We start from the raw sequence: 144,179 nt of genomic DNA, 5'->3' as shown, positions 1-144,179 counted from the left end.
TATCAGGACTAATGGATCTCAGATGATAGATCCACCTGCATTTCTTTTGGAGCAATAATCTTTTCCAGTCACCACTCCTGGCAGGTGTCTGTACTATTTCAATGGATTGAAAACAAAGGCCATACGAATCATTGATGTGCATCTCTAACATATGTCTTGATAAACTGGTGTTCTTCCTTCTGATGTACCCCACATGGTGCAAGACGCACTGCCTAAACTCACAGCTTACCCTACATAATTTTTAGGGCACTAGCAGGTAGCCATATACACGTCTCCCTGAGTTCTGCACATCCCAAGTTAATGATTCCCAAAGACCTCCTAGTGGAGACATTTTTGGAGGTCTTACTTTGTCTAATAAACTCACAGGTCATACAGGCCCCGCAATTATGGATACCAATGATACCCCAAGTGAGACAAGTTTCCTCCCTTTTGGGCTCAACAAAGTGGCTTCATGCAAGTTATTCTCCTAGATTCCTTCCTTTTCTGTATGTTACGGTTGGCGAGTAAGTTACTATCTTACATATATCCTCATCTGCCCGTAGAATGCCCTATAAACTCTGCAGGATCCCACAAACCTCATAATGGCAATTGTCATATGTGGCCACCAAGTGCACCCTCGACTGTGAACATTCCCGATTTTTTTGGGTGTAATAGTGAGTCACTGTTCTGGGACAGGGCATATCTGAAAGCTTCACCCAAGATTTTTTAAGCTACTACTTTTGTAGAAAACGAGCATGTAAATCCAATGACTTAAGGCTGCTTTACACTCAGCGACATCGCTAGCGATGTCGCTTGTGAAAGCACCCGCCCCCGTCGTTTGTGCAAATCGCTGCCCGTAGCGTACAAAATCGCTAGTACACATCACACACCTTCCTAGTGACATCGCTGTGACCGGCGAACAGCCTCTTTTCTAAGGGGGTGGTTCGTGCGGCGTCACAGTGTCGTCACACGGCGGGCGTCCAATAGAAGCGGAGGGGCGGAGAGCAGCTGCATGAAAGTCACGCCCACCTCGTTGCGGCAGGACGCAAGTACGGTGTTGTTCGTCGTTCCTGGAGTGTCAAACATAGCGATGTGTGCTGCCTCAGGAACGACGAACAACCTGCATCCAAAAGCAGAAACAATATTTGTGAAATGGACAACGTGTCAACAATCAACGATTTAGTGAGTATTTTGCATCGTTAGCGGTCGCTCGTACGTGTCACACGCAACAACGTCGCTAACGAGGCCAGATGTGTGTCACGAATTCCATTACCCCAACGACATCTCGTTAGCGATGTCGTTGCGTGTAAAGCCCCCTTAACTCATAAAATCACCAATATCTGAACAGTTTCTTTGGAGCCTTAAATATTGGCTCTTGGGGATCCCTTTTCAGAGTGAAAATGGGTGATGACAATCCCATGGTAAGAAATTGTTCATGGCTGTGGCTTTATGGTAAAACATTGTTTGGAGTCGGCCACAAGATGGATTGACAATAGATACCTCAAAAAATTTTAACGTTTCTATCTGGATCTCACTCTTAAAAAAGCCCCAATTTATTCAGATTCAGCGGTCCAACTAATTCCCAAAATCTCAATTTCATATGGGACCACAGGATGAAAATGTCATCAATATACCTTGCCCACAATAGGATGGACATACATGGCAATCCTTCCACCATCCCAAATCCTAGTTTGCAAAACTTGATCCACAGGGACGGACCACGGCAGTCTCAGGCTATTGGTGGTATAAATGCCCTCCAAATCTGAAGATGTTAGACGTGAGTATGAACCATAACAACTGGGTAACACACATGCTATGCTCCTTATATTGGGTTCCTCTTGTGTCCAAGAAATGCTGGACCACCCGACAGACCTGGTCATGTGAGATTGAACTATTGAGTGCCTCAACATTGAGACTAGCTAACAATTTGTTTGATGGTAGCTTGATACCTTCCAGTTTATTGAATATGTTCATAATGTCTCTGACATGTGAGGGCAATCTGGTGACAAACTGCCTAAGGATATTTTCAACAAATAAATCAGCAAACAAACGGTTCTGCACTACCTTGCTAAGCCCTTTCAGTGCCAGGGAGGAGTAAGCTAGTCGGGTCCTTACGATGTGTGGGTCTCGGGTGAACGTAGATGAAGAAAAGATGAAATTGCAAGCATCCATAGAAGTAGAAAGTCACGGCACATCCAGCGAGTATCCCAAAGATGCTTTATTTAATTCCAAAGGTGCATTAAAATAGCAGGCAGAGGACCGGGCCCAGGTTTCCTGGGGACGACGGCCGTTTAGTACCTCAACGGGTCCAACAAATGCAATAATGTTTTCAGTAAGACAATTGGATGCCCCTTCATTTTTGTAAGTCCCTTATGTATCTTTGGGATGCTGTAAAATGTAGGGATTTGCGGATGTTGAACAATAAGGAATTAAAGGTGCCTGTTGTCTGTAAGATCTTTCGCCCTTGCATCCCTCAATATTATTTTCAGGTCCCTCAGAAATTGTTTCGTTGGATTATGATCAATCCTTTTGTAATATTTCTCATCTTTGAGATTACTTAGACACATATTTTTGTAAACCTCATTATCTAAGATAACAAGGTTCCCCCTTGTCCACCAGCTTAAAGGCCCAGTCACACATGACTTACCAGCGATCCCGAAAACGAAGCGACCTGATAGGGATCGCTGGTAAGTCGCTGGGAGGTCGCTGGTGAGATGTCACACAGTCAGACCATACAAACGATGCAGGAACGATACAGGTCGCAGTAGCGACTTGTATAACGATCTCAGCAGTCACTGTGACCCTGTCACACAGTGTCAAACACAGCGATGTGTCCTGCCCAGCAGGACATCGCCTTTGAACAAAATGGCCTGGACCATTCTGCAACGACTAGCGATCAGCAGGGGCCTGATCGCTGGTAGATGTCACACATAACGAGATTGCTAACGGGATCGCTACTGTGTCACAGAAACAGTGACTCATTAGCGATCTCGTTATGTGTGACGGTACCTTTATTGTAATACTCTTATCAACAGTGAAGGTTTGGATGGTCTGTGTAAGATTAGGGTTCAGATTAGTTTGCCTTGGGACAGTCCGTCTTTCCTTTACAAGTTCTTCCAATTTCATAGTAGCCAACTGAAAAAATAAGTCAATATGAGTGGTATCCCCTGGCGTTGGGGTTTTTGTACTCTTTTTCCATGGTTATATGAAAGGACCCCTACCCTCTCATGCTGTCACTCATCGTTAAAATGAAGCAGCGTCATGAAGTCATCATAGTGCTCCTTAGATAAGTCAAGTTCCCAGCATTGTTGTTTTGATAGATTGTTTTTGAACGTCTTCCACTTTAATTTTTGTGCAAAAAGATTCAAGTTTTTGACCCATTCAAATGGGTATTGAGTTGTTGGAACGAACGACAAGTCCTTAGAGAGCAGACACATTTCTTCATTAGAAATGGAATGTCATGGTCATCTTTAGGCTGTTTTGAGAACAGTGACAGCCTTAAGACTGGAGCCTCCCATCTCCATCTTGTCTCTTCATTTAAACAAGGTTTCCTTTCCTTTGGCGTCTCATGAGTTAATTTCAGTTTTGTTACCAGCAGCTCTGTACTGTGCAGGTCAGCTGTTATTGCTTTGGACCCACACCCATTTAAGATAAATATTGGAGCTTTCCCAGGAGACCATGCTACTGTTAGAATCATTTCTACTTTAGCCAGCCTAGTGGAAGGATCTGCTGAGGTTTTCTCCTGTGCCCATCCACTTGATACTATGGAGTCCGTCTGTTATGGTGAAGTTTGGTGTTTTATATCCTTCTGTTTATTCCCCCCATCTGTCTTTCCTTTCCCTCCATGTCTATTAGTTGAGTTGAGAGTCTAGTATACTCGTCAGCCTACTCACCAGACAGGCTGAGTTTAGTGTAAACTGAGGGACCCAGGTATCCTGCTCACCGACAGGTTAAAAGAACCTGTATAGGGATGCTAGGGAGCTCAGGAGTCAGCTTGAGGTGAGTGCAGGAGGTGCCACCTCACCCCTCTCCCTAGCGGCAGGCACCTCTGTTGTATTGTGTTCCCGGTGTTTCCCCCATTTTTGTGGCGTTTTTGGTAGTGCGTCAGACGTCGTTTGTTGGTCTGATCGCGTGTGTATATGGACATATTCTACTCCGTGCGTGATAGAATGTAATGATAGATTAATGAAGTTATTAACAGAGAAAATAACTCTCCTTCTGAGGAGGATACTTCCGAAGGTATAGCTCTGTGTGAGTTATCCTGAATGAAATTCAGCTAAGTCCCTTATAAATTGATTATGTTTTCTTTTTGTGCTGTTACTCTGATATTTCTCTATTTTGTCCTGCAAGGACGTCTATAATCTGTCAAAGTCCTTATCATTTTTATATTTCCTGTTACCCTCTATCTGCTTCTGTAAGGTCTGGATTGCAGTCTCAAGGGATTTTTTCTCCTACTCCAAGAGCAAATTCATAAAACGCAAAGAGCTATGCTGCCCAAAATGCAAAGATGCATCAACAGACCTGTTGCACGGACTATGGACATGTCCAACAATACAAACATTCTGGGACCAAATTATTAGATGCACTGAACAACTTTGGGACATAAGATTTACTCCCTCCCACTTTATGATCATGTTCCACTACTGGGATGACAACACCACGAGCTCCACCAAATTCAAGCATGCCCCCCAATTATTACATGTAATGGTATTGTTAGCTAAGAGACTACTTTTGGAAAACTAGCTGAAACCGTCAATACCTACACTACATACAGTACAGACTAAAAGTTTGGACACAGCTTCTCATCTCTAGAACAACTGTTAAGAGGAGACTTTGTGCAACAGGCCTTCTTGGTAAAATACCTGCTAGGAAACCACTGCTAAGGACAGGCAACAAGCAGAAGAGACTTGTTTGGGCAAAAGAACACAAGGAATGGGCATTAGACCAATCTGTGCTTTGGTCTGATGAGTCCAAATTTGAGATCTTTGGATCCAACCACCGTGTCTTGTAGAAAAGGTGAATGGATGGACTCTACATGGCTGGTTCCCACCATTAAGCATGGAGGAGGAGGTGTGAGGGTGTGGGGGCGCTTTTCTGGTGACACTGTTGGGGATTTTTTCAAAATTGAAGGCATACAGAACCAGCATGCCTACCACACTATCTTGCATCGGCGTGCTATTCCATTCGGTTTGCGTTTAGTTGGACCATCAATTATTTCTCAACAGGAAAATGACCCCAAACACACCTCCAGGCTGTGTAAGGGCTATTTGACTAAGAAGGAGAGTGATGGGGTGCTACATCAGATGACCTGGTCTGCATAGTCACCAGACCTGAACCCAATCGAGATGGTTTGGGGTAAGGTGGACCGCAAAGTGAAGGCAAAAGGGCCAACAAGTGCTAAGCATCTCTGGGAACTCCTTCAAGACTGTTGGAAAACCATTTCCGGTGACTACCTCTTGAAGCTCATCAAGAGAATGCCGAGACTTTGCAAAGTAGTTATGAAAGCAAAAGGTGGCTACTTTGAAAAACCTACAATATAAGACATATTTTCAGTTGTTTCACACTTTTTTTTAAGTTATTCATTCCACATGTTTTAATTCATAGTTTTGATGCCTTCAATGTGAATCTACAATTTTCAGAGTCCTGAAAATGAAGAAAACCCTTTGAATGAGAAGGTGTGTCCAAACTTTTGGTCTGTACTGTATGTATTTAGATCAGCTGAAAAATAAAATGTATGTAGAAAGACTACTAAGAAAGACTAATTTTTTAATAAATGGAAATTGTTTATTATAAAGAATTGTAGTAGAGAGTAAATTGTACAGACAGTTACCCAGCTTTTGTTATCAGCATGGTACCATTCTGAAAAATTTAAGTGGTACTCTAAACAAGAGATTGCTAATTTCCTGATACTCAAAAATTCTTGATGTATAATATGGACATGTATGACTATAGATAAATGTAACTATTATATAATGGTAAAAGAATGCTGAAGAATATACAATAATGTAAAGATTAATTTTCATCACTCAAGTTGTTTTTGTTATGTAAAGTTATGTTTTGTTTAAAAAAAACTTAATAAAAAGATGTTTTTAAAAAAAAACAAAAAAAAAACGCAAAGAGCTTTCAGTGGCCTTCTGTTTCCACTTCGTCAGAAATTCCGAGGTACAAGCCCTGCATGCTGGTATGATCCCTATCCTTAACCTTTTGGGAATGATACTGTTTTTGGAAGTGATTCTCTAAACTTTGAACTTTCCACCTAGAGCAGACCTGGGCAAGGGGCAGCCCGCGGGCCACATCAGTCCCGCCTACCGTCTGTGACCGGCCCGCCTGGTTCAGGGCGTCCTTGCTGGCCTGTTAGTGATGAGGGCAATCTGACCTGTTGTCTCGGGCTCCAGGCTCCGGAAGGCCCCTGGTCAGATCGCCCTCATCACACGCTGCGTGCCGGGCAGGGAGCGATCCTGCATGTCCGTACAGTGTAGGCAGCGGAACGCAGGAATCACTTCTCTGTTCCCTGCCCGGCACCTTTCTCTGTGACACACGCGCGCCCTGATGTCGTCAGTACGGCACGCGTGTGTTATTTGAAAAGTTCCCGCCCGGCAGGAGAAGAAGCTGCAGCAGCCGGGGCCCGTACACAGAGAAGCAGCGGCACAGCCAGGGCCCATACAAGAGAAGAAGCAGCTCGACGGGGTCCGTATGGAGGTGCCTGAGGAGGGAGAGGGGAGTGGGGATTAGTAACCTGAGGGCACAATGGGAAGGAGGTAACTGGTGACTAGTATTTGGAGTGTAGTGATGTAGTATATGGGAATGTAGTTTTACAGGTGTAGTATATAGAGGTCTAGTGATGTATATGGGGGTGTAGTGATGTATATTGCATGTGTAGTATATAGGGATGTAGTGATGTATATTACAGGTGTGGTATTTAGGGATGTAGTGATGTATATTACAGGTGTAGTATATAGGAGTGTAGAGGTGCAGTATATTACAGGTGTAGTATATAGGAGTGTAGAGGTGCAGTTTATTACAGGTGTAGTATATAGGAGTGTAGAGGTGCAGTTTATTACAGGTGTAGTATATGAGTGTAGAGGTGCAGTATATTACAGGTGTAGTATATAGGAGTGTAAAGGGGCAGTATATTACAGGTGTAGTATATAGGAGTGTAGAGGTGTAGTATATTACAGGTGTAGTATATAGGCAGGTAGCGATGTAGAATATGGGGATTGTTTGTGTATATATGTATATATAGTGTGTGTATATATATATTTATATGTACGTACACAGTATATATGTGTGTATTTGTGTGTGTGTGTGTGTGTATATATATATATATATATATATATATATATATATTTATTTATACTATATGCAGCTTTGTCGCCATAAAAGGGGGGGGCCAGATACAATTTCTTGCACAGGGGCCCCAAGCTGTCAGTGTCTGTCACTGCTGCTGAGAGCAGACACTTGATTGTGGTGCTCCTGGCATTGGCTCCGTGTGGAGCTCAAACAGAACTAGAGCGGGTCTGGTACCTAGAATCAGCGCAGAAAAAAGCCCGTCACTGCGAGTGGTACTGGACTTACATCGGGTGCCACGTGCTACCTCCCCGCCCCCTGCAGCGGCGTGCCGCCATCACAGGGCCTGATTGCGTTTCTCCGGTACCTGTTTGCATACGTGTGACAGGTACTGGAGAAAACACGAGTCTGTGAAATAAAAAGATTTTCCATATTTACCTGCTTTCTTCGACTCTGATGCCTCCCGCTCATGACCCCCGCTCATTCATCGATTATTCACCGCACTCAGGACCTAGACGCCAGAGCATCGCGGTGACAGTGCCGGGCACAGCACCGCTGAGGACATCACCGCGGAGACAGGTGAGTATTCTGCAAGCACAGTGACATTCAGGAGGTCTTCGGAGTTTCCAATGAACTCTGATGACCCGCGCCACAGCTTCACGGGTTCATCAGAGTTCATTGGGAACTGTGATGAGTGCCCGATGCTGTCCCCGCGATGCTCCGGCTTCCAGGTTCTCACTACACACACACACACACACACGTGTACACATACACACACATATATACACATAAAGCAGACACACATGGATACATCAAGCACATATACACATATAGCGCACATGCATGTATACACTGAACACACACACACACTCTCTGCTGTATAATCACCCAGCGATGTGGTCCCCAGCGCTGCTCCTGCTTCCAGCTCCACAGGGCACTGAATATTCAGTGAGTATAATGAGCGGCTATAAGGAGCGGGAGACATCATCGCCGGAGAGAGGAAAATATAGAAAACCTTTTTATTAAAAAGACCCGTGTTTTCTCCGGTATGCATCACACTGATGTCACACAGATCATACCAGTGTGTGATCCCCGTGCTACCGGTGAAAAAACGGACATGTCTGCGTGTTTGCATGCGGGGCCACGAGGGGTCACACGGTCCGTGTGAAAACACGGACGTGTGAGTAACAGAAAATAACAGCATGAGTACTTGTGGTATCCGTGTTAAAAACGTATATCACATGTACCTAAAACACGGACGTCTGAAACCAGCCTAAAGATTGCAATTTTCTAAAGTGAACAATCGCAAGTTCATTAAAGTTCATCTCATTAAATAATGATGTAATTAGGTCCTCCATATTTTCATTGAATCTTTGTATTGCTTAACTTACTGTTTGTTTATGAAGGGATAGTATATTATATTATTGGGTAAAACTGAGTTAATTATATTAGTCTGGCCCTCTAAAACCATCCCAATTTCTCATGCGGCCCCATGGGAAACTGAATTGCCCACCCCTGAGCTAGAGCGTATATTTACTTTATAGGTATTGGTAAGGGTACCGTCACACTTTAGCGATGCTCCAGCGATCCCACCAGCGATCTGACCTGGTCAGGATCACTGGTGCGTCGCTACATGGTCGCTGGTGAGCTGTCAATAAGGCAGATCTCACCAGTGACCAGCCAGCAGCGACGCGTGGAAGCGATGCTGCGCTTGGTAACTAAGGTAAATATTGGGTAACCAAGCGCTTGGTTACCCGATATTTACCTTGGTTACCAGCGCACACCGCTTAGCGCTGGCTCCCTGCACTCCTAGCCAGAGTACACATCGGGTTAATAAGCAAACCGCTTTGCTTATTTACCCGATGTGTACTCCGGCTACATGTGCAGAGAGCCGGCACTGGCAGCCTGAGAGCGGCGGACGCTAGTAACCAAGGTAAATATCGGGTAACCAAGCAAAGCACTTCGCTTGGTTACCCAATATTTACCTTGGTTACAGCTTACCGCAGGCTGCCAGACGCCGGCTCCCTGCTCCCTGCACATTCAGATCGTTGCTCTCTCGCTGTCAAACACAACGATGTGTGCTTCACAGCGGGAGAGCAACGTCAATTAAATGAACCAGCACTGTGTGTAACGAGCAGCGATCTCACAGCAGGGGCCAGATCGCTGCTCAGTGTCTCACACAGCGAGATCGCTAATGAGGTCACGGTTGCATCACAAAAACCGTGACTCAGCAGCGATCTCGCTATGTGAGAAGTACCCATAAGGGTAACAAATGCTGGTCTTATCTCCTTCTCTGAAAACACCTCTTTGGCCTCTGTCATCCACTATGTTTAGATCTTTAGATAGAAATCCTGCCATGTTTTACAGATCCACCCATAAATGAGTTCACTGCATACTGTCTATTTAAAGCTATCTCAAAAGAAAAAGCTTTTTCTGGCATTTACTGACATTACTTACACAGCGTGAAATTTAACTAAAGAAAAGGGGGCACTCCATAGAGGGTGCAGGAGGAGGAATATATACCGAGGTCCCAACCCACAAAAGCCCTCCCTCAATGCACACGCCAATCAAAGGTGCAGTGCATTTCTCGACCTTTGATTACAGATGTTTCAGCAATCAAGCATCTGATCTTTCATCAAAAGGTATGCTTGGATTCAGCATCCTTGTGCCAGTATTGCACTGGCCTTACTTTATATAGCAAAATCCTGGTGGTTGGTTCCCTTTAAATACTTCATAATGCTACATAAATGAAATGGTAATGACAGGGGAGAAAGGTCAGGCAAAGAAAATGGGGCGGAATAAGAATACAGGACCTGATCCACATAGTGTCCCACCCTGATGCACATGCCGATCAAATGAGCAGTACATTTCTGGGACTTGGATTAAAGATATTGCAGCAATCAAGCATGCAATCTGTGAAGTAAAGATATCATTGTGTTCAGCTTCCTAGCACCAGTGTGCCACTGGCTATACTTTATATAGCAAAATTCTGCTGGTTGGTTCTAAAATGTTTTTTTTTTTTTAATTAATAATAGTAATGACTGAAATAAACATTTCAGACATTCCGTATTTCATTTTCTAGTGGGGGAGGATATAATCATTCTGTCTTTAACGCACTTTATTGCTACAGCGGCTTAAGCTGGTGTCACACTAAGCGACAGCGACAACGACATCGCTGTTACGTCACCATTTTCGGTGACGTAACAGCGACCTTGTAAGTCGCTGTTATGATCGCTGCTTAGCTGTCAAACAGCAGAAGCAGCGATCATAACGTCGCTGTGCTACATGTGCAGAGAGCAGGGAGCCGCGCTTAGCGCTGGCTCCTTGCTCTCCTAGGTGCAGTACACATCGGGTTAATTAACCCGATGTGTGCTGCAGCTACATGTCACAGTGCAGAGAGCAGGGAGCCGCGCACACTGCTTAGCGCTGGCTCCTTGCTCTCCTTGCTACAGTATACATCGGGTTAATTACCCGATGCGTACTGCAGCCACATGTCACAGTGCAGGAGCCGGCACTGGCAGCAAGAGCGGAGGCTGGTAACCAGCGTAAACATCGGGTAACTAGGGAAAGGTCTTCCCTTGGTTACCCGATGTTTACGCTGGTTACAGCTTACCGCAGCTGCCAGTGCCGGCTCCTGATCGCTTCATTTCGTCGCTCTCTCGCTGTCACACACAGCGATGTGTGTGTCACAGCGGGAGAGTGACGACCAAAAAATGAAGCTGGACATTCAGCAACGACCGGCGACCTCACAGCAGGGGCCAGGTCGTTGCTGGATGTCACACACAGCGACAGCGACGGGACGTCGCTGCAACGTCACAGAAAATGGTGACGTAGCAGCGACGTCGTTGTCGTCGTCGTTATGTGTGACACCAGCTTTAAACCAATGAGGGTTGTTTACTTGAAAAGGTGCAAAGTTGCAGATAGTAACCAACTAAATTACCTTTAATAGGTTTATTGCAAGGTAGATACACATAGGAATGTGGCTGATTAGATGCTTTGTATTTTTGCAATTTAAATTATGAATGATTTGGCTGCTGATAAGCTAGATACTCAAGGACAAAAGATAGAGCCCGAGTTGGGACTGTCTGTCATTGTATGAGATATATTGCATATATACTGTGTATATATATGTGTGTATATATATATATATATATACACACACAATCATGGCTGAAAATGTTGGCACCCTTAAAATTGTTCCAGAGAACGAAGTATGTCTCCCAGAAAGTTATTGCAATTACATGTTTTGTTATACACACTTATTTCCTTTGTGTGTATTGGAAGAACATAGGAAAAACATTGGAAGAAAAAAAAATACAAATATGACAGTTTCACACAACACTGCAAAAATGTGCTGGACAAAATTGATGGCACCCTCAACTTAATATTTTGTTGGATACCCTTTGGAGTAAATTACTGCAATTGCTTCCTTTAACTATTGATATGCTTCTTACACCTTTCATCTGGAATTTTGGACCTCTTTTCTTTTGCAAACTGCTCCAGGTCTGTCATATTTGAAGGGTTACTTCTCCCAACAGCAATTTTAAGACCTCTCCACAGATGTTCAATGGGATTTAGATCCGGACTCATTGCTGGACACTTAAGAACTCTTCAGTGATTTATTTCTATCCTTTTCTGGCGGCTTCTCGAAGTATGTTTGGGGTTGCTGACCTGCTGGAAGACTCATGACCCCAGACACTACATTGCAACCATAATTGTCAGATTTTATAATGCCTTGCACACAGTCAAGGCATCCAGTGCCATAGTCTGTGAAACAACCCCAAAACATCTTTGCACTTCCACCATACAGTTAGGTCCAGAAATATTTGGACAGTGACACAAGTTTTGTTATTTTAGCTGTTTACAAAAACATGTTCAGAAATACAATTATATATATAATATGGGCTGAAAGTGCACACTCCCAGCTGCAATATGAGAGTTTTCACATCTAAATCGGAGAAAGGGTTTATGAATCATAGCTCTGTAATGCATAGCCTCCTCTTTTTCAAGGGACCAAAAGTAATTGGACACGGGACTCTAAGGGCTGCAATTAACTCTGAAGGCGTCTCCCTCGTTAACCTGTAATCAATGAAGTAGTTAAAAGGTCTGGGGTTGATTACAGGTGTGTGGTTTTGCATTTGGAAGCTGTTGCTGTGACCAGACAACATGCGGTCTAAGGAACTCTCAATTGAGGTGAAGCAGAACATCCTGAGGCTGAAAAAAAAGAAAAAATCCATCAGAGAGATAGCAGACATGCTTGGAGTAGCAAAATCAACAGTCGATCGGACGGCGATTCATAGTACAGATGGACAATGACCCCAAGCATACAGCCAAAGCTACCCAGGAGTTCATGAGTGCAAAAAAGTGGAACATTCTGCAATGGCCAAGTCAATCACCAGATCTTAACCCAATTGAGCATGCATTTCACTTGCTCAAATCCAGACTTAAGACGGAAAGACCCACAAACAAGCAAGACCTGAAGGCTGCGGCTGTAAAGGCCTGGCAAAGCATTAAGAAGGAGGAAACCCAGCGTTTGGTGATGTCCATGGGTTCCAGACTTAAAGCAGTGATTGCCTCCAAAGGATTCGCAACAAAATATTGAAAATAAAAAATTTTTGTTTGGGTTTGTTTTATTTGTCCAATTACTTTTGACCTCCTAAAATGTGGAGTGTTTGTAAAGAAATGTGTACAATTCCTACAATTTCTATCAGATATTTTTGTTCAATCCTTCAAATTAAACGTTACAATCTGCACTTGAATTCTGTTGTAGAGGTTTCATTTCAAATCCAATGTGGTGGCATGCAGAGCCCAACTCACGAAAATTGTGTCACTGTCCAAATATTTCTGGACCTAACTGTATATGACTGTAGGTACTTTGAAGGCCTCATTCCATTTTCAGTAAACAGTAGAATGATGTGCTATGACAAAAAGCAATTTCTTGATCTTTTCTGTCCACCAGACACTTTCCCAGAAGGATTTTGACTCGCGTACATTTTGGCAATCTGTAGTATAGCTTTTTTCAGTCTCTGTGTCAGCAGTGGCAGGAGACCCTCCTAGGTCTCCTGCCATAGTGTTTTATTTCATTCAAATGTAGATGGATAGTTTGCACTGACTGATTATTGACTTTTAACCTTGATATTGTTTGTATTTTTCAACATATTTGGTTCTCAAGTCCTCAGACAGTTCTCTCTGTTCTCCATGCTTAATGTGGCACACACACTGCCACAATGTGACTGTTGGATAACAAAGGATAGGGGACCCTAGGCTGTCCCTCACGTTAGGGGGCCCTATGGTATTCCTAACCTCAGAGATACTAGTAATGATGGAGGTGCCTGCGTCCTGTTCCCAACCCTGCTTCTGACCTAATCTGATACCCTCCCTCCACCAGAAAAGGACAGTGCAGGAGAGTGATGTTAATCACAGATAAAGACAGACAAGGGAAAACAAAAACTCTGACACACTGCACACACGCATACACAAACACCCACACAGGATTAGACAATAAGAGATTCAGGAGGAAAACAAGAGCAGGAATGTAGCTACAAAAGACAACAGGGGTAAACGCACAAAGAAATAAGCACTACTTCTACCAGATAGTCTGGAACACCACACCTCACCAGACCAACTAAGATAAACTATAGCTAGCATACATGGAAGGATTCAGCCAGCATAATGAGGAGGTGAGCAGATGTGATTGGCTTCCCGACAACATGTAATCAAAGGAAATTAACAAGCAGACTAACAGAGATTAACTCTTGCTAGCCTGCCTCTGAAGCAGCACACAACAGGTCGATGCCAGAGTCTGCCAGCTTTGATCTCTGACACTAGAAAATTTTTCAAGCATTGTGTGAGGATCTGTAATCTGAACAGAACCTGACGCAGGCTTGACAGTTGCTGACCTTTGCGAAAATCTTCTTGTGACAGACACACAATGCAAAGATTGAGTCAACTTTTCCCTCTTTTATCTTGTTTCAGATGTCATTTTCATATTGCCCCCACCTGTTACTTGCCACAGGTTAGTTTGAACAAACATAACATGCCCGAAACCAGGTTGTTAACCTCAATTTTGGAAAGGTACCAACGACATTGTCTGGCCAGTTTTATGGGTTTTGTGTGAAATTATGTCCAATTTGCCTTTTTTTCTGTCTGTTTGTTTTTTTGTGTTGTTCCAATACACACAAGGAAATAAACGTGTATAACGAGTCTTGGTCAGTGGGTGGAGAAAAATGCAAAGTTACATCTTAGCCCTCCTTGGCACATGCCCTCATTTCTGTTGGTTTATAATCCAAACACTCTCCTACTAACCAGACAACCACCAGGTGAGAAGGATGAGCACAATGGGCTAAAGGGTGCTTTACACGCTGCGACATTGCTACCGACATATCGTCGGGGTCACGTCGTAAGTGACGCACATCCGGCGCTGGTAGCGACATCGCAGAGTGTAACACCAAGGAGCGACGATCAATGATCACAAAATTGTTCAAAAATGGTGGTCATTGACACGTCGCTCCTTTCCTTAATATCGCTGATGCCACAGGTATGATGTTGTTCGTCGTTCCTGCGGCACCACACATCGCTATGTGTGACACCGCAGGAACGACGAACATCTCCTTACCTGCGTCCACCGGCAATGCGGAAGGAAGGAGGTGGGCGGGATGTTACGTCCCGCTCATCTCTGCCCCTCTCCTTCTATTGGCCGGCCGCTTAGTGACGCCGCAGTGACGTCACTATGACGCTGAACGCACCTCCCCCTTGAGGGAGGGATTGTTCGGCGGTCACAGCGACATCGCTACACAGGTATGTGCGTGTGACGCTGCCGTAGCGATAATGTTCGCTACGGCAGCGATCACCAAATGTCGCACAATTGACGGGGGCGGGTGCAATCGCACACGACATCGCTAGCAATCGCTAGCAATGTCGCAGCGTGTAAAGTTCCCTTAAGTGTATTCACCCTTTCCAACTGCATCTTTCTTTTATACCAAACCCTAGACCCATGCTTGGCTAATCTATTAATCCTAATAAACCAAATTCTAACCTCCTCTAAGTATATTAACACTATTATTAACCACTTGATCTCTAGGGACCGTTAGTGTTAAGTGGGGAGGGTTGCTATATTATGTGTTTAGCAAATGTGGTGTGAATTATTAGACTATTGTTGGTTTGAATGTGTATTAGAATTGTACTATTACTATGTTTTTGTAGTGAGTAAATTAATGACAGAAGACTTGTGTTCTGTATAATAAATATTCTTTATTAGTACACGGATTCGTTTCATTTAGTCGCCGTAAATATATGTATGTATGTGTATATATATATATATATATATATATATATATATATATATATATTTATTCAGCGAAAGGAATAGGAAAGTGTTAAGGTGTCATTTAGTACTGGATATTAGTTATTACTAGTTAATGGTGCTGTTAATAATTAATATCAGAGTTCCTCTTTCGTATTGGCGTAACACCCTTTAACATTTTGGTGAGTCAGCAGTGTAATTATTGAAACACTACTTATTAATAGTTGAGGCCGACATTAATAATTAAAGAGATTGTCTGCTACTTTTACATCGTCGGCCTATCCTTAGGATAGGTCATCAATGTCTAATTGGCAGGAGTCCGACACCCCGCACCCCCGACAATCAGCTGTTTTTGGTGCCGTTGGTGTTAACAGGCAGACGGAATTGCTCAATCAACTGATAACGGCCAGGTACTGCACATCCACCTCTCATTCAAATCAATAGGAGGAGGATGTGCAATACCCCGCTGCAGCTGCAGACGGGCCAGCTATGGAACTGAGCATTTTCAGCTGCCTGCGGCCACTGCCTGCACCGAGAACTATTCAATTTGCATACATGCAGTCACGTGTCAACTGGAATGTTCGCTCAATTCAAGTGCATACAAGCGAGGCGAGATACAGTCTAGTTGGAATGTTGCACATGCCCACCCATGAGGATTCACAAGTCTGTATACTTTTAGCTTAAGACCGGACAACCTTTTTAACTAAATAGGCATCGACACTGGAGGAGTTGAAACCCAAATTATAAGGAGACAGTGCATTGATGACTTGCTGGCCTACAAGTTCTTTATAAATGAAGAATTTATGTGAGAAATGTCCTGCAGCATTTAATGGAACCACTCATTTATATACAGGGATTTACGGTAATCTCTTCACGATATATTACATATATTTACGACTTATGCTTTGTTCCTTGCTTTAATTCGAGCTCACATGCCAAGCACGTATCTTTCCCTGGATATGACATGTGCCTCTAACAGCCGTGGGCCGATCTCCGATCCACTGCGGCTGTTAACGAGTTAAATGATTTAACATGTGCCGGTGGGGAGCGCGTCATTTCCTGCTCCCATCGACACACCCATGACGTCATCACGGGGTGCAGATGGGTTGTCATTGAGGGGTTATTTGATGACCCTTGTGTCTGTCATGTCGATCTTCCTGTGAACGCTGATGTACTGAGTTCTATAGCATTGCAGCTTCAAGTCCCCCTAGTAAATACAATAAAAAGTTCTTAAAAAGAAAAAGAAAAAATATGAAAAAAACCCAACAAACAAATGTTTTGCCCCATGTAAAATAAAACAACAAAAAAATACATATATTTGGTATTGCTGCTTTCAGAAATGTCCAATCTATTAAAGTATAAAGAAAATTAATTCGATAAGTAAACGGCGTAACGAGAAAAGACGCCAGAATTACGTCTTTTTGGCCACTGGAACATTGCAATAAAATCCAATAAGAGGTGATCAAAATATCATATCTACCTCAAAATGGTATCAGTAAAAACATCAGCTCAGGGCACAAAAGAAAAAGCCATCAAACAGCCCCAGATATCAATTGCTTTCTACATAATTGTACTGACCTGGAGAATCCTACTGTCAGGTCAGTTGTACCACGGTAAATAAAAAAACAAAAAAACAATTGTGGAATTGCACTTTTTTGTTTTTGTAATTTTACAAAACTTGATTTTTTTTTCTTGTTTTCCTGTACACTATATGGTAAAGTGAATGGTGTCTTTCAAGAGAACAACTCGTCCCGCAAAAAACAAGCACTCATAGGCTATATTGACAGAAAAATAAAACCGTTATGGCTCTTGGAAGAAAAAACAAGCCCTCATAGGCTATATTGACAAAAAAATAAAACCGTTATGGCTCTTGGAAGAACGGGAGGAAGAAACAAAAATGTTAAATGCACATGGTGTGAAGGAGGTAAATATGTGATTGTAAAAAATCTGATTGTAAAAAAAACACAAATGCATAACACTACAACCAACAGCTGGAATAGTTAGCACCAGTTTATCCATCAGTTGTCAATAATATTGAAAAACCTAAAATTGGATTTAAAGTACATGACCTGCAGTTGGAAATCACTGCCGATCGCTACAAAATTTGTTGATTGGTGGTCATTTACTACGCGTTCAGAGTTGCTGACTGCGCTTATGATGCACACAGAACAATCAGTAATGAATGTTCAGTGCTATTTTTGCAGGCTGCCACTGTTTATACACAGGACAAGGTGCTGCCAAGAATCATGAGTTTTAGCCCCTTCATGCCATGGCCATTTTCCATTTTTGCGCTTTTGTTTTTTCTTGTTCTCCTAAGAGCCATACATTTTTTTATTTTTCTGTCAATATAGCCGTATGATGGCTTGTTTTTTGCTGGAAGAGTTGTACTTTTAGGCTGGGGCCACATGAGCGTATGGCATCCGATGCGAGTGCATCAGATGCGATATGCTAGCACCTGCTGTCCTGCGAGTGTAAGACAAGTGTCATGCCACTGTGATCTGATCCTGCGATCGGATCACACTGCAGATAAAAGGGCGGGAATTAATCTCCCTATTTCCTCCATTGCCAGCTGATGCGATTATCGTACTGCACTCCGGTGTCATCCAAGTGCAGTGCGATGTTTCACTCGCACCCATAGATTTGTATGGGTGTGAGTGAATATGGATCGGATTCCACCCGCAGCATGCTGCGACTGTTTTCTCGGTCCGATTAGGGCTGAGAAAATAATCGAAGATGGGAACAACTCCATAGAGTAACATAGGTCCGGCTTGAAAGTGATTTTTTTATCGCATTCCACTCAGCATGTTTTTTTGCCATGTGTCCTAGCCCTTAAAAGTTTACAGATCGGCAGTAGTACCGTTTTGCCGGAAAGTCCGTGTAAATGGACTATAATCCCCCATATACACCAGACTAATGGCGGTTGAACCTGCTTATTTTGACATGTTCAAATAACACTCCAATGTGTAGGGAAGCTAAAGACACTTGATTCTCAAGGGCAGGGGCGGAACAATCACAGGTCACAGGGGTCATGACCGGGCCCCGGGGTTTCAAGGGGCATGCAAATCTCAGCTCCTGCTTTAACTGAATGTGTGTCCAAGGACACATATTCAGCTGAATTACAACCTGGGCCGCCATCAGGGCATGACAACCATGGCTGGCGATGGGGCCCGGTGAAAAGGGAGGCCTGACCGGCTCCAGAGAATTACTTAACTTTATGAAGCCCTGGGCCTGGCCCCCATCTTCACCGGGCCCCGTAAACCAGTCATGGTTGTCATGCCCTGATGGTGTGCAGCAGCGTGATGAGGACATCACTCTTCAACCTCATCACACTGCTGGAGGCAAGCAGAGCCACAAAGGTGGTGAGGAAGTGGTGGAGAAAGGTGAGCGTTTCGTGAGCTGAAGATCGCTGGAGGTGGTGGGGGGTCCGCTGACCCCAGTCCCTGCCTTGCTTCAGCTGGATGTGCATCAGAGGGTGCACATACAACTAAAATAAATCACGGCTCAGAGAGGACATTGCACGATGTGAGAGCCGGGCAGGGTGAGTAAAATGCTTTTGTTTTATTCTTTTGGTAGCAGACAAATATACCAGGAGAGGCCCAGGAAGGGGACATATATACAAGAAGGATGACATATATACCAGGAAGCGGACAAAAACCAGGGTGGGGATATATATAAACATCAGGAGGGGCCCAGGATGGAGACATATATGGCAGGAAGGGGACAAATAAACCAGGATGGGGACATACGAGTATATACCAGAATATGCCCAGAGGGGGAAATACATGCCAGAAGGAGCCCACATATATCAGGAATGTCCTAGGATGAGGACATATATACTAGGAGGAAGACATATATGCTAGGAAGGGGAAAATAAACCCGGATAGGGACAAATAGACAAGAAGGGGACAAAGGTACAAGTGTGGAATGGGAAAGCTGGGTGAAAGAGGCTCTTTCCCTCAGCACCCAGCTTTCCTATGCTCTGATAAATATCTTTCCCTCAGCACTTAGCTTTTCCATGCTCTGATATCAAGGGAATGTTGGGTCTTGAGGTAAATATGTATAGCAGAGCATGGGAAAGCTGCATGCTGAGAGAAAGATGTACAGCAGAGTATGTTGATGCTGGGTGCTAAGGGAAAGATGTGTAGCAAAGCATGGGAATGAAGGGTGCCGAGGACAAGATGGATATCAGAACATAGGAAAACTGGAGACTGATAGAAAGAGGGATTTCAGAGCATGGGAAAGTTAGGTGTTGAGGGAAAAGCCGAATGTCAGCATCATTATCCTGCACCCAAGTGTCAGCAGCATTATCCCGTACCCAGAGCGTCTGTGTAATTATTCTATATCCTGGGTGTTGGTGTACCGTGGGGACCCAGGTGCAAATTTTGCATCAGGCCTATCGAACTCTAGTTACGCCACTGGTAAGGAGAGTTAAGTATTTTGGATGTCTGATTTCAGACTGGCAACCCTCTTGTTCTCCCAGAGATATGCCAAGAGTCTGGCAGCGGGTGTCAGAGAATGCAGGAGCACTCAGCAGAAAGAGTGCTTCTAATGTATGGGCTGGCTGAGATGGCTCTTGGCTAAATGATCAGGTAAGCCAGGGTTGGGGAACCTATCCTTGGAACCAGGGTGCTCGGGCAGGCTGCTGACCCTTTAAACCCCTCTTGAACTGCGAGCATGCAAGGATTATGTCCTAGCTCTGGCCAGTGCTAGCATCAGGACATACTTTTTGGGCGGAGTTGGTGTGCAATGTGCTCCTGTCCTACAGATGAAGACAGCAGCAGTGGCCCCAGCTCCACCAGTGATGTATATGCTCCAGCGTCACCGGTGCTGAAGGTGCCCTGCCCTTTCCAGTGTTGTAGATGCCTCAGGCTCGTGAGTGATATATTTGCCTCAGCCTCTCCTGTACTGTATATTCCCCCAGCGTCTCGTGTGCTGTATGTGCCCCAGCCTCTCCAGTGATGTATATGCCCCAGCATCTCCTGTGATGTATATGCCCCAGCATCTCCTGTGATGTATGTGCCCCAGTTTCTCCTATGATGTATGTGCGCCAGCGTCTACTGTGTTGTATGTGCCAGTGTCTCCTGTACTGCATGCACCCCAGCATCTCCTATGATGCATGTGCCCCAGTGTCTGCTCTGATGTATATTCCCCAGCCTCTCCAGTGATGTAAATGCCCAAGTGTCTCCTGTGCCGTATGTGCACCATCTTCTATGATGTATATGTCCCATGAGTCTCCTGTGATGTATATACTGCAGTCTCCATGTCTCATGTAATTTATATACTGCAGACCCCATGTCTCATGTGAATTATATGGTCTAGCCCCAATGTCTCCTGGGATGTATATGCTCCAACCCCAACGTCTCACATTATGTACAGTATGTACTCCAGCCCAAGTGTCTCCTATGTGATGTATATGCTCCTGCCCTAGAGTCTCCTATGTGATGTACATGCAACGAAACGGCCCCAGCATCTCCTATGTGATGTATATGTTTCAGCCCTAGCTTCTCCTTTGTGATGCATACAGAGCAGTCTCATTGGCTCCTATGTGATATATATAGCAGACATCCGACTGCTTTAGTTTTATAAATGAAATGTGAGCAGTGATGAATTTTCCACTGTGAGGAGACCAGAAGTGTAACATACATCTGTGTTCTGCACTATAGTACTTACTGCTGCAATTTCTTTACAAAAAACCTAACATCACAAAGATTTGACTGCGCTCAAAACCGATGCATATCTGGAAAAGCAGTTGTGAGAAATCAGTATGATCAATATCACCTAACATCACAACCGCAACAAAGAGAAGCAGCTCCAGCGACCACAGTAGGGTCTAGTTAATTAAATGTTTTACCAAGTATAGCAGGATCATTTTCAAGTTGATAATTTTATACATCGCCCGAATAATGGGAGAAATAACCAAATAGCCAATGGCAGAAAAAAAGTTAACCAGCCATGGGCTAAGCCATTGTTCAGCCAAAAGCCTTCTAATGTGTATGGTTTGCTATAGAGAATACAGGAAGACTCGGCAAAGGCTAGCAATCCTATGTATACTGGAGTCAGGGAAGGTAAACATTGACACCTTTCTTTCAGCTGGCAGCTATCTAAGGCTATGTGCGCACAGTGCGTTTTTCGCTGCGTTTTTGCTCGTTTTTCGGGTGCGTTTTTGGTCTCAAAACTGCATGACTTTGCTTCCCCAGCAAAGTCTATGAGTTTTCATTTTTGCTGTCTGCACACAACTTTTTTTTTAAGCTGCGTTTTTGAGCTAAAAAAAAAAAAAATGGACATGTCAATTCTTTCCTGCGTTTTTTTGCGTTTTTCCCCCCATGCAATGCATTGGAAAAACGCAGAAAAACGCAGAGATCAAAAACGCAGCAAAACGCAGCCAAAAACGCACCAAATCGTGGTAAAAACACATGCGTTTTTTGCCGCGTTTTTTGCCGCGGGTGCGTTTTTGTGCATTTTTAGCGGCCAAAAACGCACAAAAACGCAGCGTCAAAAAAAAAACGCAGTGTGTGAACTTAGCCTAATGTACTGTTTATGTGGGCCTCATCACTTGTATTCTAGACTGTAAATTTGATTGCCTAGCTGATAATCCAGTGTTTTTGTTCCTTACTACCAGTTAATAAAGTGACAGAATTTTCTCTACAATATGATAGATTATAAATATAATGAACAAAAGCATCATCATCATCAGATTGCATTTACCTGTGGTTAGGGGTGTAACTACCGCGGTTGCAGAGGTCGCCATTGCGACTGGGCCCGGGAGGTTAGGGGCCCATGGCCACCCTGCATATCAGCAGCCAGCTCCTTTCTGTGAGAGAGGAGCTGCACTGGTCTGTCGCAGACCACGCAGCCGCTATATGACCTGCTGCCGCTGACACCATGCCCCCCTGCCCAGTGTCAGCGGCAGAACGGGGCCCCCTCCCCCATCATCGCGCACAGCAATGTTAAAGCATAGAGCGGCCTATGCCGCTCCATGCTTCATCAGCCTCCCCCTGTGCCTGCGCGGTGATGTCACTCCTGTGCGACTGCTGTGCTGAGGCATGCAAAGCGCAGGGCAGGAGGACGCTGACCGGAGCAGCGGGGGAACAGAGGAGAGAGGTGAGGACAGCAGTGGTAGAATGAGGAGAGAGGTGAGGACTTGTTGTTTTTTTTTTTTATATAAATTAGTGAGTACACGGTGGCCAGAGGCCTGGTGGGGCTGCATTATACATGGAGGCCTGGGGAGGCTGGCTGCATTATTATACATGAAGGCTTGGAGATGCTGGCTGCATTATTATACATGGAGGCCTGGGGAGGCTGGCTGCATTATTATACATGGAGGCCTGGAGAGGCTGGCTGCACTATTATACATGGAGGCCTGGGGAGCCTGGCTGCATTATTATAACTGGAGGCCTGGGGAAGCTGGCTGCATTATTATACATGGAGGCCTAGAGAGGCTGGCTACACTATTATACATGGAGACCTGGGGAGGCTGGCTGCATTATACATGGAAGTCTAGGGGGCTGCATTATATATGGAGGTCTATGGGGCTCCTTAATAAACATGAAGGACACCTTATACATGGACTATAGGGGTGTATTATACATGGAGGTCTATGGAGCTGCATTATACATGGAAGGCTATGGGCATGCATTATACAACAGGAAGGACACCTTATATGGACCTCCCCAGGCCTCCATGTATAATAATGCAGGCAGCCTCCCCAGGACGCCATATATAATAATGCACCCAGCCTCCCCAGACCTCCATGTATAATAATGCAGCCAGCCTCTCCAGGCCTGCATGTATAATAATGCAGTCAGCGTCCCCAGGTCTCCATGAATAATGCAGCCCCCCCAGTCCTCTGGTCACCGTGTACTCACTAATTTATATAAAAAAAAACAACACCAACAAGAAATACTCACCTCTCTCCTGGTTCTTCCGCTGCTCTGTCCTCACCAAGGGGTGCATTATACATGGAGGAGTATGGGGCTGCATAATACAATATGAAGTTTCATGGGGTTGCATTATAATACGCATAGGACTATGGGGGCTACATTATAATACATAGAGGACTATGGAGCCTACCTTCTTATACATGCTGGACTATGGGGATGCATTATAAAACATGGAGGACTATGTGGTGGAGTATAATATATGGAGAACTATGGGGTGAATTATAATACATGGAGAACTATGGGAAATGCATTATAATACATGGAGGACTATGGAGGTGCATTCTAATATATCAAGGGTTATGTGGGACCCTTTATACTATATAGAAGGCTATGTGGGGGCTTTTATAGTATTTAGAGAACTATATACAAGGAGGGACAAAGATACAAGCAGGGTATGGGAACGTTTTGTGCTGAGGGAAAAAGGCTCTTTCCCTCAGCACCCAGCTTTCCCATGCTCTGATATGGGAAAGCTGGGTGCTGATGGAAAGATGTATAGCAGAGCATGGGGAAGCTGGGTGCCGAGGACAAGATGGATATCAGAACATAGGAAAGCAGGGTTCTGATAGAGGGATTTCAGATCATGGGAAACTTGGATGCTGAGGGTAAGAGCTAAGTGTCGGCGTCATTATCCCATAGCCCAAGTGTCAGTGTCCTTATCCCATACCCCAAGTGTCGGTGTACGTGGAGAGGGGGTGCCCAGGTATGAACTTTGCACAAGGGCCCATCAAATTCTAGTTACGCCACTGCGGACTATCAATATGGCATCCAATTTTTATGCATACATTACAATTCTGTAAGATGAGAAATTGTAAATTATCCTGTAAATGATTAATAGCTGCACATGGATGACAAATGAGAAAAAAAAATCACCCCACTTTTCTGCATGAGAGTGGGACTGATTTTTTATACTCTCATGTGACCCCAGCCTAAAAACTATAATATAGTGTATTAGGAAAAGAGAGAAATAACAGAACTTTATTCTGTGTATAATTACGAGTACAGAAATACCAAATTGTTTTATAGATTGTACTACTAAAACAAAGTCAAAAACCTTTAGTGAAAACATTTTTGTTTTAGGTTGCCATATTCTAAGATCCAAAAATGTTTTCATTTTTTCTTCAATGATACTTTTTGAGGACTTTAAGGACTGTGTGAGATGAGCTGTCGTTCCTATTGATACCATTTTGCTGGGCATATAACTTTTTAATAGATTAATACTAGCTGTAGTACCCGGGTGTTGCCATTATAGTATCTGTCTGTCTCTCTCCCAGTCTCTGTCTGTCTGTCTCTGTATGTCTCTGTCTCTTTCCCAGTCTGTCTTTGTGTGTTTGTCTCTGTCTATGTCTCTGTGTCTATCTCTGTCTGTCTCTCTCTATCTCTGTGTCTGTGTGCGTATGTCTGTCTCTCTGTCTCTTTGCCCGTCTGTCTCTTTGCCCGTCTGTCTCTTTGCCCGTCTGTCTCTTTGCCCGTCTGTCTCTTTCCAGGTCTGTCTCTTTCCAGGTCTGTCTCTTTCCAGGTCTGTCTCTTTCCAGGTCTGTCTCTTTCCAGGTCTGTCTCTTTCCCGTCTGTCCCTTTTCCCGTCTGTCTCTTTTCCCACCAGTTTTTCCCTGTCTCTCAGTCTCTCTTTCCCTGTCTCTATGGGGAGATAAGGTATGCACACCAGTGACTATGTAAGGGGAATACATGTAATAGCAGAAACTGCTGTGTGAATACTGACATGAAAAATTCAATAGCTATATGTAAGAATGAAATGTGAAAAATGGAACCTGCATTACTGCCATGAATATATGGATAAAGAGAAATTTAGCTACTGAATTGATCAATGCAATACAGCCCCAACACTACGCCAAAGTATTTCTCTACGTTGGGGTCCCTAGCTTGTGTGTGTCCTCTCATGCAGTTAAAAAACTTACCGTGTATGGGAAGCTGAGACCCAGGCTATATATACGATGTGGATTGGCAATAGGTGTGTATGGGGAGGGTTCACAAACGAAAAACTACTAACAAATAAGAAATAACGTTTGGAGTTCCCCCAAGCGTAGTGTTGGGGCTCTATTGCATTGATCAATTCAGTAGCTAAATTTCTCTCTGTCTCTTTCCTTTTCTGTTTCTTTCCAGGTCTGTCTCTTTCCCCGTCTGTCTCTTTCCCCGTCTGTCTCTTTCCCCGTCTGTCTCTTTCCCTGTCTGTCTTTCCCTGTCTCTCTGTCTGTCTCTTTCCCTGTCTGCCTGTCTCTGTCTATCTCTTTTGTTTTGTTGTGGGGTGGAATGTGAAGCAGGGCTGTGGAGTCGGAGTCGATATAAAATGGACCGACTCCTAAAATATATAATTAATTGAGTATAGCGGTTCAATGTAGTATGTGATGAATATTTTTTCATAAGAATTTGGGAAAGTTATGAATTGTCCTATAAATGTCTGTTCTATTCCTGATGAAAGAATCTAGGCTTTTAGTTGAGATGAATCTGTGCTGCACTTCAGCTACATAATATAAGTAGTGATGTCACCATCTTACTACAGGGAACTTATCACAAACATGAGTGATTTACAGTTGAAACCAGAAGTTTCCATCCTCTCTCTATGAGGACACATGCATGTTTTTCTCACTATCTGACATGAAATCAGAATAAAACTTTACCCTTTTTAGGTCAATTAGGAACCAAAATTATTTCTATTTGCCAAATGCAGAATAAGAATAGAGAGAATGTTTTAAGGCATTATTATTACTTTCTGCAAAGTCAAAAGTTTACATACACTAAAGTGGGCTTTACACGCAACGACATCGCTAACGAGATGTCGTTGGGGTCATGAAATTCATGACGCACATCCGGCCTCGTTAGCGACGTTGTTGCGTGTGAAGCGCATGAACTACCGTTAACGATCAAAATTACCTAATTGTTGATCGTTGACACGTCGTTCTAATCTCAATTACCGTTGCTGTTGCAGGACACTGGTTGTTCGGCGTTCCTGCGGCAGCACACATCGTTATGTGTGACACCGCAGGAATGAGGAACATCACCATACCTGCGGCCACCCACAATGAGGAAGGAATGAGGTGGGCGGGATGTTCCGCCCGCTCATCTCCGCCCCTCTGCTTCTATTGGGCGGCCGCTTAGTGACGCCGCTGTGACGCCGAACGAACCTCCCCCTTAAAGGAGAGATTGTTCGGCGGCCACAGCGATGTTGGTGAAGAGGTCATTGCGTGTGACGCTGCCATAACGATATTGTTTGCTACGGCAGCGATCACCCCGTGACGCGCCATCGACGTGGGCGGGTGCTATTTCTCGCGACATGGCTAGCGATGTCGCAGCATGTAAATCCTGCTTAAGAGTACTATGCCTTTAAACAATATGGAACAGCCCATATGATGATGTCACGTCTTTGGAGGCGTCTGATATGTTTGTCAACATCTGAGTTAATTAGAAACACACCTGTGGATGTATTTTAATGCACACCTGAAACACTGCTTCTTAGTGTAGAATCACAGGAACGTCAAAAGAAATCAGCCAAAATCCCAGGAAAAGAATTGTGGACTTTCTCAAGTCTGATAACTCCTTGGGTGCAATTTCCAGATACCTGAAGGTGCCTCGTTCATCAATACAAACAATTATACGCATGTACAAACAAGATGGAAATGTCCAGCCATCATACTGCTCAGGAAGTAGACAGGTTTGTCTACCAGAGATGAACGTGGTTTGTGTACCAGAGATGAACGTGCTTTGGTCGGACATGTGCATATCAACCCAAGAACAAAAGCAAGGGACCTTGTAAAGATCCTGGTGAAAGCTGGTAAGATTGTATCATTAACCACAGTAAAACGAGTACTGTATTAACATGGGCTGGAAGGCTACACTGCCTGGAAGAAGTACCCCCAAAGAAACCTAAAATATCAGATTAATGTTTGTAAATGCACACAGGAACAAAGACCCTAATTTTTGGAGACATGTCCTGTGGTCTGATGAAAGTAAAATTGAACTGTTTGGCCATAATAACAATCGTTACAGTTGGAGGAAAAAGGGAAAAGCTTTGAAGAACAAGAACACCATCCCAACTGTGAAACACGGGGTGGCAGCATCATGTTGTGGGGTTGTTTTGCTGCAAGAGGGACTGGTGAACTTTACAAAATAAATGGCATCATGAGGAAAAAAGATTGTGGCAATACTGAAGCAACATCTCAAGACATCAGCGAGGAACTTACAGCTTGGGCGGAAATGGGTCTGCCAAATGAACAATGAACCAAAGCATACTGCTAAACTGGTTACAGAGTGGCCATCACAAAACCCTGATCTCAATCCTATTGAAAATTTATTGGCAAAGCTGAAAAGGCCAGTACGAGCAAGGTGACCAACAAACATGGCTAAATGACACCAATTCTGACAGAAGGAATGGGCCCAAATGCCTACCAACTATTGTGAGAAGCTTGTGGATGGAGCTCCAAGACGTTTCCCCCAGGTCATACAGTGTAAGGGCAATGGTACCAAATACTAATGAAATAGATGGAAACTTTTGAGTTTGCAGAAAGTAATAAAAATGTCTTAAAGCATTGTCTCTTATTATTCTGGAATTTGGCAAGTATAAATAATTTTGGTTCCTAATTGACCTAAAACTGGAAAGAGTTATTCTGATTTTATGTCAGATAGTGAGAAAAACATGCATATGTGTCTTTATAGGGAGTGGATGGAAACTTCTGGTTTCAACTGTATGAGGGAGTCAGAGTCGTAGAGTCAGAATCAAGGAAATTGGGAAGTCGGTTCTGTGGTTCCTGTATGGTCTGATAAGGACTGATAACTATAACTCCCAGTATCTTCTTACCATAGTTAAGGACATACTGGAAGTTGTAGGTTCATGCGATAAATATATATACAGGGCTGACCTGACATTACAATTGTTGAACCGTGTACCGATTCTTGTGATGTATTCCTGTAATGATGAGGGATTTGATGCTGTTTCTGTATTGATAGGGGTTATATGGATGTATTTCTGTACTGCTGGTGGTTCTGATGATGAATTTCTCTACTGATGAGCATTTTGATGCTTTGTTTCTGTGCCTATGGTGCTTCTGGTGATGTATTTCCGTACTGATGAGGGTTTTGATCCTGTGTTTCTGTACCTATGGTGGTTCTTGTGATGTATTTCTGTACCTCTGGTGGCTTTTGGTTGATGTATTCCTGTGCTGTTATAAGTCCTGATCCTGTACAAATGTAATGTGAAGGTCCAGGCTATGAATCAATTGTCCATATAATAAGATCATCTGTGTTTGTATGATTATTGTTCAGATGCTGATGTACACACCAGGATGCGCCTTTTGGAATGTGTCATTGAAACAAATTATACTAGGCTGAACAATTCAAGTATTCATAACATACTGAGAGAATTTATAATCTGTTGGTTCACACCATGTGGGATGTGACTCCTTGTTCATGCTCAGCAAGGTGTTAGCAATGATAATGAAGCCAAAATGTACAATGAACAAAGAAGTATTCAGTGGCTGGTTCAAACTGGTATTAGGAAGCCAGTAGCAGGCTGATGACGTACTATATAGACTTTGCCGTTTATCTCTGACCAATCAGGGACAATGTTGAACTAAATAACTGTGTGTATTTTAGAATATATGGATTAGAGGAGCATTGAGCCTCTCCCGGATAGAAACACGTCTCTGTGTGGTCATTTTTCCTCATGCATACATCTGCGCAGATTTGATTTGGACTCCGACTCTGTGACCCTGAAGACCCCTTAGCGGTCTCCCCCAACAGTTGGCGCCCATAACGTGGGGCCCCTAAAAGGAAGCATCGCCATTCCTGGACATACCAATATTTTGGACGTCACGGTCTGAGATCTCCCTCTGCTCCAACCAGGCTGATCACCTACAACCCCGGTAAGTGTTACATATTGTGTATTCACTACCGATGTGCTTGTTCTTGGAGAGGAGAGGGTGACGGGCTGTCTGTCCTTATCGGTGTTAAAGGTACCTGATTGTGACTTAGGGGTGGTACCCGCTGGGGCCCAGTAGGACGATCCCAACCCTGAGGTATGGATTAGTAGTGTCACATGAGATCCAGAGGACGGATGTTAGGGAAAAAGGTGGTGGCTGGATATAGCCATTTAGACTGACCCGGTGTTTAATTAAAAACACGGGGGGGCACACCAGTGATCAATGATAGGGATTAGGATAATATATTGATACATTTCTGCTGTTTTAAGAGATCTGTGACCTGTCGGGGAGATCTGTGACTTGTCGGGGAGATCAGTGACCTGTTTTGGGAGATCTGTGACCTGTTGGGCAGATATTTAGCATTATAGCTGGAGGTCTATGGGGCTGCATTATACATGGAGGGCTATGGGAGTGCATTATACAACATGAAGGACACCTTATACAAGGAATATAGGGGTGCATTATACATGGGGGAGTATGCATTATAATACATATAGGACTATAAGGGCTATATTATATTATATGGAGGACTATGGAGGCTACCTTACACATGGACTACGGGGATGCATTATTAAACATGGAGGACTATGTAATGCAGTATAATAAATGGTGTACTATGGGGTAAATTATAATACATGGAGAACTATGGGAAATGCATTATAATACATGGAGGACTATGGAGGTGCATTCTAATATATGAAGGGTTATGTGGGACCCACTATACTATATGGAAGGCTATATGGAGACGTCTGGAACACCATTGTGTGAACAAGGTGCAAGACTCAAAAATATACAACTAAACAATAGGATAAAGAGTTTCACACCAGTCACAATGTATAGGGGAATAATGAAAAGCAAAACTGCTATGGGAATACTAGACTGAAAATTACAGTGGACTATCTGAAAAAAGTGAAAAACATGAAAATGATATGTGCATAACTGCTAAAGAATTAAAGAATGTACGTCTGGAACACCATGGTGTGAACAAGGTGCAAGACTCAAAAATATACAACTAAACAATAGGATAAAGAGTTGCACACCAATCACAATGTATAGGGGAATAATGTTCACACCATGTTGTCCAGACGTCCATTCTTTAATTAGTATGCATTTCTGTCTGAGAACCCTGCCCCACCCATAACCATGTGTCTTATTTCACATATATAGCTTGGTCCTTTGCATCCCATACAGAGCAAGTTTTTTAACTGCAGGTGAGGTTACATGTAGGTTAGGGACCCCAAAAATAGAGATTACCTTGGCGTTTGGCTTGGGACTCCTTTGCATTAATCAATACAATGGCTAAACATCTCTCATTCCTATTATTCATAGCAGTTATGCATATACCATTTTCATGTTTTTCACTTTTTTTCAGATAGTCCATTGTATTTTTCAGTCTAGTATTCCCATAGCAGTTTTGCTTTTCATTATTCCCCTATACATTGTGACTGATGTGCAACTCTTTATCCTATTGTTTAAAGATACAAGCATGGCATGGGAATATTTTGTGCTGAGGGAAAAAGGCTCCTTCCCTCAGCACCCAGCTTTCCCTAGCTCTGCTATACATCTCTCAGCCCCCAGATTTCCCATGCTCTGATATGGGAAAACTGAGTGGTGAGGGAAAGATGTATAGCAGAGCATGGGGAAGCTGGGTGCTGAGGACAAGATGGATATCAGAACATGGGAAAGCTGGGTGCTGATAGAGGGATTTTAGAGCATGGGAAACCTGGGTGCTGAGGGTAAGAGCCACGTGTCAGCTTCATTATCCTGTACCCCGAGTGTCAGTGACATTATCCCGTACCCCAAGTCTACGTGGAGAGGGGGGCCCAGGTCTGAACTTTGCACTGGGGCCCATCAAACTCTAGTTACGCCACTGCCTGTAAGATAGAAATATTTTGCAACTAATGATGTATTCTGTAGTAGAATTTGTCCCTTCATGGTTTACTGCACTTGTACAAATGTTGAAGCCATTAATGTGATAAATTTGTATATCGTTATTAACAAAGAGAAGGAAAGAACTGTGGGCTTTTTTGTGAGAACAAGAGAACGACAGCACTTAGCTAAATTAGTTTCTAATACAAAATGAAGGATGCACGTAGAAAGGAAATAAATGACAGCAAAAAAGGCATTAATGGAGCTGTAAGGTAAACCAACCACATATGAAGAAATTCATTAGAATATGTATAAATAATCTCTTATTTAACCACGTACTTGAAAAAAACAAACTGTTCATAGCCACATTATTGCAACATATAAGTTTCACAGTGTAGAGCTATAAAATGGTGCTTAAAGGGGCTATTCCCAACATTTAAGAGATCCCTTACACATAGGTAGAATAGTTTACAACTTGTTGACTGTTGGTGGTCCACACATACACAGCATCTCAGTTTATTCTCTAAGGGACTGCTGGAGATAACTAGATACAGTGCTCCATTCAGTTCTTGGGATAGGTGATAATTTGTAGATCAGTCCACAAGCTATATATGTTGGAAATAACTGTCACAATGACTATGGAATAGTGACCAGGCATGTCCTAAGCTGTCACCCAATCTAGAGGGCCCTATGCAATCCCTAGCCTCAGGGATACTCCTGATGGTGGAGAGGCCTGAGTCTCCTTCCTGGCCCTGCTTCTGACTAGTCCTGATATGATTCCTTCTCCCCCAGGGAGATGGCACAGGAGTGTGATGAAACCCACAGATAATGACAGAGAAATGACAACCAAAACTGACACACAGCACGCACACACAAAGGTAAAGATAATAAGAGATCAGAAGGAAAAACAAGAGTAAGATGGAAGTACAAAACAACAGGGGTAAACTCCACAACTGCACTAAGCAATGAGCACAACTTTCACCAGTAAGTCTGGGACACCACACCTCACAGACCAACATAGAATACACTATAGCTGGCATGGGTGAAAGGTTTCAACCAAGAAATAGGAAGGGAGCAGATGTGATCAATGCCTTCCCACAACATGTGACCAAAGGAGCAAGCAAACCAGCAGAGATTAACTCTTGCTAGTTTGCTTATAAATCAGCGCATAGCAAGTCGATGCCTGAGACTACCTGTATCAGAAACTGCAATGTGAACAGTGTCCAACGCCGCCATGACAGTCAGCAAAGTTTGTGCAAAACTCTATGTGACAATAACACTTTTGAATATGTCCATGGGTCCAACCTGTACAACACTATACCTCTGATTACATACAAAGACATCGTTAAAACCATACCAACAACAGTACTGCTGGCATCTTTAGTTTTATAGTCAGGGGTGGATTAAGAGTAGACAGGGCCCCTGGCAGTTTAAAAGGCTTAGCCCCCCCCCCTCCCCCCACCAGCACCAATGTATGACAGGACATGGCACAGGATCCCTTTTGATATACCCTGTAAAAGGTCACATGATTAACACTAGGTGCTCTGATGCACATCTCTAGATGCAAGTTGAAACAGAAGCTATGCAAGCCAAGCAATTTTTTTTCTCTTATGTACAGAGCTATACATAACATAGCACTATACATAATAAAGCAAGTGGGCAATTAATTCTCCCGAGAGGCCACAAGACAGACCGTAACTGCTGAGGAGGGCAGAACCAATAGGCTGAAATTAATTCTGCTCTATATTATTAAAATATAAATTCTAATGATTATTTTATATTAATAATAATTGTATCCCTACATACTTATGAGCCCACACACTGCCCCCCTTTATACAGTGTGAGTCCTCACACAGTCCCCCTATATACAGCATGAGCCTTCACATAGCCTCCCTAGATATAGCATGAGTTCACACAGCCCCCTATATACAGCATGAGCCACCACATAGTTTGTATATACATATCTATGAGCCCGCACATAGCATCCATATATACAGGATAAGCCCTCACATTGCCCCCTATGTACAGTATGAGACCAAAATAGCTTCCTATATACTGTAAGAGACCTTACATAACCTCCCTATATGAAAGATAAGCCCTCACATACTGTAGCTATCTATATACAGTATGAGCCGTCTCTTAGGCTTCCTATATACAGTATGAGCCTTCACATAGCGTCCTATATACAGTATGAACCCTCACATATACAAATAGCCCCTCTGTATATAGTATGAGCCTCCACATAGCTCCACAGACAGTACTGGCCAGCCACAGGCATCACTGGGGGGCACAGACATCACTAGGGGGGCACAGATATCACTGGGCAGCCACAGGCATCATTAGGAGGCACAAACATCACCGGGGGGGGCACACACATCACTAGGGGGGCACAGACAGTACTGGGCAGCCACAGGCATCACTAGGGCACCACAGACAGTACTGGCCAGCCACAGGCATCACTGGGGGGGGGTACAGACATCACTGGGTGGCACAGACATCACTAGGGGGGCACAGACATCACTAGGGGGGCACAGACATCACTGGGCAGCCACAGGTATCATTAGGAGGCAGAAACATTACTGGGGGCCACAGACGTCACTGGGGGGCACAGACATCACTAGCGGGGCACAGACAGTACTGGGCAGCATCAGTCATCACTAGGGGGGCACAGACATCATTAGGGGGCACAGGCATCACTAGGGGCACAGGCATCACTGGGGGGCACACAGACATTACTAGGGGGGCACAGATATCACTGGGGGGGCACAGACATCACTGGGGGGGCACAGGCATCACTAAGGGGGGGCACAGACATCACTAAAGGGGGGCACAGACATCACTAAGGGGGGCACAGACATCACTAAGGGGGGCACAGACATTACTAAGGTGGGGTATGGACATCACTAGGAGGAGACTGGGGGGCACGGACAGCACTTGTAGAGCACAGACACCACTAAGGGGTACACTGCACTGGGGGTGGTACACAACATTGGAGGGAACACAACATTGGGGGTGATATTCATCACTGGAGGCTGCACACAGCACTGGAGGGAGCACGCTCCATTGGAGAAGGTACGGAGAGCGGGCACACAGCGCTGGTAAGCGGGCGGCACACAGCACTAGAAAGCAGGCAACACATGGTGCTGGAAAGCGGGTGGCACACAGCGCCGGAGAGCGGGTCGGGGCACACAATGCTGGAAGCAGTGAAACTGCTGTGGGACAGAAGCGCAGAGCGCTAAACCCACCCACAGAGTCCTGAGCACGCTGGCACCTGCCAGCGAGAGAGCTCATTGGTGCGTGCAAGTAGTGTATGTGGGAATTTAAAGGGCCAGCGGCCGGTAAGACCGCGGCGGTGGCCGAAGCACCACTATCCCCAGGGATCTGCCTGGAGGCCGCAGAAAAGGTCATGGCGGGCCACATGCGGGCCGGAGGTTCCCACCCCTGCTTTAGACAGTGTCCTGTGTTCTCTATGAGAGAGCCACTGACAGACGTCTGAATGTGGCAGCTTATCTTGCCAAGAACTAAAGCATAGGCCATCTGAAACTGTACATGCCGAATCCTTATCTTCTCTGACATCGTCACATGTAGGGGAAAGTCAGGAGGCCCCCATGCACATTAGATTATCGGCCAAAACTGCTGTTAGTCTAATGTGTATGGGGACTTAAAGCGCAACCGTTGCTTCCACTTATATTTCATAACTCCAATAGTAAACATGAAAATAAGCTTTGTGTATGTATGTATATATATATATATATATATATATATATATATATATATACATACTAGAAGGTGGCCCGGTTCTAACGCATCGGGTATTCTAGAATTTACGTATTGTGTAGTTAATGTATGAGTTTTGTTATATATATAGATGTTGTTGTGTGTAGTTGCCAAGTGTTTGTGTAGGGCGCTGTAAATGTTCTTGGTGTTGTCTGGGTGGGGGGGGTGAGAGTGGTGTTGTTTTTGTGTTGCGTTGTGTGTGTTGCGTTGTTTGTGGAGCGCTGTGTGTCTGCAGCATTGTGTCTGTGTGGTGCTGTGTGTGTTGCGCGGTTTGTGTGGGTGTGGCTGTGGGGTGTGTGTGTGTGTTTTGGGGGGTATGTTTTGTGCAATGTGTGTGTGTTGAGCGGTATGTGCGTATATTTGTGTATGCCGCGGTGTTTGTGTGTTGGGTGTTGTGTGTGTGCGGCGTTGTCTGTGTGTGTGTGTGTCTGTGTAGGGCGGTGTTTGTGATTCCCAGTGTGTGTGTGTGGTGTGCTGTGCGGTGCGCTTGTGGCGGTGTGTGGGTGTTTTGGGGGGATGTGTGCACCCCCATCGTGCTCCATCCCCCATGCTGTGCACCCCCTATCGTGCTCTTTCCCCCATGCTGCGCATCCCCATCGTGCTCCATCCCCCATGCTGCGCACCCCCCCATCGTGCTCCATCCCCCATGCTGCGCACCCGCCATCGTGCTCCATCCTCCATGCTGCGCACCCCCCAACGTGTTCAATCCCCCATGCTGCGCACCCCCCATCGTGTTCCATCCTCCATGCTGCGCACCCCCCATCGTGCTCCATTCCCCATGCTGGGCACCCCCTATCGTGCTCTTTCCCCCATGCTGCGCATCCCCATCGTGCTCCATCCCCCATGCTGCGCACCCCCCCCATCGTGCTCCATCCCCCATGCTGCGCACCCGCCATCGTGCTCCATCCTCCATGCTGCGCACCCCCCAACGTGTTCAATCCCCCATGCTGCGCACCCCCCATCGTGTTCCATCCTCCATGCTGCGCACCCCCCATCGTGCTCCATTCCCCATGCTGCGCACCCCCATCGTGCTCCATCCCCCATGCTGCGCACCCCCCATCGAGCTCCATCCCTCATGCTGCGCACCCCCCATCGTGCTCCATCCCCCATGCTCCGCACCCCCCATTGTGCTCCATCCCTCATGCTGCGCACCCCCCATCGTGCTCGATCCCCCCTGCTGCGCACCCCCCATCGTGCTCCATCCCTCATGCTGCGCACCCCCCATCGTGCTCCATCCCCCATGCTGCGCACCCCCATCGTGCTCCATCCCCCATGCTGCGCACCCCCCATCGTGCTCCATCCCCCATGCTGCGCACCCCCATCGTGCTCCATCCGACATGCTGCGCACCCCCCATCGTGCTCCATCCCCCATGCTGCGCACCCCCCATCGTGCTCCATCCCCCATGCTGCACACCCCCCATCGTGCTCCATCCTCCATGCTGCACACCCCCATCGTGCTCCATCCTCCATGCTGCACACCCCCCATCGTGCACCATCCCCCATGCTGCGCACCCCCCATCGTGCTCCATCCCCCATGCTGCACACCCTCCATTGTGCTCCATCTCCCATGCTGCGCACCCCCCATCGTGCTCCATCCCACATGCTGCACACCCCCCATCGTGCTCCATCCCCCATGCTACGCACCCCCCTGAGCGGGCCAACGTTTTTGGGCCAAGCGGGCCGCCGGGGGCAGGGCCGAGCGGGCGAGGCGTCAGCGTATGCCGGCTCCCTGCACATGTGTACCGGGAGCCGGTGTACGCTGGTAACCATGATACACATCGGGTAACTAAGGGAAGCGCTTCCTATAGTTACCCGATGTGTATCATGGGTTACCAGTGTACACCGGCTCCGTCACGATCCCAGCATCGCAAGGTTATGTCCGCCGGGGGCCAAGCCGAGCGTGCCAACGTGTGCCGGGGCGAGGCCGAGCGGGCGAGGCGTCAGCGTATGCCGGCTACCTGCACATGTGTACCGGGAGCCGGTGTACGCTGGAGCGAGCGATGCGTGCCGAGGGCCAGGGCGTGCGGCCAATCCATGCGGGGGGTGGGGCCAGGCCGAGGCAAGCGGCCAATCCGTGGGGGGGCGGGGCCAGGCCGAGCCCAGCGGCTATTCCTACAGTTGTCACTGTAACGACACTGTCACTGTAACGACACAATTTTGGAGCAAGACGGACAGACAGACAGAATAAGGCAATTATATATACAGATATATACATATATATGTATGTAAATATATATATATATATATACGGTATACAAAAACTTTGAAATATAACTTGCAACTTTGTAATATATCTTATCAGATAAATTTGCTTCTTTCTCTGTCAGAATTGATCAGTCATTATCAAAATTCTCGATTTCGAGGAAAAATCTGTATTCAGTGAAGACTTTCCCATTACTGAGATAGGGGATGGCAGTTGGTGCTGATGAGAATCTATGTAGATAGAAGAGAGAGGAGGAAGAGAGAAGCTGTGCTTCTAACTCCTCCCTCTCCCTTTAGCTCCTCCTTCCTCCGGTCGTCATAGAATCTCATCAGTAACAACTGCCACCTCCTATCTCAGGATATAGATTTTAGCTCAAAATTGAGAATTTTGATGATGACTGATCAATTCAAAGAAGAAAATTTGTCTGATAAGATATATTACAAAGTTGCTTATTTTCATGCGTACTAATGACTACACAGTAGACTAACAGCAGTCTATATAAAAAAAAAAATAAAAAAAAAATCTGCAGCTCCAAATATAGAAAGTGTGAACAGGTGGTAACTGCTAAAACTACACGAAACACAAACAAAAGGGATACAGCAGCACACTGTAAGCACCAAGGCATGTGCAAATGTGACGCCCTGTACTATTCGGGTCGTCACAGGGTTCTGCACAATATGCCCTCCCCGTGCAGGACTCGAACCCCCATGGTTCTGGGTCTCCATCCTGCAGTACTACCTCCACCAGCATTCACAAATCCTAGATACAATTTGCACCACACCTGTCAGGCACACCAGTGGGCTGCTTAAACAGGAATAGGGCCGCCCACCTAGGGGTGAGGTGGGAGGTGTTAAGTTGAGTTCAGTGGTATCCCTCGAGCTGTGAGGAGCTCTGAGGAAGCTGGGAGTTGGAGCTCACAGGGGAGAAGCAGACTAGGTTGTAGACGGTGGTCTGGACCTAGAGGAGTCGGACCCCCGGTCACAGGGGATTGAGGCTAGGTGCCTGGAACCCGTCAAGGAGGACGGTCAGCAGCCTGGTCCTATCACCAGTCCGGGACCGAAGGCACGTCGGGGTACACGGACCCTAGGTCGGGGAGAAGCTTCAGGTGAACCGGCAATTAACCTGCGGAGGACAGGGCCTTTATGGACTGTTCCCACCAAACTCAGAGATCGGGGGCACTAGCGCCACGAGGTGGATAGGGCTTTCCTAGCAGGCGGCTCACTGAAATCCCAAGCGTGAGCTCCTGAGAGCAGGCTCCTTCCCTTAGCCACAGTGGGGAGCGGGGCCCGGAAAGCTCCAAGTTACCGGGCCACAACGGACAATCTAAATTTTGTGCCAGGAGGCAGGTTACAGACCACCAGGCAGTGCTGCCGGGGACGTGACCCGGATGAGCTCCCCTCAGGGGACAGCGGCAGTCAGAGACTTGGTTTACCGTGTTGTCAGCGTCTGCTTAATTGCTGAGTGAGTACCCGACTGACCCATGCACTGCGTCCCCTCATCACCATCCAGAGTCCCGGGGCCTACCCCTACCCGTGGAGGGTAACGTCATCTTGCTGCCTCACTCCATCACCCCGGGTACTCCCAACGGCAGCGGCGGTACTCCCAGTTACCGTACACCACGGGTGGCGTCATGAACTATACCTATCCCCTGTAAATAACCCTCTTCTACATTTGTGTGGCCCCTAGCCCCCGGGTCGGGAGATCCTCGAGCCACAAGTAATCACCACCCTCGGATCCGAGCGGTTCGATCCGCTGCAGGAGCGGCACACAAAGAATAATGAAATTTAAACTGCATTAATGTTATATAAAATATAGTTTAAAAAGTGAAGATTCAATGCTCAAAAATTAGTTATGATTGACCGATATGTTGTAATTTGGTGCTTTCCACTCCAAAGAAGACAGATTAAAAGTTGATGTATTTTATTGTTATAGTACTTTAGTATGTAGTGGTTAAATTTAAAAGTAACATTCTATAACCTAGAATATTGGCATATGTGTTGTTTACTAAAATCAGCAATGTATATTTTCATAACATGTCTGGTTATATTCATATTACTTTGTGTTAAATTAATAAAAACATTTAAAAGAAAAATTGACCAATTATTGTATGCCCATTAACTGCAGCAAGAGGGTGCTTATAGAGTTCTGCTGTATTCCTTTTGTTTGTGTTTCATGTAGTTTTAGCAGTTAGCACCTGTTCACACTAGCTATATTTGAAGATGCAGGTTTTTTTTATAGTATATATTGCAGTTATAACAAGCTTCCTTTTCTGATCAGCCACAGGTTGCTTTTAATTAGTGCTGGATCCTATCTGCCTATAGACTTTTGTTAGACTTTTGTTAGACTTTTGTTAGACTTTTGTTAGACTTTTGTAGACTTTTGTAGACTTGTAGTCCAGGAGAGGCATGACACTATACAAGAATTGGCCAATTTTTGTGCAAAGAATTTTCATTTTTTTTAAGGATATTTTATATAGCATTAATGCAGTTTAAATTTCATTATTCCTTGTTTGCACATGCCTTGGCGCTTACGGAGTGCTACGTAGCTCTTTTGTTTGTGTTTCGACCAGTCTACATAAGACATAGTACACGTCTATTATGGGGGCATTGCCCACCTTTTACACACCTCCCTACTTAAATATGGTCATCTCCAACCATAACTATCTAAAAACCATTTAACTATCTAAAAACTTTCACCTGTTCCACACATCTGCCTATACATGGTAGAGCTCACACACCAGTTCTTGACATGGTCAATACCTCAGGTCCTCCATTTTCCTACTCCCCTCTTTGTGGATGACAGCCTATTCTTTTGCACAACACTGCCCAGGTACGAAGCCTGGGGTCACACGGGGAAAGGGGCAGAGTCCGTTGGACAAAAGGGGCAAAGTCTATTGGGCAACGTGGGCAGTGTGTAAAGTCCTTGGGCAGGCACAGAGTCCATGGCAGAGAGTGGACAGCTCTCTTGCAGCTCATATTCCTGAAATCCAGCAGAGGGGCAAGCAATGTGTGCAAAACAACTTGGAAGGGAAAAACAAAAATTTAACTTTGGTCGCTTTGGGCCAGCTTAAGGGGGCCTGGTCTCCTGACCTGTCTCCCCACCTCAACCCCAGTTTGTGGAACAGTCATGTGAGACAAGTGTAGCAAGTACAACGTGGGGAAAGTACTGTAAATCATCTTCTCACCGACGACCGTTCCCCTAATGGCTATGGCCAAACTCTGACATCGTCCACCCTGGCCGTGGTCCGTGCAACAAAGTCCTCTACTCTGCAATAAGATTACCTTTAATATACTGCATCGACCACACTCCTTACTGTTCAATCAACTGCGGTGTTCTTGTACTGTGGAAGTGAAAAACATGATCTTCGAAGGTGATCGATCCCCATATAATGCTGGCTGCATACAATCCCTGAGGGCCTTCCAGCTTCAAAAGGAAAACCTGAAGACCCTCTGCTTAGGGGTTGTTCGGACACAGCAGGTGTCCATCCTCCAACGCATCCCACTCAACAAGCATCCAATCCTGGGTCCTGGACATTTTTTGGATTACTGAGTTAGTGGGGATGTCTAATAGACACCTCTCCATTACTAACACCAGTGCTTGATGCCAGCTGTGTTTTTGGTCGATTCACACCTTACATCAACCCCATTTACCATTACCCCAACTGCCAAAGCACCAGAGCAATCGGGAAGAGCCTAAGTTAAGCGTTAGAATTGGCTCATCTAATGTGATTTGTCGTTTCGGGGGCAGCTGCGGGCTAGTATTTTTAGGCTGGGAAGGGCCAATTAACCATGGACCTTCCCAGCCTGATAATATCAGCCCACAGCTATTTGCTATCATATCTATCTTTGCACAACTTGTACACATCCAAACCATTAATTTCAGAGTCATGCGTTTTTTTCCAGTACGTGCTCCATGAATTGCACACAGATGACACACATGTACATATGGATAGCACACGGATTGCACACGTACACACAGATGGCCACACGGATTGACAAAACAGACTGTGCAATACGTGCGTTTTTTATGTGCATATGTGAAGAGGGCCTAATATGTATGAGGTCTCCTTCAGACACAGAGACATGTCAAATGTTAATCTGGGTCACAGATTAAACTTAATAATAAAAGTCTTTGGGTATGTGAAAAAATATAGGATAGCACTCAGGTGCCTTTCTTGTAGAGTCCATTTTTCACTGACTGATAGGAAAAACGTGAGAAACCTCCATTTTTTTTTGTATATGAGAAGAACTGACATGCTGATCAAATCTGCTAAAAATCTGATCCAGAAAACTGAAGAATATTGTTTTTCTTCCCATAAAAGAAAATTCACTGAAGTCTGAATGAAGTCTTAGATGTTCAGCTAATGTTTTTCTGCACATGTTGGGGAAGAAAATTTGGAATGCCTGATCCTTTGTTTTCAAAGTATATCAGCTGCTGAACAGAGGTGTTATTACCATTTCCCCACTTAAAAGATATGCAAGCTGTGTGTATATGGCGTTTTCGGGAGGAATAGGATGGTAGCTATTGCAAAGGTGAGGCCATCTTAAGGCTATGTGCCCACGGGACTATATACCCGTGGATTTTGCCGCAGAAAACCTGCGGATTTATCTGGATTTTCTAGATAAATCCGCAGGTTTTAGCAAGTACAGACACTACCCATGTTATCCTACGGGACATGGGGAGTGCTGTGTCCATGCTGCGGTATGTGCGGCTGCGGAACATGCTGTGGTTGTCCCGCAGCCGCACGTAACTGCATGTTAATTATTCCTGCGTAAATACCTGCGGAAATCCCGGCTTTCCACTATGGAGATAGAGGCCGGGGCTTCCGCAGGTAAGCCGCACGAATGCCGCGCAGGGGTTACCGAAGCTATTTCGCTGGAATCCCGCAGCAATGAATAGCTGCGGTTTCCGGGGAGCAGCTGCGGAAAAACTGCGGACATACCTGTGGATATATCCGCAGGTACAGAGTCCCGTGGGCACATAGCCTAATATTTTTATGCAGCTGGGTAATAATTGCTGCCCACATATCTCTCCTTATGCCGTCATTTGGTATCTTAATTGTGACAAGTTTTATTTCTTCTCAACCAAAATATCCCAATAAACACTATACAGCTAGTTAAAAGAAGTATCTTTATTGATGGCATATTTACTAAAAACATTCATGACAAAATGCAGATTAAAAACTAGCGGTTGCTCTTGCTCGTGTCATCGCGTGCCAGTTCGCATGTCCGATGACGCGACCGATGGTGACGTGTCTCTGGGTTCTGGTTCGGGTGCTTTCATGGCGGCGCCCTGTAAAAAGGTATGGGATCATTAATTAAAGAGCACATGTGAACCGGACATATAAGCATGCTCACCGCTTACCTCCATGTCACTCCCTGAAGAAGCGGCGGTGTGAAACGTGCGTTGTAGTGAGAGGCGGGGAAGCTGGTGTACGGTTATTATGGCTACAGGTCTGGTATAAGGTTTTTAGGGGGGCAGTTTAATGATGCAGCTGTATTAGTATTTACTGTTATGAAGGCACAATTGACTGCATCATTACTCTAATATTTATATACTGATGTTTATATAAATTACTATATGGTTCCCCATATATCTTAATTTCTCATTATAATACTGTGTGACCTGTTTTCCCGCCTACCGATTTTTATGTAGGTTTTAATCTGTATTTTGTCATGAATGTTTTTAGTAAATATGCCATCAATAAAGATACTTCTTTTAACTAGCTGTATAGTGTTTATTGGGATATTTTGGTTGAATTGATATTGGTATATCCTGATAGGAATAATAATAATAATTTTTGACAAGCTTGGTTAAACTTCTAATTTTGGGTTAATATTGTGAAACGTTTTGCCTTGTTTTTAGTCTTGATGTTCGGTCCACATGTTTTTATCTATTCTTTGTAATGGTGATAACTTTAAATGTTGGGAATTATCCTTGAAATATGTCAATGGGTTTATACTGTTCAACCATATCCCTCTGATTTCATACAAATGTTTGTCTCTTCTCTTCACAAGATTGCAGAACAACTAAAATGCTGGGGTCCATCCTGGTTCCTGAGGTTTGTATATCCTGAGTAATAAATTTAATGCCTCTAGAATGTGACTATTTCAGGAATCTGGAAATGTAAATTCCCGGGGGGAACATTGCAGGTCCTATATAGGTCTCCCTACACCAACTTAGCGCTCTCTACAAAGAGAAACTTTGCCCCTTAGACCCCAGGAATCTGTAAAGAAAGCGAAAAATTCACACTCACACAGTAAATGAATGTGTATTTCCGACCCATGCTCCCAGGGCTTTATGCACTATCAGTCTATCAGTCATTGTAGGAGCATTTACACTTTACAGCCGGACCATACACAGGTTTTAGAGATAAACATAGTCGTCGTTATTATCTGTTTGGTGAGACTAGAATAGATCCATGTCCTGAGAACCATGAACAGATCAGACAATGGCAGGTCTCACAGTCTAATGTGCTTCGGAAATAAAAGGCGTAAGAAACGCGTCATGTTTTCTGAATGACAACTGTGAGATATTATCTTGGAAGCCATATGGGTTCTGTGAAAAGCTTTATTCTTTGTAATATGTGATCACTATATGTGGGCCAAGGAAAATATACATGACTTCTTGGAGATGCCAAAAAGGATTCATAATCATTATTAAAAAAGCAAACATCCAGTCCGAACCAGGAGAGCGAGACAAAAGGAGGAACAATATCAGACCCAAAAGTCCATAGGCAGGAAAACTGTGACCCACAAATGCTCCCAGTATCCCGGAGATGCTGGTGCTCCTGTAGTGAGGTTCCTCCTTTTGTTCCATTGCTTTGTTGAGTTCTGTACTTTGAGTTATTTTTGTGAATCCTATGTGTGATTTACAAGCCTCAGTAAGGAGGGCAGCTTTTCTTTCACACAGGATTGATACAGTGCGTGTGACTTATAGGGCATTTACACTTCAAAGTAATCGTTTCACAATTATTATGTAGTGTAAACAGGCTGACGATCACTCGATTAATGAACAAAATGCACGTTCCTTGGGTGAAATGATCTTTTGTGCAGCACAAATACTCATGGTTGTGTAAACAGGACTCGCACTGCCGAAAACTATGGCCCGCACTACTACACACACGGCGATCTAGTATAGATTGCTCAGTGCACATCGTTTACGTCGGTCTACCTCCATAAACTGGACTCACACTGCCCAGAATTATGGCCCGCATTACCACACACATAGGGCGATCTAGTATAGATTGATCAGTGACCATCGTTTACATCATTCTGCCTGTGTAAACAGGACTCGCACTGCCAAAAACTAGGCCTGCAGTACTACACGCACTGGGCGATCTAGTATAGATTGCTCAATGCGCATTATTTATTTCAGTCTGCCTGTGTAAACAGGACTCGCACTGCTAAGAATTATGGCCTGCAGTACTACACACACTGGGCGATCTAGTATCGATTGCTCGGTGCACATTGTTTACGTCGGTCTCCCTGTGTAAACTGGACTCACACTGCTCAGAACTATGGCCCATACTACTACACACAATGGGCGAGCTAGTATAGATTGCTCAGTGAAAATCATTTACGTCAGACTGCCTGTGTAAACAGGACTTGCACTGCCAAGAACTATGGCCTGCAGTACTACACGCTTTGGGCGATCTAGTATAGATTGCTCAGTACGCATAGTTTTTGTCAGTCTGTCTTTGTAAATGGGACTCGCACTGCCAAGAACTATGGCCTGCAGTACTACACACACTGGGCTATCTAATATAGATTGCTAAGGGCGCATTGTTTACTTCGGTCTGCCTGTGTAAACAGGACTCACACTGCCAAGAACTATGGCCTGCAGTACTACACGCACTGGGCGATCACGTATCCGCATTGTTTACGTCTGTCTGCCTGTGTAAACAGGACTTGCACTCCCAAGAACTATGGCCCACAGTACTATACGTACTGGGCGATCTAGTATAGATCACTCAGTGCACATCGTTTACGATTGTCTGCCTATGTAAACAGGCATTTAAGCAACCAACAATCGGTAAAAGTTTACCGATCGGCAGTCGTATTATGCTGCCAATTGGTCCATGTAAACTGCCTCTTGGTACTGAGCTTACGGATAATATGCAATTGACTCATTACACGTAGGTTTGGTTTTTTTTATGGTGCGAAGATGATCAGTATATAATATGTGTTATGCTTCGAAATATGTAAGCGTTATATAAGTTAAAATATTCTAAGCTGGAAAATGCCGGGCTGTAGTGTTTTCTATGGGATAATGGGAAGTAAAGAAAAATCCATGTTCCCATTATCATTTGTGTGAATGATATTGACAATTCTTTTGTTAATTTTAGTCACTTAGGTTAAAGGGGTTGTATCAAATCTTTAAAGGAGTCATATGGTACCTTTTTTTATAATGTGCTTAAGCACTACTAGGAAGATAGTTGCCTGTTGTGCCTGCCACCGATCTCTGCCGGCACAGAGCGGACACAGACTGCTCCTGCCGGCGATTCACCGACTTCCACTGACGTGACGTCGACAGAGCGGCAGCTTCTTTTCTACTGTGCTATGTAGATGGGGCGTGACTGCCAAAGTCATACTGATTGACAGCCGGCTCCCTAATGTGTAACTGCGGGAAGCCTGCTGTCAATCACCATGATGCCACTTTGAGCTGGTGCCGGGTACAACAGGCAGGTAGCGGCCTCTGTTAGCAACTACTTGCCTGTTAGGTTTTAGGCACATGGTAAAAAAAACATGGATAACCTTTCTATATCGATAGGAAGGAGGTCCGAACACCCAGCAATCCCAGGAAGAGCCCCGTCTGGATGGGGCAGAGATCCAGCATGCTCACCCCATCTCATTCTCTATGAGACTGGTGGAAATTGCTGAATGCTTTAATGGCTTTTCTCTGGTAGTCCCATAGACAATGGAGTGGAGGAGTCTATGTCTCCCATTGATCAGTAAGGTACATGTGAATGTGCAGCAAAGAAGTAGCTAAATACTGGTGAGGACCACCAGAATAGCAGCAAGGGGGAGGGGGGTTATCAGAAGAGCAATGTTGTATTTAGATAACCTCCTTACTGTTTGTCCTCTTTAACCCCTTCCGACACCATGATGTACCAATATGTCATGGTGCGGGGGTTGGTTCATAGTGTGGGCTTCGTGGCATTACTGACAGTTGGTTCTGACAATGATGGGGTGCTGATGGTTGCCATTGCACTCGGGGTCTTCTGTTGCTGCCATCTTAGTAGTCCTGTAAAGCCCGGATCCGGAGCAAGGGGTCATAGGAGACTGTAGTTTTCACTATATTCTGCACTGCTGCGGTGTCCAAGTGATCAATCTCAGGAGATTAAAAAATAGATTATAAAGTTAAACAAAATGTTATTCAACATATATAAAAAATACATAATAATGTAATGGCTGAATTTTTCCCCAGTTCAACCTGAAATAAAATGTATTTACTATCACCATAAATAAGTGCAATAACCTGCAGTCAGGGATGAACCGCAGAATAGTGCTTGTAAAAACTACCGCTAACTAGGTACAAAACAAGCCAAAAAATGAAAAAATGATGGGTCAGATAATGCCGTGACGAGCAATGTCTGGCTGCAAAGTCACTAAATAGCAACACAGGTATGGCATGGTCGTGATGGTGCGAACCCCCAAAACACCACACACACACACACACACACACACCACACACACACACACACACACACACACACACAAAGGACAGAATTGGCTTTCTCACTATTTTATCCACAATTTTCCATACATTATACCAAAATTACAACATATCCCGCAAAAGAGAGTCTGGGGAGGAGAAAAACAAAAATGATTAGCATCTATGAGGGGTTAAACCCTGAAAACCTGCAGTGCCTGGTAAACACCACCTGTAGTCACGGGAGGTGAGGGGAGGTGATGGGCACTTTTGATGGCACCTCGTCCTGAGGAAGGATCACTGACTAACGTGCCATCAGTTTTCTCTCATATGCCAGTGGGCATGCCCGGTATAGCCGCCTATGGCCCCCGCCTGGTCTAGGATACGCCTGTCAGTGTAAGCAGAGCCTTATTATGGACTGCTCAGCAGGAAGCAGGACATGGTCCTTTCCCAACATCTGGGGGTTTATCTGGCAGGGCTCAGATGTGCGCCCGCCAGGGGGCGGAGCCTGCGGAGGGAATAAAAGAGCTGCCAGGCAGCGGGGACAGAATGCGAGCGGAGGACACAGGCGGCAGGTGCGGGAGGACACAGCACCACATACATGGTGACAGGATCCGGTGCTAGGATGACACACTCTGACACGGCGGCGACATGCTGAGGACACCCTGAGACAACGAGCTGGTGAGGAGCGGGCACTGTGCTCACTACACGGCAGAGCCGGGCACTCGGTGCATGTGCTGCCCATCCTCGTCATAGAGGAGTACGGCGATACAGCGCAGGGCAGGTATGGGGGCTCGGGATGTGATGGGGCGCCTATAGCCACCTAATGCCCATCCTGCCAGGGTGTATAGGAGCCCAGCACACTCTCTATTCAGGTGTAGGGGGAGGAAAAGTGAGCGATCACCTATAGATCCATCGCTGCTCACTTCACTGCCGATCGATCCATCCCATACAGTGTGCCTATATATATGTACTATATATATATATATATATATATATATATATATAGTAAGAGGATGTGTCATGTATACTGTGTGGAGATGGTGGAATCCATCCCATACAGTGTGATTTTATATATATATATAGCAAGGAATATGTCATGTATACGTGCATACTGTGTGTGGATAGTAGAATCCATTCAGCAGGGTTGCAGAGAACAGCACCTTATGGACAACATTATACAGCTTGGCAATAATATATCCCATCCTCTGTGCCCATCCTGTCAGGGTGTATCGATGTCCAGCATGCTGTTCCTTGAGGTATAAGAGGAGGTAAAGTGAGCGGTCACCTATAGATTTATTGCCACTCACTACACTGCTGAACGATCCATTCCATACAGTGTATATATATATATATATATACATATATCTATGTATACTGTGTGTGGATGGTAGAATCCATTTAGCAGGATTGTAGAGAACAGCACCATATGGACCACATTATAAAGCTTGGAAATAATGTCTCCTATTTTCTGTGTGCCCATCCTGCCAGGTTGTATGGGTGCCCAGCATCAGGGGTGAGCATATCATTGATGCAACCTGTGCAGATGCACAGGGACCGAAGAGGTGAGGGACCATATCTGCCTCCAAAGCAGGTGGCATTCTGTGTTATGATGAGTTATTGAACTGAAAAGGGCCAATATCTGTTCTTGCACAGGGAACCTTTTTTGTTCACTAGTGTCCAACATGCTGTCCCTTCAGGTGAGAAGAGGAGGTAAAGAGAGTGGTCACCTACAGATCTATGGCCACTCACTCACTTCCCTGCCAATCGATACATCCCATACAGTGTGCCTATATATATATATATATATATATATATATATATATCTATATATATATATATCTCTACAGGGAATATGTCATGTCTACTGTGTGTAGATAGTAGACTCCATTCACCAGGATTGCGGGGAACAGCACCTTATGGACCACATTATACAGCTTAGCAATGTTGTGTCCCATTTTGTGCTTTGCACAATGTGGCGGGTGTAATGGGACCCCTACTCAGTATAACAGTGTCCTGGTCACATATAACCATGAGCACAATAGCCCGAGAGGATGTATATGGCCTTTCACAAGCTTCTAATTAGACCTGCAGCTTTGTGACCTGTTGTGGACACTGGCCATTGTTAGTAGGTCATCCCATAGAGGCACGGGAATCTTACTTGCTAGGTGCAGATTTCGGTAATTATATTGTTACGACTCCTGACGCTTTCATTTTAATATGAGAGACCCCTTATTAAGGTTCGGGCGTATCTGTATGGGCAGTCCTCCTGCCATATAAAACCAGCATTAAAAATGGCACATAACAGATGAGGGGCCCATTATGGATGTTGTATTAAGGGCCATGAAGAATTATCTATATCATATGGACATTATATGTGATCTCATAGTTTTAATAAGAGATCTCCTAACACTATCACATGTGGGGGGAAAAAGAAAGTGCTAAGCTATAGGGATAATATGTGAGACGACTATTGAATCTCCACGATGAAGGCTATGGAGAGGTAACAGTTTATCACAATGTAAAATGACAAATTGTAGCTGTATATGAAAACCGCTGCACACAGATTACGGGGAGTGCTAGTTATGGACTTGTTAGGAATATTTATTTTTATATATATATATAATATATTTATATATATATATATATATATATATAAAATATGTATTTATATATGTATATGTGTATATATATATATATATATATGTGTGCAGTATGTCACATTTATCTAGTGTGTCCTTATTGTAACTTCTCATTGTCACATTGTCTGTGTATTGTAGACAATAGGACTTTTATATGTGGCAGACAGCAACAGACCCAGAGATATGATCTAGTCCCAGTAAGATACCACCAGATGATAGCCTGCCACTTGTTCCGCTGATGGAGCAGCCTTTGTAACATTCCCTCTAGTCTATGCACTGCGTTACTTACCTTCTTGCATTTTTCCCTTATAGGTGAAGACCTATTTCTTTTTTATATACCATTGTAAATTTGCCAAACAAGATGGCAGAAGGTGCCCGACTACGAACCAGTGCTGAGAAGATCCCTGAAGATCAGGCACAAGACTCTGGCTCAGGCTCAAGTGCTGGTGGAGGAGGTGGTGGCGTGGCCCTTAAGAAGGAGATCGGGCTTGTAAGTGCCTGTGGTATTATTGTAGGTGAGTCTGACATTAAGTATTTTTTTCGGTAAGGTTTCATCAGATGTCAGTGTTCATTTCTATGCTCTCTTATGGAGATAGCCATGTTTGTGATCTTCTGTATATTTCCCATGGAACCTATTTGTTCAGGACACCATATCTCTCCTGCTGCAGGGTTACTTTTTGCAATATGTAAATCTATAGTTAGAATCCGATTTAATTTTTGTTAGTTGTCCTATACTGTATTATGAAATTTTCTTCTTAATTTCATTACTTGTAAAAGTGTGGAAAAGAGCCCCTGGCAAGTGCGTAGGAACAAGTTGTACAAATGCAATTAGTCATGCCTCCCGATAGGACTAGTCATTAGATTTACACATTATTTGTAGGAAACTCTACTGCTGTGCTAGTCATCATAATAGGATTTGTACAAAGCCATGTGGGCGCTGATGAAACAGCCCCGTTCCTGTGCAACTTGTATTGAAGCTTCGGAAATAGTTGAGCAAGCGTGCTGTGTTTGAAACTACCATAGAAGTAAATGGAGAAAGCTGTGCCAGGGCTGCCATCTCCCCATTCATAGAGTCCGAGAGGCAGGGTTAGGGCCCAGCAGTTCTTGAGCTATGTGTGGAACCTCATCCATCAAACAGTTATGTCAAATCTTGTGAATTTGCCATTAATATCCAGTATAAGAACACGGCTTAATTCATCACGGTAACTTTCTGTGGTTATTACCTGTAAAAGCTACAGTATATCACAAAAGTGAGTACACCCTTAATATTTTTGTAAATATTTTATTATATCTTTTCATGGGACAACACTGAAGATATGACACTGTGATACAACGTAAAGTAGTCAGTGTACAGCTTGTATAACTGGGTAAAATTGGTCTAAATAACTCAATAAACAGTCATTAATGTCAAAACCACTGGTAGCAAAAGTGAGTACACCCCTGAGTTAAAATGGCCAAATTGTGCCCAAAGTGTCAATATTTTGTGTGGCCACCATTATTTTCAAGCACTGCCTTAACTCTCTTTAACATGGAGATCACTAGAGTTTCACAGGAGTCACTGGAATCCTCTTCCACTCCTCCATGATGACATCACGGAGCTGGGGGATGTTAGAGACCTTGCGCTCCTCCACCTTTGAGGATGCCCCACAGACGCTCAATAGGGTTTAGGTCTGGAGACATTCTTGGCCAGTCCAGCACCTTTACCCTCAGTTTCTTTTGCAAGGCTGTGGTCATCTTGGATGTGTGTTTGAGGTTGTTGTCATGGTGGAATACTGCCCTGCGGTCCAGGTTCCGAAGGGAGGGTATCATGCTGTGCTTCAGTATGTGACAGTGAATGTTGGTATTCATGGTTACCTCAATGAACTGTAGCTCCCCAAAGCTGGCAGCTCTCATGCAGCCCCAAACCATGATACTCCCACCACCATGCTTGATTGTAGACAAGACACATTTAGTCTTTGTACTCCTCACTTGCTTACCGCCACACACGCATGACACCAATGGTGGACACAGACAGAAAAGGGCCCTTGTGCAAGGACAAAATATGCAGCCTAAGAGCTAATCCAAATTCAAAATTGCACCCATTTTGGATGTAGAAATGGGCTCCCTGTCCTCTTGGGTCCAAATGTGGCTGCACAGGTTGCACCAATGATATGTCCACCCCTGCTTGACACTATCTGAACCAAATAAGTTTATCTTGGTCTCATCAGACCAGAGGACATGGTTAGGGGTACTTCTCACATAGCGAGATCGCTGCTGAGTCACGGTTTTTGTGATGCACTAGTGCCCTCATTAGCGATCTCGCTGTGTGTGACACTGAGCAGCGATCTGGCCCCTGCTGTGAGATCGCTGCTCGTTACACACTGCTCTGGTTCATTTTTTGGACGTTGCTCTCCCGCTGTGAAGCACACATCGCTGTGTTTGACAGCGAGAGAGCAACGATCTGAATGTGCAGGGAGCCGGCTTCTGACAGCCTGCGGTAAGCTGTAACCTAGGTAAATATCGGGTAACCAAGCGAAGCCCTTTGCTTGGTTACCTGATATTTACCTTGGTTACTAGCGTCCGCCGCTCTCAGGCTGACAGTGCCGACTCCTTGCTCCCTGCACACGTAGCCGGAGTACACATCGGGTTAATAAGCAAAGCGGTTTGCTTATTAACCCGATGTGTACTGTGGCTAGGAGTGCAGGGAGCCAGCGCTAAGCGGTGTGCGCTGGTAACCAAGGTAAATATCGGGTAACCAAGCGCTTGGTTACCTGATATTTACCATAGTACCAAGCGCAGCATCACTTCCTTGCTGATTGACAGCTCACCAGCGACCATGTAGCGACGCACCAGTGATCCTGACCAGGTCAGATCGCTGGTGGGATCACTGGAGTGTCGCTAAAGTGTGACGGTACCCTTACAGTAATCCATATCCTTAGTCTGCTTGTCTTCATTTGACTATTTGCAGGCTTTCTTGCGCATCATCTTTAGAAGAGACTTCCTTCTGGGATGACAGCCATGCAGACCAGTTTGATGCAGTGTGCAGAGTGTGGTCAAAGTACTGACAGTCTGAATCTCCACCCCTTTAAACTCTGCAGAAATGCTGGCAGCACTCATACGTCTATTTTGAAAAGACAACCTCTGGATATGACGCTGAGCATGTGCACTCAACTTCTTCGGTCGACCTCAGTGAGGCCTGTTCTGAGTGGAACCTGTCTTGTTAAACCGCTATATGGTCTTGACCACAGGGCTGCAGCTCAGTTTCAGGGTGGTGGCAATCTTCTTATAGCCTAGGCCATCTTTCGGTAGAGCAACAATTTTTTTTTTTTTCAGATTCTCACAGAATTATTTGCCATGAGGTGCCATATTAAACTTCCAGTGACCAGTATTGGAGTGTGTGCGTGATAACAACAAATGTAACACACCTGCTCCCTATTCACACCTACGACCATGTAATGCTAACATGACACCAGAGAGGGAAAATGGCTAATTGGGCACAATTTTTCCATTCTCACTTATGGGTGTACTCACTTTTGTTGCCATGGGTTTAGACATTAATGCCTGTGTGTTGAGTTATTTAGAGGGCACACCAAAATTACCCTGTTATACAAGCTGTACACTGACCACTTTATATTGAATCAAAGTGTCATATCTTCAGGGTTGTACCATGAAAAGATATAATGAAATATTAACAAAAATGGGAGGGGTGTACTAACTTTTGTGAGATACTGTATATCACAATATGTCAGGATGATAGGGTCTGGCACTTTGCAATCATTATGCTAGTATCACATTATAGTTGTTTGATAGTATGATTAAAGAATTGTCCACTACTGGGCAACCTCAGCTTAATCAGTTCTGGGCCCCATAGAAAATAAAAACAATATATACTGACCTCCTACAGCGGTGTCATTCCAGCCATATCAGTGCCACTGTCAGCAGCTGGTGTGACATTGTTACGTCATGTGAACCCTGTGCCAATATCGACAGGTTCAACCGACAGTATCATATATGGCTGATTGCTTGTCAGCAGAGACGGGTTCAACTAACAGTCTGTCATATATGGCTAATGGATTGTCGTGTGAGACGGGTTCAACAGACAGTCTATCATATATGGCTGATTGATTGTCGGGAGAGACGGGTTCAACCAACAGTCTGTCATATATGGCTAATGGATTGTCGGGTGAGACGGGTTCAACAGACAGTCTATCATATATGACTGATTGATTGTCGGGAGAGATGGGTTCAACCAACAGTCTGTCATATATGGCTGATTGATTGTTGGGAGAGATGGGTTCAACGATTCGGACTGCCGATCGTATGGTTCTGCTGGAAATAAGATATAGAGAAAACTGGAGCACTTGGCCAAGCGGACACTTCTGTGTATGGAAGAGTCAGCCAAAATGGCTGTTGGTCAAACGATCGGCCAAAGCATTGTTCGGCTGGCAGTAATCTGATGTGTATGGGGCTTTAAGGCACAGTATTTTCCTTTTGCATTATCCATAGGCTTTGATACGTAATATTGATAATATGTGTATACAATAAATAATGTCACAAAAAAAGGAATCTGTTTCCATTCTGATACTATGTTCTATTCTATATCTATGCATGGCATAAATAGAGGGAATGCAATGTACTGTATATTTCTAAAGACATGGACATATATCCTCTAAAATAATCTGTAATTCTAATTCTACAGACTATACGTGTTCATATACGTTGAACCCTACCCCACTCTCTCACCCTTATCAATAGGTGCAGATGGAGGGGAGAGGGGAAGGAAGCCACGTGTTGCAGGTCACGTGGCTTCACATTTTAGGAAATGGGTCATTCATATTGCTGACTTTGCCTATATGAATGACTGAGCATGCAAGTAACCCGGCCACGTGCGCTGTACAAAGTGTAGTGGTGTGCGTATGTGCCCGTACAAAGGCCAAATCATCACTGTCATCGACCTTTAGTACAGTACAGCCAAATACAGTACATACAGTTAATTAGCATATATATATATATATATGTATATATATATATATATATATACTATATGTTGTGTTTTTAACCCTATATAGTATTCTCATATATGCAAAGTTGCCCTTTTTGTTACCATATAACATTTAAAAAAAAATGTTGGGAACCTTATTTTTTTATTGTATTTAGGCAAAAAGCGACTTATTGCAATAAAAATAAAAACCGGAAGCTAGACTCATGGATATGTATTTATACCACTACATGATGGCTGACAGAACATGATATCTAGGCTGACCTTTTTGTAACGGCGTGTACCTGCATTTCTTCTTGTGTCGTATATTTTTAGTCATGTTTTTACATCATTAGACAGAGTTGTGTAGTTCCATGGACCTGGCCTGTGACACATGTCTGCATCTCGTTCTGCATTAGATACAGTGTTACAAACATAGCAGCCCCGTCGTGTCCTAGGGCAGCGATTCTCCAGCAGTGTGTCAGGACTAATGTATGTCACCACAAACAGGCTGGATGTCTCCGTTCATTAGTGATGCAGCAGAAATGCCCTAAAACTACTTCATTCTGTTTTTTGCATACAAGAGTTGCATAAATTTTGACCTATCTACATTCGGATATTTCTCAAAAGTGATGGTTTATCTATTAAATAATGCTTTTAGCAATATTTGCCATAATAATCATACATGCAAGAAATTACTGCAAGGTTCAAAAGAGCAGATTGTCCTAAACGTATCCCTATTACATATAACTAAGTCGTGCCATATCTTTTTTTACTATTCACTTCTCAATCATGCACTTGTCACACACCTTGCTGCTGAACAGGATTGACATTTATGGACAGGGGCTGTCTAGCTAAGATTGCACGACTTTGCAGAATTAAACTGCCGCTGCAGAGCAAGAATCCCAAATGCTGCCATGTATAGCAGCCTCTACTGCATGGATGTCAAACTCAAATACACAGAGGACCAAAGTTAAAAACTTGGATAAAGTCATGGGCCAACCTAATTGAGGGCTCTACATAGTCCTCTATATAGATTAATGGGTGCCCAATAGCACTCCATACAGAATAATGTGCCTCACATAGACCTCCATACAGAATAATGGGCTCATGTAGACCTCCATACAGAATAATGGGCACCACATAGTCCTTCACACAGAATAATGGGCACCACATAGTCCTCCATACAGAATAATGGGCCCCACATAGTCCTCCATACAGAATAATGGGCACCACATAGTCCTCCATACAGAATAATGGGCACCACATAGTCCTCCATACAGAATATCGGGCACCACATAGTCCTCCATATAGAATAATGGGCACCACATAGTCCTCCATACAGTATAATGGGCACCACATAGTCCTCCATACAGAATAATGGGCCCCACATAGTCCTCCATATAGAATAATGGGCACCACATAGTCCTCCATATAGAATAATGGGCACCACATAGTCCTCCATACAGTATAATGGGCACCACATAGTCCTCCATAGAGAATAATGGGACCCACAAAGTTTTCTATATAGAATAATGGGCCCTATATAGTTCTCCATACTGAATAATGGGCCCCACAAAGACGTTTTCCATACGGAATAATGGACCTAGGTCTTTTTTTCAACCCATGTAACTATATATATATTTTTTATTTTGTTTGTACCCTAGTGAGTATATCATTACAGAATATAATTGTGATATATACATAATGGGGGAATAGTACTTCTCATTGGGCAGCTACGTGGCAGTTGAGTTGTATAGAATGGTAGGATGTCTTCTAGGCAGTCTTCTGTCTCCATACATTGTTGAGTCCCGTTGTTTTTTGTTCCCTCTCATAGTCACCCTCCTTGTGTTCACCTTTGTTCTTTTCTTTATCTCTCTCCCTTCCCCCGCCTTGCATTTCCTTGCTCCCATCCCCTATACCTCCCATAGACTGTAGCAGATTTTCTCTTTTTACTCTGAATAATAGATGAGGGGGCACGTGATGGCTATTTATAGAGACCAGTGACGTGGGATGTAGTAATTCGGTGTACGACACTGGTGGTGACGGAGAGCGTGTGTTGTAATATGGCTTCAGTGCTTCTTCTAGGAAAAAAATGTCTTCCCTTCCTTATTGACATCTGTTTGTTAGGAACACTAGGGGATATAACCAATATGCAGTTGGTCACCCAACATTCCCAGGCTCCTGAACAGCAAATGCTTTCATTAGCAGAGATATGGGAATGAGAGATTTATTACTATATAACTGTTACTAGCAGATTTATAATACCGCCCCATGGGGCACAGTCTTGTGTGTTCACATTCAATCACATCCTCTTCTGTGGGAAAAAAAAATGGAGGCTGCTAATATTAGAAAGATGAAAGGGAGAGGCGATTTCAGTGTGCGTCTAGGCGTATTCCAATCTCATATAAAACAACTCAGGAATAGTGGGTTATAGATCTATACCGCACATAGGAAAGAGTCAACCTTAGCATTGATTGCTCTCGTTGCTTACTTCATTCTCCTGGATACTTGGGATATAATGGCGAGGATATCATAGTAACAGGGCTGCTGGAATTGATACATGCCATCTATAAAAAGAGCTGCTAATAGTAACACATGTAGAGTAGTCGCTGGATGCTTCCAGAGCTCGAAATCAAAGGTGTGGGTATGGATCGTGCCCATAAATCCCTGTTATTACTGACTGCTGTGGGAAGCAGAATATTGTTTGTGTATGGGGGTCTGCGGACTATCCACCGATAGATGAGTTATGCTGGGTTCAAGCATACCAACTGCAGCCATTAATTGACCGCTACATTCAAGCTGATTGTACACTGTTTAGACAGACCGACCAGAATTCTATAAGAGGATGCCCAGAATATCAGTGTTTTCAGCAGCACATCACTTGTTTGTCCACCCCGATGCTCTGTCATGAAGGATGATTTTAAGCTGGTCTCTTTACACAGCGGACTAGTCCAGAAGGAGGGTTACTAAAACGCTTGTTCTCAAATTATCATCCGTCTACAAACAGGATTAAAGGACTTGTCTGGTCTAAACCCACAAGTCTGCAGTCAGTCTATGTGTCCCTCTATATGACTGCAGATTTGTGAATCCTCACATCGCACGCACTGCACGCTGTGAGGATTCTCCTCCGTCAGAGCCAGGAACGGCTGTCACGTGACCATGAGTATGCGATATGTATACTCCCGGCCAGAATCTGATGGGTGCAGTCTCAGTTGAGCGAGGCTGCACCCAATGAGTTGGATTCTCACCGGGAGTATGCATATTGAATAACCATGGCCACATGACGGCCGTTCCTGGCTCTGACAGAGGAGAATCCTCACAAACCGGTTGTCTGGCATTGGGAAATGAGTCTTGTGAATCCTAACAGCACGCAGTGTGCACACTGTTAGCATTTTCCGGTGCTGGCCCCAGGAGCAGAAATGCAAGTGAATTGAGCAGGGCCGCACCCATCTAGTCAGATTCTGGCCAGGAGTATGCATATCGCATTACCAGAGCCACATGACCACTGTTCCCTGCTCTGACAGAGGAGAATCCTCACAAAGGGTTTATCCGGCCTTGGGCAATATGTTTTGTGAATCCTAACAGCGCGCAATGTGCACACTGTTACCATTTTCCGGTGCTGGCCCCAGGAGCAGAAATGCAAGTGAATTGAGCAAAGCCGAACCCAGCTAGTCAGATTCTGGCCACTCGCGGCCATGTGCCTGCTATTCCAGGCACTGACACTGGAGAATCCTGACAGCTCACAGTGCGTGTGACATGAGGACTCATAAGTCTGCAGTCACATAGATTGACACAAAGAATGACTGCAGACTTGTGGATTTAGATCGAACAACCCCTTCAAGGGAAAGAATGATTAAGCATATTGAATGTTAGGGGTACTTCGCACACAGCGAGATCGCTGCTGAGATCGCTGCTGAGTCACGTTTTTGTGACGCAGCAGTGACCTCATTAGCGATCTCGCTGTGTGTGACACTGAGCAGCGATCTGGCCCCTGCTGTGAGATCGCTGCTCGTTACACACAGCCCTGGTTCGTTTTTTTATTGTTGCTCTCCCGCTGATAAGCACACATCGCTGTGTGTGACAGCGAGAGAGCAACAATCCTGAATATGCAGGGAGCAGGAGCCAGCGTCTGACAGCCTGAGGTAAGCTGTAACCAAGGTAAACATCGGGTAACCAAGGTGGTTACCCGATATTTACCTTCGTTACCAGCCTCCGCAGCTTTCACGCTGCCAGTGCCGGCTCCTGCTCCCTGCACACGCTAAGCTAAGCGGTGTGCGCTGGTAACTAAAGTAAACATCGGGTAACCATACCCGATGTTTACCTTAGTTACCAGTGTCCGCAGCTTCCAGACGCCGGCTCCGGGCAAGCGCAGCTGCTGGCTGGGGGCTGGTCGCTGGTGAGATCTGCCTGTTTGACAGCTCACCAGCGACCATGTAGCGATGCAGCAGCGATCCTGACCAGGTCAGATCGCTGGTGGGATCGCTGCTGCATCGCTAAAGTGTGAAGGTACCCTAGTATGCCCGATCCCTATATTCTCAGTTGATATGTGGTGCTGTCAGAGGTGTCTAACAGCAATTTATTCTCTAGATTACGACCAGTACAGTGATTGCAGATAAGGTATTTGCATGTACTTTTCGTGAACCTTTACTGCATGGATTGCATTGTATGCTAATTCGGAAATCACATTACTTTTGCTATGACCTTTTGTTCTAATAATTGCTGTAAGTGTTTTCTCTCTCTGCATTTGGACCTCAATAACCTTTCTTACTCCGAGGTATGAAGTCCATTGTGGTAGTGTCATACATCATCACAGGTGGAAGGCCCTAAATTCTTTACTATGATCCAGGAGGATTATACTTTATAGATATAAAAAGAACAAAGGTTAAAAAGACGCTATACCTAGCAAAATTAAAGTACAGCATATTAATGCTGAGGGCAAAGTCAGTGGTTGTAATTTTTAACAGTTTCAATACTGACTAGGTGCAAGCAGTGCACATAGGTGTGTATTGTGACAAAATTCATAATGACAGCAACTTTACACAGATCAGTTTATAGTGGTTCATATGAGTGTTATCCTGTGCATCTCTGTTTACAGGATTGGGTGTCCTGCTAACAATACATTTCAAACCGGCTTTAGGGCTCATTCAGACCTCCATACATATCAGTGCCTGACTCTCCTGACCTGAGCATCACAGCCACATAGGTATATATAAAGCCACGGCCGGCACCAGGTTTTTGTGGGCCCTGGGCAAAAGAGTCTCAGTGGGCCCCATCCACACATAGACATGCACAGATACATACACATACAGGCATACGTACACATACATATTTAAAGAGAAATTCACAAAAACATAAATAATAGACATAGATCTAGACACAGTCATATACACTGACATACATAGATACACTGCATACATGCACACAGACACATTAGAGATATTTCTAATATTGGGAAGTCGGCAACAGCCTCATTCACATTCCCCACTTGTAACTGTAAAGTATGCGATTTGCATACATGCAGTCACATACCGACTAGACATGCATGACCTTGCTCAATACAAGTGAATTGAGCAAGTACAGATACGTCTAGTTGGAAATTGATTAGAAGTATGCAAATCGGATATTTGCGGTCACATGATCAGACCACCTGCTGGAACTACAGAATCCTGACTGCAAGCAAACTAGGCACTGGAGATTCAGTTTCTCAAGGCCGGACAGAGACCCTGAATCTAGCGATGTGTCACTTACTTGACTGCTTGCTATAGTTTTGATAAAATCACTTTTGTTAGCAGGAGATTATCAATAGAGGACTACTAAACCTGCTACCATATAGTCCTCCATATTCATAAAATCTGTATAACCCCCACAGCTTTCTGTTTACACTGTAAGAAGTGCAAAACGTTTTTTGGTCCGAATACTAAATTTTGTGACTGTACCACTCCAAAGGGCTGCGTAAAATTTGAAGTGGTATTCTGATCCAAGGTATATATATCGATATTGCTATATATGCCATGATATAATAAGTGGGGCTTGTATTTCTGGAACTTCCACTAATGTAGACAAAGATTGTCCTTATCATCCCTATTTAGCAGGCAAAAATAAAGAGTGAAGATAGCCATGCAACGAGCGCTATCCCCATAGTTTGAGAGATAATGAACACAGAGGAGTAAAATATATTTGGGGAATGGTATTGTGGGACGCATGTGGCCCCCAGGCTGCAGGGTGTGCCCCCCTCAGAAGAGCATGCATGCCACCAGACTTTCTTATAGATTAACTAGCAAAAATTACTGCAAAATGCGGTCATATGCAAAACACATTGGGGGAGTGATTGGGGGTGGTTGGAGGGAAGTTGTGCCAATTTTTTTTACTTTTTAAAAGTCACAATTGATGGTTCAAGCTAAAACATCTTGAATTGCTAGATTCCACCCAGAAAGGGGAAAACAATTAAAAACCCCACAGGTGTGCACTGTGCACAAATAAAAAATGCCCAAATAGAATTCACTTTCCCATCAGACTACCAGACTGTGATTTGTGTTAGCAATGGAAGAGTTACCTTTCTTTTTGCAGGCGAGTGCATTTTATGAAACTGTTATCAGCTCTGCTGATTTCCGCCTCTGATAAGCTATAGCTGCGTTATTTCATTTCATACTAATCAAAAACATTCTGTAATGGGAGGGGACAGTGCAATGTACCTTTAACCCTCTGTAAAAATAATTACTGCCTTCATTCCTGATGGTAGAACTATTATTACCTAATACCACACCCAGGGACAGACTGGGACTAAAATTCAGCCCTGGCCCACATCCCTGTGCCAGCTCCATTCCCTTTCCAAGAAAATTATTGGGACCGCCCAATAATTTAAAGGGAACCTGTCAGGTCCAATATGCACCCAGAACCACGAGCAGTTCTGGGTACATATTGCTAATCCCTGCCTAAAGGGGGCTTTACACGCTGCGACATCGGTAACAATATATCGTCGGGGTCACGTCGGTAGTGACGCACATCCGGCGCCATTACCAACATCGCAGCGTATGACACAAATGAACGACGATCAACAAGCACAAAATCGTTCAAAAATGGTGATCGTTGACACGTTGTTCATTTCCTTAATATCAGTGCTGCCACCGGTACGATGTTGGTCGTCGTTCCTGCGGCATCACACATCGCTATGTGTGACACCGCAGGAACGACGAACATCTCCTTACCTGCCTCCACCGGCAATGCGGAAGGATGGAGGTGGGCGGGATGTTACGTCCCGCTCATCTCTGCCCCTCCGCTTCTATTGGCCGGCTGCTTAGTGACGCTGCAGTGACGTCGCTCTGACGCCGAACACACCTGCCCCTTGAGGGAGGGATTGTTCGCCCGTCACAGTGACGTCGCTGACCAGGTATGGGCGTGTGACGCTGCCATAGCGATAATGTTCGCTACGGCAGCGATCACCACATATCGTGCCACCGATGGGGGCTATCGCACGCGATATCGCTAGCAAACGCTAGCGATGTCGCAACGTGTAGAGCACCCTTAACCGTCTCTGTATACACTAGCATAAATAAAGAGATCTTTAGAAAAGGTATTTCTGAAGATGTTTTATCGTATGCTAATGAACGAGGGCACTAGTCCCCTGAATGTTAGTTCCCCTGGCTAGTTGGCACCATTAGCATGTTAGCACGCTCCTGTGCATGGTATTGAATGCGAAGCGTCAGAGGATGATCTTACTCACCTCTCCGCTGCCATCGCCGCCCAACACTGGATTTCATCTCAGTGCACATGATCCCGGACTTTCGATCATGCGCACTATGAAGTCGGGTGTACGCATCCTGACTTCAAATTGAAGTAGTGTGCATGACCGAAAGTCCGGGGTCATGTGCACTGAGCCGAAATCCAACGGCGATGGCAGCGTAGAGGTGATTGAGGTCATGATGTGACGCTGCACATTCATTAGCATCTTAGCACACCCACAGGGGCGTACTAACATGCTAATGAGGGCCGACTGGCAAGGGAAGCAACGCCCAGAGGACTAGTCCCCACGCTCATTAGCATACGATAACAGATCTTTAGAAATACTTCTTCTAAAGGTCTCTTTATCTGTGCTAGTGTATACAGGGACGGTTCACTTTGTAATTTGTTAATTGATAAAAAGTAACATTACCATTTCTATTTTGGAACACATTCTTACTTTGCAGCATTCTTTCCACACCTGTCTAACACTTATCTTTATATACACACAAGGAGGAACCGAATAGGATTTTACAGAACTTTTCCCAGACTGGTTCCATGTAGTACATTGTAGTCTGGTTCCTGTAGGTATGATCTTGTGGAGCTTTTAGGATTATCCTCAGGTAGGTAAATTCAGTCTCATGATATGCCAAGCTGTAAGCAGTTAATTCTTATCACAAGACTGTCTGGGTTTAGACCTTATAACATGCTGAAAATGTAATAGGATTCTGTGTGTTCTGGAAGCAGTAGAATTCCTTAATGAACTTTTCCACGACAGGGTAAATTAATAGCAATGTAACCTTGTTTATATCATTTGGAAACTAAGTCAGCAAATCTTAATTTGGTATTAAGGCAATTAGTCGGAAATAATGGTCCATGAAGGGGAAAATACAGAAATCTTCAAGCACAAGTTTCATACTATAAGTTAAAAGACTAAATACCTAATAAGATTGTATAAGGAATCTTGTATGGTGATTTAACAAGACGTAAAGTAGTACTATACATTGGAGATGAAAATTAGAGACAGCACAGAGAATGATTATGACTAAATTTTCTGAAGGTAACAACAGTCACCAATCTGTAAGAAGTTTATAGGCCTTTGCTTTGAATGACTTCAGCACATCTGCGGCCACAGGACATCACTAGTCTCTCACACTGCCCTGGTGTGATTTTGGTCCACTCTTCTTCCAGTCTCTTCTACAGTTCTTGGATTGTTGTGGGTTTCTTGGCCATAACTTTGTCACTAAGGATTTTCCAGAGGTTTTCTATTGGGTTTAGATCAGGACTTTGGTCTGGCCATTTCATTGTTTCAATGTTTTCTGTTTCAAGCAACTGCTTTACCCATTTTACTGTGTGACAGGGGGCATTGTCCTGTATGAAAATTGCTGGCTGATTGAGTGATGAACACAAGTAAGGAACTATGTGTTGTTGAAGAAGGTTCTGATACACACTTGCATTCACTCTACCATGTAGCTATATGAGAGACCCAACTCCTGCTGCAGAAAACATTCCCCAAACCATGACACACCCTCCACCACCTTTCACTGACTTCTTAAAACACTTTGGGTTCAGTCTTTCCTCAGTTTGTCAATGATCAGACCCAAATAAATGAAATTTGCTTTCATCACTACCGTGGAAAGCTTCAAGAGGAACCTCAAGACCCACCTCTTCCAACAAGCCTACAACCTACAATAGCCCTCACCCCAGTAGACCACTGCGCAACCAGCTCTGTCCTCACCTATTGTACCATCACCCATTCCCTGTAGACTGTGAGCCCTCGCGGGCAGGGTCCTCTCTCCTCCTATACCAGTCTGTCTTGTACTGTTAATGATTGTTGTACGTATACCCTCTTTCACTTGTAAAGCGCCATGGAATAAATGGCGCTATAATAATAAATAATAATAATAATAATCACTAAAATGAACTGTGGATCACTTTTCCTCTGTCCACACAACATGCTCCTCACCAAAAGTGAGTCTAGCCTTTTGATTCTTTCTGCTAATGAGAGATTTGGTCACTGCAGAGTGGGCTTCAGTCCAAATGCTCTTAAACGTCGTAACACTATGGCAAGACAGATCCTTAACCTGTTCCAGCTGCAATGTTGAAATCATTACCCATGGAGATGCTCTGCATTATCCTGTCCTCTCTTGCATTTGTCTTTTGAGGGTGACCAGCCTTCGTGAGGGGCTTGAAAGAGTTTGTGATGTTGTAAAGATGCAATATTCTCGAAATCACAGACTTGCTATGACCAACTTCTCTTGCTATGGATGATAGGGTCACCCCTTTGGCTTTTATCTGGACAACCTGCCGCCGGAGGGTTTCAGTCACTTTGGAATGACACACCATTTTTGCAAAGTCAGTGCAAACTGCAAAGTTACATAGGGTTTGTCAGATAATTTGGCACCTGGTGCTAATTTCCTTAATCAACACCAATAACTTGCAGGTATCTGAAAGTGTTCTCTAGTTTTGATCAGTGTTCTTTTTCATTTATCTCATTTACATTTTTGTTATGTGTTTTACAATAAATTAAATTTATGAAATAACCTTTTAAAATACTGCTAGTTTACTCATGTTAGGATATAATCACATAGGACTACACAATGACATTAACATTTAGGAAATTGTGTGTTCTCTCAGTTTGATCTCCAGTGTATGTAATACTCTACTGAGACTGTAACTCCTCACTCATAGTTTCCTTTATGTTTTTTCCACGACACTTATTGCTGTGAACACAATTGTCTTTCATGGTGATCCCACTAATGTTCTATGAAATCCTGTCTTGTAGGAAATATTATCGGCTCTGGGATATTTGTATCTCCAAAGGGAGTACTAGAAAATGCTGGTTCAGTGGGTATGGCCCTTATTGTGTGGATCGTCACCGGAGTAATCACTGCCGTTGGTGCCCTATGTTATGCAGAGCTTGGAGTCACCATACCCAAATCCGGGGGAGACTATTCATATGTAAAGGACATCTTTGGTGGGCTAGCAGGGTAAGTGTTGTCGTTTTCCAATAAGAACATGGCGTTATTTTGATTTCAGTTCTGTGTTAAACCAAATCTATTTTGCTTTGCAGTTTCCTGCGGCTCTGGATTGCAGTGCTGGTCATTTATCCTACAAACCAGGCAGTCATTGCATTGACCTTTTCAAATTATGTTCTACAACCTCTCTTCCCAACATGTTTTGCACCTGAATCGGGACTGCGTCTATTGGCAGCTGTCTGTCTATGTGAGTATAACAGTCAATTTATTTATCAGTTTGTGTCGTCCACCGAAGTCCTATCTGTGGTCTTTAGCTGATTAGAACTATCTATAGGAGTTGATGAACATTTTTGTATATTTTATTGAGGATCTATATCAACAGTTTGCTGTAATAAAGTAATTAAGACAATTTAGCACACTGGAAGAACATGTAATTTATTTTAGCAATTAGTAGTTTACTGCAAAAATTCCAGACTGTAAAGTAGATCTACACTAGAGATCAAAATTAGAGAACAATGTATGATCTCTTGCTTTTTCAGAAATAATGTAATCTACATTGATCAACATTTGAAGTTTTTTTCTAAGGGATACACCATACCACTAGAACAGTGTGTTACAAAAGATTCCAAGTTTATCAACATAAAACCATTTTTTTCCCCAAAACGTGATGATCATAATTAGAGAACAGCAATGACTGTAGCACAGAGAAAGATTATAACTAAATTTTATGAAGGTAACAACAGTCACCAATCAGTAGGAAGTGTACAGGCCTTTGCTTTGAATGACTTCAGCACATCTGCAGCCACAAGACATCACTACTAGTTTCTCACCCTGCTCTGGTGGGATTTTGGTCCACCCTTCTTCCAGTCTCTTCCACAGTTCTTTAACTGTTGTGGGTTTCTTGGCCATAACTTTGTCACAAAGGATTTTCCAGAGGTTTTCTATTGGGCTTAGATCAAAACTCTGGGCTGGCTATTTCATTAATTCAATGGTTTCTGGTTCAAGGAACTGCTTTACCCATTTTGCTGTGGAACAGGGGGCATTGTCCTGCATGCAAATTGCTGGCTGAATGAGTGATGAACGCAAGTAAGGAACCACATGTTGTTGAAGAAGGTTCTGATACACACTTGCATTCACTCTGTCATGAAGCTGTATGAGAGATCCAACTCCTGCTGCAGAAAACATTCCCCAAACCATGACACTTCCTCCACCACCTTTCACTGACTTCACTTTGGGTGCAGTCCTTCTCCAGTTTATAGACGAACATAATGTTTCCCATCAGACCCACATAAATGAAACTTGCTTTCATCACTAAAATGAACTGTGGACCACTTCTCCTCTGTTCACATAACATGCTCCTTACCAAAGGTGAGTTTAGCCTTTTGATTCTTTCTGCTAATAAGAGGTTTGGTCACTGCACAGGGGGCTTTCAGTCCAAATGATCTTAAATGTCATGACACTGTATGATATGACAGATTCTTACCCTGTTCAGTATTGAACTGGCGAGCAATTCCAGCTGCAGTGTTGAAACAAGTGTTGCACCGCATTATTAAGTACTCTCTTGCATATGTCTTTCGAGGGCGACCAGCCTTCTTGGGGGACTTGAAAGAGTTTATGATGTTGAAAAGATGCAATATTCTTGAAATCACAGACTTGGAATGACCAACGTCTCTTGCTATGGCTGATAGGGTTACCCCTTTGGCCTTCATCTGAACAACCTGCTGCCGGAGGGTTTCAGTCATTTTCGAATGGCACACCATTTTTGCAAAGTCAGTGCAAACTGGGAAGTTAGGCTGCCAGTTACATAGGGTTTATCAGATAATTAAGGAAATTAGCACAAGGTGCCAGGTTAACACCAATAACTTGCAGGAATCTGAAAGTGTTCTCTAATTTTGGTCAGTGTTCTTTTTCCTTTATCTCATTTACATTTTTATTATGTGCTTTGGAATAAATTCAATTTATGAAATAAGCTGTTGGGATGTTACTCATGTTGGGATAAAATCACATAGGACTACACAATGACCGCAACATTTAGAAAATTGTGTGTTGTTCTCTAATTTGATTTCCAGCGTAGAAAGAAATCATTTAGAATTAATTTTTTGTAAATGCTATTGTTATAAAGTTGTTAAAGAGAACCTGTCACCAGATGAAAAGTGGCCAGTTTTTGCTCTTATTTTATTCTCACTGCTCTGCTGAGTATTACTCTTTTATTATTCAAAAAAATAAACAAATCTGCTATACGGCTATGAAGACCTGCCCCCAGATTATCCTGTGAGCCAATCCCCCTTGTAAAGAAAAAAAACTAGCAATAACTAAAAAGCAATATGTATATAGAAAAAACCCACTGGTGCTCCTCCTGGAGTATAAAAGTTACAGCTGCTGGTAGGAAGACTGGCTATGTGTGCTAGCCTGTCAGGAATTGGAAAACTAAATATAAAAATGCTTCCATTAGGTTAGAATAATGCAAAAGGCTGATAATCAAAACACAAGAATAAATCCAAAAAGGTCAGATATTAGAACAAAATGCTATATAAGCGACCCTGGATAAGTAAGCCAAAAAATGTCAAAGTGAATCTTATAAAGGCCGTATGCGCATGTTACATTTTTGGTGCACTTTTGTTACAAAAATGCATGTCTATCATTATGCCAGAAAAGTCAATGAGAATTCTGAAGTGCTGTGTGCACGTTGCTTTTTTTATCTTGCAGATTTGGTGCAGGAAAAAACTACAGCATGTCAACTCTTGGTGTGTGTTTTCCAGGCATTCTTCAGCCCTTCAACCCATTGACTTCATTATGGAAAATGCATGGCAAAAAAACCACACCTAATTAACACATCAAAAGTGTCATCAGGTGCAAAAAGCACCTAGTTTTTTGGTGTGTTTTTTTTCTGCTAGAAGATGCAGGTTTGGCTGTACAAAATTTATGCAAAAATTATGCTCAGCGTGCACACATACCCAAAATGTGTGCACAGCTTATTATGAAATGCCTGAGAAAAACCACACATGCACCTAATTGCCTTAGAGTCATAAATTGACAAATTAATGATGGAACTTGGACCATTAATTTGTTCCTATGTAGATATACCAGTTGTAAAAGCTGAACAATGTCCGTGCAAAAGAATAATAAAGTAAAAGTGTCACAAGAGCGCCACAGAACCTGTGTATACAGAAATGATGTTACAGCATTATAAGAGTAGTTAGAGTGCAATCAACACACTGCAATTCCCTATTAAATGCATATGATGCCGTTCAGGCAGGTCTTGCATAAGTCTCTAAAGAATATCTGCTATGAGGTCGCTGATATAAATTGTGGATGGTTGTCAGTCTACAAGGAGTCCATAGCGCTAAGTTGCATATTAAGCGTTGCAAATTTGGTTGCAGAAATTTCTGCACTATTTCCTAATCTCTTGGCAGGAAAAATACAGCAAAAAAAAATGCATTTTGATGCATTATTCAATGCGTTTTTTTTTTATGCATTTTTTTCATTGCTTTCAATGGTGAAAAACACAGAAAGAATTGACATGCTGCAGATTGTTTTCTGCACCAATCTGCAAGGAGAAAATTCTGAACGTGTGCACTACACTTCAGTGTCCTCATTGACTTTTCTGCATCAGGATTTGCTTGCAGTTTTGTGACAAATCTGCAAGCAAAAACGTATCAAAAAATGCGACAAAAATGCAATGTGTGTACACAGCCTTAGGCCTGCGACACACATCCGTGCTGCCGGCACGTGTTTGTCATTTTTTGCACGTACCGGCGGCACGGAGACACGTTAAGCAATGCTACCCTATTGTAGCAGGCACACACACGTAAAACCACACGGAACGTGTGTCCGTGTGCGTTTGTACGTGTGCGTTTTTCTAAACGCTGACATGTCAGTGTTTTCTCCGGCAGCAGGGGTGTCACACGGCCCGCACCCGTACCACACGGGTGTAGTGTGGATGCGGTCCCGTGTGACACGCGCCAGAGAAAACACGTGTCAGTGAAAAAAAACCCAAAACATTTACTCACCTTCTCCAGCCCTCCTGTCTCTGCCGCTGCTGCCTCTTGCTGCCGACCGCCGCTCATTATTCTCATTTAATATTCACTTCACTGCCTGGCAGCAGCTGGGAGACAGCAGGGCTGGAGACCGAAGATCAGCACCACAGACAGCAGCGCGGACAGCAGGAAGGACCACGTGAGTATGTAAATTACCGGTTCTATGTGTGCTATCGCGGATAGCACACGTAGAACACACATGGCCCGCACGTACCAGAGACACGTACTTACCTGCATGCAAGACACAGGGGAAATACGTGTCTCTCGGCACGTGCGTGATTTTCACGTGAGTGTGGCAGAGGCCTTAGGCTGTGTGCACACGTTGCGTCGTGTCCCTGCAGAAATTTCTGCAGGGATTTGACAGCACATGTGCGCGTCAAATCGCTGCAGAAACACTGCATAATGGATGCAGTGTTTCTGCAGAAAAAAAAGCCGATTTCACGCGCTATAGCTGCTGCCCCCACCATAGACAGAGTGGGAGCTGCATCCAGAACGCAAAAATAATTGACATGCTGCTTTTATGAACACACTGATTTGGGTCAAAATTTTAGCACTTAAATCACTGCGTTCATAAAAGCAACGTGCGCACGTATCATGCACAATCTACATAGATTGTGCAGGGGACGCAGGACGCATGCATTTACACTGTAGGGCAATACGCAGCGTAAATGCATGAAATTCGGCAACGTGCGCATGAGCCATTAGGGCTTAGGGTGCAGCTCCCACTCTGTCTATGGTGGGGGCAGCAGCCATAGCGCATGAAATCGGCTTTTTTTTTAACAAACTGCATCCATTATGCAGTTTCTGCAGCGATTTGAAGCGCACATGTGCTGTCAAATGGCTGCAGAATATTCAGCAGTTACGTGCGCATGAGCCCTTACACAGTTACAAGGAAGGTCACAAACCATCCAATCAATGCTAAAACACTTGCTTTATTAACAGTATATATTGAAAAAAAGCTGCAAAATTTTTGGATATAGATAGAAAAAATGGAATTAAAATTATATGAAAATGTTTCAATTTCAGTATTTTGGATTTTTGTTCATGTGTATTATTTATTAAAATGGTATAAAAAAACAATACTTCCAGTGGTGGGATTCAAATTTTTTAATAGGTTCCCTGGTTCTGCTAGGAAACCCTGCCCATTTTAAAACAAAACTAACAAACAAATATCCATTTGTTAGCCACATCCATTTTCACGCACTTTCCTCAACCACAAAATACAAGTAACAGCAGCTAAAAGTAGAAGCGTTTTACCCCCCTGTACCTTCATGTATAGTCTCATTGCCTCCTGTGAGGGCCATGTTGTCCTAGTCACTAGGTGTCACTTTTTAGTATGGTAAATCGTATTAAAGGGTTTTCTACAAGTTTTGAAAATTAGCACTAATGGAACCCTGCTCAGATTGGAAATGACAACCTCCTGTCCATCTGTCACCTCAACTTCTGTTCCACTGAATCTCTTTCCTTAGCAGCCACAAGCCAATATGCACGAAATACTGCCGCAGCGTTACAAGACCACATATTACCACCACATAGTCACTGAATTGTACCACATATAAAAGGACAAATACCACCATACTGTGCCCAGTCCACATATTACCACCACATAGTTACCAAATAGTACCACATACAAGAAAAAAAATACCACCACACCATGATTAGACCACATATTACCACAACGTTGTGACCAAATAATACCACATACAAAAGACACACATCACTACACCATGAACAGACTACATATTAACACCATATTGTGACCAAATGATGCCACATACAAGACAAAAATACCACAACTCTATGACCAGACCACATATTACCACCACATAGTAAGCGTACTATACAATACTGCTCATTAATAAAAAAACACAATTCTAATAGCAATATTATTACTATTGGAGATGAGGAAACCCACAAATATTCTGGTTCAGCGAGCCTGGACGGTACTGCATTACTGCAAAAGAGAGATATTTATTTTATGTATTGCATAATGCATGTAATCCCGGAACCAACAGCAAGGTAATCTCTGTGTCTACTCTTTTGCAGTAATGCAGTACCATATTTTCCCTTTTACATTTTTGGCTTTTCAGTGTGCAGCTGTATGCATTTTATAGATATTATGTTTTTTCAGTTAGCACCTGTTCACATTTGTTGGATGAGCGGGGCAAGTTTTTTGATTTTTGTAGTGAGTCTTTCTGACTGAGCACTCCGCCCTAAGACCTGGCTGTGTTCATAATCTTTATAGCAGGAGCCTAGCTGCCCATATTTGAAGATTTGTAGTCCAAATAGTGGCATTTTGCCCAGACATGGATGTTTTTGACCTAGATAGTGGCATTTAAGTTAGGTTCCCGGATTACAGAGATTGCCTTGCCATTGGTGTCTGGGCTTACATGCATTGGCCAATACATAAATTAAATATCTCTCTTTTGCAGTAATGCAGTACCATATTTTCCCTTGTACATTTTTGGCTTTTCAGTGTGCAGCTGTATGCATTTTATAGTTACTATGTTTTTTCAGTTAGCACCTGTTCACATTTCTTGGATGTGAGGGTCAGCTTTTTGGATTTTGTTTTTTAAAAAAAAGGAGACCAGACGTCAACCCAAACTTGATCCGGGATGCTGAACCTCATATAAGTATAAGAGACCTGAACTCAAATGTTATAAAATGGTGTTAGTAAGGGCTAGAGGGCAGTAAAAGGAAGCAAATTGGGGATTAAAGCAGGACAATTATACTTACCGAGTCTCCCACGTGGCTGTCACACTGCTTCCAGGTCCGCTTAGTGGATCTCATGAATATTCACAGCTCATTCTGCCCTCCCTCTGCTCTGTGACAGCATCTGTAATTGGTTGCAGTCAGACTGCTGGTGTGCTTGCGTCTGTGATTGGTTGCCCTCACAGTAGCTGTATGGGACCCAGAAGTAGAAATAAAAATAAATAAATAATTGGAAAAATGGCTTAAGTTCCCCCGTATTTTAATAACCAGCACAGATAAAGCAGATGGCTGCAGGCTGCATCCCCCAGCTATGTGCATTATCTTTGATGTGTATTAAAGTAGGAAGAACCCCATGCAGCTTTTTTTCAATCATTTAAATAAGTCATTTCAAAAACGGCCTGCGGTCTCCCCCAATTTTGATACCCAGCCAAGATAAAGTAGACAGCTGGGAGCTGGTATTCTCAGGCTGGGAAGGCCCATGGTTATTGGGCCCTCTTCAGCCTAAAAATAGCAGCCCGCAGCCGCCCCAGAATTGTCGCATCCATTAGATGTGCCAATCCTAGCGCTTTACCTGGCTCATCCTGATTGGCCCTTAATGGCATAAAAATAAGTAGAGGTCTTATATAGAGGATACAAGCCTTGTAACATACATACAAATATCTATATAAAAAGTAGAAAATTGGAAAATGGTGATAAAAAAGAGATAATGAAGAAAAAAAAAATAAAATGAAAAACAAAATATAAATAAAAATAGAAAATATAAAAATATATATCAATTGGTAGTAAATGAACTGAATCCAAATTTATGGTAAAAAAATCTGATCAAAGTGCAGTATTAACAATGAATCGTAAAACAAAAGGGAAGAAACGGGAAAAAGAGAAGGGAGCATTAAATCGTAAAGTATAAATAAAGATAAAAATGGAAATAAAAAAAAATAATTGAAAGCATGTAATTCAATCTCATGGTTGAGTCCTTTAGGCACTATAATAAAACCAGAACATTTGAGAGTGGCAGGAATATTAGAAGAGGGGAAAAAATGGCCACTTTTGTCTGGTGATAGGTCCTCTTTAAATTACCATATTCAAAAAAAGTCTTGGGTGTTCGCCAAAGATGTGATAAAAACGCTATGTTCTACTTACTGATAAATATTGTGATGTAGTATAATGATAATACACCTAGCTAATACACTTGACAGTAGGGATTATAAGGCTTATTCCCATCTCCTTAGATGGGTAAACTTCTAAAGCGCTTGTAAAAGCAAGCCATTGTGTAATTTACTTGTTTAGAAAATTCAAATCCATTCTGAAGGGAACACTCATATTTTACTTATTGTTTACAGCTCAATTCCTAGGAAACCAACTACATTTAAGACTTTAATTAATCTATGAAAGTTCTCATCATTGTATAACTGATATCTATACCTATGACTGGAATATTTTTGTACAAATTACTATTTTTGTAGCTAATGTCACAGGCAGCACATGTAAAATTCAAGTAATCGGTTAAAGGTAATTGTACAGTTGTTTTTTGCTACCTCACCTGAAAGCAGCGTGATGTAGGTAAAGAGACCCTGAATCCAATGATGTGTCACTTAGGTTACTGGGTGCAGCAGTTCTGGCACAATCAGAGCTTTTAGATTACAGCTGTTCTTACCGATTATGTGCAGCAGACGTCTGCTACGATATCGTCTGCTGCAGCTAATCGGTAAGATCAGCTGTTCTCCAGTCCTGTTGTGACCGCGCGCGCTCCCTCGGGCACAACGAGATCTGAAGAAGTGAGGGCCCATGCGACGCCCTCTCAGGCACAAGACTAGGTAATGAGGGCTTCAGAAACATGGCGCCGGAGATAAGCGCTATGCGCAGGCGCTAACTCCAACGCCGTGTTACTGAATAGAGAAATTTGTATAGAGCCAGTGAGAGGGAGTAACATGCGGCGGGGGGGCGGGAATCCATGTGCATAACCCTCCCGGATATTATCAGCAGAGGTACAACTGTCGGTCAAAAAGATGATGAATTTTTAAACTTCACAAACTTGGATTTCAAAGCCTAAACATCCGAGCTGCCCACTAATGGTATGTACAGCCTGTGCCTGATAGTGCCAGTACTGCAGTGGCTTTACCTTGTATATGAAAATCCTGATGTTTGGGTTCCTTTAAGAATAAATGTGGATTGTTGTTCATGGGAAAAAAATATTATATTCCCTGAAAATAAGCCCTAGCCCATTTTTCAAAGCAAAAAAAAATAATATAAGACCCTGTCTTATTTTCTGGAAAACCCTTTATTTTAACCCACAGCTTCCCTAACCGACATGGTTTCAGAGATATGGGCCTTTTTATTTACTGCTAATTTTTATTGTCTAATCCTGTAAGTGGAGCTCACAGGATTATTAGGGGCGAGTCTTTAGACTCCTTTGGATTGTTATATCCTATGAGCACTGCCTCCTTGCTAAAGACCATAAAAATTAGCCCTAAGTAAAAAGGCCCATATATTTAACACTGTATGTCGGGAAGTGGCCGAGTGGGCTATTTAAATTAATCAGAATTTACATCACAAAAGTGGCATAAATTATGATGGAAAAGTACTCCACTGTAACTAAAAAAAAAAGCTCCAAATGGGATATCCACAACTTTTATTATTTTTGTACACGTACATGGGGCTAAGAACTACCAGGCAGGTGTTGGCTAACAACCTGCCTGTTCTGCATGGGGGGATCTCACCTGGTGCAGCCAGTGAGTTCTGTTTCACTTCACATCGCATCAACAGAACAGCTGTTCCACTTCACGTCAGCTCTGTTGATGGGGTGTCACTTCATTGACAGCCGGCTTCCCCAGTTAGACAGCAGTCAATGAGCATGAAATCAGCAGATACGCCCTGTCAACAGAGTGGAGTGGAAGAGAAGACTCTGCCCTATTGATGTGACCTCAACAGAAGGTTTGTGCAAACTCGACAATAGGAGTGGTCCATGACTTTTCGGTGCCGGCAGAGATTGACAACGGGGAGAACAGGCAAGTAGATAGCAACAACCTGCCTATTAGTTCTTAGCCCCATATCAAAACAATAATTAAAGTTCTAAACGCGGGGTTAGACCCATAGAAGCACTTCCATTGTGTGCGAAACGGCCGTCGTCTAACGTGCTGTCCTGTCTCTCCCCCTCCCCGCTCGCACAACATGTAATTTCAGCGCACAAATAAATGCCTGCTTTTTCTACACAGCAAAAATCGGTGAGTGCCTACTCTGTTTTCTTTATACTTACCCATTTCTTGTCTGCCTTTTGGAGAGAGCACCACGTAGCTGCAGTAGATTTTTTCAGCTGAGTCTCGCTGGTTATACCAGTATGCGGTAGGTAACTGCTGTATGTGATACGGACAGAATTGTTTAGTCGGAAGTAGTGCCCTGTATTTTCCTTCTTTATTCCTGCTCATTTGCATTATTTCTATTTCCATAGAGGAGACAGGTGTGAAGTCAGCTATGGGGTAGAATACTACCATTAGGCCAGAGTCACACTTGCGAGTGACTCTTGCAAGTCTCGCATAGCATCACCCGGCACGGTCTGCCGCTTGTCGGACATGAGAGGGTCTGCTGCATAGAAATACGGTACATGCAGCTGACCCGGTCCTGTCAGGAGCGTGTGCGGGTCGTGGCGGGTGATGCGATGCATCAGTCACTTGCAAGTGTGACTCTGCCCTTAGGCTGTGTTCACACTGGGCATTTTTGGTACTTTTTTGTGCTTGTTTTTTTTCTCATTGGTTTCATGCAAATCCATTAAAAGAAAAAAAGCTTTTTAAAGTATCAAGAAATTCCAGAAAAAAATGCAGTAAAAACGTAGCATAAATACAGCTTTTTATTTAACTGCCAAGAAAGCCTAAAAAAAGCACTGTGTGAACATAGCACATGGGAGAACGATATACACAATGGCAGAGTACGTACAAGGAACGTGTATACATAGCCCAGTGTCTCCTCCATGTATGGAGATCAGCAGATTATACTAGACGGACACAATAATGGGCTGATTCATCAATATGATAAGGTCAGGATATAAGAACGTAACATTTTGTGTGGGAATCTCCTTATCGATGCTGTTACCCAGTAATTGCTGGGCTCTGGGTCTGGCCACAGCCCTGTCTCAGATGATACGGGGGATGGGTTGTTTTGGACTGAGCTCTAGAGATGGTGCCTGGCTGCCGAGAGGAGACGATCCTGCTTAAACTGGTTCCCTGAAAGCTGAAAACATGGAGGAAGGGGGGTCTGGATTATGCAAGCACAGCTGGGCCTGAAAAGTCATTATTCAGACAGGCTGATTATTCAGGGCTGAGTCAGCAAGAAGGTAGAGCGAAGGGGAAGTGACAGGATAAATCCACTGTTTGTGTGAGATTAAAACAACCTAGACTGTGTATTCAGTGGAAAGTCACACATGTTTGTGTCCCCTAGTGTTCAGTGCGGTATCATGTATGTGCATCTTCAATCTCATCTATTACATGTTTGCTCCTCCTGCAGATGTGGACCCTCATCCTCCTCCAGATCTCCTTGTACCTCAGGGTCACTGATAGTGACGCACACCAGGGTCCTATCAGACAATCCGCAAATGTATAGGCCTTGACACTTCCCAAATCTTCCATACAAACCTCTGACACATTCAGCAGCTTCGTATGTTGTTTTCAAGACATTTTAAGGCCAAGAATTTTACTTTGACTTCTTTTAAGTAAACAATTATGTTACTGTTCAATAACCATAAAGAACTCTGCCCTCCATAGTTGAAATGCTGGGGAATATTTACATTACAATCCAAAATCATATGATGTGTCTGTCTATTCCACAAGACCTTCCTCAGATATACAATTGCATTTAAGAATAGATGTAGAAAAGTAGTACTTAAAGGATTAATCCCATCTTCAAAATCCTATCCCAATATGTAGTAAGTGTAATAATAATAACATTAGCAAATACCTCCAATTAGAAATGTAGTTTAGATTTTTGAGCAGCTATGTTACTTACCTCATGTGCAGGGCATTGCAGTAACTTAGGTATCCAAGGTTACAGGCATGCATATAGGGACAGTTAAGGTACCGTCACACTTAGCGACGCTCCATCAATCCCACCAGCGATATGACCTGGCAGGGATCGCTGGAGCGTCGCTACATGGTCGCTGGTGAGCTGTCAATCAGGCTGATCTCTACAGCGATCAGCCACCAGCGACCTGTGTAACGACGCTGTGCTTGGTAACCATAGTACACATCGGGTTACTAAGCAAACGTTTTGCTTATAGTTACCCAATGTGTACCTTGGCCTCGTGTGCAGGGAGCAGGGAGCCGGCTTATAGAAGCTGCGGACGCTGGTAACCAAGGTAAACATTGGGTAAGCAAGCAAAGCGCTTTGCTTGGTTACCCGATGTGTACCTTGGTTACCAGCGTCCGCAGAAGCCGGCTCCCTGCACATTCAGATCGTTGCTCTCTCGCTGTCAAACACAGCGATGTGTGCTTCACAGCGGGAGAACAACGACCAAAAAATGGTCCAGGACATTCACCAACGACCGGCGTCCTCACAGCAGGGGCCAGGTCGTTGCTGGATGTCACACACAGCGACATCGCTAGCAAGATCGCTGTTGCGTCACAAAAAACGTGACTCAGCAGCGATGTCGCTAGCAATGTCGCTTAGTGAGACGTGGCCTTTAGTTGCTCATGGTCGTAACCATGTATACCTAAGTTCCTGACAGCAGTGATGTGAAGGTGGAAGTGGTTGCCGGTGGAGTACGGTGGAGTACTCCCGGAACTACGCACCGACGGGGTACAGGACCCTAGGACAGGAAAGAGCTTCAAGCAAACCTGTTAACACCTACACAGCAAAGGGGACCATCAAGGACCTTGCTGACCCTAACAAATCCAAAGACTCAGTAGCAAAGGGAAAACTGGGAACAGGACCAGAGGCTCCAACCCCACAGGCTTCACGCTACCGTCAGGCGGACAGAAGTGGACAAACCACAGAACGGGGACCTCCAGTGTTCTATACCACGGGGACCCACTTACCAGATACAGGTGCAGGGGAAGAAGGTACCAGAGAAACCAGACTGGCACTGGGAAGAAGGGAACCTGGAGGTGAAACCAGCTGGCCTCGGGCAACCAGTTAACATCTCAAGTGAGTAAACCAGTTGCACTGAATACGTGTCTGGACTCCCTTCTTCCGACGCCTACTGCACCATAGTGGGGCAAAACCCTACTTGCGGAGGGACTACGATTCTAGCTGCCAATGCCATCAGGCCCAGCAGAGACATTCTGCAGCGGCGGCTCCCTACACTTAACCGCAACACCACAAGTGGCGTCACATATAAACTTTATTCAATAATCCCCTGTAAATATCCCCATTACAAAAAGGGACCAGGGCACGGAACCAGGTAACGGCCACCACTGTGACATTCCCAATAGAGACACTGCCCGTAACCGAGTACCCCATATCCCTAGGTGCTACACCTGCACATGAGGCAAGTAACATACCTTATCAGGAAAACTACTACATTTCTAATTGGAGATATTTGCTAATATTCTTATTATTACACCTACTACATTGGGGTAGGATCTTGGAGGTGGGAATACGCCTTTAAGCCCCCCATACACATTAAACAATATCACCAGGTTTGGCCAATAGTACAATGTGTACTATTACTGTGTACTATACTATGTATACTATATATACTATACTGTACTATGTACTGTGCCTCTGGCAGATAATTTAGTAGCAGATAAGAATCTACTATGTCTGATTTTGGATTGTCGATCCTTTTGTCCTTGCTGTGATAAGCTGCCACTAGAGATGACTGTGAGCGGTTCTCATAGAACACAGGAGCGAGCAATCGTGTATATAGGGGAGATGAATGATCACCCAAAATATCTCTAGCCAATCTGCCTTCTAAGGTGTATGAGGTGTTAAGGGGGTTAGTTCTAAAAGCAGAGTCGCATCTCAACCTGCGCCTGTACTCCACCACTATTCTACACTGATTCCTGTTTGCAATCCATATATCTGAGGAAGGTCTTGTAGAATAGACCTGAAACGTCATACAATATAGGATCAATAAAAATATTCACTACCATATCAACAACGGCGTGCAGGGTTCTTTATGAAGATCCGGAGTGGAATCCTAATCAACCACTCATTGCTGCGTACCCAACCCATCAAACTAATCAATAGTGGCTTGAAAAATGTCCTACTTAGGCTCTTTTAACGTCACCTTTGAACTTTACATTTAGTAGATAAGCTAGAAAAATCTTTCAACGTGTATATGTCAAATATAACCATAAGGCTCCACTGACCCGAAGTAGGTAACAGGAGCATCCCTTTGGCCTCCATCTGTCTACATAGTACTACAGACTTTTTTTTACTGCATGAAACAGCTTAGTCAGCTACGTTTTTATGCAGAATGATCCTGACATATGACTGAGCCAGTGTGGGTCTGACAGAACTCGCAAGATATATGTCTGACTGATGGTTCACACATGATAAGAACAGCGCCTCATTCAGATGGCAGGAATTTGCATTAGTATTAGTAAACTTGGCATGGGATATACACAGACAAAAGGAACAAAAGACATATATATATATATATATATATATATATATATATATATATATATATATATATATATATAATGTTATCCATAAATAAAAATGCCACTAAAAGGTACACCACATACACAAACTAGAGCATGCACTACAGATTAGTGAGTAAAGGCCACTTTACACGCTGCGATATCGGTACCGATATCACTAGCGTGGGTACCCGCCCCCATCTGTTGTGCGACATGGGCAAATCGCTGCCCGTGCTGCACAACATCGCCCAGACCTGTCACACGTACTTACCTGCCCGGCGACGTCGCTGTGACCGGCTAACCGCCCCCTTTCTAAGGGGGCGGTTCGTTCAGCGTCACAGCGACCTCACAGCTGCGTCACTGAACCGCCGCCCAATAGAAGCGGAGGGGCGGAGATGAGCGGGACGTAACATCCCGCCCACCTCCTTCCTTCCGCATAGCGGCCGGGAGGCAGGTAAGGAGAGCTTCCTCGTTCCTGCGGTGTCACACGGAGCGATGTGTGCTACCGCAGGAACGAGGAACAACTTCGTTACTGCTGCAGTAACGATATTTGACAATGGACCCCCATGTGACCGATGAGCGATTTTGCACATTTTTGCAACGATGCAAAATCGCTCATCGGTGTCACACGCAACGGCATCGCTAATGCGGCCAGATGTGCGTCACCAATTCCGTGACCCCAACAACTTCGCATTAGCGATGTTGTAGCGTGTAAAGCCCCCTTAAGGGTTCATCAGATCAGTGTCTAATCAGTCCATAGTCACTGTGGGAAAAAATTACAACATGCTTAAAGGGAATCTGTCACCAGATTTTTGCCACCTAATCTGAGAGCAGCATAATGTAGACAGAGATCCTGATTCCAGCGATGTGTCCTTTACTGGGCTGCTTAGTGTAGTTTTGATAAAAGCACTGATTAATCAGCAGATTATCATTAGAGGACTACTTGGCATGCTGCTAGTTAGTCCAGCATATTCCTGAGCTCTGTATAAGGGTACGCTCACACGAACGACAATAGCAGATGAGAGCAGTGCGAGAAATTCTCGCATTACACTCGGACCAATGTTATTCTATGAGTGCGAGCTGTTGGTCAGCTTTTCTCGTATCCAGATTCTGGATGCAAGAAAAGCGGCAGCATGCTGCATATTCATGCGTAAAACGGACGATAATCGTCAATACAAGTCTATAGATGCGAGAAAAAAACGGACGTCACACGGACGGCACATGGACCATCCTAGTGACATCCGTTTCTATGGATACAGTTCTATCATGTAGCATAGAACACTGTACATCTTCCTGTAATTGACTGTAAATGACTAATAGCTGCTGAGTAAAAAACGGATTGCACACGGACAGCATACTGACAGCACACTGAGACAAGTGAGAACAATTCGTCCAACTCTCGCAAATGAGAAGGGGACCATTTTTTAATACGTTCGTGTGAGTCCAGCCTAACTGCGAGATCTGCAGCAGAGAAAACATTGATTTTATGAAAATGACAGCAAACAGCTCAGTAAGTGACACATTGCTGGAATCAGGGTCTCTGCCCCTACATTATGCTGCTCTCAGATAGAAGAGCAAGAACTTGGTGACAGATTCCCTTGCGTTTTTGCTGCAGTAAAACCTGATCTCTTTACAGTACAAAGCTGCATTTTTTACTGCGTTTTTGGTGTGTCATTTGTGTACAGTACATGTTTAAATTAAAGTTTGTTTCATTCACAAAAATGCACAAAAAAGCACTGTGTGAACATAGCCTTAATTTTGTTTGTTGGAGGCCTCTTTCACACATCCGTGATTCCAGTATGTGTGTCGTCCGTTTTCACAGGTACTTGAGACATGGACACACGTAGACCTATTAAAATCAATGGGTCTGTGCACATGTTCGTGTTTTAACATAGACCGCGTGTCTGTGTGGAGCAGACGCTTGTCCGTGTGCTCCACACGGCGACATGTCCATTTTTCTCCGGCAGCACTGAAGTCACACGGCCCGCACACTGATGTGATCCACATGACATCAGTGTGACATGTACCGGAGAAAACATGTATGTGAAATAAAATGATTTTCTATACTCACCTGTCTCCAGTGACGCTGTCTTCGGCGCTGCTGTCACTTTGTTCCGGGCCTGCTCATTATGCTCATGTACTGTGGACCCAGAAGCAGCAGAGCCAGAGACAGGTTAGTAAAAAGTTCCTGCTCTCTGTGTGTTATTACGGCACACGGAGGTCCATAAGCACCTTAAACATGGTCTTTGCAAAATGTGTGTTTTGCACAGATGTGTGAAAGGAGGTCTTACAGAGCAGAATAATGCATGGGATGAAAGGCCGCTCCAGCCTCCTGCAATGTGGACACGCACACGGAGCAGTCATGTCGGCCATGTGAACCCAGCCTAAAGCTGTTCATATGGACATGTCACCTGTATATAGCAGAAGCTAAAGCGCAATGTCATATGCATGATACGTCTGATTCTCTGATGGACCCCCATTAACCTACAATGGGGTATCTATTCTGACATTTTAACTCAATTTCATATCTTTTTAAAATGTAAAATGGATATAATGTAACGTTAATCATCTGTATACCTATACCGGTCCATATAATACACAGAATTGTACTGCAATTCAAGATGAAAGCATTGATTTAGAAGACTGTCGTTGCCCCGAGATATCTAAACAAGGCCAAATGTTCAGTTTAATCAGTGTCAGTCTGACTGTATCTATAGTAGAGGGTCTGTAATGTATCTGACATTATTCTTCTCCTCCTTTGCCCTCAGTTTCACCGTTCTGCTTTGTTATTCTCAAGTGTGTTTGGAAGGTTTTCGGCCTTCCTCCTCCCCCTCACAACCACAGGTTATTTCTGGTTAATATTTTCTTCCCTCCCATCTGTCTTCTAATTTCTTTCGGAGCTTGAAAACAAGTTGTCTGGCCTGGCAGAATGCCGTGACCCGTAGGACACAGTATACGTACACGGGTGATTTCCAAGTACTGGAGTAAGGATAGGATGAACCAGTGACATCATTTCAGCCGGCAGCTATTTCCCCAGATGTAGGTTAAAACTTGTGTATCAACATGTTCCTAAACTCTGCTAGATAAACAGATCTAGAGGCCACGAGACGATTACTTGTGAGAACAATACTGCTAAGGCTTTATGAATACATTACCTTATTAACCTACTTTCACTCTAGGAGGTGACGTTACTCCTTAGTACAATTAGTCCTTCTTTAAATACTACTATAAACTTCAACTAAACAATTGGAGATGTCTTTTACGAACAAATCTGTACATCGGAGGTCATACACAAGGCGAATCATGAAAGTGATGGATATCATACAAAGCTATTGCGAATACTCCACTCCTACTATGGTTTTAAAAAGCTTGTTCAGTTTGCAATGGCCTTACATGTTATGATATAGGGTATCTCACAAAAGTGAGTACACCCCTCACATTTTTGTAAATATTTTATTATATATTTTCACTGAAAATATGACATTTTGATACAATGTAAATTAGTCAGTGTACAGCTTATATAACAGTATAAATTTGGTGTTCCCTTTAAATAACTCAACACACAATCATTAATGTATAAACCACTGGCAACAAAAGTGAGTACACCCGTAAGTGAAAATGGAAAAATTGTGCCCAATAAGCAATTTTCCCTCCCCGGTGTCATGTGACTTATAAGTGTTACAAGGTCTCGGGTGTGAATGGGGAGCCGGTGTGGTAAATTTAGTGTTATTGCTCACACACTCTCATACTGGTCACTGAGAGTTCAACATGGCACCTCATGGCAAAGGATTCTCTGAGGATCTAAAAAAATAATTATTGCTCTACATAAAGATGGCCTAGGCCTAGGCTATAAGAAGATGCCAACACCCTGAAACTGAGCTGCAGCCCGGTAGCCAAGACCATACAGCGATATCACAAGACAGGTTCCACTCAGAACAGGACTCGCCATGGTCGATCAAAGAAGTTGACTGCACGTGCTCAATATCATATCCAGAGGTTGCTGCTTCAAAATAGATGTATGAGTGCTGCCAATATTGCTGCACATGTTAAAGAGGTGGGGGAGGGTCAGCCTTTCAGTGCTCAGATCATACACCGCACACCGCATGAAATTGATCACATGGTGTGTGTGGCAGCAACCAGGTGAGGAGTAGAAAGACAAGTGTTTATTGTCTATAATCAAGTATGGTGGTGAGAGTGTTATGGTTTGTGGCTGCATGAGTTCTTAAGATAATTGAGGGAACCATGAATGCCAACATGTACTGTGACATAATGTAGCAGAGCATGATCCTCTCCCTTTGGAAACTGGGCGCAGGGCAGTATTCCAACATAACGACCCCCAAAACACCTCCAAGATGATTGCTGCCTTACTTAAGAAACTGACCGTAAAGGTTTTGGACTGGCTATGCATGTTTCCAGACCTAAACCCTATTGAGCATTTGTGGGGCATCCTCAAACGGAAGGTGGAGGAGCACAAAGTCTCTAACATCCACCAGCTCCGTGATGTCATGGAGGAGTGGAAGAGGATTCCAGTGGCTCTTGTGAAGCTCTATGTGAACTCCATGCCCAAGTGAGTTAAGGCAGTGCTTGAAAATAATGGTAGCCACACAAAATATTAACACTTTGGGCACAATTTGTCCATTTTCACTTAAGGATATAATTTCTTTAGTTGCCAGTGGTTTACATACTAATGGCTGTGTATTGAGTTATTTAGAGGGCACCAAATTTGCATTGTTATACAAGCTGTACACCGACTACTTTGTATCAAAGTGTCATATCTTCAGTGTTGTACCATGAAAAGAAATAATACAATTTGAGGGGTGTACTCACTTTTGTGATATATTTAACATATATATAGTTAGAGCTATTATCTATCCATCTAGAGCAAGCTTCTGTAAAATGAAAGAGATGTTCTACTGATCATTGTCTGCACAGTTGGCCACAGGCATACAGTTGTCAGCAAATCCTTATGACTTCCAAATGTCTCAGTCAGGAAATTTTGCCTGTCTGATGTAAGGCAGCTGCTTAAATCCCTCTATAAACTAACATGGTAATGTGGGAGCAACTTATAGATATCTGACCATTTTCTGTCCAATCAGACCAATATCAGTTTAAATTGGTTGACTGTATCGTCTGTCAATCACAATCACTGTAAACAGCAATAAACAGCAGTAAATATCTCTATTATCTATATATATAATTGCCTTATTCTGTCTGTCTGTCTGTCTGTTTTGCTCCAAAATTCTGTCCTTACCGCGACAAGCGTCTCATTGGCAGCTCGCCTCGCCTCGGCTCCACCCCCCGCACGGATTGGCCGTTTGCCTCGGCTCCGCCCCCCTGCACGGAATGGCCTCTCGCCCAGACTCCGCCCCCCACACGGATTGGCCTCTCGCCCCGGCCCCCTGAACGCATTGGCAACTCGGCCACACCCCGCCCCCCTCACGCATTGCACGCTCGCTCTGGCCCCGCCCCCTGCATGCATTCCCCGAAACGACACGGAGCCCCGACTCCCAGGTGAGTGCTGTACCCCCGGGAGCCCACATCAGCGTACGCCGCCAACCCAGCCGACACACACCCTCGCATTGCTGGGGTTGCCGGCGTACGCTGGTGTGGGCTCCCGTGCGACCGGGGGGCGGGGTACGCTGTTAACCATGTAATATTGTGTAGCATGGTTACCAGCGTACACCGGCTCCCAGGTGAGCGCATCAAGGTCCTGCAGCGGCGGAACACACACGCACACACATAAGAACAGACACACACACGCACACACATAACAACAGACACACACACACACATCAGATCACACTCTCACACACACCTCACACACATCAGATCGCATCCACACACTCACAACATCCCGTGATATCGCTTGCTTCTCGGCGGCCATACTGTGCGTGCAGTGACCTTCCAGGACCTGCCGGAGGATCACATGGCTGGAAGCATGTGGTATCTCCGGATGTTGTTATTGTGTGAGCGCGTATGTGCGATATCGTCAGTGTGTGTGTGTGAGTGTATGCGATCGGATGTGTGTGAGTGTGTTCTGATGTGTGAGTGTGTGTGTGTAAGTGTGTTCTGATGTGTGAGTGTGTGTGTCTGAGTGTATGCGATCAGATCTGTGAGTGTCGGCAGAGGAGCACGGCGTGTAGCACAGCTGCTGGGACCGCCCACCGGTGGGCACAGGGAGAAGTGGGGTGTGTGTGTGTGTATGCGATCAGATGTGTGCGTGTATACTGTCTGATGTGTGACTGTGGAGCACGATGGGGGGTGCGCAGCATGGGGGATGGAGCACGATGGGGAGTGCGCAGCATGGAGGATGGAGCACGATGGGGGGTGCGCAGCATGGGGGATGGAGCACGATGGGGGGTGCGCAGCATGGGAGATGGAGCACGTTTGGGAGTGCGCAGCTTGGGGGATGGAGCACGTTTGGGAGTGCGCAGCATGGGGGATGGAGCACGATGGGGAATGCGCAGCATGGGGGATGGAGCACGATGGGAAATGCGCAGCATGAGGGATGGAGCACGATGGGGAGTGTGCAGCATGGGGGATGGAGCACAATGGGGAGTGCGCAGCATGGGGATGGAGCACGTTTGGGAGTGCGCAGCATGGGGGATGGAGCACGATGGGGAATGCGCAGCATGGGGGATGGAGCACGATGGGGAGTGTGCAGCATGGGGGATGGAGCACAATGTGGAGTGCGCAGCATGGGGGATGGAGCACGATGGGGAGTGCGCAGCATGGGGGGTGGAGCACGATGGGGGGTGCGCAGCATGGGGGATGGAGCACGATGGGGGGTGCGCAGCATGGGGGATGGAGCACGATGGGGGGACGCAGCATGGGGGATGGAGCACGATGGGGGGTGCACACCTCCCCCCAAAACACACACACACACCGCCACACACGCACTGCACAACACACCACACACACACACTGGGAACCTCTAACACCGCCCTACACAGACACCCACACACACAAGACAACGCCGCACACACACAACACCCAACACACAAACACCGCAACACACACAAATATACACACATACCGCACAACACACACATTGCACAAAACATATCTCCCACCAAAACACACACACACACCCCACACCCACACAAACCGCGCAACACACACAACGCTACAGACACACAGCGCTCCACAAACAACGCAACACACACAACGCAACACACAAACAACACCGCTCTCACCCCCTGCCACACCCAGAACATGTATAGCGCCCTACACAAACACTTGGTAACTACACACAACAACATCTATATATAACAAAAATCCTACATTAACTACACAATACGTGAATTCTAGAATACCCGATGCGTAGAATCGGGCCACCTTCTAGTAAGAAATAAAAGGTATGATGTCTAAATGATTATAGCACCCAAGAAAGATGAGAATTAGTTCTATTTTTTAAAATATCAAACTGCCTGTGGGTGTGAACAACCAATTTCACAATGTATAAAGCCGGTTTTACACTGACAGATTTCTGCCCAAGACAAACGTTTAATGACAATATAATGATTCGATCACCAGGCCTTTTTATTTGGGGAAGCGCAAATTAAATGGTTCCCATACAGTTTACATAATAAAAATGATTTCAAAGACACACGTAAACAATTGGAAATAAGCAGTTTATTCATTTGTCAGTTGATCACTACCCTATTTACAAAAAACAAATGATCAGGAACATGCATCTATATGAATGTTATTTGGTCAAAACCTTTAGATTTGCCTGTTAGTAAAAAAAAAAAAATTGTAAATTCAAAATAGACCTTTTTCTTGGGACATTTTAAAGTCCAATTCAAAAGTTTAGACACAACTGTTCATGCAATGGTTTCCTTGGTCTTAATGGAATTTTGCACATTGTAGATTCAGACGTAAAGAAGCAAAACCTACAAAAGAACACATGGAAACAAAGGAAGCAAGTTGGAAGCAAACCATATTACGTGTTAAACATTAGAATCCACAAAAGTGTCCCCCTTTCTGCTTTACACAATGTTGGCACTCAATCAGCTTCATCGTGTAGTTATCTGGAATGGCTTCCAATAAACAGATATCCCAATTCAAAAGTTCACTTGTAGAATCACCGGCCTTCAGAAAGTGGTTGCAACCTTCACATGTATGTTGCAGAGGTTACATTAGTACACAGTTCCATATTGTTCTGAGCTCTATAACAACTGTTCAGAAGATGGCAAGAGCCACTCAACTAAGCAGTGAGAAATAACAGTCCATCATTACTTTAAGACATGAAGGTCAGACAATCTGGAAAATTGCTAGAACCTTGAAGGAATCTTCAAATGCAGTTATGAAAACAAGAGGGGAGAAATTTAAATAGAGGAGAGGAATCATTACAGAAGACCCGACCCATAAAGTCCCGCCCTGATGCTCAAGGCACTGCACAAATTGTGTAATTTTTTTGATGTTTGGACAAGGATTACTCTGCAATCAAGATCTGGATTTATCAGCTAAAGGTATAATTTTAACCAGCATCCTAGCACCATCATGGCACTGCCTTCAATTTATTGTGCAAAAACCTGGTGGTTGGTTCCCTTTTAAGACTGTACCAATAACAATTATTCTTATGTTGCCACAATTTATCAAGATAAATTAATACTGTTATATATTTCATCCTTCCCTTTATACACACATGGCATTTATTATTCCATTTTATCAGAAAAGAGTGACTTGTTGATAGAGCAGGTCAACAGTGGGCTGAGGAGAACAGAATGGTTTTTAACAGGGACAAATGCAAAGTCCTACATCTGGGTAAAAGAAATGTTAAAAGCATATATAGTATAGGAGGAATAGAATTAGGTGATAGCACCGAGGAAAAGGACTTGGGCATAATAGTGAATCCCATAATCAACATGAGCCAACAATGCGGAGCTGCAGCTAAAATGGCCAACAACATTCTGGGATGTATCAAGACAAGCATTAATTTTTCCCTTATACTCTGCCCTGGTCAGACCACACCTGGAATACTGTGTACAGTTCTGGGCACCCCAATTCAAGAATGACATCGTTGTATTGGAGCAAGTCCAGAGGAGAGCAACCAAGATGGTAGAAGGTCTGCAAACCATGTCATATGAAGAACGGCTAAAAGATCTAGGGATGTTTAGTTTGAAAAAGAGAAGGCTGAGAGGAGACCTAATAGCGGTCTACAAATATCTGAAAGGTAGTCACAGTGCAGAGGGAACTACCCTATTCTCATTAGCACAAGGAAGTACAAGAAGCAATGGGATGAAACTTAATGGAAGGAGATATAGATTAGACATTAGGAAAAACTTTCTGACAGTGAGGGCAGTCTGGGAATGGGACAGGCTACCACAGGAGGTGGTGCGCTCTCCATCAATGGAAATCTTCAAGCGGAAACTGGATAAACATATAGCTGGGGGTTGGACCTCACATGGGGTTGGACCCGATGGCCCTTGAGGTCCCTTCTAACTCTACCTATGATTCTATGAAAACTTTGGAATTTCCTCATCTGGCATCCCTCACGACCTGCTGATGTAGAGATGAGTGAACCTTTGGAAGTTCGATTCGCAGGGTACATTTGAACCTTAGGTAAGGTTTGGTTTGTGACCCTGACTTGAACCAAACCAAAATGGAAGTCAGTAATTGGGCAGTTTGTCTCTCTGTCCACATGCTGCGAGTCATAAACAGAACACTATTTTTTTGTGTTCACACTACATCTGATCACGTTGATTTTACCCCCAGTGTGAGCCGTTCATACACTGCACGCGGCTCGCACAGGGCTGAGCAGTACTCATACCCAAGCTGAGCGCTTCTCGCATGAGGGGTTTGCACTCATAAGTCACTCGAACTTCGAACCCAAACTTTGTTTTTTTGGAAGTCGTTTCCGAACTCGACCCTCAGGTTCGCTCATCTCCAGTTATTAGCTCCATTGGTTGAAAGATATAAGTGATATACGGGGCAGAACACTGCAGCCTCCTACCCTGAGCTCACATGTAATCCTCTGTTTGAAACATATTTAGCAATATCAGTTACCATAAGCCAGGCTCACCTCACATTTTGTCCACGCGTCAGTGGCTTTGGTTTGGCTTAAGTTTGAAGGCTTGAAAACTAGGATTTTACATTTGATCTGATGAGGCATTGACTTTTTTTTTGTCAAATAAAGTTTATTCAAGGAAATGAAAAGGGTTTAAATGTATGGTGGAAGGGCCATAGACTTCAATAATGGAGATGGAGTCACTATATGCTTTATCGGACATCATTTTTGGTAGTAATTGCCTTTTTCAGACCGTTACCTATAGTCACTCCATTTTAGTGCCCGCCTCACATAGGTGGATGCTAGTATGTCCAACAGAGCATATTAAAGTCAAAGACCCGGTCGTCAGTGCAAACATCCAAATCTAATTGTTCACAGCTTCAGATGTAACCCTGATGGAGCCACTGGCAAAAAGTTGTGCCGATACAAAAAAAACAGATTGAAAGTGAATCCTTTCTTTTATCTTTTTTTTTAAACATTGAAGTCTATGAAAAATGGACAATTTCCATTTGGTTTTCTTCAATTTGAAACGGGTCCATTTTTGTTTTTACTTACTAGATCTGTTTCAGATGACTGATCACTAAACATGTGAACTTACGAACCCACATTGTTTTGTGGCTTCTGCTGAGTACAGCGGCTTATCTCCTATTCAAGAGAATGACCTATAGATAGGTCATCAGTATGGAAGCTCCTGCATAACACGCCCGGACATTATCTGCAGAGGTGCACACGTCAATCAAAAAGTGCACGAAATTTCAAACTTTATAAAGTTGGATTTCGCTGACTAAACACCCGAGCTGCCCCCTGATGGTATGTACACACTGTGCATGATAGTGCCAGCACTGCACTGGCTGCAGCTTATACACGAAAATCCTGATGATTGGTTCCCTTTAAGTACTTTATCTTTTCAAAATCCTTACCAGATATCTTTGGTGATTTTGAGAACAATAGACACTGCCCTAAATTTAACCAAAACCCTCATTGTGGGTACAAATCCTAAACTAGTTCATCAGTCATGTGTGAGTCACTGAAAACTTGTGTATATTGTTGTGTCAAAGATTATAACAGAGGAAATCCACTTAAGCACTATTGTAAACTTGCTAAACCTATTTCTGTGCTTTGTGTGTACAGTAGCTAGGCATTGTTTTCAGCTGATCATTTCAGCACAGAAAAAAATCTGATGCCTTTTCTTACATCTCCTTTGTTTTCTGATGAGACATTTGAACTTTGTCCTTATGGCAGGGCCACTGTATGCCAAAGGAATCATTAGGCTATGTACACATCTTGTCTTTTGCCGCATTTTTTTCTGCAGCCAAAACCTAGTCTCTTGGCAGTAAAAAACTGCTTCCAAAAAGCAGTTTATGCTGCTTCTTCGTTGCCTTTTTTTTGGCTGCGTTTTTCGTGTGTCATTTGTCTACAATACATTTTTCATAATGTTAGTTTCATTCACCACAAAAAACAGCAAAAATTTAGCAGTTGCGTTTTTGCAGTGTTTTTGCACTTTCTCATTGCTTTCAATGGTGAAAAAAACAGCAAAAATGCGGAAAGAATTGACATGCTGCCTCTTTCAAAAAATGCTAAGTTGCGCTAGGTTACAGGTACCTTTACAGTTAGATTAGTTTGTAGATTGCTCTATGGTTATTTAGGACTTTAGGTTGTACGTTGCTTTAGGCCTCTTTCACACGTTCGTGAAAATCACGAACTTTCTGCTCACCTGTCCCTGATGTCGCTGTCCGTGGTGCTGATCTTCGGTCTCCGGTCCTGCAGACTCCCCGCTGCTGCAGCTTCCGGCCGCAGTGAAGTGAATATGCAATGAGCATAATGAGCGGCGGTTGGAAGCAAGTGACAGCAGCGGCAGAGACAGGGGAGCTGGAGAAGGTGAGTAAAGTTTTTTTTTTTCTCAGACACGTGTGTTTTCTCCGGCGCGTGTCACACGGAACACCTCCGTGTGGTCCATTTGCGTTCCGTGTGACACCCGTGATGCTGGAGAAAAACGGACATGTTGACGAGTGGAGCAAACGGACACACGTATGCTCCACACGTACACACGGTCCATGGCAGAACACGCACGTGAGCGCAGACTCATTGATTTTATTTGAGGAAAAGGACCAAACACGTACCGGAGACAAGGACGTGTGAAAGAGGCCTTAGGTTGTAGGTAGTTTATGATTTCTTTAGGTTAGAGATTGCTTTATGGTTACTTTAGATTGTAGGTTGATTTTTTGTATTTTAGGACTTTAAGTTATAATTTGCTTTATGATTACTTTAGGTTGTAGGTTGATTTTTTTTTTAGGATTTTGGCTTTAGGTTACAAGTTGCTTTATGGTTATTTAGGACTTTAGGTTGTAGATGGTTGCTCTATGTTTTTTAGGACTTTAGGTTGTAGGTCGCTTTAGGTTATAGCTTCCTTTATGGGTAGTTGTTTAGTCTGTAGGTTGCTTATTATTATTATCATCATTTATTTTTATAGCACCATTTATTCCTTGGCGCTTTACATGTGAAACGGGGTATACATAATAGGGACAAGTACAATCATACAATACAAGGCATAGACAGGTACGGGAGGAGAGAGGGCCCTGCCCACGAGGGCTCACTGTCTACACCAGATGGGTGAGGATACAGTAAGTGAGGGTAGAGCTAGTCATGCAGCGTTATGGAGGATTGAGGGTTACTGCAGGTTGTAGGCTTGGCTTGGCTTTATGACTATTTAGGACTTTAGGTTGTAGGTTGCTTTATGTTATTTGTTGCTGCATGCGATACCATGCCTGATGAAGAGACCTGAGTAGTCTCAAAAGCTTGCAATTATTACCATCTTTTCAGTTAGCCATTAAAAGGTATCAACCACCGAGGACTCTCAGTTCTTTTCAACAATTTGTTGCTTTATGGACATTTAAGACTTTAGGTTGTAGATTGGTTTACGGTTCCTCTAGTTTGTAGGTTTTTTATGGTTATTTCAGATTTTAGATTCAATAAATATGTTTAAAGAAACTTCAGTAAACATTAAGTACATATATTACTATACAGAGAAGCTTTGTGTAGCGAGCTTGAAATAGGTATGTAGAGGGATAATGTTCTCATAAAGACGTCCTGTGTGTTTGGACAGTAAATAACAGGATGGCGATTCCTGTATCCAACAAAAGATGTGAGATGGTGATGGGGGAAGGGTTGTGCCTTAACCGCCCCCAATGCTGTTCTCTGTTTATCAGTCTCTGCACATAGTATTCTATACACACCCTTCATACAAATTATCGCATAGGTCTGCGTCCTTCCATTTCACATATTACTTATTATCTGTGCTTTTTGTCTTGGTTCATTATCCATTATCTCAATGTCACAGGAACATATTTTTAGGTGTAGGCTTGAGAGAACTGTTTAGACTCCACATGGGTGTAGGCTGAACGGAGCCCACAGCGGAGCCATGGGCAAAGTGACTCATGACTGACTTTGAAGGGCAACGAGGGGTTAACACTGGTTGCAGGGAAAGAAAGCGCGGGCTGTGGGGGGGTCAGAAGTTTAGGGGGCTGGGTTTAAGTGCTAGGGGTGGTCAGTTGGGAATATAGAATCAGTAGAAGGGGTGGGTACTATCAGAACAGCATGTGAAGCCAGCAGAAAAGGTCCCGCCCTCCCGCCCTGTGTTATGCTGGGTGTGTGGGTTTTCATCAGGAGAAAGTTTTGTATATTTTAGTAATGTGTCGGCGTCATTTCGGCCAGGTATTTTATTTATTTTCTGTCATGTTGCGGTAGTGAGGTGGGGTTCTTGGAGTTGGTGGTAAAATGGTGGTGGGGGTTGTACATCAGGTGGATGGTAACCCCCCTTCTTTTATTTGGAATGGTAATTACCTGGCAGACTTTGGGGCTCTCCAGGGTGGGGTCCCCTGGGAGTCGGTGTTAGGGAAATGGTTTTCCGGTCATGGTGTCCCCGAGCTTGTGGTCGTTTGCGGCTGGGGACAACTCCGGATGGTTTATCAATTTTATGGGAACGTCCGCCAGGTTTTGGAGCTCCAAGAACCCTCCTCGCTTTAAAGAAAGATATTTATTTAATGTCATGTTTGTATAATAAAGGCCGATTTGGCCAAATTATCCAAGCGGGTGTCATGTCATCATTCAAAGGGGAATCTGTGGGATGAAGGGATTAGTGCATAGCGAGAAGGAAGCATCTACAATAGTACAGTCAAGCTTTTCTCCTTTTTGCCCTTTCACCACATGCACGAACATGACTCTTAGGAAGTGCCCTTGTTAACTCAGTAAAATTCCCTCTGCATCATTTGGTGTGTCTGATCTGCCTCAACATGGGCACTGAAAATACGCCATAGCTGATTAGTAACATGGCAAGTTGCCACCTCTTTTCTGCAGCTGATCAGTAAGATTTGTGACTGTATAATCCGCAGTGCTTTATGTACAGCTATATGTGCCAAAGCTGAGCACTCAGGAAGACCTGCAGAATGATGTATTCCAATCAATACGTCTTACTGATCCAATCCTCTGAGGTTATGCAGTATATTACTGAATAGCTGTATATATGTATGTCATTGTGTGCTTTGCCTTAATACAATAGCCAGGGCGTCTATATGAGGGTTCAGAAACATTTGGTCTGCGGATCGCATTGCTATTCGAAATATAGAGCACATTTAGTTCTAGATAAATCGTTGCTGTTATTATGCAAAAAAAATGCCTTCTTTCCAACTTATGTATATTTTGAAACCTTAAGGCTGCTTTCACACATCCGGTTTTTGCTGAGCGGCACAATACGGTGCTTTGCAGAAAAAACGCAACCATTTTTTTTGCTGCCGGTTGCGTTTTTTTCTGCATAGACTTGCAATAGCGCCGTATTGTGCTGCATGGCCTTGCGTTGCGTCCGTTTTTTGCCGGATGCGGCATATTTAACCCATGCGGTGGCCGGATGGAACGTTGCCTGGCACGTTTTTTGTGCGGCGAAAAAACGCATAGCACCGAATCCGGCACGATGCGGCGCCATTTACAATGCAAGCCTATGGACGTCGGATGCGGCGTCCTGCGATAAAAAACGCATCCGGCCACCGGATGCGTTTTTTTGAACTGCACATGCTCAGTATCAAGCCGCATCCGTCAAAAAACGGACGGGCCGCATCGAAAAACTTATGCAACGGATCCGTTTTTTTCGCCACATCCGTTGCATAGGTTTTTGAGCCGGATTGTGCCTGATGCAAAAAAACTGATGTGTGAAAGCAGCCTAAGCAACACTGATATACAAGGCGACAAGAAAAAAATTACATTCTTTTTCACCTGGCAACTTTGTATATTGGAATATCATGTGTATGGGATTTTTTGTGAGTTGCTTCAGTAAGGCTATTGAAGCTGCAGGTGACTGGCATCCCCGGGTAGCACTCGCCTTTAACCTTCCGCTATTATATCAAGCACCTGACTTTATTCTGTGCTAAGGTGCATTTTTATCAATCAACAAAAAACGGTGAATATAATCCAAACTTCTATCCATATTAATATGAAAGCAATCACCGGAATTAGATTGTGCTAGCATAAAACACATGCCTGCTTGATGCTACCCCCCAGCATTTCATTCCTTCCCCTATTTCAACTACACATCTCCCTACCTTAGCCCAGGACTAGTAGCTATGTTTTATATCTGCTTCTAATGATCCTACACAAAGACATATGGATCCTTGCCATAATCCTGGACCAGTTGATAACCTAGAAATAGGGCTCTGGCAAAGTCATGCCAAATACTACATTCAAAAGAGAGAATCTTGGTTCAGGCACAGTTTTGGGTCACTTTGAGAGTAGTCCAAGGTCATCTTCTTCAAAATCTGATCAGTTGTATCTGTTTACACCCTCCATGGACTTAATAACCCTTTTTACCTGTACACATACTGGCTGGTGACCAGTTCATGCAGCAATATGTGAATACCCTATTTACCATATTATATCGATGGCTGGACTATACATGTCAACCATTTATTACCTTTTGTACCTCCCATATTTTCTCATAGGTCCCTCAATCCTATTGGTATCTGAATTGTGTTATTCTGTAATGTATGATATTGTCTGTATATGTCCGATTTCAACTGTAAGGTGCTGCAGAATATGTTGGCGCGAAACAAATAAAAATTATTAATATGATATTGATGACCAGTCCTCAGGATAAGTTCTTTATATCAGATTGCTGCATATATAAAATAATAATCATTTTTATTTCTATAGCACCATCATATTCCACAGCAATTACAATTCATAGGGAACATGTGCAAACAATAAAGACATTGCAAAGTAACACATAATTCAACAGATACAAAAGTGAAGGCCCTGCTTGCAAGTAGGTAAATTATAAAAAGTGCTTGTCATGTATGGTGCAGTTATCAATATAATTTAGAAGGTATTCCAATAACGCTGCATGAACCGGTCACCAGTCAGTATCTGTACAAGTGCAGGTACTGTTAAGTGGATAAAGGTTGTAAACAGATGATACAAGGGACCAGATTTAGGATAATATATTGTAAGGGCAAAACAGGAATAGTTAGAGAAGTGAGGTGAGGTGATAGACCAGTCTAAAGAAATGAGTTTTTAGAGCACCCTTAAAAAGGTGGGTATTGTGAATTAATCAAATTGTCCTGGGTAGTGTATTCCAGACAATTAGCGCAGCTCAGGAGAAGTCTTGGAGATGGCAGTGTGAGGTTCAGATTATGAGTAAGTTAGTTTTAGCACATTTGTGGAATGGAGGGCACGGGTAGTGTGATGGAGATGTAGGGTGGAGCAGAACTGTGGAAAGCTTTGTGGGTGAGAGAAAAGTTTATATTAGATTCTGTAGTGGATGGGCAACCAGTGCAGTGACTGGCGCAAGGTGGAGGCATCAGTGTAGCTGTTGAAGAGGAATATATAATATAATCCTGGCTGCTGAGTTCAGGATGAATTGGAAAGGGGAGCATTTAGTAAGGGGGAATCCAATTAATAGAGAGTTGTAATAGTCCAGAGAAGAATGAATAAGATCAACAGTAAGAGGTGTAAGGGTATGTGCCCACAATCCGGACTCAGCGGGTCCTGACCTGCGGGGCCGTGCATCTCCTCCGCAGAACGCAGGAGACCGCAGCTGCTTGTACCCATGATCAGGGTTCAGTGCGCTGTGGTCTCTCGCTTGTGCTCTCCCTACGGAGGATGCATGAGAATCCGCAGCAAACAATTGACATGCTGCGGTCTGGAAAGATGCACCGCAAGTCAGTGTTTGCTGCGTAAAAAACAAGCACAGTGGGCACGGGATTTCTAGAAATCCATCCACTGTGCTTGTACTGTACAACGCAGCGTTTTTGATGCAGCTGAAGCATGCTGCGTCCAAAACGCTGCAAACACTGATCGTGGGCACCCTTAGAGAGTCAAAGGTAAGACAAGGTCCAATTTTAGAGATGTTTTTGAGGTGTGGGCGACATGAGCGAGCGAATGATCGGATGAAGGGAGTGCTTATGTGACACCCAACACCCCCACTGATCAGCTGTTCAAGGTTGTTATCTCATCTTATTAAATGGTTAAATTCCAAGCTGGTCTGAACTGTCAATAATCAGGAGAAAACTGTTTCCAGTAAACAAGAAGTTAGAAAGCTATATATTTATTATTTATTTCCCTCACTTATATAGCACCATTAATTCCACTACGCTGTACAGACATGACCATCATCATCTCTGTTCCCATTGGGGCTCACAATCTAAATTCCCTATCAGTATGTTTTTGGAGTGTGGGAGGAAACCAGGGGAAACCCACTCAAACACGGGGTAAACATAGAAATTGTCCTTGGAGGGAAATTGTATGTGTTGTGTATTTGCTTCAGATTTGCCATGTTGAACCATGTGGATGTTGCAGCAAATTTGAACTGATCTTGCATCAAATATGTCAGATGAATACCGCGGTGTATGCATTCATCCTAAAGCACTAACCTAGGGTTGTATGTTGTATTTAAAGTAGAAAGAATAGTTTTCTATACTTGGCATTACTGCCAGTCCATGCATGCTCTGAAAGTCTCATTACAAAGAAAAAGATTGAGCAAAATACTGAAGTTTCAGTTTATAAGCCACACTGTGAGAAAAACAGTACGAGTGGAGTGTGATAAAACATCGCATTCCACTCGGACCAATTTTAGCCTGTGTCAGCACCCATGAACGATTATTTTATCAGCCCTAATCGGACTGAGAAAACAATCGCAGCATGCTGCGGGTGTAATGCGAGACTCTTTCTCTCGCACCCATGTATGGGGCGAGAGAAAAATCGCACTGCACTCGTGGTACACCGGTGTACCGCGAGTGTAGTGCGAGAATGGCAATAGCAATAAGAAATCCCTCCCTCCTCTCCTCAGAGCCGGCCCACCCCTCCTCAGTGCTGGCCCGCCCCCCGCAGCTGATGTCCGCTCGCACAGTTGGACCTCAGTTGCAGGGATACTAGCATGACACTCGGCTCTGCTATACTGCCAGCGTGAGCCAAGTGTCATACGAGGATCGCACTAGTGCCCCGTGTGGCCCCGGCCTAACTGTACAAGTTTGTACACATGGTAAATTTGATGTTTATTTGCAGTATACCGCACCTCTACAATAAATTGTCTGTTCTGCAGAATGCTTATTCCTGTGCGGTAAAGCTATGGAATTTCACAGAAGGTTTTACCCATCTCTATGGGTGAAATCCCAACTCAATCACATCCAGATTCTCTGCAGATTTGTCCTCAGCAGAAATTATTCACTACATCTGGACTTAGCCCAAATAAACCACGAGACCTGAAGTGGGTTCAAATTGAGCAATTCATGAAAAAAGATCATTTATGTTTTTCTCCATCATAAAAATACATTATGGAAGGAAATAGCAGAGCTTGATTATGACTAAACGGGTGTTTTCTCATCACAAGTTCAATGAGGGCATTATCCACCCAATTGTTACTATTTCGTATGTGTTTTCCATGGGCAGTAGACATTTACTACACCGGTGTTGTATATTATGGCTCATTCTCAAACATTGTGTTTAGGTGCAAAATGTGCAGTAAAGTCATTTGTCAGTTTCCTGTCTTCTCTGAGGCCTGAGTAAATAAAGGCGACTTTTAGTAAATGTAGCACCTAAATATAATGCGAGTCAGTGAATCTGCTTGAGAAGTAGCCGTAAAATCACTTGTCAGCAAGAAATGTAAATGTACATGGAATAGTTTCTAACAATTTGCCTTTTTTCCCTAAGTGCTTCTCACCTGGGTGAACTGTGCCAGTGTACGATGGGCCACTCGAGTTCAAGACATATTTACCGCTGGAAAGCTGCTTGCATTGGGACTGATTATAATTATGGGAATTGTCCAGATCTGCAAAGGTAGGTCACTATACCATACATTTATATATGGTGTATGGGATAAAAAAAAATTAGTTGAGTATAGTGAGCTCTTTAAGGCTATGTGCACATGTTGTCTTTTCTAAACCTGAGAGTCGCCCTAGTTTTTCTAGTGAAGCCTCTTCAGGAGAGCATCAGCAGTCTTTTTCTTGAAGGGGCCTTGCTGGCGGCTTTGCTGACGTTCTTTGTGAGGACTCTGCTGCCGGTATCTTTTCTCTATACTTTCCACTATAGTGGCAATCGACCACTTCTTCTAACTGCTTCATGGTTTCTGAAAAAGAAGTAACAAAAGTCTCAACAAGTGCACAGCAATGTCATTTTCACATTGCTGTGCACTATGTATATTTTGGCTATGCTTTTTTAGGTGGATTCCAGGTAGAATACACCTAAAAGAGACATTGTGTGCACCTACCCTGAAGACGTTTTCTCTAGGACATACCATGACTTAAAGGCAATTTGTAAGCAGGATCAATTCTTTTAAGCTGTCTATTTTGGCATGGAGATCATAGAAAGTTTAATAAAATGATACCTTGAATTCTGCAATCTGATGTCTTATTCCAGAAAAACTCATGTTTTTGTTAATATGTAAATGAGCGGTTAAATGGCACCTGTCAGGTGCAATATGAACCTAGAACCACGAGCAGTTTTTGGGTGCATATTTCTAATCCCTCCCTAACTGTCCCTGTATCTAGTAGCATACATAAAATACTCCTGGATACCCAATTGCAGGGGAAATGCAGTTCTTCAGATGAATGGCGTTGTCCTGTATTTCACTACACAGGGAGAGTTAGCAGCACTACACCAGTACAGTGTTCACGTCATCCTTAGGAGCGTGGAATCTCACATTCACCCAATCATAGTGATGGCCTCGATTTATGAGATGGAAAAAAAACCATTTAATTGCTCATGTGTGATGCTGTACATGTCGCCTATACACTCCTAAGTTGTGATTTATACCCTACTGCTGTTTTTTTCAATATTGAGCAGAAAGCATACCCTTCGTTACATATGGCTGCTGCCCTCCATGGAGGCGCTAATGGTCTCATTATATATGTAGATTCTATATGGAGACTTAGGGTTTTTTTAGTTTAGGAGTCTATATAAATCTAACAGTCATGTTCCATTAGGAGCAATTATAGAGGAAGAAAATCTCAGTAATATCATCCTGTATGTAGGCACCATATGGCGGCACACAGAATGCCTATGACTCTGTATTAGATAGTCCTGCCAAAGGCATGGAACCATAGAGACCGTGTAGCACGTAGATGCACAAACATGTCGATGAGTAACGCTGGAAGGAAGCATGTTTATTCATTCAGAGACATGCAATTGCTGTAAATAAGATTCTGGGGAAATATAATTTATTTGCGTGATTGATTTCTGTTTGCAATGTGCATGTACTTACTGTGCTGCCTGTTTTACATCAGGGGAATATTTCTGGCTGGAACCAAAGAATGCTTTTGAGAATTTCCAGGAGCCAGACATTGGTCTCATTGCACTGGCATTCCTTCAAGGATCGTTTGCATATGGTGGCTGGAACTTTCTTAACTATGTCACAGAGGAGCTGGTGGATCCCTACAAGTAAGAGTGACGGGCAGCGGCAACCATTGCCTTTATAATGGTGGAAAGGAGATTTTATTGTTGTGAAAGATATAGTATGGAAATGATGTGAAACATATTCTAAGTATTTGTTTCCAATGACAAATCACAGTAAATAACTGTTTTAAGCTATGTGCGCACTAGAAAAGTGATTTTTCTCAAGAAAATTTCTTGAGAAACTTCTGGGAGTTGAAGATTACTGCACCTGCGGTAAAAAAACGCACCAAAACCGCGGGAAAAATGCTTGTGTTTTTGCCGCGGTTTTTCCGCAGGTTGGTCCCTGCGGTTTTTTTTATGCTGAACTGCAATAAATAATGTAGATAATAGATAGATAATCAATAGATAGACAGATAATGGATAGAGGGAAACATGAATAGATGAATAGATAGATAGATACAGTGCCTACAAGTAGTATTCAACCCCCTGCAGATTTAGCAGGTTTGATAAGATGCAAATAAGTTAGAGCCTGCAAACTTCAAACAAGAGCAGGATTTATTAACAGATGCATAAATCTTACAAACCAACAAGTTATGTTGCTCAGTTAAATTTTAATACATTTTCAACATAAAAGTGTGGGTCAATTATTATTCAACCCCTAGGTTTAATATTTTGTGGAATAACCCTTGTTTGCAATTACAGCTAATAATCGTCTTTTATAAGACCTGATCAGGCCGGCACAGGTCTCTGGAGTTATCTTGGCCCACTCCTCCATGCAGATCTTCTCCAAGTTATCTAGGTTCTTTGGGTGTCTCATGTGGACTTTAATCTTGAGCTCCTTCCACAAGTTTTCAATTGGGTTAAGGTCAGGAGACTGACTAGGCCACTGCAACACCTTGATTTTTTTCCCTCTTGAACCAGGCCTTGGTTTTCTTGGCTGTGTGCTTTGGGTCGTTGTCTTGTTGGAAGATGAAATGACGACCCATCTTAAGATCCTTGATGGAGGAGCGGAGGTTCTTGGCCAAAATCTCCAGGTAGGCCATGCTATCCATCTTCCCATGGATGCGGACCAGATGGCCAGGCCCCTTGGCTGAGAAACAGCCCCACAGCATGATGCTGCCACCACCATGCTTGACTGTAGGGATGGTATTCTTGGGGTCGTATGCAGTGCCATCCAGTCTCCAAACGTCGCGTGTGTGGTTGGCACCAAAGATCTCGATCTTGGTCTCATCAGACCAGAGAACCTTGAACCAGTCTGTCTCAGAGTCCTCCAAGTGATCACGAGCAAACTGTAGACGAGCCTTGACATGACGCTTTGAAAGTAAAGGTACCTTACGGGCTCGTCTGGAACGGAGACCATTGCGGTGGAGTACATTACTTATGGTATTGACTGAAACCAATGTCCCCACTGCCATGAGATCTTCCCGGAGCTCCTTCCTTGTTGTCCTTGGGTTAGCCTTGACTCTTCGGACAAGCCTGGCCTCGGCACGGGTGGAAACTTTCAAAGGCTGTCCAGGCCGTGGAAGGCTAACAGTAGTTCCATAAGCCTTCCACTTCCGGATGATGCTCCCAACAGTGGAGACAGGTAGGCCCAACTCCTTGGAAAGGGTTTTGTACCCCTTGCCAGCCTTGTGACCCTCCACGATCTTGTCTCTGATGGCCTTGGAATGCTCCTTTGTCTTTCCCATGTTGACCAAGTATGAGTGCTGTTCACAAGTTTGTGGAGGGTCTTAATTAGTCAGAAAAGGCTGGAAAAAGAGATAATTAATCCAAACATGTGAAGCTCATTGTTCTTTGTGCCTAAAATACTTCTTAATACTTTAGGGGAACCAAACAGAATTCTGGTGGTTTGAGGGGTTGAATAATAAATGACCCTCTGAATAAACTTTTCACAATTTAAAAAAAAAAAAAAGAAATAACATTCTTTTTTGCTGCAGTGCATTTCACACTTCCAGGCTGATCTACAGTCCAAATGTCACAATGCCAAGTTAATTCCGAATGTGTAAACCTGCTAAATCTGCAGGGGGTTGAATACTACTTGTAGGCACTGTAGATAGATAGATGAGAAAGACCTATATAATGTCCCACCCCCCTGCATATTCTAAGCTGGCACCCTTTAGTGACTTTCATGTGACACTAAAGGGTGCCTAGCCTTGTATTTAGCCAAAAAATAAATAATTAAAAAAAAAATGACATGAGGTCCCCCCATCTTTTGTAGCCAGCTAGGGTAAAGCAGACGGCTGCAGCCTGCAGACCACAGCTGGCAGCTTCACCTTGGCTGGTAATCCAAAACAGAGGGCACCCCACGCTGTTATTTTACATTAAATAAATAATTTAAAACAAAAAACGTGGGGTCCCCCCCAAATTGGATCACCAGCCAAGGTAAAGCGGACAGCTGGGGTCTGATATTCTCAGACTAGGGAGGTTCACTGTTATTGGACACTCCCCAGCCTAAAAATAGCAGGCCACAGCCACCCCAGAAGTGGCGCATCCATTAGACGTGCCAATCCTAATTCCTGGGGTTAGTGATGTCACGCGTCTATCAGATACCCGACATCACCAACCCAGTCAGTAAGAAATAAAAAATAGACAACAAAAAAAGTTTTATTTGAAAAAACACTCCCCACATTCCCTCTTTCACCAATTTATTGTCAAGAACAATCAAATCCTGGTCCGGCGTAATCCAATAAGGGGGTCCCACGGCGATCCGTACCATAGTCACTGTCCCAGTCAATGAAGAACAGAATGTTCCCCATTGGCTGGGAGAGCAATGCAGTGACCTGAGCTAACATCAATAGGTCAGCCCAGGTCACTGCAGGGGATGCCGAGCGCTGCTGTCAGGAGGTTAGATGAGACCATTACCTGCTGTGATGATCTCCTGCAGTCCTACCATCAGCGCTATCACTGCCTTCTATGCCCGCCGCGTTCTCAGCAGTATTGCGAGAGCCCGTGACGTCACCACTAGTGACAGTCTAGGGTCGCAGGCATAGACGGCGCTGACGTCAGGAGGCAGGAGATCGTCACAGCAGGTAATGATCTCATCTCACCTCCTGACAGCAGCGCTCGTCATCCCCGCAGTGTGGGCACAGCTATTTTTTTTTCCCATAGGTTTTGCTGGGAAATGTCTGCAGGAAGATTACAAACATTTTTCAAGAAATTTCTGCAGCAAAACCGCGGGTAAAAACGCAGGTAAAAACACCTAGTGCGCACAGGGCCTTAGCTGCAAAAGATATATCTTACCTTATACTTCCCCCCTATATGCAGTGATAACCCCAAAGCTCCCACATACCCCTCTGTGCTGCCATAACGTCCCATATAGGGAGCAGCAATATATCCCTATGGAGAGGTTTTGCAACACATATCCCCAAGGTGCAGATATATTCACTAATTTAGAGTGCAGTCGTATGCCCTTCATATTAAGTGCAGCCTATTGCTCCATTCAGGGCTAGCACCAGCACCTGGCGAACCTGGTCAAGTGACATAGTCCATAGAGCCTGGTGGCCTATTTTGCCCAGGTTTCCATTGGTGACATGCACCATAAATATAAGGCCAATGTGCGCACTACATGTATGAAGGGTTAGGATGTGGATGTGTTAGACAGCCAGCACCCATTCTAACTAATGCAAGCCCCGATTACCCTATTATGTCTAAGTTTTGTATTAGGTTTGTATGTTATCCACATATGTCCTTAGGTTTCCTCCGGGTACTCTAGTTTCCTACTACATTCCAGATGTATAGATAAAGGAATTTATATTGTGAGCCCCAATGGATGATGGTGCAATATAAGCAAGCATAATAATTAGTGATAGGCGAATAGTAACTATTCGTGTTTGGATACTGCTTACCGAATACTATTCCAGTATTAATCACAACAAGAAAAATGCCCACTGACTTGCATTAGGTCCGTTATTCGTGACAAATACTGGAATAGTACTTTGGGATTCATTCAGAATAATCCGAACACGAATACCGTAGTTACTAATCGCCTATCACTAATATTAAATTAATAATAGCAGCAGTGGCATTTAAGAGGTTGAATATATAAGGGAAGGTGTCCCATTGACTGCCAGCAACATGGCTGCGAGGTGCCAGTGATACTTTCATGGTAGCCAGGAGGCCTGCAGAAGGCCCACGTCTCTGCCATGTTTGTACATCTATGAGCCTCCGCAGTGCTATATTACAGTATTGCAGTGTATTGTACAAGCGATCTGGTGAAGAAAAGCCCAAGAAAAAAAAGGACAAATATTTTTTAAAACCTAACAAGTAAGATATAAATATAAGTGCATATCATCCTTATTTTCCTGGAATATAAATAAAAATCTAAAAGATAAAATAACATATTTGGTGTCACCATGTGTGTAGCTGTCCGAACCAATAAAATATCCTAATATTTATTCCATATGGTGAACATGGAAAAAGTGAAATGGCAGAATCACTTTTTTTTATTAATTTAGCCCCCCAAACAGATGGGGAAAAAAGAGATCAGAACCACAAAATGATGATAATATATAATTTCTTAGAGCAAAAAATAAAAAATATATACAGAGATGATGATAAGTCGGCTCTGGTCCATCTACACTCCCTCCTTACCCAAGTAGCATAGTACCCTGGGCATGAGAAGACATTGCTGTGTGATGCTGCCACCTGCTGGCTGAATTTATTATGCCTCTATACAGTGTAGAGGAGAGATGTGAGCGGCGGGCCACCAGGCGTCGACCACTGGTATAAGACTTGAAGATTGTCCTCTGTAAATCAGATGTGACCTTGGCAGGAATGTTCACAGACAATGCAGCTCAGCACCAGGCGATTGCTGCATTATTATTTGTCATTTGTGACTTTCCATTGTATATAAAAGGACTATAGAAAAAAAGGCAACAAATGTGAGAGTCGGCCACGCGTAACTAGATTAATCACCCGAGTTTGGGAAAGTAATAACCCAAATAATCCGAACTGTAATACTGAATATTGTTATCCTGGATATTAAAGAAAAAAAATAAGATTACTCCTTACACCAACAGGTGATTTATTTTTTCCATTTAAGAAATGTATAATGCTTACTTCTGTAGCTGACATCCATCTGGAAGTAGCACATTTCATTATCTTTGCTACAGAAAATCCACATGGACATGCAATTAATTACATGTCACATGTGTCACAGGTTACCATGCTGAATGCAAGAGCCTGTACACATTACATGTCACCGCTCGGCATTCACGGGTATCGAGAGTAACCTGTTCATACATCATTGACAGCTTTACTATAAGCCGGACCATGCGCAGATCCATGAACATTATGGAACTGGTCACAGTGACAGAATATGAACGTGTGTAGGTCTCCCCCTAGTGGCAAGACCTGGCTAATTATTGTGTCTTTCACCAGGAACCTCCCACGTGCCATCTTCATCTCTATTCCACTTGTCACCTTTGTTTATGTTTTTGCTAACATTGCCTATGTGACAGCCATGTCCCCTCAAGAGCTACTGGCTTCCAATGCCGTGGCTGTGGTGAGTATCTCTACATCAGTTTGTTTCATAAGCGGCGTATGGTGTAGTATTATATACAGTGTGTACAGATGAATATATATGTCCAGAAGTATTAGGATACATCTCCTTATGACTTTATTTAGTTTTTTCATTCAGTCTCATTGCCGCAGGTGTATAAATCTAGTTCCTTGCCATACAGTCTGAATTCACAAACATTTATGAATGAATGGTTTGTTCTAAGGACCTCACTAATACCAGTATAATCCTGTAATAGGATGTCACCGGTGTAACAAGTCACTTCATAAAATTTCTTCCATAATTAACCATGGGGTCCAAAGGAAGGTAATCAACCAGTTTAAACTATCCAGAGCAACCCATGAAATATCAATCAGAAAAATGTGATCATAATCCATATCACCGCCATCATCATTACCTTCCTTTGGACCCCACACATTTTTGTATATGGGTGTGGATTCTTATGATTGGATGTTAGTAACTTTGTATCTATTTCTGATTAACCCATACAAAGCATAGTCCTTTTTCACTAATTGGCCATCTTTAGTGTTACTATTTTAAATCACTAGTTTAGGGCTTAGTGAGGGAAAGCCGTCGTGGAACGGGGGCGCCCAAAACAGTTACGGTGTCACACCCTCCGTTGGTAAGTAGGAGCAAGATCCCATAGGGCTCTATAGGGATCCCATATTTACTTAGCTCCTCCTCCCTCATTGTCCCTTGTGTGTTTAAAATCACCGGGTGTCTATGTAATTTTAATACATATCAATAAAGTTTATTATTTTAATTAAATTTGAGGCTTTTTCTGTCTGTATAAATTATACTCAAATTGACATACTGTATACGTTTTTCTGAAATATACAAGGCCTTACCTGAAATGGATGATGTCTGGATGAGAGCATATGTTCTTCTAAAACCTCTATATAATGCTCAACATGAATAGCGCCTGTCTAGATGTGTAAGCTGCCCATGCCATAGGCACTAATGTGACCCTATACCATCGGACATGCAGGTTTTTGAACTGTACATTGATAAGACCTGGATGGTCCCTCTCATCTCAAGTCTGTAGAACATAGCGTCTGTTATTTCCATAAAGAATTTTCCATTTTAATGTTCCATTTTGCCTAAAGGGGGCTTTACACGCTGCGACATCGCTAATGCGGAGTCGTTGGGGTCACGGAATTTGTGACGCACATCCGGCCGCATTAGCGATGCCGTTGCGTGTGACACCGATAAGCGATTTTTCATCGTTGCAAAAACGTGCAAAATCGCTAATCGGCGACATGGGGGTCCATTCTTAAAAATCGTTACTGCAGCAGTAACGAAGTTGTTCCTCTTTCCTGCAGCAGCACACATCGCTGCGTGTGACGCCGCAGGAACGAGGAAGCTCCCCTTACCTGCCTCCCGGCCGCTATGCAGAAGGAAGGAGGTGGGCGGGATGTTACGTCCCGCTCATCTCTGCCCCTCCGCTGCTATCGCTTCAGTGACGTCGCTGTGACGCCGCGCGGACCGCCCCCTTAGAAAGGAGGCGGTTCGCCGGTCACAGCGACGTCGCCGGACAGGTAAGTATGTGTGACGGCTCTGGGCGATGTTGTGCGGCACGGGCAGCGATTTGCCCGTGTCGCGCAACAGATGGGAGTGGGTATCCACACTAGCGATATCGGGACTGATATCGCAGTGTGTAAAGTAGCCTTTAGTCAATTTTAACTCCTTTAACCCCGGGCAATTTTCCTTCTTTTTTTTCCTCCCACTTTTTTATTTTTCTGTCCACATAGCAGAGGCCTTGTGTTTTGCAGGATGAATTGTACTTTTGAATGACATAATTTTTAGAGATGTGCTGGAAAGTGGGAAAAAAAATTATATTGTGTTGAAATTGCAAAACAAGTGCAATTCCACAACTGTTTTTTTTCTTATTTACCATGTTCACTATATGGTAAAACTGACCTGGAATTATGAGTTTCCAGGTCAGTACAATTACGTAGATACTAAACATGTATTTTTTTTTAGTGCTAAAAAAATAGGAAATTTATGAAAAAAAGGTTCTTGTGTCACCATTTTCCAAGACCTGTAACACTTTACATTGTTGTGATATTGAGCTATGTCTAACATTCAATTTCTGATGTTTTCTATGTTCTGTTTTGAATAAAATATGGCTATAGGAGATTTCCAAATCATTCCATTCTTGTTTGCTTTAGATTTTACACACCCCAACTTTTTTTTTTTTTTAATATTGTGGTTGTAGAATGTAATGCCATAAAGCTTGTGTAGATGTAATGTGTAGGTTGTCCAATACCTTTGTCTATATAGTGTATATCTATATATCCTTTATGCTTGCATTTTTTTTTCTACTCAGACATTTGGCGAAAAATTGTTAGGTGTCATGGCGTGGATAATGCCAATATCTGTCGCTCTATCCACGTTTGGAGGAGTCAATGGATCTCTGTTTACTTCTTCCAGGTAAGAGTCAGTGCATATTCTTGTGTGTATATATAATTTACATATTTTTTTATATTACACATACAGGATTTAGTGTGTGTATACAGTGTGTCCACCCATAGCCTGTCCACCGCCATTAACTTGAGAACGGCAGCAGCTATCGGCATAGAAGTGGTGTCTAAGTATAGTAAAGTAGCCATGCGCTACGCAATGAAACCACCTACAGCGTCACCTGGTGGGAAAACAACGGAATTATATATATATATGTGTGTGTGTCCCCCATATCCTGTCCACCGCCAATAACTTGAAAACGGAGGCAGCTATAGGCATAGAAGTGGTGTCTAGGTATAGTAAAGTAGCCATGCGCTACGCAATGAAACCACCTATAGCACCACCTGGTAGAAAATAATGGAGTTAGCATTTTTATATCGAAAACGGAACAAGATAGAGAAAAAAAGTGAATTGCAAAGTTGTAGGGCATCATCAATTCAATACGAATCGACACCTTGCATACAGAAATGCTATGATTAGAACGTGTAAAACTCACAAGGCTGCGGACGTGAAGCGATACCTCATGGAGACCTTCCTACAAGTCATTGGGTATTGTGGCTGCGTGGAGTGGCCTCCACGCTCACCAGACCTGACCCCATTGGACTTCTTTCTATGAAGTCGCATCAAACAGCAGGTGTATGCGACCCCTCCACCAACATTGCAGGACCTACAACGACGTATCACAGATGCTTGTGCAAACGTGTCACCTACCATATTGCACAACGTGCAGCAAGATACAGTATGCTGTCCAGAGTCCAGGTGTGCATTGCAGCTGACGGTGGCAACTTTGAGCATCAAAGTTAAATGAGCGCCATATGCATGACAAGCATTCAATGTTTTGGGGGGGTCATGGGTTTCATATCATAGCATTTTTGTATGCAAGGTGTCGATTCGTATTGAATTGATAATGCCCTGCAACTTTGTAATGTAAAAATGCTAACTCCATTGTTTTCCACCAGTTGGCGCAGTAGGTGGTTTCATTGCATAGTGCATGGCTACTTTACTATACCTAGACACTACTTTTATGCCTATAGCTGCCGCCGTTCTCAAGTTAATGGCGGTGGACAGGATATGGGTGGACACACTGTATGTATATATTTTGGTTTGCTCAAAAGAAAATAAAGGGAACACTAAAATACCATTGTGTTGTTTAAGTGTTCCCTTTATTTTTTTTGAACAGTAGATATATACACATATATATAATGTGTGTGTGTGTGTGTGTATATATATGTGTGTGTGTGTGTGTGTGTGTGTATATGTATGTATTTCTCATAAAAACAACAGTATAGATGTATATTGTCTGAATATTATGTTTATATTGTATTATTATACTATATGGTAGCCAGAATCTTATTTGATTTGATTCCTTTCACAGGTTGTTTTTTGCTGGGGCAAGAGAGGGCCATCTACCAAGTGTCTTGGCTATGATTCACATTAATCGATGCACACCAATCCCAGCACTTCTTTTCACGGTATGTCTACAACTTCCCACCTGCTCATTCTTACTTTGCTTTGACATTTTCCACATCTTCTATCTGTTTGAGATTGCAGATGCTAATATTGCTTTATTCCTTGTTACTCTCACAATAGTGCCTCTCCACTCTACTCATGTTGGTTACTAGTGATATGTATACTCTGATCAATTACGTTGGGTTTATCAACTACCTGTTCTATGGTGTTACCGTGGCTGGACAGATTGTCCTCAGATGGAAAAAGCCTGACATCCCTCGGCCAATAAAGGTTAGTGTAACTGACAGAAGTTCTTATGAAATTTTACATTTCTTCTATACTAGCGGGTGGGTGTTGCAGAGGCGGACATATCATTGGTATAGCCGCACAGTATGTAAGAGGGTCCATTTCCAGTTCTAAATCAGTTGCAATTTTGCATAATGATGAGCTATAGGACTGCAAAGGACCCATATGTTGTTTTTACACAGTGGTCCTTTGCTGTCTTTGTCCGCCAGTGGAGTGTTGGGGGGTATTCTATTGGTTACCTAACCACAGCAACACTGAAACGTCTTTTAGATTAGGCCTATCATTACCTTTTACTTGAAATTGGTATATACTTCACTAAAGATTCTGTTACCAGAGCGTTCACGAGCAAGCAAACCTTTCACTTTGTTGACTGATTGTATTGTTTATGTGGGCGTATACATCTTTGCTGGCAGTGGCACATCTGATTGTGTAAACTGGGCATGTGCTACTAACACCATGCATGCTGTATTGGATTGTATTAAAGGGAACCTGTCACGTCAGATAACGCTATTAACCTGCAGATATAGGGTTAATATTCAGTTTAATAGCGTAATGACCTGGGAGAAAATGAACTTAATTCCTCTCAGGAACCCCTGGCTTTTAGTCATACAGACATGTCAGCACAGCTACAGTCATCACTGACTATACTATGACCGAATGCAGAGTCAGTTGTCAATCAAAATGCCGGATCGCACTTGCAGCCGCCACTCACAGTATAGTGAGCAGTAACTGTAGATGCAGAGGGCTTCCCGTATGGCTGAAAGCAGGTGGCTTCCAGGAGGAATAAAGTTCATTTTCTACCAAGTGCCGCACTTTCAGTAAGGCCAGGTACCTTCTTCACACTATTACCCTATAGATTAATATTATCTTTCTCGATAGGTTCACTTTATTAACCATTTTGTCCCCATACAATATGTTTTAGCCTTTTTGAAAGAGCATTAAAATGAGCAAAGATCTACTTCGTTATATTGTCAATTATCGGCTGAAGCTCTTTGCGCATGTAAATATATCTTAGAAGACAAAACATAAAAATGTTCTGTATTAGAAAATGAGAAGCTTGATAAGAAGTTTCGTGAGAAGCAGCAGAGACATTTAGAGAAGCAGAAAGAAAAGGAAGAGAAGCCGTGGCTTTATTTGCAGTAATACCCTCTTGTTTTACCGCAGGTTAACCTCATATTTCCAGTGATCTACCTCCTCTTCTGGGCTTTTCTTCTGGTCTTCAGCTTGTATTCTGAACCTGTTGTCTGCGGAATAGGCCTGGCAATCATGCTTACTGGAGTCCCTGTGTATTTCCTTGGAGTCCATTGGCAAAACAAGCCTCAGTGTTTCAATAATTTTGTGGGTGAGTATCTCAGTCCTTAGTGTTACCCCTTTATTAACATATGAATTACTGCTTTGCCATTATTTACATGGAAAGTGGAGTAACTCTTAATGTTTTTTGTGTTCCACCTCCTTCAGATGCAATGACACGAGCGGGCCAGAAGCTTTGTGTGGTGGTGTATCCTCAGATGGACAGCAAAGATGAAGACGACAGCGAGGAGACAAAAGAACAGAGAGCTCCAATCTATAAGCCAGGGTCTGAAGATGGAGATGGCGTTCATGCCTGAGCTTCTTTACTCCTCCATTGAGCATTCACTCCAATCCCACTGCCCCTAAAATCCCATGCTGTCAGGACCACACTGTACAGCTCTGCAGAGATAGATGGAACGTGTGTGTATTTGTGAATGTGTATGTGCCCGTGCACCCCAATGTGCACATAGACTATGCTGGTTATTAGATTTCCTGTCTCCGTTGCCCTCAGGTATTCGTGGTGTCCCAGGGTAAAAATCACTCAGTTTAAAGTCAGTGCTACGTAATTGTCTGTATTTGTTAAACATGCAGTCGTGCATTGTTTCTCTGTAGCTCTGTCTTTACTGTACTGTGGAACTGTTCTTTATCACCACTATATACAGTGCCCTTAATTGCTATACTAGTTTTCCTGATGGGCGGCAGAAGGAACTGCAACACTGCTCTGTCTGGTGATCTAATGTCTATGCACCTTCTGCAAGAGGAAATCTGAACTCTTAAGTGTGTGCGTCTGTCATGATCCCCAGCAAACCTACATGTAAAACTTAAAGTGTTAGGTTGCTCCTCATGATCGGCCACAATGGACTTTAAATATGCCAGATCGAGGTACCCGAAAAGCTTGTTGGCCCACCGCGTGCACACTCTTTCCATGAATCTGCTGCTTAGAAATGAACATTTCATATGGCATCACCAAAATAATATTCAATGCTAAATGAAGGTTTACACCTGACAATCATGAGACCTACACGAGAATGACTCCTTGAACGGTCTGTACTCTCCATGTGGACTTTATTGAACATGCCATTCCAACGGTGCAACCTGCGACAAAGGACGGCTTTCCACAGTGTGGCCTCAGGTTCTTCTTTCCTTATCCATGCTAGGACACGCCGGTCCTTATTTCAATTTGAAGCTGCGGTTAATCAGAACCCTTTGAGGGCACTCCACTCTCTTACTACCCAAATGTCCTACGTACACTCCAGGAGCTCTGGGTAATTATTTGCCAGGTGTTTTAATTCTCCAGAATACTCTACATGTTTTATATTTTTTTTATTTAGGATCTATTGTCTCTGAATGTAATAAAATGGATCTTGTGCCTTTTCGTGATTTGCCTATATGAGTGAAGTAATGTGCATTCACAATAATGCTTGTGATTAAACACAGGAACACACTCGATTTATTACAAATGTTTATTCCAGTTAAGATTGCTGTGCTCAGTTATCATTCTATATAAGCAGAGAAGTACTCCGGTACTCCTAAAACACCCCAATAAGAAAACCAGAGAAAAATAGATATGTTCTTATTTTTATTCAATAATTATTGTAACAGAGTCCGAAAAATATATATATGACGTTTCGGCCCCTGGCCTTTGTCAAAATCCGACCATCGGATGGACTGACAATAGAAATGAGGTTTTGGTTGACAAGAATATATCAATCGAAACCTGTAATGGAGGTTGGTAATATACACGGATATGTGAAGCGGTAAGGGGTAGATCACATAACTATGAATTGACACAGCCTGCAATGAACCTGTGAAGGTGTGTATAGATCAAAAATGAAGGGGGACCATGGATCACAATGTATAAATGTTAAATAGGGTTCTGGTGCCCAAGATACCTGGATAAACTATCATCACACTGCAGGGTTAATAAAGGAATTTTTTTCTATATTAAGCTGTTTGGAATATGGAAATAGGACAAACGGTTCCTATTATGTTTAGTGATATGAGACGGCTGGAGGGAGGAATTAGTCCCAAAATGAAGAGGTCTTATGCCATAGTGTCAGGGAGAGTGTCATGGAGAATCCTGCCTAAATAAAGCTGTGAACACATCAAGGGTTCATCTACGTAATGGGAATTCAAGTTTTGGATAGATCTCTGGTATTGGTATGAAAATATGTAGACAGCAAATATCTGCCACCTACATGCAGTACCAGGGGTTCGCAGCGTTCGTATGCTCAGAAACCATCTATTCTTTTTGTGACCCCACCTAATTCTTGTGGCACACGCACCACTTTGAACTTTAGTGAACCAAACTTTGTGAGGTTCCAGAACATGCAGGAAAATGCTTAAACTTAAAAAGATGTATCAAATAAAGGAAGAAAATGTTATTTTATATATATATATATATATATATATATATATATATATAAATAATTTGTGAGATACTGAGGGGAGAAGTACTAGAGAACAGGTATGTTTCCCCTCGGTTAATTTCATATGTCTCCATGTACTGACTGTGGAGCAGTCAGCCCATGCAAATGGGCTGGGAAAAGCTGGGAAAGTTATATCTGGCTCAGCTATAAGTTAGTCACGGAAGCCTGTTTATTTCAGTGTAATTTTGGGCTCGGTTTTTCCTGGAGTAATCAGTAGGAATGGCAGTGGGACTGGTTGCTCCCTTCTCCACATTCAATCCAGGTTTTGATTACTTGATTACTCACTGGATCAGCTGAAATAATCAGGAGGCATTCAGAACAAAGAGACTGCTGAGGAGAGCAGTCCAGACTCATGGCTGCTGGTGCTGAGACTCAATACCTCTGCTTGCTGTGCTGAGGAACCGACACAGTAAGAGAATACTGGTTTGTTTGTTACATAGGTTTATTTTATAGCTAGCATCCTGTTGTTAGTTAGTGGCCAGACGGCTTTAGACATTTATTTTCCTGTTTTTGCATGTGTAACACTGAGAGATAAGTGTACACAATAAACACGGCAGTGGCTGTATCTGTGTGGAACCTGCCAGTCTGTCGCTATCATGTGTGAATCCATAGCCACTTGCTTGGACCAAAGCAAAGATCCCAGCTGAGCTATATCCCCTGTCTCACACTATATGTATACAGTGGTACCTCGCATAACGAGTAACCCTCTTAACGAGAATTTCGCTTAACAAGCAAAGCTTTCTGTAAATTTGTAACCCGCTTTACGAGAAAGCTTTGCTGTACGAGCGAAATTCTCACCGCACACACTTCCGGTTCCGTCCATCCACCACACTCTGACCCGCACTTGCAGTCCACACAAACACACACATGTACGCACAAACACGTACGCACAAACACACATAAACACACACGCACGCACACACATACAGTATTATGCTCACCTTACCTTCCGTTCCACCGCCGGTCTCATGGTTCTTGGAGTTCCCGGGTACATCGCGACGTCCTCGCGGCGAACTACAAGACCCAGGAGGCCTGCGATGGAACGGAAGGTAAGGTGAGCATATAATATAACATAATATGTTTACCTTTCGTTTCATCGCTGGCCTCCTGGGTGCTGTAGTGCGCCGCTTCGCTCCAGTCCACGCCGTGTATCTGCATCCATAGCGACGAGGGAGGAACTTCCTGTCATTGCTAATGAAAGGCAGAGCGCTGGCCAATCAGAGGCAAGCGGCTCTGCCTTTGACGTCAGCGCTCTGGCCGGGACCTTCCTGCCTCGTCGTTATGGTAACGCGTTACACAGCCCGGCCCCGTACCAGAGAACAGCAAGTCCCAGCAGACCGGCGATGGAACGGAAGGTAAGGTGAGCATATAATATGTGCGTGCGTGCATGTGTGTTTGTGTGAGTTTGTGCGTGTTTGTGTGTGTTTGTGTGTGTTTGTGCATGTGTGGAATGATAGAATAGGGGACCAGGATGGGACATTTTAGAAGTTGTGGAACGGATCGTCAGCATTGCAATGATTTCCTATGGGAAATCTTGCTCTGCTGAACGAGTACTTTGATTAACAAGCACAGTCCCAGAACGGATTGTTCTCGTTAAGCAAGGTACCACTGTATATCACAAAAGTGAGTACACCCCTACAATTTTCATAAATATCAATATTTTGTGTGGCCACCATTATGTTTAAGCGCTACCTTAAGTTTCTTGGGGATGGAGTTGACTAGAGCTTCACAGGAGCCACTGGAACCCTCTTTCACTCATTCATAATGACATCACGGAGCTGGTGTAAGTTAGACATCTTGCGCTGCTACACCTTCCATTTGAGGATGCCATAAAAATGCTTAATAGAGTTTAGGTCTAGAGAGATGCTTGGTCAATCCAGCACCTTTACCCTCAGTTTCTTTAGCAAGGCTGTGGTCGTCTTGGAGGTGTGTTTGGGGTCGTTATAATGTTGAAATACTGCCCTCCGGCCTTGTTTCCAAAGAGAGAAGATCATTCTCTGCTTCAGTATGTCACAGTACATGTTGGCATTCGTGGTTCCATCAATGAACTGTAGCTCCCACACTGACAGCTCTCATGAATCCCAAGGCCATGACACTCCCACCATCATGGTTGACTGTAGGCAAGACACACTTGTCTTTGTACTCCTCACCTGGTTGCTGCTACACGTGCTTGACAAAGAGCTGAACAAAATAAGTTTATCTTGGTCTCATCAGACCACAGAACATGGTTCCAGTAATCCACGTCCTTAGTTTGTTTGACTTCAGCAAACGGTCTAAGCACTAATAGGCTTACTCCCCCACCTCTTTAACTTCTGCAGCAATGTTGGCAGCACTCATACATCTATTTTGAATAGACGACCTCTGGATATGACACTGAGCACGTTCACTCAACTCCTTTGGTCGACCATGACGAGGCCTGTTCTGAATGGAACCTGTCTTGTTAAACCATTGTACGGTTTTGGCCACCATGCTGCAGCTCAGTTTCAGTTTTTATCTAAACCATCTTTATGTAGAGCAACAATTCTTTTTTTCAGATCCTCAGAGTATTCTTTGCAAGAGGTGCCACGTTGAACTTCCAGTGACCAGCAGTGACAGGTTGCCTTTAAGATTGTATTTATAAAATAGGTTGTGGCTTCCAAGGAGAATCTGAATTAAATAAAACACTCAGATCACTTGTTTTAACTGCTTGATGGATTTCTAAGTGAAAAAAAATACAGAATGTATGCACAGCAGTTCGTTTTGACATTGCAGTGCCAATGAAAAGTAGCAACTCTTAACAAACAAAAGTTCTGTATAAGAAACATATAAATTACTTTAATAGAGCACTGTGTAAGTGATCCTTCACACACAGCTTTTCCAGTGTCAGATATGTTTTACAGCTCTGCTCGCTCTGAAAAACATACATATTGTGTAAGTATTCCTTCTTCCTGTGCTCCACCTGCAGATTTTCTAGAGCTGACTTTTATTTGAAGGCAAAAAAAGGGAATTTCAAAGGTAAGGCCTAAGCCACACGGCAAGAAAATCGGTGCGAGTGGAGTGCGATAAAACATTGCATTCCACTCGGACCAATTTTAGCCTATGTGTCAGCGCACATGAGCGATTATTTTCTCAGCCCTAATCGGACCGAGAAAACAATCGCAGCATGCTGCAATTGTAATGCGAGACTCTTTACTCTCGTACCTATTCAAGTGAATGGGCGAGAGAAAAATCGCACTGCACTCGCGGTACACCGGCAGCATCGGCCCGCCCCCCGCAGCTGAGGTCCGCTTGCACAGTTGGACTCAGTCGCAGGGATACTAGCATGACACTCAGCTCCTGCTGTGCTTCCAGCGCGAGCCGAGTGTCATGCGAGCATCGCACTAGTGCCCCGTGTGGCCCCGGCCTTAGAGTCTACAGAGCGTCCTATGTAAATTTCGGTTAAGTGTAATTCATGGAATGTGTGGGCTTAGTACTCAGAAATAGTATCCAAGTGTATTTGTTATTTATAAAAAAACAAATATTAAAAATGGGTGATCTAATAATTATTTTAAATATATGAGAAGTCAATACAAAGATATCTGTCACTATTTATACCCAGAAATGTAACCGTAACAAGGAGGCATCCATTGCATTTAGTCCCAGAGGGCAATTGTTTACTGTAAATTCCCTCAAATGCATTACATAGCTGTCGGGATGAACGATCATTCTGCCAACAGCATTCGTTCCTACTCAGCTCAGTAAGGGCTCTTGTGCTCGAGTTGCTATAACAGTTGTCTTTCGGCAGCTCATCTCCCAGAGAGTAAAATAATCAGAATGTGGAAATCCAACACGAGAGATCTTATTTTCCTTTTTGGGAGACCAATGTGTCAAATGTCACACGTTAGTTTAGAAATGTGCGTATATGCATGTTAATGATTACAACATAAATGCATTTGGTCCACGTCTTTTTAAGACTGTTACTACTTGTGAAATCTCCAATGTAGAAATGCAATCATGAATACCGTATGCTGTACTTCACAATTGAAGATAAGCCAAGCCCCCTTTTTTCATAATTTGTATGTGTTTGTGTATGTACTAGATCTGGGGTCTCAAACTCGGCTGGGTGTATGGGCCGCACATAGACAAAAAATAATTTGGGGGGGGCACATTGATTGCAGGACAATGTGACATTTTGATTTGTACCATTTTTTTTTTCTCTACACCTTTGGATCACTATTCTTGAACATTTTTTGCTTGTTTATTATAACAAATGTGCACTTTTTTGGTTTTAATATACACGTGTGCAGAATTATTAGGCAAATAAGTATTTTGATTACATGATACTTTTTATACATGTTGTCCTACTTCAAGCTGTATAGGTTTGAGAGCCAACCAATTAAGTAAATCGGGTGATGTGCATCTCTGTAATGAGGAGGGGTGTGGTGTAATTATATCAACACCCTATATAAGGTGTGCTTAATTATTAGGCAACTTCCTTTCCTTTGGCAAAATGGGTCGGAAGAGAGATTTGACGGGCTCTGAAAAGTCCAAAAATGTGAGATGTCTTACAGAGGGATGCAGCAGTCTTGAAATTGCCAAAATATTGAAGCGTGATCACCGAACAATCAAGCGTTTCATGGCAAATAGCCCACAGGGTCGCAAGAAGCGTGTTGGGCAAAAAAAGGCGCAAAATAACTGCCCATGAATTGAGGAAAATCAAGCGTGAAGCTGCCAAGATGCCATTTGCCACCAATTTGGCCATATTTTAGAGCTGCAATGTTACTGGAGTATCAAAAAGCACAAGGTGTGCCATACTTAGGGACATGGCCAAGGTAAGGAAGGCTGAAAAACGACCACCTTTGAACAAGAAACATAAGATAAAACGTTAAGACTGGGACAAGAAATATATTAAAACTGATTTTTCAAAGCTTTTATGGACTGATGAAATGAGAGTGACTCTTGATGGGCCAGAGGCTGAATCAGTGAAGGGCAGAGAGCTCCACTCCGACTCAGACGCTAGCAAGGTGGAGGTGGGGTACTGGTATGGTCTGGTATCATCAAAGATGAACTTGTGGTACCTTTTTGGGTTGAGGATGGAGTGAAGCTCAACTCCCAGATCTACTGCCAGTTTCTGGAAGACAACTTCTTCAAGCAGTGGTACAGGAAGAAGTCAGTATTGTTCAAGAAAAACATGATTTTCATGCAGGACAATGCTCCATCACATGCATCCAACTACTCCACAGCGTGGCTGGCCAGTAAAGGTCTAAAGGATGAAAAAATAATGACATGGTCCCCTTGTTCACCTGATCTGAACCCTATACAGAACCTGTGGTCCCTCATAAAATGTGAGATCTGGGGAGGGAAAACCGTACACGTCTCGGAACAGTGTCTGGGAGGCTGTGGTGGCTGCTGCACGCAATGTTGATTGTAAATAGATCAAGCAACTGACAGAATCTATGGATGGTAGGCTGTTGACTGTCATCATAAAATAAGGTGGCTATATTGGTCACTAATTGTTTTGGGTTTTGTTTTTGCATGTCAGAAATGTTTATTTCTAAATTTTCTGCAGTTGTATTGGTTTACCTGGTGAAAATAAACAAGTGAGATGGGAATATTTTTGGTTTTAATTAAGTTGACTAATATTGCACAGTAATAGTTACCTGCAAAAACAGATATCCTCCTAAGATAGCCAAATCTAAGAAAACCCCACTTCAACTTCCAAAAATATTAAGTTTTGATATTTATGAGTCTTTTGGGTTGATTGTGAACATAGTTGTTGATCAATAATAAAAAAAAATCCTCTAAAATGCAACTTGCCTAATAATTCTGCACACAGTGCATATATATATTGTATATTAATGGTAAAAAAAATTCATGCATTTTTTTTGTTTACACTTTATCCCTTTCTTGTAAGTGTTATAGTTTTACAATTAGCACCATATAGTAATTTTGGTCAACATCCTTTAGTATTGTCCCCCATCCTGTTCCCCTTCTTGAAGTAATGTTACCATCCTTGTTCCTATTGTGTAGTAATGTACCCATCCTTATCCCCATCCTGAACTAATGTGTCCATCCTGTAGTAATGTGTCCCCATCCTGTAGATACTATAGTAATGTGCCCATCCTGTAGTAATGTACCCATCCTTGTCCCCTTTACAAATGTGACCCATCCTTGTCCCCATCCTGTAGTAATGTGCCCATGCTTGTCACCTTTTAGAAATGTGCCCCATCCTTGTCTTCATCATGTAGTAATATGTCCCAGCCTTGTCCCCTTTAACTAATGTGCCCCATCCTTGTCCCCAACCTATAGTAATGTGCCCATCCTGTAGTAACGTGATCCAGCCTTGTCCCCGTTAACTAATGTGCCCCATTCTTCTCCCCATCCTGTAGTAATGTGACTATACTGTAGTAACGTTCCCCCAACCTTGTCCCCTTTAACTAATTTGCCACATACTTGTACTTATAATGTAGTAATGTGCCCCCTCCTTGTCCCCTTTTACTAATGTGCCCCATCCTTGTTTTCATCCTGCAGTAATGTGACCCATCTTGTAGTAATGTGCCCATGCTTGTCACCTTTTAGAAATGTGCCCCATCCTTGTCTTCATCATGTAGTAATATGTCCCAGCCTTGTCCCCTTTAACTAATGTGCCCCATCCTTGTCTCCATCCTGCAGTAATGTGACCCAGCCTTGCCCCTTTTAATGTGCCCCATACCTATCCCCATCCTGTATTAATTTGCCCATATTGTAGTAACGCGCCCCAGCCTTGTCCCCTTTAACTAATGTGCCACATACTTCTCCCCATCCTGTAGTAATGTGCCCCCTCCTTGCCCCCTTTTACTAATGTGCCCCATCCTTGTCCACATCCTGTAGTAATGTGCCCCATCCTGTAGTAATGTAACCCAGCCTTGTCATCTTTAATGTGCCCCATCCCTGTCCCCATTTTGTAGTAACGTGCCCCAACCTTGTCCCCATTAATGTGCCACATCCTTGTCGCTATCCTGTAGTAATGTGCCTCCTCGTTGTCCCCTTTTACTAATCTGCCCCACCTTGTCTCCATCCTGTAGTAATGTGCCCCATCCTGTAGTAATGTGATACAGCCTTTTCCCCTTTAATGTGCCCCATCTCTGTCCCCATCCTGTTTTAATGTGCCCATACTGTAGTAATGTGCCCCAGCCTTGTCCCCTTTAATCAATGTGCCACATCCTTGACCCCATCCTAAAGAAATGTGCCCATCCTGTAGTAATGTGCCCCCTCCTGGTCTCCTTTTACTAATGTGCCCCATCCTTGTCTCCATCCTGTAGTAATGTGCCCATCCTGTAGTAACGTGAGCCAGCCTTGTCCCCGTTAACTAATGTGCCCCATTCTTGTTCCCATCCTGTAGTAATGTGCCATTACTGTAGTATTGTGCCCCCTCCCTGACCCCATCCTGTAGTAATGTGCCCATCCCTGTCCCCTTTTACTAATGTGCCCCATCCTTGTCCCCACCCTGTAGTAATCTGCCCATACTGTAGTAATGTGTCCCAGCCTTGTTCCCTTTAACTAATGTGCCACATCCTTTTCTCCATCCTGTAGTAATGTGCCCATACTGTAGTAACGTGCTCCAGCTTTGTCCCCTTTAACCAATGTGCCACATCCTTGACCCCATCCTATAGAAATGTGCCCATCCTGTAGTAATTTGCCCCCTCCTTGTCCCTTTTACTAACGTGCCCCATCCTTGTCTCCATCTTGTAGTAATGTGCCCATCCTATAGTAACGTGACCCAGCCTTGTCCCCTTTAACTATTGTGCCCCATCCTTGTCCCCATCCTGTAGTAATGCGCCCATACTGTAGTAACGTGTCCTAGCCTTGTCCTCTTTAACTAATGTGCCACTTCCTTGTCTCCATCCTGTAGTAATGTGCCCATCCTGTAGTAACGTGACCCAGCCTTGTTGCCTTCAAGTAATGTGCCCCATCCTTGTTCTCATCCTGTAGTAATGTGCCCATCCTTGTCCCCTTTTAGTAATGTGCCCCATCCTTGTCTCCATCCTGTAGTAATGTGCCCATCCTATAGTAACGTGACCCAGCCTTGTCCCCTTTAACTATTGTGCCCCATTCTTGTCCCCATCCTGTAGTAATGTGCCCATCCTGTAGTAACATGACCCAGCCTTGTCGCCTTTAAGTAATGTGCCCCATCCTTGTTCTCATCCTGTAGTAATGTGCCCATACTGTAGTATTGTGCCCCCTCCCTGACCCCATCCTGTAGTAATGTGCCGCATCCTGTAGTAATGGCCCAACCTTGTCCCCTTTTACTAATGTGTCACATCCTTGTCCTCATCCTGTAGTAATGTGCCCATCCTTGTCCCCTTTTACTAATGTAATGTGCCCATACAGGTCCTCTTCTTGTAGTAATGTCCCCTTTACTGTTCCTCTTCTTGTAGCAATGTCCCATCATGGTCTCCTATTGTGCCATTTTGCACACACACACACACACACACACACACACATACACACACACACACAGTAGCAATATCCCATCCTGGTCCCACATTGTGTCATTACACACACACACAGACACACATACACACACTAGCAATTTCAAATTCAAATTCTGATTGGCTACTGGAAGGCATTAGAATAGTGCAGAGAGAGCTTGACTCTGCGCAACGCCGGTAAAACATTCATCTGAAATAAAGCAGTGAACAGGGACGGCTGCGGCCCCTGCACCGACCGGCATCGTCAAGTGGACCACGTGCCTGCGAGCCACACGAAGCAGCCTGAGGGCGCCCCGCAGACCGCGTGTTTGAAACCTCCGTACTAGATACTGGTGTAACAAATGGCATAAAACATTTATAAATAAACTTCTCCTCATAACTGTTTGCAAAATCTGGTGCTAATGCACCAAGCTGGCACACAGTCATAAGCCACAAATCATGGGCCTGCGGGCCACATGTTGGGGAGCCCTGTTGTAGGCTATGTGAATGTACAGTTAGGTCCAGAAATATTTGGACAGTGACACAATTTTCGCGAGTTGGGCTCTGCATGCCACCACATTGGATTTGAAATGAAACCTCTACAACAGAATTCAAGTGCAGATTGTAACGTTTAATTTGAAGGTTTGAACAAAAATATCTGATAGAAATTGTAGGAATTGTACACATTTCTTTACAAACACTCCACATTTTAGGAGGTCAAAAGTAATTGGACAAATAAACCAAACCCAAACAAAATATTTTTATTTTCAATATTTTGTTGCGAATCCTTTGGAGGCAATCACTGCCTTAAGTCTGGAACCCATGGACATCACCAAACGCTGGGTTTCCTCCTTCTTAATGCTTTGCCAGGCCTTTACAGCCGCAGCCTTCAGGTCTTGCTTGTTTGTGGGTCTTTCCGTCTTAAGTCTGGATTTGAGCAAGTGAAATGCATTCTCAATTGGGTTAAGATCTGGTGATTGACTTGGCCATTGCAGAATGTTCCACTTTTTTGCACTCATGAACTCCTGGGTAGCTTTGGCTGTATGCTTGGGGTCATTGTCCATCTGTACTATGAAGCGCCGTCCGATCAACTTTGCGGCATTTGGCTGAATCTGGGCTGAAAGTATATCCCGGTACACTTCAGAATTCATCCGGCTACTCTTGTCTGCTGTTATGTCATCAATAAACACAAGTGACACAGTGCCATTGAAAGCCATGCATGCCCATGCCATCACGTTGCCTCCACCATGTTTTACAGAGGATGTGGTGTGCCTTGGATCATGTGCCGTTCCCTTTCTTCTCCAAACTTTTTTCTTCCCATCATTCTGGTACAGGTTGATCTTTTACTTATAACCAGAGTAGATATATAATAGTAGGAGTCAAATATGAAGAAAAACCAAAAAGAAAAAAAAACTCCTAAAAAATACTTTATTCTAATTAATTGTTAAAATCTGTAAGTATAAAATCAATGCTTATACATGATCATTATAGTAAATAGTAAATTTTAAGTGGGTGTAGAAGAGTGATAGATCCGATTAGTGAGGATAGTGCTGGTTGTTTGCTATTCTCAGGGTAGGGGCAACTATAGTAGTTGCACTTCTTACTCCAATAACTTTTATAAGGAGATTGGGGGATGAGATATCTATCCCTCCCTTTCACCTACCTACCAGCGGAGGTGCACCATAAGTTGTTGGGTACCCCCCGCTCCACGTCGTCTCTCCCTAATATCTCCCTGCAGCTAGTCAATTACAACCGGGAGACCCACCACCGAAGAAAATAGTCGTGCAATTAGTCACAGTTAATAATTCCGGCGTACATAGGTATGTTATAGCCTCTTATAGATATTATATAGATCTCAGACCAAAGAAAAATTCGTTTTTATATATATATGGATGTAAACTCCCAGCAGGGAATAACTTATCTGCCGAGACCATCCAGTAGTCTATCCCGTAATCCCGACGCGTTTCCCCCCTATTTTTTCTTTAGGGGTTCATCAGGGGAATAAATGATCCGAGGTTAATTTCTAGAAAAAATATAACATATCCATGGTATAATGTCTTGTTATGTTTCAAAGTCTAAACAGGTTCTCAAGAGGAGGTGGAACCTCTAATAATAGTGCATAATGGGGACATACCTTATATATTCATAAATGCCGGTAAGAACAGTGTGGCATCAGCGGCCCATAATAGGGTTAGTCGTCCGATATGTAATAGATGGCTGCATTCAGAGTTCTGCAGGTCCCATAATGCCGACTGTCATGTAGTGCAGCTTCCCTTGTCCATCACTGTCTTTTAAATAATTTGGTTTCTTGCCGTTCCTGGCTCCCAGTTTCGCGCCGGAAATGCTACATATGTCATTTCCGCATCCGCTCACTGTGACTGCATCGCGACGCACCATGGCGACCAACCGGAAATAATCCGGAGGTCACTTCCGCAAATGCGCAGTATGGTGCGTTCCACGATATCTAATTGGAAGCGGCCGACCAGCGTCACTTCCGGTATACGGCTTCTCTATTCCTCCCCATTATCCTGCGTTCCACAATGCCTAACTGGAAGCGACTAGTGACGTCACTTCCGGTGTACGGCTTCTCTAATTCTCCCCATAAATGCTACGTTCCACAGTACCGAACCGGAAGTAGCTAATAGCATTATTTCCGATATGCGGATTCTCCAGTCCTCACTGTACCTCCTCCACAGCGTATAATTTTCTCATGCCTCCCAGACATGTACAATATGCATGTCCCGGGGCCTTCTTTATACTACCTATCCTATGTATATTTTTGTGCTGTGCCAAATAAATTATGGCATGCCAGTCTCTCTATAGGATTGTCAATATAGGGACAATTATATATATTTCCATCTGATAGACCCCATATATGCCACACAAAGGATGATGGCCCGCTATCTAAGAAAACAATCTATTTTCCCGTTACATAGGAGTCCACAGGAGGCAATTAAAGGATAGGGAGATCTAAATCTCAAAGAGAACCTATCACCTAAATGCACAAAAAAATATATTATTCTGACAAGAAATATCTCCTGTCAGACAAACCAAAATGACACAATCATCAAAATTAGCCTGGCTATACTTGTTAATATAATGCCTCTCGGGTATAGCAACATACACAAGGGCTCATCTGACACTTTTAAATAAAGCTAGTGTAACTGAGAACCTCTATAAGTCCTTTTGGACTAACTGTATCAAGTAAAAATGTCCACCGTGCCTTTCTCTGAAGAATTTTAATATCCCAATTTCCTTTCCTGATTGGCATAGGGACGACTTCGATTCCTTGGAATCATATGCTTTTTGGATCTCCTTGATGACACATATTCACATGTCTCGCTATAGGCGTGTCACGTTTGTGAATTATGTCACCTATATGTTCTCCTATGCGAACACGTTGGCGTTTTGTCTTGCCAATGTAACTTAGCGGGCATGTACATGTACACCTATATACTAAACCCTCCGTCTGGCAGTTGGCAAAATCCCTAATATAGAAGACTCTTCCCGATTGATGATTGATAAAGGTTTTATTCTGATCGATAAAGGGACAGAACTTACAAGACCCACACCTAAAAGTCCCATGGGGCTTTCTTTCTAGCCATGTACCTGGTGCTTTTTCTGCCACATAGTGGCTATGTACTACATGATCTTTGATAGTCTTGCCTCTTCTATATGTAACGCTCGGATGAGGTGTGATGTAATCACAAATATCGGGGTCTGATCTTAATATCCCCCAATGTCGTCTTAGTATATGCATAATCTTGGTATTTTCGTCATCATATGAACCAATCAGTCTAGTGATCTGTTGATGAAGCGTGAGAGTAGAAAGAGACCGCACTCAATCCGCTGTGAAGGATTTCTTTATTCAAACACGTGCAGAGTGGAGGGCTGGAGACACACTGTGAGCTGGCTCCTCAAGAATGGACGACAGCTGTTTCGCCCAAATTGGGCTTCCACAGGTCCACATGTGGAGCTACGGCTACACCCCTTTTAAAGGAGTGCTCACAGATTGCCCCAGACCACATAAAAACAAATAGGAGATTTGTGTATGCATATAAAATACATGTATCCATTTCCATGCATGAATTTACAACAAATTTTAAACATATAAAAGAACACACTTGAATAAAATGAAGCAATGGGTGATAGACAGGCTGAACTATCATAGGAACACAGATAGATCCACACGATCGTTTAACCCTTGGGGGCCCTGTGCCCCATAATTAATAATTAACCTAGCCTCCTCTTGTAGCAACAATTTGTGCAGGTCGCCCCCCTTCAAAGGGAGGGAGACCTTTTTAAGGCCGGCAAAACGCAAAACGTCGGGGTCACCATCATGACAATCCTGGATATGGGAAATTAATCTGGGAGAACCTTTCCCTGATGTTATTGAACTGTAATGTTCCCTGAATCGCACATATAAGCATCTTATAGTCTTGCCTATGTAGAACCTGCCACAAGGGCAGAGCACCACATAGACCACAAACTTGGTTTTGCATGAGATGAATTGATAGACAGTGTGCAAGTGCGGGCCGACTTGTACGGAGCGACCTTTTAAATGCTGGCTGCAAAAACGACACTGACCGCACCGGTAATTCCCTGGTGGGCAGCATTTGTCTAGCCAGGTTGTCGAATTGGTAAGTCTGTTCCTCACAAGTCTGTCCCGCAAATTGCCGCATCGTCTGAACGATACCAAAGGATTGGACATTGTCCTATCAGATAAAGCCGGATCATTCTTCAAGATGTGCCAATTTCTGCAAAGAGCAGTTCTAATGGCATGCTCCAGAGGTCCAAATTTAAAATTAAAGACAAACCTACCCAAATTGTCAACACATTTTCTGGTGCGGTTTTTACGGACAGACGTGGCGCCGTCTGATCTGGCTCTCTCACAGGCTGAATCAATCAGTTTTTTTGGGTAACCTCTTTGATGCAATCTAATCTTCAACTCCTGAGATTGTTGAAAAAAAGATTCCTCTGAACTGTTTGCTCTACGTACTCTCAGGAATTGACTGTAGGGCAAACCCGTCTTAATGTGGAGGGGGTGGGCACTTTGATAATGAAGAAGGGAGTTTGATGCCGTCGGCTTTCTGAACAACCTTGTACAAATATCGCCCTCCTTGATAGAAACCTCAATATCTAAAAAATTGAGAGTATCGCCACCATATGAGGAAGTAAAGGACATATTCATAGTGTTACAAGTGTTGAGATAGGACACGAAATCTGCAAAAAGGACCTCAGTGCCAGCCCACACTATGAATATGTCGTCCACATACCTCAAAAAATGGCGAATATATTTCAAAAAAGGGTTGGTGTCAGAAAAAACATATTTGCTTTCAAAGGAGCCCAAAAAAATATTGGCCATGGCACAAGAGACAGGGGTACCCATAGCGGTACCCCTGCACTGCAAGTACCAACTGTCCAAAAACATGAAAGCGTTTTTAGATAAAACGAAATCAAGGGCTTCCTCAATGAAACTGCAAAACAACGCATCTTTTCCAGTCTGCGCCACCAAATCCCTAACAGTCTGTATACCCAAATTCTGAGGAATGCGGGTATACAGACTCTCCACATCAATCGAGGTTAAAGCAAAGCCCTCCTGCCATGTCATACCCTTTAGCAGTGTTAAAAAATCACTGCTATCCTTGACATAAGAGGGGATATGACTCATAATTGGTCTTAACAGCCAGTCCAAATAGTGCGACAAAGGCTCTGTTAAAGAGCCGATGCCGGCCACTATTGGGCGACCAGGTGGATTATCCCTGCTCTTATGTATCTTTGGTATGCAATACCAGTGGGGCTTTGTAGGAAAAGGAGGAATTAGTTTATCAGCCTGTGAGCGAGACAGAAAACCCAGCCCCACGTATTTGTCCAGCAACCGCACCAAAGATTTCTTAAAATCTTGAATAGGATTTGCAGAAAGAGGACAATAGGTAGATCTGTCCATTAATTGTCTATTGCATTCCTGGATGTAATCATGTTTAGGAAGGAGGACAACGTTGCCCCCCTTGTCAGCCTCGCGGAACACCGTGTCCTCCCAACCCTGCATGATACATATCGCAGCCTGTTCTTTTTGACTTAGATTCTGGATCGGCCTGGCGTACACCAATGACTCGACATCCTTCAAGACAGCTTCCTGATATAAATCAATCAAATTTCCAGGTACAGTAGGGGGACAAAAATCTGATTTTATCCCCTTAGTAAACCTTTCCAAACCTGGACTATTGCTGGAACCCACAATATCAGTTGAAACATTTGGCTCATTCAAGCTGAGCAACAACTCAGCGTCTTGAAGGATCCCAGAATCAAAAGCCCCTATCAGACCGGTCCGAGAATCAGCTATACTGCACGGAACATGTCCAGCAGGCGCTGTATGAGCTGTATTAGGCGCCATTTGGAAATGTTTGTGCAGATGGATCTTTCTAATAGCCTTAAAAAGATCAATCTTGAACTCAGCAAAATCGAACTTTTCCGGAATGCAATATTTAAAACCTTTAATTAATACAGAGACCATATCTGGAGTAAGAGTATGGGATGTTAGATTGATGATCGCATCGGTAGGGGGACAAGAAGTAGATTGGAAACTTAATTCCTCCAAGTTACAGACTTCCTCTTGCGACCTCTGCCCCGTGTGCCTTTTCCTGCCCCCCCGTCGGATCCGTTTCCTAAAGGGGTGGTGGGTGCAGCACCATGGGGATTAATACTAGAGGGGCCCGAGATCACGTCCTCAGATCCACTGGATTCCGAGTCCGTGGTCCAGTACCCCCTGTTAGAGCCAGCACTACCTCGTTTTTTTATGTGCGCTCTCTGTCTATAATTATGTGGCCCATCTTTTGTCCAACAAAAAATCTGTTTCTTTTCATAAAGCCCAAATTGGGCTTCCACAGGTCCACATGTGGAGCTACGGCTACACCCCTTTTAAAGGAGTGCTCACAGATTGCCCCAGACCACATAAAAACAAATAGGAGATTTGTGTATGCATATAAAATACATGTATCCATTTCCATGCATGAATTTACAACAAATTTTAAACATATAAAAGAACACACTTGAATAAAATGAAGCAATGGGTGATAGACAGGCAGAACTATCATAGGAACACAGAGTTTTGGGTGTTAAAACTCTGGAATTCCAGATACAGACTCTGGCGGAAAAAGAAGTTAGATTGTTTTGGACTATTCAATCCCTGCAGTCATATGTCGATTGTGATCGTGTGCCACGTGGACTCCGGGTCATAAAGACTCTTTCTCATTTCCAGGAGGATCCCACGTTTACTGTGCAGTGGGAAAACATTCAGTTAGAGTGTTCTAGAAAATTACTGCATTTAGTATTAGATAAAAATAAGGATAATTATGCTGCATTGGTTGCTGAATTAGATACGTTGAAGCATGACACCCAAGCACGGATGTCAGCGGATGATTGGAACACCTTTAGTCAGAGGCTGGATAAACGCTTGGTGACCGTACAGACGGAAATAAAACATAGAAAAAGGGAAAAGTTCCTGAGGGACAAGAAGGATTATGAAAAGAAACAGATTTTTTGTTGGACAAAAGATGGGCCACATAATTATAGACAGAGAGCGCACATAAAAAAACGAGGTAGTGCTGGCTCTAACAGGGGGTACTGGACCACGGACTCGGAATCCAGTGGATCTGAGGACGTGATCTCGGGCCCCTCTAGTATTAATCCCCATGGTGCTGCACCCACCACCCCTTTAGGAAACGGATCCGACGGGGGGGCAGGAAAAGGCACACGGGGCAGAGGTCGCAAGAGGAAGTCTGTAACTTGGAGGAATTAAGTTTCCAATCTACTTCTTGTCCCCCTACCGATGCGATCATCAATCTAACATCCCATACTCTTACTCCAGATATGGTCTCTGTATTAATTAAAGGTTTTAAATATTGCATTCCGGAAAAGTTCGATTTTGCTGAGTTCAAGATTGATCTTTTTAAGGCTATTAGAAAGATCCATCTGCACAAACATTTCCAAATGGCGCCTAATACAGCTCATACAGCGCCTGCTGGACATGTTCCGTGCAGTATAGCTGATTCTCGGACCGGTCTGATAGGGGCTTTTGATTCTGGGATCCTTCAAGACGCTGAGTTGTTGCTCAGCTTGAATGAGCCAAATGTTTCAACTGATATTGTGGGTTCCAGCAATAGTCCAGGTTTGGAAAGGTTTACTAAGGGGATAAAATCGGATTTTTGTCCCCCTACTGTACCTGGAAATTTGATTGATTTATATCAGGAAGCTGTCTTGAAGGATGTCGAGTCATTGGTGTACGCCAGGCCGATCCAGAATCTAAGTCAAAAAGAACAGGCTGCGATATGTATCATGCAGGCTTGGGAGGACACGGTGTTCCGCGAGGCTGACAAGGGGGGCAACGTTGTCCTCCTTCCTAAACATGATTACATCCAGGAATGCAATAGACAATTAATGGACAGATCTACCTATTGTCCTCTTTCTGCAAATCCTATTCAAGATTTTAAGAAATCTTTGGTGCGGTTGCTGGACAAATACGTGGGGCTGGGTTTTCTGTCTCGCTCACAGGCTGATAAACTAATTCCTCCTTTTCCTACAAAGCCCCACTGGTATTGCATACCAAAGATACATAAGAGCAGGGATAATCCACCTGGTCGCCCAATAGTGGCCGGCATCGGCTCTTTAACAGAGCCTTTGTCGCACTATTTGGACTGGCTGTTAAGACCAATTATGAGTCATATCCCCTCTTATGTCAAGGATAGCAGTGATTTTTTAACACTGCTAAAGGGTATGACATGGCAGGAGGGCTTTGCTTTAACCTCGATTGATGTGGAGAGTCTGTATACCCGCATTCCTCAGAATTTGGGTATACAGACTGTTAGGGATTTGGTGGCGCAGACTGGAAAAGATGCGTTGTTTTGCAGTTTCATTGAGGAAGCCCTTGATTTCGTTTTATCTAAAAATGCTTTCATGTTTTTGGACAGTTGGTACTTGCAGTGCAGGGGTACCGCTATGGGTACCCCTGTCTCTTGTGCCATGGCCAATATTTATTTGGGCTCCTTTGAAAGCAAATATGTTTTTTCTGACACCAACCCTTTTTTGAAATATATTCGCCATTTTTTGAGGTATGTGGACGACATATTCATAGTGTGGGCTGGCACTGAGGTCCTTTTTGCAGATTTCGTGTCCTATCTCAACACTTGTAACACTATGAATATGTCCTTTACTTCCTCATATGGTGGCGATACTCTCAATTTTTTAGATATTGAGGTTTCTATCAAGGAGGGCGATATTTGTACAAGGTTGTTCAGAAAGCCGACGGCATCAAACTCCCTTCTTCATTATCAAAGTGCCCACCCCCTCCACATTAAGACGGGTTTGCCCTACAGTCAATTCCTGAGAGTACGTAGAGCAAACAGTTCAGAGGAATCTTTTTTTCAACAATCTCAGGAGTTGAAGATTAGATTGCATCAAAGAGGTTACCCAAAAAAACTGATTGATTCAGCCTGTGAGAGAGCTAGATCAGACGGCGCCACGTCTGTCCGTAAAAACCGCACCAGAAAATGTGTTGACAATTTGGGTAGGTTTGTCTTTAATTTTAAATTTGGACCTCTGGAGCATGCCATTAGAACTGCTCTTTGCAGAAATTGGCACATCTTGAAGAATGATCCGGCTTTATCTGATAGGACAATGTCCAATCCTTTGGTATCGTTCAGACGATGCGGCAATTTGCGGGACAGACTTGTGAGGAACAGACTTACCAATTCGACAACCTGGCTAGACAAATGCTGCCCACCAGGGAATTACCGGTGCGGTCAGTGTCGTTTTTGCAGCCAGCATTTAAAAGGTCGCTCCGTACAAGTCGGCCCGCACTTGCACACTGTCCATCAATTCATCTCATGCAAAACCAAGTTTGTGGTGTATGTGGTGCTCTGCCCTTGTGGCAGGTTCTACATAGGCAAGACTATAAGATGCTTATATGTGCGATTCAGGGAACATTACAGTTCAATAACATCAGGGAAAGGTTCTCCCAGATTAATTTCCCATATCCAGGATTGTCATGATGGTGACCCCGACGTTTTGCGTTTTGCCGGCCTTAAAAAGGTCTCCCTCCCTTTGAAGGGGGGCGACCTGCACAAATTGGTGCTACAAGAGGAGGCTAGGTTAATTATTAATTATGGGGCACAGGGCCCCCAAGGGTTAAACGATCGTGTGGATCTATCTGTGTTCCTATGATAGTTCTGCCTGTCTATCACCCATTGCTTCATTTTATTCAAGTGTGTTCTTTTATATGTTTAAAATTTGTTGTAAATTCATGCATGGAAATGGATACATGTATTTTATATGCATACACAAATCTCCTATTTGTTTTTATGTGGTCTGGGGCAATCTGTGAGCACTCCTTTAAAAGGGGTGTAGCCGTAGCTCCACATGTGGACCTGTGGAAGCCCAATTTGGGCGAAACAGCTGTCGTCCATTCTTGAGGAGCCAGCTCACAGTGTGTCTCCAGCCCTCCACTCTGCACGTGTTTGAATAAAGAAATCCTTCACAGCGGATTGAGTGCGGTCTCTTTCTACTCTCACGCTTCATCAATGGACTTTGCCTTATGACCAGCACCCCGCTCTTGGATTGTCGGACCCTCCAGGCTCTCCACCCGAGCACAGGCACAGGCGGTACCGCAAGCGATATTGCAGGTAATCTGCGGTGGTGCAGGACTTTGCTTCTCTCCTGCTTTATTAGTCTAGTGATCTGTTCTTGTTCAGGTTTGGGTTTAGGAGTTAGTAATGTAGCCCTCTTTTGACCCCAAGCAGACTCAAAAGCTGTCTTTATTACATGTTCAGGGTACCCCCTTTCCCTGAAATTATTACTGAGGACATTTGCCTTCTGTTGGAAATCATACAGGGAGGAGCAGTTTCTCCTAAAACGGAGAAACTGCCCCTTTGGAATCCCCCTCCGTAGGGTCTCAGGATGGTGACTCTGCCATCTGAGCAAACTATTTGTTGCCGTTGGTTTGCGATAGACTGTCGTTCCCAAGGTGCCATCAATATTTTTGGTGAGGAGGATATCCAGGAACGGCAATCTATCGCCCCCCACTTCACACGTAAACTTGAGTCCAAAGTTATTTATATTTAGATGTGCTACAAACTCTAGAAAAGATGCTGCTCCCCCTTTCCAGAGGACGAGGATGTCATCTATGTAACGACCCCAGAAAATAATCTGGGGGTTCCACGTGACATCCTTGTCCCCAAAAACCATGACATCCTCCCACCAGCCCAGGTACATGTTTGCAAAAGTGGGAGCACAGGGGCTCCCCATTGCAGTACCCCTGAGCTGGTAGTAGAACTTGTTTATGGAAAGTAAAATAGTTGTGGGTAAGTACAAAAGTGAGAAGTTTGATTATAAAGCGGTTGTGTTCTCTATATTGTACCCCTCTTGTTTCCAAAAAGTATTTAACTGCTCGGATGCCATTGTCGTGTGGTATACAACTGTACAGTTGTTCAACATCAATTGATGTAAGGATGGTATCCTCATCAATATGTATACCATCTAATTTGCTCAGCAAATCTGATGTATCTCTAATAAAGGAGGGCTGTATGTTCACAAAATTTCTCAAGACTTTATCCAAGTAAATACTGGGGTTTTGACCCATAGCATCAATACCTGATACTATGGGTCGTCCCCTCAGGGGATGTATCCCCTTGTGGATCTTTGGTGTGGAGTAAAAAGTCGCAATTGTCACATCTTTAGGAACCAGGAAGTCCATTTCATCCTTTGAGATGAGTGTCAACCCAAAGCCTTCCTGTATGATTTCAGTGAGGGCTATCTTAAACTCAGGAGTAGGATCTGCGGATAGAATGGCATACGTAGTTTTATCCGAAAGTAGTTGGAGGCACATAGAACGATATTGATCCGTATTCATAATTACAATGTTGCCCCCCTTATCGGAGGGTTTCATTGTTATGGTCTTATTTTGGTCAAGGGACGAAAGGGCCTCTCTTTCTCTTTGTGTGAGATTATTTTTACTACTTGTTAAACCAGGTCTTATCTTTCGTATCTCCTTAGTCACCAATGTTGAAAAAATGTCAATACTTGTACAGTCAGTAGGGGGAGGCATCTTCCTATTCTTAGGTTTAAGGTTTGTGAATGGACCAAAACCCTCATCTGTTCTGTCAGTCTCTGACAAACTTGCCAGAAGTCTGACGTCTGGGAGAATACTGGGGGAAATCCCCAGTCTCTGGCACTCATTCAGATCGTTATGCCTAAAATGTTTCCTCCATCTGAGCTTCCTCAAAAATAACTCGAGGTCTTTTACCCAGATGAAGGAATCAAAACGTGTAGTGGGAACGAATGATAAACCATAGCCGAGAACCTTCTCTTTCATCGCAGACAGTCTATAGTTAGATAAATTGACAATCTGTTGGCCATCTGTTTGGCCTCCATTTGGCCTCTTCTACACCCACTTAAAACGTACTATTTACTATAATGATCATGTATAAGCATTGATTTTATACTTACAGATTTTAACAATTAATTAGAATAAAGTACAGGTTGATCTTTGTCTCATCTGTCCATAGAATACTTTTCCAGAACTGAGCTGGCTTCATGAGGTGTTTTTCAGCAAATTTAACTCTGGCCTGTCTATTTTTGGAATTGATGAATGGTTTGCATCTAGATGTGAACCCTTTGTATTTACTTTCATGGAGTCTTCTCTTTACTGTTGACTTAGAGACAGATACACCTACTTCACTGAGAGTGTTCTGGACTTCAGTTAATGTTGTGAACGGGTTCTTCTTCACCAAAGAAAGTATGCGGCGATCATCCACCACTGTTGTCATCCGTGGACCAGTCAATTCCTGTTTTCTCAAAATGTACCCGACTGTTGATTTTGCTACTCCAAGCATGTCTGCTATCTCTCTGATGGATTTTTTCTTTTTTTTCAGCCTCAGGATGTTCTGCTTCACCTCAATTGAGAGTTCCTTAGACCGCATGTTGTCTGGTCACAGCAACAGCTTCCAAATGCAAAACCACACACCTGTAATCAACCCCAGACCTTTTAACTACTTCATTGATTACAGGTTAACGAGGGAGACGCCTTCAGAGTTAATTGCAGCCCTTAGAGTCCCTTGTCCAATTACTTTTGGTCCCTTGAAAAAGAGGAGGCTATGCATTACAGAGCTATGATTCCTAAACCCTTTCTCCGATTTGGATGTGAAAACTCTCATATTGCAGCTGGGAGTGTGCACTTTCAGCCCATATTATATATATAATTGTATTTCTGAACATGTTTTTGTAAACAGCTAAAATAACAAAACTTGTGTCACTGTCCAAATATTTCTGGCCCTGACTGTATAGCACTATTATTTTAATTAGTAAAACACCTCAAAATTGCATATTGACTAAATGATGAAGTATTTATTTGTTGGAAGTAATTTACTGTAGAAAGAACCCGCACTTTAAAGGGAATCTGTCAGCACCAAGGTTTGAGCAATGTGTCTCTTATCACACTTTGTACTATTGTTGACCTGCAATGTTTGTTTTAGCTTCAGGAGATTATCATTGCCGGACTAGGTTAGCTAGGTGTCAGCCCTCCGGCATGCCCCCTGCTGTGAATAGCAGCTCACAGTCTCTAGAGACTGTATGTTCAGGGCAGCTTTCTCAGCTCTGTTGGTTTGCTAGATCTAAAAATTTTGATTGTGTCAGAATCACTGCACCCAGTAATCTAAGTGATACATTGTTGGATTCAAGATCTCTTTGCCTACATCATGCTGCTGTTAGATGAGGTTGCAAAAACCTGCTGACAGATTCCCTTTCAATTCAAATAATGCTCGGTCTATGGCTAAGCATTTTTGCCTCTTTAAAAAGGTTGTGTCACCATAATATGTATATTTCTTTATGAAGAAAATTGTATTTTTGACTATTTTCAATTATCATCAGCGTAACGATCGCGGTCGCAGAGGTCGCCATTGCGAACGGGCCCGGCAGGTTAGGGGCCCGGTGGCTGCGCTGCAGAAAAGCAGCCAGCTCCTTTCTGTGAGAGAGGAGCTGCGCTGTTCTGTCGCAGACCATGTGACCGCTAAATAACCTGGTGCCACTGCCACTGACACTGGGCCCCCCTGCCCGGTGTCAGTGGCGGCAGCGGCACCAAGCCCCCCTCCCCTGTCATTGCACACACACAGCAATGATAAAGCATCGAGCGGCCCGTGCCACTCCATACTCCATCATTCTCCCCCTGTGCCTGCATGGTGATGTCACTCCTGTGTGACTGCTGTGCTGAGGCATGCAGAGCGCAGGATGGGAGGATGCTAACTGGAGCAGCAGGGGAACCGAGGAGAGAGGTGAGGACAGAGCAGTGGTGGAATGAAGAGAGAGGTGGTGACAGAGCAATGGTGGAACGAGGAGAGAGGTGAGTACTTGTTTTTTTGTTGTTTTTTAAATCAGTGAGTACACGGTGGCCAGAGGCCTGCGGGGCTGCATTATAAGTGGAGTCCTGGGGGTGCTGCATTATATGTAAAGGCCTGGGGGTGCTGCATTATACATGGAGGCCTGGGAGTGCTGCATTATACATAGAAGCCTGGGGGGGCTGCGTTATAAATGGAAGTCTGGGGGGCTGCGTTATACATGGAGGCCTGAGGGGCTGCACTATACATGGAGGCTAGTGGGGGCTGCTTTATACATGGATGTCTAGGGGGCTTGCATTATATATGGAGGCCTGGGGGGTTGCATTATACATGGAGGCCTGGGAGGCTGCATTATACATGGAGGCCTAGGGGGTGCTGCATTATACGTGGAGGCCTGGGGGTGCTGCATTATATGTAAAGGCCTGGGGGTGCTGCATTATACATGGAGGCCTGGGAGTGCTGCATTATACATGGAAGCCTGGGGGGGCTGCGTTATACATGGAGGCCTGGGGGGCTGCACTATACATGGAGGCTAGTGGGGGCTGCTTTATACATGGATGTCTAGGGGGCTTGCATTATATATGGAGGCCTGGGGGGTTGCATTATATATGGAGGCCTAGGGGGCATGCATTATATATGGAGGCCTAGGGGGCTTGCATTATACATGGAGGTCTATGGGGCTGCATAATACAACATGAAAGACACCTTATACATGGACTATAGGGGTGCATTATACATGGAGGTCTATGGGGATGCATTATACAACATAAGGACACTTTACACATGGCCTATAGGGGTGCCTATATACAGTTAGGTCCAGAAATATTTGGACAGTGACACAATTTTCGCGAGTTGGGCTCTGCATGCCACCACATTGGATTTGAAATGAAACCTCTACAACAGAATTCAAGTGCAGATTTTAACGTTTAATTTGAAGGTTTGAACAAAAATATCTGATAGAAATTGTAGGAATTGTACACATTTCTTTACAAACACTCCACATTTTAGCAGGTCAAAAGTAATTGGACAAATAAACCAAACCCAAACAAAATTTTTTTATTTTCAATATTTTGTTGCGAATCCTTTGGAGGCAATCACTGCCTTAAGTCTGGAACCCATGGACATCACCAAACGCTGGGTTTCCTCCTTAATGCTTTGCCAGGCCTTTACAGCCGCAGCCTTCAGGTCTTGCTTGTTTGTGGGTCTTTCCGTCTTAACTCTGGATTTGAGCAAGTGAAATGCATGCTCAATTGGGTTAAGATCTGGTGATTGACTTGGCCATTGCAGAATGTTCCACTTTTTTGCACTCATGAACTCCTGGGTAGCTTTGGCTGTATGCTTGGGGTCATTGTCCATCTGTACTATGAAGCGCCGTCCGATCAACTTTGCGGCATTTGGCTGAATCTGGGCTGAAAGTATATCCCGGTACACTTCAGAATTCATCCGGCTACTCTTGTCTGCTGTTATGTCATCAATAAACACAAGTGACCCAGTGCCATTGAAAGCCTTGCATGCCCATGCCATCACGTTGCCTCCACCATGTTTTACAGAGGATGTGGTGTGCCTTGGATTATGTGTCGTTCCCTTTCTTCTCCAAACTTTTTTCTTCCCATCATTCTGGTACAGGTTGATCTTTGTCTCATCTGTCCATAGAATACTTTTCCAGAACTGAGCTGGCTTCATGAGGTGTTTTTCAGCAAATTTAACTCTGGCCTGTCTATTTTTGGAATTGATGAATGGTTTGTATCTAGATGTGAACCCTTTGTATTTACTTTCATGGAGTCTTCTCTTACTGTTGACTTAGAGACAGATACACCTACTTCACTGAGAGTGTTCTGGACTTCAGTTGATGTTGTGAACGGGTTCTTCTTCACCAAAGAAAGTATGCGGCGATCATCCACCACTGTTGTCATCCGTGGACGCCCAGGCCTTTTTGAGTTCCCAAGCTCACCAGTCAATTCCTGTTTTCTCAGAATGTACCCGACTGTTGATTTTGCTACTCCAAGCATGTCTGCTATCTCTCTGATGGATTTTTTCTTTTTTTTTCAGCCTCAGGATGTTCTGCTTCACCTCAATTGAGAGTTCCTTAGACCGCATGTTGTCTGGTCACAGCAACAGCTTCCAAATGCAAAACCACACACCTGTAATCAACCCCAGACCTTTTAACTACTTCATTGATTACAGGTTAACGAGGGAGACGCCTTCAGAGTTAATTGCAGCCCTTAGAGTCCCTTGTCTAATTACTTTTGGTCCCTTGAAAAAGAGGAGGCTATGCATTACAGAGCTATGATTCCTAAACCTTTTCTCCGATTTGGATGTGAAAACTCTCATATTGCGGCTGGGAGTGTGCACTTTCAGCCCATATTATATATATAATTGTATCTCTGAACATGTTTTTGTAATCAGCTAAAATAACAAAACTTGTGTCACTGTCCAAATATTTCTGGACCTAACTGTATATATATATATATATATATATAAAATAATGCATGGTTATAAATATATTTTTGTTTTCTGAAAAGAATGTTGCGAATAGATTTAGTAACACTTCCTGTTTTATGGTTTTTTTGTATGTAACTATTATATGGAGGCTGAGCATGTGCAGTTTTCTGTCACTAGCTGCAGTGAATTGTGAAAGTATATTCTTCTACACGATAGATGATAAATGTTTTTATCCTGCACATGCTATCTCTGGGATGCCAACTGATCAAAATCTCAGGGGTGACTAAAGCATTGTGTAGAAATCTTAAACTTTGGGACCCTATTCTTGGATCAGTAAAGGTATGAACAGTGAGACCCTTCCAATCCTACATTTATCACCTATCCAATGAATAGGTGATAGAGATCATCGAATACCTCAAATATTCGGCGACGCCCATATTCGCCGAATAGGTCTATTCAACTTTTGCGAATATTCGATGCGCAATGTAAGTCTATGGGAAACCCGCATACCTGCCGAATAGCAACTATTCGGGCTTCCCATAGACTTACATTGCACATCGAATATTCGCATAGCGGCAAACTATTCATCAGATATTCGCAAAGCCGAATATTTGTGATATTCGATCATCCCTAGTGTTAAATATTGTTTATGGGACATCCCATTCAGGTACAAGTTTTCATATAATTTTAGGTGACTTTTCAGGATAAGGTGTTATGTGGATATAAATTTGAAATAGCACTTTTTCTCGTCATTATACGAGTGATATTTCATCTGTGAATCCAGCTGAAGTTAAATGTAATACTTCAGAGAAGGTTTTGCAGCCTTTTTGCATGTCTTTCTGCCTGTGTTTTCTTACAGCAGCTCCTCTCTCCCTCTATGTCAGGGGTGGGGATCCTCATTTCTGCGGCCCCGGGCAGTGCTCGGGCCGCCGCCGCAGTCTTGCCGGCCGCTGACCCTTTAAATCCCCACTTACGCTGCTTGCGCGTACTAATGGGCTCTCTCGCTGCCAGTGTGCTCAGGAATTACTTTGTGGGTGGGTTTAGCGCTTTGCGCTTCTGTCCCACAGAAGCTTCACCGCTCCCAGCTGTGTATACCTGTTCTCCAGTGCTGTGTGCCTTGCGCCCACCCTCCGGTGCTGTGTGCCTCCCCTCTGGTGCTGTGTGCCCATTCTCCGGTGCTGTGTGCCCCCTCCAGTGCAGTTCCCAATGCTGTGTGCAGCCCCCCTAGTGCTGTGTATCACCCCCCCATGTTGTGTTCTCTCCAATGAGGGAACCAGGGATAAACATTGCTGGCAAGTATAGCCAGATCAGATTTCATACTTTACACTGGCGAGGAGCAATCACCCTGAGGCCTCCAACACACATCCGTGAAAAACACGCACGTGTGTTATGTTCCGTTTTTCGGGTCCGTTTTTCGTTTTTTAGTCCGTTTTTATGGTACGTGTGGCATCCGTATGAATTGCATATGCTAGCCGTGTGTGCGTGTTCAATGTCCATGTGTGCGTGAGATACGTAAGTGACATGTCCGTGTGTTGTCCGTGTGTTGCCCATGTGAAATGTTCCGTCTGTGATGCACAATGTCATTGATACATACCCGCTGACAGCGACGCGCGATGAGAATGAAATCGGGTGAACTTCACCCGACTTCATTGTCATACCGTGGCTCTGTCTGTGTCGCGTACTGATTAGCGGTCACCTGTGAAGGACTCACCGGTGACCGCTAATCCCCTGAGTCACTGAAGTGAGCAGCACGATTAGCGCTGCTGTCACTCAGATTACCTGCGGCTAGCTGGATCCTCCACCCGTGACCGCAACTCACCTGTGACTTCATCGCTGTCATTCGGGCGACTTGCAGTCACAGTTGGACGATCCAGCGGTGGCCGCGAGTAACCTGAGTGACATCATCGCTGATCGCGCTTCTCACCTCAGTTGCTGTGTGGAGCTGACAGGAGCAGCGGGGTTCTTCTGCAGCTCTTGTCACCTTCATGTAGCAGAGCTGGAAGCGACGCGGGACCTCCGTGGATTACGCTGGACATGGATGGCTTTTTTGGGCTTAATAAAGTGGTGAACAAGGGTATTTGTTAGTGTTTATTATTCAAAATAAAGGATTTCTTCGGGTGTATGTGTTTATTTACTGTAACTTACAGATTAATCATGGAAGGTTTCTCGGGGAGACGCCTGACATGATTAATATTCGACTTAGTGGCAGCTATGGGCTGCTGCCATTAACTCCTTATTACCCCGATTGCCAACGCACCAGGGTAAATCGGGAAGAGCCGGGTAGAGTCCCAGAACTGTCGCATCTAATGGATGCGGCTATTCTGGGCGGCTGCTGGCTGATATTGTTAGGCTGGGGGGCTCCCCATAATGTGGGGCTCCCCATCCTGAGAATACCAGCCTTCAGCCGTTTGACTTTACCCTGGCTGGTATCAAAATGAGGGGAACCGCACGCCGTTTTTTTTTAAATCAATTATTTATTTTTCTGCTCGATATTGACACGCCCAACAGCGGCTATGATTGGTTGCAGTGAGACAGCTGTCACTCAGCATGGGGGCATGTCTCACTGCAACCAATCATAGGCGCCGGTGGGCGGGGAAAGCAGGGAATACGAGATTAATTAATGAGCGGCCGGCTTTTTCAAAATGGTAAAAGACGCCGGAGTTTTTTTAACAGCTGTGCAGCGCCGCACTGGTGATCGGGGAACGGTGAGTATGAGAGAGAGGGGAGACTGACCGACATGGACAGAGAGAGATAGGGACAGAGAGACCGACCGACGGACTGAGGGAGATTGACCGATATACACAGAAAAAGAAAGAATGACCGACATCGCTAGAAAAAAGCACAAAACGTACACGGAGCATACGGAAATGCATCCGTGTCACGTACGTGTGCTCACGGACCCATAGACTTCCATTGGGTCCATGTGTGCGTGTTCCGTGCAGAAAACGGACATGCTTCCATGCAAAACGGATACACATACGTATCACGGACACGGACACACGGACCGTATGGAATAACGCACGTGTGACCTCAAACATAGCATAACATTGGTGCACGTTTGTCCGTGTCTCCGGTATATACGGAAGCGGACCAAACGCGCACGTGTTTCACGGATGTGTGTTGGAGGCTTGAAACACCGTGTCTTCAAATTGAGGTTCTGATTTGGTATAAATCCTAAAGGCCCATTTACACACGACGATATCGCTAATGAGATATCGTCGGGGTCACGGTGTTGGTGGCGCACATCCGGCCTCGTTAGCAATGTCGTTGTGTGTGACACCTTTTTGCGATCAGTAACGATGGCAAAAAGGTGTCAAATCGTTCGTCGTGTACACGTCGTTCATTTTTAAAAAATCGTTCCTCGTTTAGAACGCAGGTTGTTTTGTCGAACGAGGAACAACATCGTACCTGCGGCCGCCGGCAATGAGGAAAGAAGGAGGTGGTCGGGATGTCCCGGCCACTCATCTCCGCCCCTCCGCTTCTATTGGGCGGCCGCTTAGTGACGCCGCTGTGACGCCAAACGAACCTCCCCCTTAAAGGAGAGATTGTTCGGCGGCCACAGCGACGTCGGTGAACAGGTAATTGCGTGTGACCGAACAATATCGCTACGGCAACGATCACCCATGACGCGCCACCGACGTGGGCGGGTGCTATCGCTCGCGACATCGCCAGCGATGTCGCAGAGTGTAAAGCCCGCTTAAGTCATATGAAAAGGCTCACTATTGACTTAAGATTGCTAATTCCAATAGGTGGCACTAGAGTTTGTCTCCGTTCTCCCTGAAGAGTCAATTTGCATATTTCCCAGAGGAGCATTGCAGCTATAAGACTCCGCACTGACAGCCAAATTGGTTTGTCAGTCTCCGCAAGGTGAAAAGTTTTCCCCTTATGGGGGCTTTACACGCTACGACATCGCTAATGCGAAGTCGTTGGGGTCAAGGAATTTGTGACACACATCCGGCCGCATTAGCGATGCCGTTGCGTGTAACACCTATGAGCGATTTTGCATCGTCGCAAAAACGTGCAAAATCGCTCATCGGTGACATGGGGGTCCATTCTCAAATATCGTTACTGCAGCAGTAACGAAGTTGTTCCTCGTTCCTGCGGCAGCACACATCGCTTTGTGTGACACCGCAGGAACGAGGAACCTCTCCCTACCTGCCTCCCGGCCGCTATGCGGAAGGAAGGAGGTGGGCGGGATGTTACGTCCCACTCATCTCCGCCCCTCCGCTTCTATTGGATGGCGGTTCAGTGACACAGCTGTGACGTCGCTGTGACGCTGAACGAACCGCCCCCTTAGAAACGAGGTGGTTCGCTGGTCACAGTGACGTCGCCGGGCAGGTAAGTATGTGTGACAGGTCTGGGCGATGTTGTGCGGCACGGGCAGCGATTTGCCCGTGTCACACAACAGATGGGGGCGGGTACCCACGCTAGCGATATTGGTACCGATATTGCAGCGTGTAAAGCGGCCTTTAGACCCTAAAATATGGCTATAATTTGGAGATTTCCAAATCATTGCATCATTGTTTTCTTTATCTTTTACACAGCATCCCAGCTTATTTTGACCTTTTAAATATTTCCTATCTGAAGAGACCAAAAGTGAAAGAATGATTTGTATGATACAGATTTCTCAGCGTTCATAGGAAAAAGAGAACTATGCAGTAGCATGATTTGGAAAAACTAATAATGAGAAGTTGGAGATCGAGTAGTTCCTCTATAAGGAAGATGTTAATTTATATTCCTAGAATAGAAACATTTTTATATTGTATATGACAGGAATTTATTTATTTTTTTTTAGCAAAATTTGTACATAATGCATTATTTCACATTATACTCCTAATAGAAGTGTAATATGAGAGGATATGCTCTATATAAACGATTTAACGGTATGCTGTGGATAACAAGCGCAAATAGGTTCTTATCTGGTGGAATTTGACAAGACAACAAGTAAGGTACTCACAGTAGAGGTTGTGCCAGTCACAACTCCTACATAGGCATAAAATGGCATCTGCTGCAGCTCTGGAGAGACGTGTTATAGATGCGGAAGAAGGAAATCGG

General features: G+C 43.8%; 1 protein-coding gene across 2 annotated transcripts; it reads left to right on the top strand.

Annotated features, from left to right (window-relative positions):
* Positions 1–47,369: 47,369 nt before the first annotated feature.
* SLC7A8 (solute carrier family 7 member 8) lies at positions 47,370–112,844 on the top strand. 2 transcript variants are annotated; one of them, XM_075319101.1, is made up of 12 exons: positions 47,370–47,619; positions 49,893–50,095; positions 65,042–65,246; positions 65,330–65,481; positions 98,759–98,884; positions 100,330–100,483; positions 105,818–105,941; positions 108,286–108,389; positions 109,795–109,891; positions 110,010–110,159; positions 111,339–111,516; positions 111,633–112,844. In XM_075319101.1, the coding sequence occupies exons 2-12, from the start codon at positions 49,942–49,944 to the stop codon at positions 111,779–111,781; spliced, it is 1,593 nt and encodes a 530-aa protein (XP_075175216.1). In that variant the 5' UTR covers positions 47,370–47,619; positions 49,893–49,941; the 3' UTR covers positions 111,782–112,844. The 2 variants fall into 2 exon arrangements, with proteins under 2 accessions (XP_075175216.1, XP_075175222.1); XM_075319107.1 differs by having other exon boundaries at positions 47,370–47,722.
* The last annotated feature ends 31,335 nt before the right edge of the window (positions 112,845–144,179 follow it).

This window comes from Anomaloglossus baeobatrachus, chromosome 1, assembly GCF_048569485.1.
Source record: "Anomaloglossus baeobatrachus isolate aAnoBae1 chromosome 1, aAnoBae1.hap1, whole genome shotgun sequence".
In the NCBI taxonomy this organism is placed as follows: domain Eukaryota; kingdom Metazoa; phylum Chordata; class Amphibia; order Anura; family Aromobatidae; genus Anomaloglossus; species Anomaloglossus baeobatrachus.
The sequence above is the reverse complement of the archived record's forward strand: the minus strand, read 5'-3'. Positions and strand labels throughout refer to the sequence as shown.

Bases quoted from the DNA above. Each gene is read 5' to 3' on its own strand.
- SLC7A8 (XM_075319101.1), top strand. From the start codon at position 49,942: ATGGCAGAAGGTGCCCGACTACGAACCAGTGCTGAGAAGATCCCTGAA. The intron at 65,482-98,758 runs GTGAGTATAACA...TTTTTCCCTAAG, and splicing joins ATTGGCAGCTGTCTGTCTAT to TGCTTCTCACCTGGGTGAAC. The intron at 110,160-111,338 runs GTTAGTGTAACT...GTTTTACCGCAG, and splicing joins ACATCCCTCGGCCAATAAAG to GTTAACCTCATATTTCCAGT.